At 48.3% G+C, this 141,668-nt stretch overlaps 3 protein-coding genes and 1 non-coding gene across 6 annotated transcripts; 3 read left to right on the top strand and 1 right to left on the bottom strand.

The window, feature by feature from the left end:
- The first annotated feature begins 26,690 nt into the window (after window positions 1-26,690).
- Window positions 26,691-94,229, top strand: UBE2E1 (ubiquitin conjugating enzyme E2 E1). Its single transcript, XM_052661353.1, has 6 exons — window positions 26,691-26,786; window positions 27,689-27,873; window positions 31,400-31,450; window positions 90,454-90,586; window positions 92,352-92,499; window positions 93,437-94,229. Exons 2-6 carry the CDS (start codon window positions 27,722-27,724, stop codon window positions 93,532-93,534), a joined length of 582 nt encoding a protein of 193 aa, XP_052517313.1. The 5' UTR covers window positions 26,691-26,786; window positions 27,689-27,721; the 3' UTR covers window positions 93,535-94,229.
- Window positions 94,230-98,835: 4,606 nt separating this feature from the next.
- On the bottom strand, window positions 98,836-118,696 carry NKIRAS1 (NFKB inhibitor interacting Ras like 1). 3 transcript variants are annotated; one of them, XM_052661436.1, is made up of 4 exons: window positions 118,626-118,696; window positions 110,160-110,270; window positions 104,330-104,571; window positions 98,836-99,384 (listed from the first exon to the last, which is right to left on the bottom strand). In XM_052661436.1, the coding sequence occupies exons 2-4, from the start codon at window positions 110,251-110,253 to the stop codon at window positions 99,142-99,144; spliced, it is 579 nt and encodes a 192-aa protein (XP_052517396.1). In that variant the 5' UTR covers window positions 110,254-110,270; window positions 118,626-118,696; the 3' UTR covers window positions 98,836-99,141. The 3 variants fall into 3 exon arrangements, with proteins under 3 accessions (XP_052517396.1, XP_052517398.1, XP_052517397.1); XM_052661438.1 differs by having other exon boundaries at window positions 118,657-118,678; XM_052661437.1 differs by lacking the exon at window positions 118,626-118,696 and adding an exon at window positions 111,114-111,246.
- TRNAG-CCC (transfer RNA glycine (anticodon CCC)) lies at window positions 113,552-113,624 on the top strand. The gene has a single exon. It is a non-coding gene; the product is annotated as a tRNA-Gly (tRNA).
- A 125-nt stretch (window positions 118,697-118,821) lies between the features above and the next one.
- On the top strand, window positions 118,822-121,306 carry RPL15 (ribosomal protein L15). Its single transcript, XM_052661321.1, has 4 exons — window positions 118,822-118,906; window positions 119,323-119,505; window positions 119,606-119,742; window positions 120,952-121,306. The coding sequence occupies exons 2-4, from the start codon at window positions 119,334-119,336 to the stop codon at window positions 121,255-121,257; spliced, it is 615 nt and encodes a 204-aa protein (XP_052517281.1). The 5' UTR covers window positions 118,822-118,906; window positions 119,323-119,333; the 3' UTR covers window positions 121,258-121,306.
- Window positions 121,307-141,668: the final 20,362 nt, after the last annotated feature.

Genomic DNA, 141,668 nt, shown 5'->3' with positions numbered 1-141,668 from the left:
GAGGGGGACCAGAAATAATCTCATAGAAATGATTGCAGGTGTGAAACTTTTAAGGCACATTGTGTCCTCTTTCTATGTGAAAGACACGTGTGTGTGCAAAACCCATGAAAAATGAAAGCTCATCTCTCCACCCTTCCATCCTTCTCCCGCCAGAACTCATGCAGGTCCTCGGAGGCCCAGTCAGGGAGCAAGGGCATCTTTCCCTGCCCTTGATTCCCAGTATACAAATAGGGACTGTTCCGACTGGCCTCCCCAGCTCCACTGCTGGCCTTGGATGGTCTAAGCCTCCATGCTCCCAGTGCAGGGGTCCCGGGTTCGACCCCTGGTCAGGGACCTGGATCCCACATGCTGCAGGTAGTGAGACACATGCTGCAGCTAAGACCTGGCAAAGCCAAAGAAGCAAACATTTGGAAAAAGAAAAAAAGCAGTCACCATCTTCAAGGCTCTCCCAGCAAAGGAGACACTGTTGGTTAGCCCTGACCACACACTTGGCAGGCCACACGTGGCCCCTTTGTCTGTCAAACGAAGCTGCCTGTCCAGGCCTTTCCAACCTCGTGGTACCTGACGCTGGGAGCCAGGCAGCCAGAGGGCGTGGAGGCCTCAGGTCACACCCAGGCCCGGGCCTGCTGCAGCAGCAGCAGCAGCAAGGCTGTCTCTGTTCCCAAACAGCCTTCCGGTGGCCTTGGGCTGGCAGAAGCTGGGGCTTTGCCCTCCGTACGGAAGATGGGCAGAAAGTCTGGGCAGTCTCTGGGCCTGGCACACAGCCCCAAAGGACACACAGATGTCTTTGTGGTGGGTGCCAGGGCCAAACCATGCCATGGAGAGCCATGTGACGGCTTTTAGGGAAAAAAAAAAAGAGGCATCTTTCCTTTCAAAGGAAAACCCGTGTTTCAGAGCAAGCCAACAACACGAAATCATTATCCTCTGTCCCTCTGGGACTGGGGGTGAGCTTGCAAGGTTCCCAAGGAACGCAGGTGACTTTTTTCTCTAAGGCATGACTCAGTCCAGAAAAGTCCGCTTTGCTCTCCGAGTGACAGAGTTAGAGGCAGTACCTTAAACATATACCGGAGCAGGGTCCCCTCGCATCACAACACAGAAGGCACCCAACTCTGCAAGACTCTTTGAAAGAGGAAGAAATAGGGGTTCCGGGTTTTCAGAACGTTATTACTATCTCAGATTGTGGGAAGATCCATTTTAGGTACACATCTCTATTTTACATTAAAATCTGCTTTCGCATGGGGCATGCCTTGAAGTCTGTTGCGGCAACTCTGACAGCAGCGCCCGGGGGCTCTGGATTTGCAGGAAGGACCCAGGTCCGCGTGGAGCAGTAGGCAGCCCTCCACAGAGAACCCGCCTGCCAGTGCAGGAGACACAAGAGACTCGGGTTCGATCCCTGGGACAGGAAGATCCCCTGAAGTGGGAAACGGCAACCCACTCCAGTTTTCTTGCCTGGAGAATCCCACAGACGGAGGAGCCTGGCAGGCTACAGTCAGTGGGGTCTCGGAGAGTCAGACACGCACGCAATCCCCAGGTGGGCAGGAGGCAGCCCTCCTCTCAGAGGCCAGCAGGTGCCACCGGCCACTGGGCACCTGCACCGACCCCTTCAGGCTAACCTTCAGCAGCAGGCGCTCAGGCCTTGCTCCCCGCAGAGCCCACGCCGCACAGGGTCTGGAAGGCAGGCCCCTTCCCGCCACTCCCAGCGCGCATGCGCTCTCCCACTCTCGGAAGCAGCCCAGTCTCTCCAGCCTAACCCTGTCCTCCCAGCCGCCCCCTGCTTGTGGCCCTTTGGAAAAGCCCACGGGCCCTTTTCACAGCGAGCTCACATCACAGATAGCAGGCAGGTACACGAGGAGGAAGAAGACCCACAGACACGGGAAAGATTTTTTTTTAACCCTCATCAAATTACAGAATGGATCTTGTGAGGATTCAGCGAGGTTTATAGAGCAAAAGTATCCAATCCGAGGAGAGAAGAGAAACGGTAGAATTGCAAGGTTGTGATGCGGGCTGCGCCGAGCTGAAACGTCTCGGCCGCCCCTTAATGGCCCCACAGGAGGGGGTTAACTCAGAGCCGTCTACAGGAGACAATGCAACCCACGGCTATGATAGATTGTCTAGCAGCCGCATTTTAAAAAGTAAAAAGGAGCAGGTAAAATCCACCTTAATGGCATGTTTTTAGCCCACTATTATAACTTCAACTTGGAATCAATGTAACAATTATTGAGACCATTTACCATCTTTTTTTCACTAAGTTCTAAGTCATTTTTCTGCAGTCATACACAACGAGACCAGATATGTTCAGGTTCCACGGGCTTAACGGCCACGGTCATCTTTTTTTCAGAGACTCTGAAACCTGGTATGGTCTGAGCCGGCTGGTCCCGGTTCAGACCAGCCGCGTGTGGATAGCGGCTGTCATGCCAGACAGCCTTGGTCTAACGAGCCTTTTTTTATTTCTCCTCTCCGCGGGCGAGAGCCAGCACCACTCGCGTTGAACAGGGAGGGGACTGAGGCTCAGAGCTGATAGTAGCGGTCACGGGATCAGCAGCAACAGTGGTTTGCTTACTGAACAGGGTTCTGTTTGAGCCCTGATTTTGCCACTTCCGATTTCCGTGACCTCTGGCAGGCTGTTTCAAGTCTCCTAGGCTCAGTTTCCCTACAACTGAAGTAAAAGAGAAAAAATAACTCCTACTCATAGAGTGCAAGGGTTAGAGAGCGTGTTTGCAAAGGACTCTCAGGTGGCTGGCACATACAAAAGGGTTAATAAATGCTGGCGATTCTGATAGCAATGGGCCAGGCAGAACCTCTCCACTGGGCGTAAGTGACTCACGGCTTCCCCGGCTCTATGAGCCTGAATGGGCCCCTCTCCCTTTGTCAACCTGCCCTCGGCACCTCGTGCACCTGTTTGCCCGCCGCAGAACCAGGCTGCCCTGCCCACTGTACCTGCATCCCTGGCAGCTCCCCGTCCCTCCCCTGGGGCCCAGGAATCCCTCCCCACCATCCCATTTTTCTCCCTGTGAGACCTGTTTTCTCCCGAGTGACTGTGAGGCCCATGGAACCTCAATATATCTGGTCTCGTTGTGTAAGACTGCATAAAAACGACCATAAAACAGTTTCTTAGAATAACTTTTATTGTGCTCACAAATCTGCAAACGTGGGCATAAATCCAGCTGCCAAATTTGAGAGGTGTTTGTGTTGCCTGTTCGGTGCCAGGCACTCTGCAGATTCTGTGGATGTGGAAACACGAGGCCTCCCCGGGACATGCCTGCCTCCTCTGCTGCCAACAGCCATTCTACAAAACTCCTCAGGGAGCTCAGGCCTCAGAAATTCTGGGTCCGTTTGCGGGGTGGAATCTTTAATCCAGGTAGCCCCGTCAGCACTTCCCGGGCTCTGGAAGCCCAGGGTGAGGCTGAGAGGACCGCTGTGTAGGGAGGCTTTGGGTGGGACCTCTGTGTCAGAAATGGACCACCAGGAATTCCCACTAAGTATTTTCATTTGAATCCTGAAGCTGAAATTTTTTTTTCCAGTGGTTTAAAAAATTTTTTAATTGAAATACAGTTGATTTACAATGTTGTGCTGGCTTCAGATGTATAGCAAAATGACTCATTTATACATAAATGAAAAAGTGAAGCTGTTAGTCACTCAGTCGTGTCCAACTCTTTGCAATCCCATGGACTGTAGCCCGTAGGCTCTTAAGTTCCTGGAATTCTCCAGGCAAGAATCCTGGAGTGGGTGAAGTGAAGTGAAAGTCGCTCAGTCATGTACGGCTCTGTATAGTCCATGGAATTCTCTAGGCAAGAACACTGGAGTGGGTAGCCTTTTCCTTCTCCAGGGGATCTTCCTGACCCAGGGATCAAACCTGGGTTTCCTGCATTGCAGGCAGATTCTTTACCAACTGAGCCACAGGGAAGCCCTGATACATATACATGTAGCCACATGTGTTCATTTTTACATTATCTTCCATTATAGTTTATTATAAGACATTGAGTAGAGTTCCCTGTGCTATAGAGGAGGTCCTTGTTGTTTACCTGTTTTATATATAGCAGTGTGTGTATGTTAATCCCAAACTCCTAATTTATCCTCCCCCTCTCCCCTTTGATAAACATAAGCTGTTTTTTTATGTCTGTGAGTGTATTTCTTTTTTATAAAGAAGTTCATTTGCATTGTTGGGATTTTTTTAAGTTAAGAAAACTTCACTGTTGTTGAGAGAGAAAACCCTTAGAGTTCTCATCCTACATAAAACAACACACAGTAAGACAACTACAGACTTTGATGAGATCTGTGAAAGAGACAAGAGGGTGTTAGAGAGAGTGAGGAAGGGAAGGCGTCCCAGGAGTGGGGACATCTTTAGGAGACACAGAACCAGAGAATCATCCAGCAAAGTGAGGAGCTATAAGAAGACCCACTTAGGTTGAAGAAAAGCAAGAGCAAACACCTGGAAAAGGAAAAGGGCTTGTATGTCCAAGCAAGAGAAACAAGCAACCGAGCAAAAGGCAGCTGGGAGAGTGGGACGGAGGTGTTGGTCTGAGAGCAGAGTGTCTGTGGTTGGGTTGGGTACCGTGACTGGTGCTGCCAAGACAAAGCTGTGATGGGAGATGGATGCTGGGGACGGGGAACAAATTACTGACAGGTCAGGGAACTAAGAGACCCTGATGTGTGTTGAAATGCCCCAGAATAGAGACGGGAGTCAGACGGAGAGGAAGCTGAGAGAGTATAGAGCCTTGGTGAATCGAGTGCAGCAGGAAGGCAGCAGGTTGACGGCTGTGTGGAGAGACGCGACGGAGCGGAGTGACGCTGTCCCAACAGTCCAAAGCCATTCAGGTCTTAGAGAAAGGAGGCAGGTTGGTTCTGCCAAAGCCCTGGGGAGCAAAGTGAAAGTGAAAGTCGCTCAGTTGTGTCTCTTTGCAACCCCATGGAGTTCTCCAGGCCAGAATACTGGAGTGGGTAGCCTTTCCCTTTTCCAGGGGATCTTCCCAACCCAGGGATGGAACCCAGGTCTCCCGCATTGCAGGCGGATTCTTTACCAGCTGAGCCGCCAGGAAAGCCCAGGGGAGCCAAGTGAACATCTGTCCCTTTCCCTGTGGCCTAAAGGACATTTTTTTTCAACTCTTCAAAAATGGTCTGGAATGACATGACCCAACCTAGAAGCGTGGGGCTCTGGGTGTGGAGCTAGACCAGGCAAGGGGTTGTGGGGATCTTCTGTTTTGACTTACATGCTTGTGTTTTGTTTGTTTGAACAAGGAATGTCTGTGCATGATATGTGCATTTTTAAAACAATGGAAACAGAAGACAGGATTCATGGGGAGAAAGCCAACATAAAGTCTCTACCACCGCCATCCGGTAAAGAATCTGCCTGCAGTGCAGGAGACCCAGGTTCGATCCCTGGGTCAGGAAGCTCCCCTGGAGGAGGGCATGGCAACCCACTCCAGTATTCTTGCCTGGAGAATCCCATGGACAGAGGAGCCTAGCGGGCTACAGTCTATAGGGAAGCAAAGAGTTGGATACAACGGAGGGACTAACACTTTCCTTTCTTTCACTCCCATCGCAACTGTTAACTGAAGACTTTTCACAGGCTACAGTAGCTCTCAGGGTGTGCGGTTTGCAGGCCGTTTCCCCAGACCCCCTGAGATCAGCCCCTGGGCGTCTCTGATGGAGGAGCCGGGCTCAGCTCCAGGTCACTCTTCTAGAGTCAGAAAGGAGCAGTAAGAAACCAGAGCGGGTTCAGAGGGGCCGCTATAACTGACACGGTGAGTTCAAGACAGTCTCAAGTGTTAAAAGGCGCTGTCCTTATCACTCCGTCATCTGAAAGCTTGTCTTGACGGGATTAACGAGAATTATCTTTTGACAACTGCCAGAGAGAGTTTGCGAAATGTCGGAGGCTTCCGAGTAAGTCTCTATTAAGTGCTGTATCTTGGGGCGTTTGTTTCTTCTCAGCCCCTTGTCTGCCCTCCTTTCTAGGGCGACCCCTCAGTTGGTTCCCGGAGAACATTCCAGAAGAGCTGTCGCAGCCTCAGAACCTCTGAGGAGGCCCTGGGTGGAGTCTGTGGCATTCGGCGGCGCGGTCCTCGCCTCGAGGGGATCCGGGCTCTCTGGGAGCTCCGCTGCACCTCACTCCAGGCTACCGGCTTTGCCAGCCCCCTCTCAGCGCCCCCCACCCCCCATAAGGGATCCAGATCTCGCTGCGTGGCGCCCAGGAATACACACACACTGAACAGGACTCCCTAGGTGATTTTTTCCACCTCATAAAGTTTGAGAAATATTGACCTAGGAGCTTGACTGAGGTTGTGAAGGGTCATTTCAGAGACATAACGTCCACTCGTGAAATAAACACGCTCCATTTCTCCTGGGCTTCTGGCTTGACACGTGCCAGTCATGAAATTAAACAGTAGACTTGGTACATACAAAGATGCAAAGGAAGCTGTCAGGCCGGTGCATTGTTGCATTGTTGCGGGGGGGGGGGGGGGGGGGGGCGCTCCGCACAAACAGAAAAGCAGTGGAACTTCCCTCAGCCAGGCCGAGGGGTCCCAAGGAGACGTGAGCCTGCTGTCCACCAACCCAGCCCCTCGCAAAACAAGAGACAAACAGACACAACACGGATTCCATCTAAACCGTTCCGCTTTATTGCCGCCACCTCTTGGTTTATATAGGCAAGCAAGGGGGTTTTGCGAGGGTTGGGCTAATCACGTTAAAGGTCAAATTGTAATATGCCATAGTTGCACCAATCACATTAAAGGTCAAATCTTAATATAGCATAGTTGCACCAATCACGTTAAAGGTCAAGTCGTCATACGCTTCATTGTAACAAGAGTCTATGGTGATCACGCGCTGTCCACGTGCACGGAAATCAAGCGAGCCAATCAAAAGTTTTAACAAACTTAGGCCACGCCCTCATCTCGACCGCCAGGCGCCATCTTAGTTCTAAACCGCGAAGCTAGCCCTTTTTTAAGGTTTCCTATGTAGGGCCCCACACATTGTCAGTGAACTTAGACAATTTTTAAAATGCATTTATTTTTACTTACTTATCTGGCTGCACTGGGTGTTAGCTGCAGCACGTGGGATCTAGTTCCCTGACCGGGGATCGAACCCCGGCCCCCTGCATTGGGAGCTTGGAATCTCAGCCACTGGGCCACCAGGGAAGTTCTAGACAAGGTTTTTTAATAGGCTAAACCGAAACGCGGGCTTTCCAGGTGACGCAAGTGGTAAAGAACCCGCCTGCCAACGCAGGAGAGCCACAGAGCCACAGGTTTAATCCTTGGGGTGGCAAGACCCTCTGGGGAAGGGCCTGGCAACCCACTCCAGTATCCATGCCTGGAGAATCCCATGGACAGAGGACTTGGGTGGGCTACGGTCCGTAGGGTCTCAAAGAGTCGGACACGACTGAAGCGACTTAGCACGCACGAAAACCAAACACAAGCCCATTTGTGAATTTTCAAAAAATTTTTCCTTTAAATCAGGTTGAGGAAAGTCATCTCTCACCCCCTGAATGTTTTGAACCTTTGCGTTTAAACTTCAGGCCTCATACCTGGCCCTACAGTCCCGCAGCTAAATATGGAAAACAATGCCAGAAGCCCGCCCAACCTTGGGATCTCTGGCCTTCCTTAAATAACCCAGGAAACCCAGGCCCACGGGCAGAGTCAGATGGCCACTGTTCCTGAGCCTTGTTTGTGGAGCAAATGGAAAAGACTCATTTCATGTTTTATGACATTTCAGAATCGATTTACAACTGCCTACTCCTTCTGAGTCTGGATTTTCCTTTGAAATAAAAAACACTGTAATAAAAAATAATAGGAACATTGAATTGGAAAAATGGTAATGGTACAAAAATGGTATGAAAATAAAATCATACCATTGTTGTTCTTTAAGATTCATTCAATATTCACTTAAAAAATTAGAATGCAGGCAAGGTTCTAGGCCCTGGACCACAGCAGTAAACTGAGCAAGCATCCTTGTTCTCAGGGAGCTTCTTTTCTAGTTGGGAAAAGACAAAGAAACAAATATATCAAGTGTCGTGTGGTGAGAGATGCAATGCAGAAGAATAACGCAGGTTTGGGGGTAGAGAGGGCTTCCCAGGTGGCACTCGTGGTAAAGAACCCGCCTGCCAGTGCAAGAGACTAAGACAGCAGGTTCGATCCCTGGGTCAGGAAGACCCCCTGGAGGAGGGTACGGCAACCCACTCCAGTATTCACGCCTGGAGAATCGCATGGACAGAAGAGCCTGGTGGGCTACAGTCCACGGGGTCACAAAGAGTCAGGCGCGACTGAAGCGGCTTAGCACATATGCATGCATGGGGGTAGAAAGTGGGGCAGGGTGTGGGGCAAGGTTCCTGCTTTTGGGTGGACCAGGTAAGACATCTGAGCAGAGGAGTGCGGGAGTGAGGCGGGGCAGAGCCTGGGGTGGGGACAGGGCAGCAGGAGTAGAGAGAGCAGGGGCAGAGAAGCAGGAGATGGGTCAGAAGGCTGGCAGAGAGTGCCACGTCACACGGGGCCGCGTCGATGTCGGGTCAGATTCTGCCCAGAGCCGGGAGGCCACTGCAGGGTTTGGGGCGGCGCCGCCACCTGATCACTCGGAATCTGTAGGCGCAAACGGGCAGAGGCTGCGGGTGGGAGCAGAGGGGTTCATGATGGGGGTGCAGCGAAGACTGCTGGCTGCAGGGGTGGCGGGGAGGCGGCGGGGGCTGTGCCCCGTCTTGCTTCTCTTGGTTGTCAACTGAAGAGCCAGCTGAGAGATTTAAGATTCTCCCACAAAGATGACAAGCGGCAAGTCCAAGCTCCTGAGCCCCACCTCAGTTCAGGCGTATCTTCGCTCAGTCCTGCTCGCCACTAGCCCTTCCCAGAGCAAAAGTCTCCAGGTTAGCTATATGCCAACAAAAATTCATTTAAAAATTTTTAAAATAAATAAATACCATTTCCAGGCACACACACAGACACACAGACACACACACACACATACACACATGTCTCCAGGTTGTAGGGGCCACATGGCCCTCACCAGATGATTCCATCCTTGCCAGGGAACAAAATGTCACACCCTAAGACCTTTCAGTGCAAAGATTCTATGATCTCTCTGCTTCAGACATTCCTTGAGCTTCCTAAGGCAAAGTCTCCTTGCTCCTGGAGACAATACCCTTAAAGGGCAGACAATTTATGAATATTCAAAAGAACAGAGAACTCAGTTTAGGAAGCTGGTTTACCTACAGTATTACTGACTATGGCAAATGGGAGGAAAGCCTTTTCCTAAAATCCCACATCAACATATTTGCAAAGGCCGATAAATGTAACGGGAGTCCTCCCAGGGGTGCTCGGTTGTAAAAGCAGGCCCTTGAAGACTGCTGCAAGGAAGTAATCTCGTGGTGGAGCTTAGGGCACAGACAGGCCAAACTGGTGTGTGCACTCAGTCATGTCTGACTCTTAGTGACCACATGGACGGAGGCCCACCAGGCTCCATGGGATTCTCCAGGCGAGAATACTGGAGTGGGTTGACATCTCCTCCTCCAGGGGATCTTTCCTATCTGGGGATGGAACTCGGGTCTCCTGCATTGCAGGCAGATTCCTTACCACTGAACCATCTGGAAAGCCCCCACACAGGGCCAAGGGAGGGCAGAAGAGATGCCTCGTGTATACCCTTAGGCAGCGGCCCACCTTCTCCACTTCCTTCCTTTATTTATTCACCAACTCATGTACTGACCCATCCATTCACCCATCAGATTTATTCCATCCCTACCACGTGCCAGGCATGTGCTGAGCACTGGGACACGGAAACTCAAAAGCAAAAACCAGACAATTCCTACTTGGAAGGAGTTCGCACAGTTGGAGCCCCAGATTTCATTCCTCACCTCACAGGTGGAGGGGTTGCGATGCCCAGAAAAAGGTGGGCTCCCACAGGGTCCTACAGTCTCCCTGACCTGCCTCCAGCCCCCCACCCCCTTTTCATGAGCTTTTCACTCTAAACCATGGATTTATCTCTGAAATACTCAAGCACAGGACAGTCTCAATTTTAATTCTTAAATTGATGGATTTAATTCGTTTTTTTTTAGTACTCAGAATTTTATTAAAAAAATTTTTTTCAGGTGATGATGGTTCAGCCCATCTGACTTGTGAGAAGCACTGGAGTAAATCATTTGCTTTTGTTTTTCCTTGACATTTTCTTACAAAAGTTTTCAGGCATCCAAGAATGTTAAAAGCCTAGAATATTCCATCTTGATTTACCAGTTGTTAGTATTTTGCCATACTTTGTGTACACTTAACCAAAATTAAGAGTAGTCCATAATATGATACAATATCTTGTGCATATGAAAAAGCATATATATTTCTATACAGTGAAAATTAACACAACATTGTAAATCAACTGCACTTCAATAAAATTTACAAAAACAAACAAAGCTAGGTGGAAAGAACTTTCTGACCCAGAGTCTGGGCCCTGGAAGGCAGTTTTTGTATTCATGAGCTTAAAGTAATTTTTAAGTGCTCATCATGTAAATGTGAAGAGAAATAAATTCAGGATATGAATGTATACATATAGAATGATCCCTATTTGGGAAAAATAATATATTTAATCATAAACATATACATGGAGAGAAAATACTGGGAAGAAAGTCAACTAAATGTTTCCTTGGTTATCTCAGGATTGTGGATTTACGGGAAAACTTTGTTTTCTCCATCTTTATTTTCCAAATCTCCTATACTGAGTGTGTATTACTTCTATTGTCATTCAAATGTAGCTTTTTGAAAATCAGGTGTTAATTATCGCTGCTATTTGCATAGTGCCGTTTACTCAAACTTCAAAAATGCTGCACAGAAACCTTTAGAAAGCGGCTGCTAAGTCCCACTGAATTCTCCATGACAATCGTGAGCCCATCTTCATGTTAGGGATAAGCAACTGAGCTTTCTGAGAAACCCAGAGGGTCAGGATAAGAACTGGGCTCAGTGCCAGAGGGGAAGGTGTAGACGGATCACCCTGGGGGGCTTGTAAAAACACAGATTGCAAATATGGCTGAGGCAGGACCACACAGGAGAAGCAGGGCCTGGGGGCAGAGACCCATGTCAGGACCCCCGCTCTAAGACTGTGTCTCGGTTTCCTCACCTGTAGATCAGGAAGATTCGTTTCTGCCTCATGGGGTGGTAATGAAGGTCAAACAGGAAGCTCATGTCTATGGGCTTCCCAGACTGCAGTGATAAAGAACCCGCCTGCCAATGCAGGAGACACAAGAGACGAAGAATTGATCCCTGAGTTGAGAAGATCCCCTGGAGCAGGAAATGGCAACCCACTCCGGTATTCTTGCCTGGAGAATCCCAAGGACAGAGGAGCCTGGCGGGCTGCAGTCCACAGGGTCGCAGAGTCTGACAGGACTGAACGCCCGAGCACACGCGCGCACACAGGGTGCTTGGCACAGGGCGTGGTCTTCGCGCACACTCCACGACTGTGAGATCTTTCTCACGACTCAGGGCTTGCTCCCTGGGTTACAGCATCCGCCAGCCTTACTGGAAGCTCTCAAAGCCTCTCTTATTCAAAGTGCCCGGAGCACAGTCTCCACTCACCCACACGTAGATGTAAATATTGTCTAAGGGGCCTCTGTTTGCAAGAAAGCTTGGGAAAATACTAGGTCTTTCTTTGCTGCAGAAACTTACTTGGCACTTTTGTTTTTAAAGGTAAGGGAATCTTTGGTTGAAATGTTTGCTTGGGGGCTGAGAATTAAAACTTATGTTCCTGAACCCACCAAAATCATTTTCTGTGACAATTTCAGTCTTGAAAAGGAGTGCCAGGAACCTTGGAGGAAGAAGACAGCCTTGTGGGTTTTTTGTTTGTTTCGCAGATGCTTCAAGGGGTTTCCTCTGACACAGATGGAAGCAGACGGTGGTGACAGGGAGCACGGGCGGGGATGGGGTGCAGGGAGGGGTAAGGAACACCCAAGGGAGAGGCATCATTTATACGCAAGCTCCCCGCTCCCTGGGCGGTCCTTTCTCTAAGGCCTGCCTGTCAGAGCTGAGGCTGGGGGTCACACATGCTCGGGGAAACCCAGCAAGGAGGAAAGCATCTTAGAATGGGAGCCATCTGCGTCTTATTTTCCCCCTTTTGCTCTATAGGGATGGAATTGCTCTAGGTGAAATAGATGGCCAGTGCAAGTTCGATGCATGAAGCAGGGCCCCCAAAGCCAGTGCACGGGTCAGCCCAGAGGGATGGGGTGGGGAGGGAGGTGGGAGGGGGTTCAGGACGGGGCGGGGGAGGGGGGACACATGTACACCCATGGCTGATTCGTGTCGATGTACAGCAGAAACCATCACAGTATTGTAAAGTAATTATCCTCCAATTAAACTATGTTAATTAAATACATTTTTTTTTAAAAAAAAGGCTGGATGGGGAGGGGAAGATGGGGCGCTGCCTCCTCGTGGCTCCTGGACCGCCCACCTGGGCAGGTGCTGGGCTGGAGCCCAGCGTGTCTCTCAGCCCTTGCTGTCTCCAGGGTGACCGCATGGCTTAATTACACAGTCAGGTTGTTGGCTCCGTCTAGACAGCGAGGGTGGCAAAGGCTGAGATGGAGATGAGGAAGAGCAAGGGGCCTCTGGAGGTCTCTGAGGCATCCAGGCGCCGTTTTCTGGGCCCGCTCCAGGTGGGAGCAGGCTGCTGGCCTCCTCTGCTCCCGGACGCACACGCAGGCCCTGGCTTCGGGGATGTCCTAGTCTGGCCCCAGTTGGTTTTGCTCTGGTAAATGGCATCAGGGAGCCCTGAATTCTCTCCGAGGCACCGCCCCCAGGCAGACAGGTCGCCCACCTTCACTGAAAGCACAAAGGCCACAGAGAGCGGGGGCTGGTGGGGGGGGTCGTTGCAGGGAACACAGGACAGGCAGCATCGGCGTACCAGCCCACGTGCCCTCACGGGACCACCGGGGCAGTCTGGGGAGGATAACTTTTTTCTATCATACATGGTTTATTTGCTTTTTTTATATTATTATGGAAATATTGGAGATACAGATAAAAAGTAAATAAGTCACAGTTATCAAAGACAATAACATCATTATCTAGGTATTTATGATTCCAGATATTTTTAATATGACAATGTACATTTTTTTAAAGCAGGGTTGTTTTTTTTTTTAATTTTGGGGAAGGATAACTGAATAGCATCATTTTAGGGGACCTCCCTGGCAGTCCAATGGTTAAGACTCAGCTTCCAATGCAAGGGGCGAGAGTTCGATCCCTGGTCAGGGAGCTAAGATCCCACAAGCCATGTGGTACAACCAAGAAAATATTCTAAAAAACAATAATCATAATTTTATAAGAAAACAAGGAGGAGAGATTAAGTGTCTGGCCCCAGTCACACAGAAAGTAAAGTACAGAATAACAAAAAGGGCTTCTCTCGCGTTCCAGTGGTTAAGAATCCAGCTTGCAATGCAAGGGACACTGGTTCGATCCCTGGTAGGGAAGGTCCCACGTGCCGCGGAGCTACTAAGCTTAGGCATCACAACTACTGATCCAGTGCTTTAGAGCCTGGGAGTGTGTGTGCATGCTAAGTTGCTCAGTTGTGTCCGACTCTTTGCGACCCCATGGACTGTAGCCCACCAGGCTCCTCTGTCCATGGGATTCCCCAGGCGGGAATACTGGAATGGGCTGCCATGCCCTCCTCCAGGTGATCTTCCTGACCCAGGGATCGAACCCTCGTCTCTTGTGTCTCCTGCACTGGCAGGCGGGTGCTTTACCACTAGCGCCACCTGGAAGCCCTCAAATATCTTATTGGCGTTTATACAAGTTACAGTAAATATTTCCAGGATTGGGATTATTACAGTTATCAAAGTAAACATACTGTTATTCCTGATATTTGTAGCAGAATGAAAAGGGCAGGAAAAAACCTACTAGTGATTTCTGTGGCAGAAATCTGGTGAAGACTGCACAGAGTTTTCACAGCTATCTTTACTGTGTGTGGACGAAAAACGCGACGGCTCTGACTGAGGGTTCTGGGGGTTGTGATGCCTTTTGCCAAGTATGATTTCACACCCTGGAGAGGACAGATGTTCATCTGAGAGGTTTAACCCAGAGGACCCACTGACAGCCGTGCCTTTTAAAACTGACTCAACCACAGCCTTTAAAAGAGAAATTGCATGGTCATCATGTTTGGGTATAATTGACCAACGAACTCTCTTGACTCAAAAATCCTGGGGAAGAAGAACCTAAACATCTTTTATAGAAACAGCAGAACAGATCCTTCCAAAGACCCACATGGTGTGTCAATATTGTTTTAGGACCACGTGAAGCTATTTGGAAATCAATATTTAAACGTTTTTATGAAGTGAGCCATATGTCAAATGAGAAAGGACAAAAGGAACTGAATTGCAAAGAAGAAAATAAAGAGTGTCTGTTTATGGCATCACTTAATATGTCTATTTTCCTCTAGGCAAAGCTTCTTTATTATTGTTGATGTGATTCTTTTTATTCCATTTTCTGCACCACGAGCAGAGTGCAGGTAAGTAGCAAATGATTCTGATGGTTATTTTATATCCATGCTGTATGCCTTCCTCTATAAATACCTATTCATACTGCGGTTATACAAGTAATAGGATAACATCAGTGAAAGTCTGAAAAAAAGAGAAAAGAACAGAAACAGAAAAACACCTTCTCCATCTGCTAACGCAACACCCAGTGGTATTTCTGGTCACTGCTTCGCTATTATATGGTACGCTCATATGGTGACTTCCCGCCCGGGCCTTGCAGTCAGGCGGGTTGAGTTTACACTCATCTCCCCTTCTCACCAGTAGTTTGACGGTGGCTAAACTGAGTTTGAGCAAGCTCCGGGAGTTGGTGATGGACAGGGAAGCCTGGCGTGCTGCAGTCTACGGGGTTGCAAAGTCAGACACGACTGAGCGACTGAACTGAAATGGCCTAAACTTTTTTGTGCCTCAGTTTCTCAGCTATACAACGGAGATGATAAGAATAGTACCGCTTGGGTTTTGAATCAGGGGATTCAACCAAGTGCAGAACAGAAATACTGGGGGGAAAAAATGCCAAAAAGCAAAACCTGATGGATGGACACCAAGGAAGTGAGGGAGGGGCTGGAGGATGAGCTGGAAGATTGGGGTTGACTTATATACACACACAATTGATATTATGTATGAACTAGATGCCTGATGAGAACCTGCTGCATAGCACAGGGGACTCTACTCGATGCTCTGTGGTGACCTGAAGGAGAAGGAAGTTCAGAAAAGATGGGATAGGTGTCTGCTGCTGCTGCTGCTAAGTTGCTTCAGTCGTGTCCGACTCTGTGCGACCCCAGGGACAGCAGCCCACCAGGCTCCCCCGTCCCTGGGATTCTCCAGGCAAGAACACTGGAGTGGATTGCCATTTCCTTCTCCAATGCATGAAAGTGAAAAGGGAAAGTGAAGTCGCTCAGTCGTGTCTGACTCTCAGCGACCCCATGGACTGCAGCCTTCCAGGCTCCTCCGTCCATGGGATTTTCCAGGCAGGAGTACTGGAATGGGGTGTCATTGCCTTCTCCGGGATATGTATATATGCATTGCCAATTCATTTTGCTGTACACCTGAAACTACCACAACATTGTAAAGCAACTACACTCTAATAAAAGTTAATTTTTAAAAAAGCCTAAATATTAGGTGAAAATTTTTAAAATAAAAAAAAGTTTTTAAAAACTTGAATTTGCTGTATCCTGGAAATTATTTACATGGCATTTACAATTTTATAACATTTATTTATTATTTATATAGCATTTACATTGCATTAGGTATTGCAAGTAATCCAGAGATGATTTCAAGTGTACGAGAGGATGTATAGATTATACGTATATACTACGTCATTTTACATAAAGAGACTTGAGCATCCTTGGATTTTGGCATCAGTGGGGGACCAATCCCCCAGCCATACCGAGTGCCACTGAGTGCCAAATGTATTGGTTTTATCTCTTGCAAGAAAACTGAAGATCAGAGAGGCTAAATGACCTTTACAGCTCTGAATTCAGGTCCAGAGGTGTTTTTTAAGACACATGAGAAATGGTATGTGTTTCAGCTGCTCCAGAGATGCCTTTGAAGGAAGAAATCTTCGCCTCCTAATGTCACACAGCAGGAAGGATCTGGTGTCACCCAGGTCTGGACTGTCTCGCTCCCCATGTTTAACTGGAATGAATCACACCTTTCTAGGGAAACTCAGGTTTACAAGATACAGAAGAGATAAAGGGGTCATGTAAACAGTACCACAAGGAAAACAGTCAAGCAAATCTAAAACACGGAACATTCTGCAAAACACACGGCCGAGTCTTTTCAACAAGCCAATGCTACCGCTGAGGGGAAGGCAGGAGAGGTGGAACAGCTGGGCGTGGCTCTGGGTTAAAAGAGACGAAATAAACCCAGAACGTGTGGTCTTGAATAGGACTTTGATTTGATCCTAAAGGGAAATCAGAGAATTGAATATATACAGAATATTTAGACAAAACTAGGGTCAAGGCTGTATATTGTCACCCTGCTTATTTAACTTATATGCATGAGAAACGCTGGGCTGAAAGAAGCAAAAGCTGGAATCAAGATTGCCGGGAGAAATATCAATAACCTCAGATATGCAGATGACACCACCCTTATGGCAGAAAGTGAAGAGGAACTAAAAAGCCTCTTGATGAAAGTGAAAGAGGAGAGTGAAAAAGTTGGCTTAAAGCTCAACATTCAGAAAATAAAGATCATGGCATCTGGTCCCATCATTTCATGGACTGCAAGGAAATCCAACCAGTCCATTCTAAAGGAGATCAGCCCTGGGATTTCTTTGGAAGGAATGATGCTAAAGCTGAAACTCCAGTACTCTGGCCACCTCATGCGAAGAGTTGACTCATTGGAAAAGACTCTGATGCTGGGAGGGATTGGGGGCAGGAGGAGAAGGGGACGACAGAGGATGAGATGGCTGGAGGGCATCACTGACTTGATGGACGTGAGTTTGAGTGAACTCCGGGAGTTGTTGATGGACAGGAGGTCTGGCGTGCTGCGATTCATGGGGTCGCAAAGAGTCAGACATGACTGAGCAACTGAACTGAATTGAATTCAATAATGAAAGTGAAAAAGGTTCAGTCAAATTCAATTCTTTCTGACCCCATGGACTCTACAGTCCATGGAATCCTCCAGGCCAGAATACTGGCGTGGGTAGCCTTTCCCTTCTCCAGGGGATCTTCCCAACCCAGGGATCGAACCCAGGTCTCCTGCATTGCAGGCAGATTCTTTACCAGCTGAACCACCAGGGAAGCCCAAGAACACTGGAGTGGGTAGCCTATCCCTTCTCCAGCGGATCTTCCCGACCTAGGAATCGAACCGGGATCTCCTGCATTGCAGGTGGATTCTTTACCAGCTGAGCTACTGGGTAAGTGTAATGATGGCATGTGTTTTTTGTTTGTTTTTTGAAGAAGAAGCAGGTTGAAGAATTTAGGGTAAATTGTCTTGACATAGGTTTACTTTAAACTGTTTCAGTAAATTAAAAGACAAATATGACAAATATCAGTTCTTCAATGTAAGTGTTGAGGTGAGTGTAGGGGGATCCTTGTACTATGCTTTCTACTTTTATGAATGTTTCAAATTTTTCATAATAAAAAGGAAACGAATGAAACAGACAGAAAAGGACTTTTCTAGAAAGCAGAAGCTATGTGTTAAAGATGTTGCAGAGAGGGCCTAGCGCCACACAAGACCAGATGTGCACGCTTGGCGATGGCACACACACACAGCTCTGCCTTCCACATCTTCCACATCACGCACATTCCATGCGTGCTGCTCACTCAGTCCTGTCCGACTCTGTGCGACCCCGTGGACTGTAACCCGCCAGGCTCCTCTGTCCATGGGACTCTCCAGGCAAGAAGACTGGAGTGGGTTGCCATTCCCTTCTCCAGGGGATCTTCCCGACCCAGGGAAGGTTTCATAAGGAGAGGACACAGAAGTCCCATTTAAAAAACTAAACTAAAACACCCTGTACTCCTAAGGAAAACCTGTCCAGCCATTCCTATAAAGGGCCAAACCTAAATTATCTGTGTAGCATTTATGTGCAATAAATAAACAATGGGATGGAATCAATAATATGTGTTTATGATGCAAATATATTGGAGTACCAATACTTATTTTTTAAAATAAGAGGATGAGGGACAATTTTGGTAACGATGGATCCATAAATGGGGACAGAACTAAGAAAACCTCTATATAATTTGAGCTCCCTATTCTGGGCTCTGCTCTAAGCCATTCGTTTACAAGTTAGAAAGTCTGAGCAGAGTAAATGTATGCACCTCCAAGTTCATAAAATCTTGATCTTACTCTCAAGCCAAGTTCAAGGAAAATCACAAGTTTTCATTTCATTCTCTAGCAGCTTCCAAAAATAACATCTTAAATACATACCTCTTTAGACCAACCACCATCCCAAGGATTTATTTTAAGCTAAGACACAACTAGAACTAAATAAACTCTAAATATCGGAACATAAATCTCAGGCTTAGAAAGGATCCTTCTCGTTTTCCCACCTCTGTTGCTGAAGGACACAGCAGTGCCGAGGGGTGACCCAGAGTTGTGAGTAATGAGCTTTTCCACTGTTGAAGGGTTTCCGAATACAAATTTCTATACAATTATATGAAAAAAAAATCTGTTTTCAAAAAATGTTATGTTCTCAACTCCATAATGTAGTAAAAATTTAGAACTCTAAGAGGACAAATATTCCCCCCAGTTACCCAGTTCTAAATCTCTGTCTTAGAACAGATGGAACCTAAATAGCTCATAGACAGTGCAAAAAAAAGACCTTTACAAACCCAAACTGCTGCTGCTGATGGTGTAATTGCTTTTGGGAATCCAGTGTGCAAATCTGACAGCAGAGAAGCGTGTACGCAGTGAGACGGTTTCACCACTGTTTTCCACGCTCGACCACACTGTGATCCTCAGACTGTCCAGAGACACTTCCTTGTGTTTCAAGCATCTTTGAAAACCCCAGCTTGCCCATCGCCAGTTTCCTTTCAGACCTCTTGATTTAACACTTTGAAGAAGCCGGACTAACCTGCCATCTACAGAGAAAGAGGATGAATTCCGTATAAGAGACACAAATCCTCTGGAATGACCCTTCACCTGACAGTTCTCCAAACAACTGAAGCGAAAGCGTCACATACTCGGCCGTTCTCACTCACTGAGAGAGAGGAGCGCTTCTGGGCAAACTCGGACGATTTCTGACTTACCTGTTTGTTCAGCCTCTCAGACTTGCGCTACGATGCCCCCCACTCAGCAGGTGGCGACGCAGCTCCCTGGATCTGGCCTTGGGCTCGAGCTGGAATGGGGCAGAGGTCCCCCAAGGCAGTGCCTCCTGGCGACAGGAAGCAACCAAAACAGTGTACAAGTACAGGGTTGGCTGTATGTGCTTTTAATTTGTTCACTCTGGGACAGCCAAAGGAAGTCGAGGTTGCTGGATTAAGTCCTGAAAAATACTAATTAGACCAGAATAATGTGTTAGATTCAACGATGATAGCTCTGGTCATTCCAGGCCCTGGACTAAGCAGTTTATAGATGTTTCTTATTTAACCTTAAAAAAAAAAACTTATATGGATAAGCAACAAGGTCCTACTGTATAGCACAGGGGAGCCATATTCAAGATTCTATGATAAACCATCATGAAAAAGAATGTGTATATCTGAATCACTTTGCTGTAAGCAGAAAGTAACCCATTATAAATCAGCTACGCTATTGCTCACTCACTCCGTCGTGTCCAACTCTTTGCGACCCCATGGACTGCAGCACGCCAGGCTTCCCCGTCCTTCACCATCTCCCGGAGCTTGCTCAAGCTCATGTCCATTGAGTCGGTGATGCCATTCAACCATCTCATCCCCTTCTCCTCCTGCCCACAATCTTTCCCAGCATCAGGGTCTTTCCTAATCATGAACTATACTTCTATAAAAAATGAAAAAACAAAAAAAAAGAAAGAAATCAGGTTTATTAACCCAGTTTTACCTAGGCAGCAGCAAAAGTTGGGCAGGCTGAAGAACTTTCCAGACGTCACTGTCCGTCAGAGGGAGTGTGGGTCTGGGAAGAGGCCTGCTTGTTCCTTAACTGTGTTCCTCCCTGGGATGGAGTCGCGGGGAAGGTCGGGGCCACGGGAAAACCTGGCATGGCTGATTTACAATGCTGCGTTCATTACTGCTGTACAGAACAGTATTCAGGTATTCATACATACACATTCCTTTTTTTAAGAAGTATATTCTTTTCTATGATGGTTTATCATAGGACTTCCCTCGTGGCTCAGATGGTAGAGTCTGCCTGCAATGCAGGAGACCTGGGTTCGATGCCTGGGTCAGGAAGATCCCCTGGAGGAGGCATGGCAACCCACTCCAGTATTCTTGCCTGGAGAATCCCATGGACAGAGGGGCCTGGCAGGCTACAGTCCATGGGGTCACAACGAGTTGGAGATGACTGAGCGACTAACACACGCATAGGACTTTGAAGATTCTCCGTGCTATCCAGCGGATCTTGTCCATCCATCTTACACTTTAAAACTTCCATTTGCTGACCCCAACTTCCCACTCCATCCCTCTTGGCAACCACAAGTCTGTTCCTAAAGAGACTTTTCAAGGAGACTGAAGTCAGGGGTGAGGAAGGGCAAGCCAGGATATTTGCTTTCAGCTTCACAGTCACGTGGGGCCAACATCCATCCCCACTCCACTGTGAGATTAAAGATTGTCTTCCATTCCATGAGTGTAATTCAGGAAGCAAGGGGTGTGCATGGGTACGCACACACGCTGGAGAGGTGAGTCTGTGCCTGGCCTGATGTCTGCGGTGGAGGGTCTGTGAAGTGGATGACCCGGCCCAGTCTATGGAGAGCAGTGCCGGTTGGCTAGGACGGCAGTGCATTCAACCCTTGGAGGTTCCCTCTGGCTGCGAGCGTCACCACGGGCACCCCAAGTTTGAGGCGCAGCCATGTGGACGCCACCAGTCCCCACAGTCCACTTGGATTCCTTCAAGGGAAAGTTCTGTGGCTAACCAGTTGCCTGACCTTAGAAAACTCATCCAGCATTTCTGGGGGGTGGCAAGGCGTCGTTTCAGGCCTCACCTTGGGGCCACGCATGCTTTCCTGGGAAAAGCAACACAGACCCAACATGTCCCTTATTGAGAGCTTGATAGCATCATCCCACGCCTGTGAACCATGGGCCACTGGAAGAGGTAGGGGAAGGGAAAAAGGACATTATCCACGCCAAGGATGATGTCCATCCCCTTCCTTCTAAGACTGTGCCAGTTCAGTCCAGTTGCTAGTCATGTCCGACTCTTTGCAACCCCATGGGCTGCAGCACGCCAGGCCTCCCTGTCCATCACCAACTCCTGGAGCGCGCTCAAACTCATGTCCATCGAGTTGATGATGCCATCCAACCACCTCATCCTCTGTCATCCCCATCTCCTATGGCTGTGTACTGCATGCCTACTAAGTGCCAAGCACTGTTCTAGAATACTTCTAAGGAGACATGCTCTCAGCTATCGCGGGCTTTAAATTCCCAGAGCTTCAGCATTAAACGTGATTAATTAAAATGAGCACAGAGAATTAGGACTCATGAGCAGGTTCCCTAAGCCCAGTCTCCCCCAGTGGCTTCCTCCTGGTTTGCAGACTTCTTCCTCTTCTTCCTGGCTTTCCTATCAAACTAATCTTACGACACCCCTTAGGCTAAAATGCCTCTAGTGTCTTTCTCTTGTACTTTGATCCTGTAATGAAGTCTGGGCTTCTCAGCTCACCGTGGAACCCTCTGCAAATGCCAGGCGACTTCTTTTTACCCTTCCAGCCACCACTCACTTCTTTTGAACAAATTTGTCTACTTGTGGTCTCTCCAGTAACTTCCGGAGTTTTTCTGCCTCCATATATTGTTTTTATTATTTAAAGATATAATGGTTTGATTTTTACAATGTACTGAAAGGCGGCACGGGCTTCTCAGGTGGCTCACTGGTAAAGATTCCGCCTGCTAAGCAGGAGACTGGGGTTTGATCCCTGGGTCGGGAAGATCCCCTAGAGGAGGAAATGGCAACCACTCCAGTGTTCTTGCCTGGAGAAAGAATCCCAGGAGCAGAAGAGCCTGGCGAGCTATACTCCAAGGTATCCCAAAGAGGCAATGCAACTGAAGCACACAGAGAATGCCTCTCAGGCTTTATTTCTACCACAACACCTGGCGCTGTGCTCAGCACACACAGGGCAGTTAATACGTATTTGCTGTTTAATTGATTTGGGGCTGAGACTTGAGTCCTGTCTGCTGCAAAGACAGAACTCATCAAGTAGGCTTGGCAAGTCCACGTTGGTATCTTTGCTGCCAACTGCTTCTGGGCCTTGCAGTTACTGAGGTAACTTTTGGATTCAAAACTGGATCCTTGACTCGTGATTTGCCACACCAGGGAACCGAGGGGAAGTTGATCTTTTTAAAAAAGTTTCACAATAGCTACTTAAGAGCGTGAAATAAATTTCCCGTACTCTTTCATCCCTCCAAATTTCAGGAAACTGAAAATGTGTTCTGTTCAAGAAAAGGTTTCAGAAACTAATGGACCAACCTGCTCAAGCTGCAATCCAGTATGTTCGAATACAGTGTGTCCTTATGTTATCAACGTGTAGGAGGCTGAAGGCTAGTGTGTTTAGAGAACAGGTTCCTCAGAGGAGATGCTAAATTATAAACTGGGAAGAATGCTTCCATACTAAGTGCCAGTCATTTGTCGACATCAAACCCACCTTTTTGCTGTTGCCTGAGAAACCTTTCAACTCTTATCAAATCTTGGTAAAATTTGAAAATCACATGGTTGTTCAATGCCTCCATGTGGTAGAAAAAATAATTTAGCTCTGTCCTAGCTGTGTGATAGCAACCTTCAGGACCGAGTCAGACAATGCTTAGAGTCCTTGAAAGGAATTAGTGTCTTTTTGGGGAAAAAAAAAAAAAACAAGCCTGTGGAAAAAACAACCCAAATTGAAGATAAAAACCCCAGATCGTATTAGGCCTCATGGAACTGATCTTCTTTGCAAACCTTCTTTATCCTTCTATCCTTCTGTATAAGGAATGACTTTTTCAAGCAAAGGAGCAACATAAAATAAAACAAGTTGAATGAAATCTGCAGTGAGTCCATCTTTTCGGAAAAGCTTTATAGAAATTCTTTTTATATTCCCAACATGAGAGCTTTTTCCTTTTGACCAAAAAAAAAAAAGAGTCTTTCTATCCAGTCATAAGGTAGCTTAAAAAAGTCATAGTAACTAATGTTAATTTGTTTGACAATTCTTTGGATGTGACATTGGCCAAAGAGAACAATCAGCTTCGTGAAATATTTGAAGTTCCGTGCAAGCCACAAACCAAAAACAGGAGTGCTCGAAAGTTAGATGGGGTCTCTTTCTTTTGAATCAACTATGTCATTTCACCTCCTAGGGATCAGTCAATACATTGCACTTCAAGTATGTCTACTTAAAGATACTCGATACGCTAAAGATGGCTTGAGGAAGAGAATTGGATCATTTTGAGAATCAGAAAGAGGCATTACTAAACCGGAGCCCAATTTTTCAAAGCCCAGGGACGGCAGAGTGCCGCACCACGTGGGCCTTTTGGCTGAATGCATCTTTTAAATGTAGATTGAGCCTTCTTATCAAAGCAGCCACTATATATATGTGCATTTGCCTGCCCTTGACTTTCACAGTTGGGGGGAGGGGTGAAGGGAGATTTTCCTGGCACACCTTTTGGTTTCTTCAGGATAATATAGCACGAGAATGTAGTACCTACTTAAAATATGCCAATCAATATGAAATAAAGACACAATAAGGATTATTCTGAGTAGGGAGCAGGGAACTTCAAAAGTGATCATTAATTGGTTCAAGTACAATACATGTTATAAATTCAGCGATTCCCTTCACTTGCTTCCATTTTTTTCCACCTTCCCAACTACGCTGATGGCTTATGTTCTTTAAAATATTATCAGAGTTCTTCATATATTAAATATATTTAATATATTGTTCTTTAACATAATTGAGACTCTCTCTTCTTCCCCCTACCAGACATTGCCAGAAGAAACAAGATCATCTCCAGACACGATGGACCACAGCTGTAATTCTGCCACCGACTTTCTGCTTGACCTTGGATAAGACACTGGGTTTCTTGTCCTGAATTTCTTCATCTGCAACATGAAGAGTATGAACTCAAAGATATTATATCTTAGGCTCTATTTGGTAAATAAAATCCTCTGATTCCTCCACTGTTATCTTTCTCCTGAGGAGGTTTCTTATACTATCATCAATTCCGAGTCATAAAGACCCCGTGTCCTAACAAAATTCCTGAGAAGTAGGATCAGGGTGGGATTATGAGCACTTTACTTTGAGCAACAGTTAATAAACCATCTAATTATAGATACATATTTGTTCTTTCTTACAACTTACCAGTCACTATGGCACAGGTATGGACCTTCATAGATGAGGAAAGGGAGGCTTAGAGAGGTCAGTTTGGCTCCTTAGGCCTTGCAGCTAATAAGCAGAAGAGCTAGAAGGTTATAAATGAATTATTATTATTTTTTTATGACAGAGACAACTGTCGATTTAAAATAATCTGACATAAAAAATAGTCTTCCAAGGGCAGCGGATTCTTTTCTTAACATTTTGAGGTTTTTATTCCCCCTTCGGCAGGCAGGTCATTCCTGAACAAGGGTTAGAGATAAGAAAGACACAAAAGAGAGCTAGTGTCCCTCCAGACTGGTGGTTGGGAAGGCACTCCCCTATGGAGGGGCCCTTCCATTTCATGATTTATTTCCCCAGGGCCCAGTCTAATCTAAGCATCAATGAAACACAAAATACCATGTTAGGTTTTTAAAAAAAAAATATTATTATAGTTAGTATCCAAACATATGATTTACGCAAACCAAAATTAAAGAAAAAACTCAGCCACCATGCTAGTCATGTGAGCAATTCAAACCTTTTCTTTTCCTGCATTTTTCACTGGTTGTACTCACACTGTTCAGTTCAGTTCAGTCGCTCAGTCGTGTCTGACTCTGTGACCCCGTGGACTACAGAACACCAGGCTTCCACATCCATTACCAAAACTCTTGGAATTTGCTCAAACACATGTCCATCGAGTTGATGACACTGACAGTGTAGACATGTATTTTAAAGAATCAGGAACCCAAATTTTTGTTAAGAGGAAGTCTCAGTTTTAATAACTGTCTTCAGATTTTTTCATCCCTACTGAGTTCATGTTTGTTTACTGTTTTCCCTTAAATTTATATCTTTTACATTCAAAGTACATGTATACAGCCTGGTTTTAGCAGATTCTTTTGGATTGTTTTCATATAACATACAGCAGAGAATGTTATTATTTTTATATGCTCTACTAGGACTCCTGAAATCAAACACACATCTGGGATCTTTTAAAAATTTCTAAGCATCTGAGTGACTGAGGGATTGCTCTGTCTGGAGATAGGAGGCTGAAATGATGACCTATATGTATTTTCTTTCTCAGCTTTTAGACCCCTTGATTCCATGACAATTCTTGGTAGGTACATATTTCCTGGTCCCTCACAATTACTTTATGAGTCTTAATAAAGTTGGAGTTTCATGTTGAGGGCTCGGAGGGGTTTAAGTGGGTGGTAAGAACGCTTGTTTTCCTGGCTAGTGGATATGCCTCGGGCTTTATAAATTGTGTTGTACTGTGGTAACTGCAGCCACACTGCTGCCATGGAAAAGGATGGCAATTTGAATGAGATAATTTAGTGGCCCATGGAAATCTGACTGGACAGTCGCTTAATGTACTACAGCTCCTACCTGTAACATCATACCTATTTCTTCAATTTCCTTCAATTGAAATGAGGAATAAATGTGAAACATAATCAATTTGATGGCTTAAAAAAAGTAATCTTGTTAAGAATACTAAATGAACAATTCAGAATTAGAGGGACTTTTAGAAAAATTGTATGATTATTTGAATGGCGTTTGTATTGTAGCTGAAGAATGTACAGCGGTCCCCCAAACTTTTAATCCAAATTCTGACAAAAATTCTAAATCCAGTCTAATGCAGTACAGAGTGTATTCCCACTGATTTCTCACATTCGTGAGACTGTCACACGTTGGTTGGTTTTACCTGTCACGAAATTCTTTGTATCACTTTTAGAAAACACCACCTCTGTCTATAAAAATGACTGGAAATACCTAAAATTGTAAAATGGCACGTGCCTGGGCAGAAAAGTCCCGTTCCTCACAGGCGAGCCTGCACCTACTTCTGCTCCTAGCAGGTAAACCGTCAGAGGGAGAAGCCAGGTCAGCCCATAGGAAAGCCTGTCGTGGGATTTCTCATTTCCCCTCAGGCTGATCAGTTTTAGGAGCAGTTCCCGGGGCCATTCTCTCGTCCAAAGTCCTGGCTACCGGATCACCTGTTGTTTTTTTTTTAAACCAGTCGGCCACCCTCGAGTCTCCCTGGCAAAAGCCCCTTGCGGGAGGACTTCCTCAGGTCACCTCCCCACTCCGAGCAGTTCTCGGCACCCCCACCCACTCCCAGCGCGGGCGGGGGCGGGGGCGGGGTCCCCAGGCCACGCGAGACCTCGGCCCCCCGCCCCGCGCCCGAAGTGCTGAGGTGCGCGCTGGGGGGGAGGGCGCGCGTGCGGGGGGCGGGGCGCGGGCGGGGCCTGCGCGGGGCGGGGCCTGCGCGGGGCGGGGCGGGGCGGGGCGCGGGCGAGCGTGTGTGGCGGGGGAAGCCATTGCCTGTTTAATAGTTGCTGCTGCTGCACTTCCGCTTCTCTCCCGGCGAGAGAGAGACACGAGTGGCCAGGCCCAGCCGCAGCCGCAGCAGCAGCCGCCGCGGCGGCACGGAGCAGCCAGACACAAAGAGAGGTACGGGGATCCCCCCCGCCGCCCGCCGGCCCCCGGCCGCGCCGCCGGGCCTCGGGGCCGCCCCTAGCCGCCCGGGCGGCCGCCGGGCGCGGGGCCGGGGCTGGGGGACGGCGGGGGGCCGGGCCCGCCCGCGGGGGGATGGGCGGGGACCCCGGGCCGCGTGGGGCGCGAGGGCCGCCCGCGGCGGGGGCGGGGGGGGGCTGCCGGGGCTCGAACTGTCAGCGCGGCCCCGGGAGCCCCCCGTGGCCGCCGAGGCCCGCGGAGGGGGAGGGGAGGGGCGCGCCGTGTCCCCGAGGCGGGGGCCCGCGGGGCTGGCTCCCCAGGGCGGCCGCGCTCATTGTTACCCCTCCGCCGGGGAGGCCCCGTACCCCCACCCCGGCGGCGCCCGCGCGACTGCTGGGACCCCCGCCCGGCCGCGCCCCCGGGGGCCGGCCCGGGACTGGGGGGGGGGGTCTGGCCTCGGCGCCCCCGCCCGCCGCCCGCTCCCCCCCACCCACCGGCGCCCGCTCCCCGCCCCCGTCCCCCCTTTCGGCTTCCTCCCTCGCCCCTCCCCGGCCTCCCCGGCCTCCCCGCCCCGCCGAACTCCGTTCCCGGCCCCCGCGACCCCCGGGGGCCGCCGCACACCGCTCGAGGCCGGCCGGCCCGGCCCCCGCCCGGAGGGGAGCCTCGAGGGCGGCGGAGGGGCGGCGCGCCGCGCTCCCGGCCGGTCCCCACCGCGGCCCCCACTCGGGGCCAGGAATACAGACAAACAGCCCGCGTCCGGCTCGCGGAGGCCGTGATGGGCCTGGAGATTCGGGAAAGCGCGTGGAGGGCGGGGGGGCGGCCGGGGCCCGAGCCCTCCTGACAGCGCCCGAGTTCCGTGTCTACACCGGCCTTTCTGTTTTGTCTCCCTCCTCCTGCAGGGGCTGTTTGCGGGGTGGGGCGGGGGGTTCGCTATGTCGGATGACGATTCGAGGGCCAGCACCAGCTCCTCCTCGTCTTCGTCCTCCAACCAGCAAACTGAGAAAGAAGCAAACACCCCCAAGAAGAAGGAGAGCAAAGTCAGCATGAGCAAAAACTCCAAACTCCTCTCCACCAGCGCCAAGAGGTACCGAACCCCACCCCCGCCCCCCAAAGCAGGCTTCCTATTGCCCGCACGGCCTCCGGTTGCATTGGGTCCGCTTCCAGTGAGGGTAGCTTACACGCTCCTCAGGGCTTATGTGTTCATAAAAAGGGGAAAAAGGACCTTGAAAGCCCGAATTATTTCTCTCTGTTGCTGCTTCTGGTTTTACTTCTGATCATTGTCTCCATGCAGCTGTTGTGGCTTGCCTTCCCCGTATCTTGCTGCAGTTTGTAAGAATCCGCATGAGTGTTACTAGTGACCTCCAAATCTGATTTCAAATTATTTGTCCTGTTAATCACTAATCTGTGACCCTCCCCAAGACTGTCATCCCACTTAATTATTAATACCTGCCCGGACAGCTCTATCACGACGATTTCTATCTCTGTCTTACTGCCTTCTCACCTGTTGCACATAGGATCTCTCTTTGAATAGTGCTTTCTCCACAAATGGCGTAAGGAATAACTCACATTAACAGAGTGAAAAATTTAATAGATGGAGATGGATGTTTTCAGATGGGATTTAAAGAGATTTTTCTGATTTAGAGAGTTGAGGCAAATTAATGAATCAATAAGTGATGTAAATCAGTTATTCTAGGCTGTTTTGGGGATTCTTTTGTTTTTTTTTGAGAACCTCCACTTAAATTTCCAGGAAGCTCAAATTTTTTTTCGTGCTGTTTTCTTTTATGCTGTAAACAAAACAAAAACACTTTGTCAACACAAGTTGAATTCAAGCAGTAGCTCTTTTTCTTTTTTCTCTCCCTCTTATGTCTCTGATAGAAGTTACTTTTAATCTCCATCATCCTTCAGTAGTATCCTCTGACCCTCACGAGCCTTAGTCTACAGCAGATTCCTTGGAGCCTCCATTCCTTTTCATAAATCCGGTTGTCCAGTGTCCAGTCATTAAACTTTAAAGTGGCAAACCAGGAAGATAGTAAGGAATCGAAATGGTAGCTTAGGTAAAGATGTCTGTCTTAAAAGATCGTTAAAAAAATGGAACAGGAGGCTTTAAGTCTCTCCACTGAGTAGTGAGCCAAAACTTTTAGTTAGAAAGTTTGTCCTGTCATTTTCCCTGAAATTTGGAAAGTTGATAAAATGCTTTGGTGACCTAAGCACAGGAGATGAAGAAAAGACTCTGGCTTACTGTAAACAGTGTATATGTGTAGAGTTAAGTGGCAAGGTGCCTTGGCAAGAGTCTCATTTTCAGCGAGGTTGTTTGATCGCATCTCAGCTTCCCAGGAGTCCTGAGCGGCCCTCCGCTGTCAGCCCTGTGCTGGTGCTCCCCAAGCCTGGCGTCTCCTCTGCCTGCTTTGGATGGAGCCTTCTCTTCATTCCCCCTCCCTTTCTCTGGGCTCTCTGATCCAAGCTGAGGGCAGCTTTTGGCCTGACCTAAGGCAGAATATTTGCGTTAGTTCATTAGCACTTTGATATTTTGCTGGATTACCCTAGTGTCCAGGAATATATTTGGGGATAAAGGCACAGGTGTCAAATATAAAATTGTCTGCTTTATGTAAGCAAATAGAGACAGTCTTTTTTTTTTTCTTCATTAGACACAATTTGTCCATTTATGCTAAGGGAGTTAAAAACTCATTTGGAAATGCCTGGGAAAGAGATGGTAGGTGTAAAATAAATGAAAGGTGGGAAGCTTCCAACAGTAATTTTATCAAATTAACATCAGCTTTAGCTCCCTGGGAATCTTGCTGAAAGAGTGGCTGTTACCATAAAGCAGATCTGTGGTTAATAGTAAAGGTGAAAAAACAGAGGAGGCCTCGTATCCACAAAAGAACAAGGGGAAAAGAGGTCGCTGGGACCCTGTAGCTGCTGGTCTGGGAAATTGATTTGGAAGGTAGGAATAGAATTGGGACGGGCACATATACTAGGAGATCGAAAGAAAGAAGCCTGAGTTGGCCGACAGAAGGTTACTTAACTGCATATTAGAAGGAAGCTGTTGGTTTTTAGTCCACAGCTGAAGGGAAAGCCCCCACTGCTGGTGGACTGGATAAATACTCCGTGGAACGTGTGGATTATTCTTACAAATCTTTTCCCGGTATTCTAGAAGTAGTGTGAATGTTTGCTGTAGAAATGAAGTGGATAAAGCTGTCTGGTATCTTTTTTAGGTATTAAAGAAACAGCTCCCTTTTCAGTGAATATTTTGTCAGAGATTGGATTGACGAGGAAAATTTATACCAGTTGTGCTTAGGGGGAGGTGATTTTTGCCCCTGTACATAGGCCTTAATGTACACAGCCATTGTAGAAGATGCAGGTAAAGAAGCGGGAAGCCCGGGATCCCAACTTTGCCTGACATACAGTAATGAGTCAAACACCAGGGATGCCAAGGGCCCAGAGCTGATAGATGATCGACAGCAAAAGAATTGAGCAGGACACAGATAAGTAGATACCAGAGATAGCAAAGCCCTTTCTACAGTTAGCCAGATTTGCAGGGGACAAGAAATGTCCTCCACTTGGGAAAGTTTACGGAACTTCCCTAATCACCACCCCAATCCGAAGTAAATTTCTCTTGACTTATAAATGAAAAAAACTGCCTTCATAAAACCTTTTGCAATCGCAGCTAGCTAGTCCTGTCATCCTACCCTCAACACGTTTGGGAAGAGCAGAGCATCCATTGGGATTGATTGCTTTTAGACTGTGTGTTTTTTACTGTATTGCCTATGCGGGATTTCTAAATTGTAGCGTAGCCCTTTAGGGCTCGATACGGTAGGGGCGGGAAAGGTGGTCAAGACAGCAGGCTGGCTCTGGAAGGTGGCGGAGGCTTCACGGCCACAAACTTTGGTCTGAACTGATGCTCTGGGCGCCTCGGTAGGCCAAAGACAAAGGCCGGCCCGGAGTAAAGGCCGGGCGGCGTCGGCCCGGGGCGGGGGATGGGCTCCGTGCAGTGGCGGGGCGCTGCGGGGACAGGAGCCCGGGGGCGGGGGGTGGGGGGGCGTCCCGGGTTCAGAACCCGTGCGGGGTGCGGCCGGGGGCCGGGGGCCGGTGCACCTTGCGGGCCGCGGGCGGGCTGTCCGGGCGGGGCGCGGGGGGCCGCGGCCGGGCCGCTGCTGTGTGCGCCGCGGGCGGGGCCCTCCGGGGGCGCCGCGCCGCCTGCGCCGCCCCCGCCCGACGGCCCGGCGGCAGGGCGGTCGGCGCCCGCGGGGCCGCGCGGGGAGCCGCCATGTTGGCTGCGTCCCGGGGACGCGGGCGGCCGGAGGGGGGCGCCGCGCGGGGCGGGGGCGGCGCGGGGCGGCGGGCGGCGCGGGGCGGCGGGCGGCGCGGGGCGGCGGGCGGCGCGGGGCGGCGGGCGGCGCGGGGCGGCGGGCGGCGCGGGGCGGCGGGCGGCGCGGGGCGGCGGGCGGGAAGCCGGCCGCGGGCGAGGCGCTCCAGAAGGGTCGCGGCGGCGGCGCCGAGCGGGCGCCGAGGGGCGCTGCGCGAGGCGGGCCTCGAGCCCGGGCGGGGGGTGTCAGCCCTGCGCGCGGCCGCCCTGACGCGCTCTCTTTCTCTCCCCTCGCCTCCCGATCCAGGATTCAGAAGGAGCTGGCGGACATCACTCTAGACCCTCCGCCCAACTGCAGGTGAGCGCCTCTCCCCCGGTCCCCGCTCCGTGTTGCAGACTTCTGCGTTTGTCCCTTGGCCGGCGGTTGAGGGGCGCTGACCCCGAGCTCCCGCCCGGGGCCGCGGCCGAGTCTGCGCCGCCGCGCGCCGGGTCGCCCGAGGGGACCCCCTCATGGCTCCCGAGGGGCTGTGAGAGCTGGACGCGTAGGGACATTTCAGTTCAGAAAGCTGCCGGCTTTGTTCTTCAAGCTAATGGAGCCGCGTCTTCACAAGTTAGGTTGTCTGCATTTTTGTGGTGGACTTTGGGCTGAGCGATTCAGGATGTAGTTTGTGGCTTTGATAAAGAGGTTTTTACTTTATTTTATAGATTTTAACTCTTCCGTAGAGATGTTTTTCCTCAAAATTGCGTTACTCGAACTATGTGTATATAATGCGTGTTTCAGTTTCAGAACAATTTGATACACGCTTTTGAAGGATTTGGTGATGACTTGATTTAAAATGGCCACTTGGCTTTTGTTGGGTCAAGGTGGAAGACTGGATGATTTTACTAAATCAACGTGAAGTGACGAAGGACTTGGCTGCTGCTGCTAAGTCGCTTCAGTCGTGTCTGACTCTGTGCGACCCCATAGACGGCAGCCCACCAGGCTGCCCCGTCCCTGGGATTCTCCAGGCAAGAACTCGGGAGTGGGTTGCCATTGCCTTCTCCAGTGCGTGAAAGTGAAACGTGAAAGGGAAGTCGCTCAGTGGTGTCCCACCCTCAGTGACCCCAGGGACTGCAGCCCACCAGGCTCCTCTGTCCCTGGGATTTTCCAGGCAAGAGCACTGGAGTGGGGTGCCATCGCCTTCTGCGACGAAGGACTTAGGTACTACAGCAGCGCCATTTGAGAGAGATTAATTATTCAGTTCTGTTACTCCCACAGTCTGAAAATTAACTGTAACAGTTAAGCTAATTCTTATTTCTCAGGATTGATAATTGGAATAGGATGTGGTGTTTTAGAAGTGTACTAAACTTACATAGCATAGGAAGAAGTTGTTACTAGCAGATAACAGTGGTGATAAACACAGAATTTAAAATGCGCCTGTGGAAATATTCAGGTTGAAAAACTAAAGGGAATGTTTTGCTTATGAACACTGAGCTTTCTAAGCTATGGTTAATAGATGAAGTGGGGAAAGCTTTAATACTGCCATTTTCCTAACATGTTCTTACAGTCGGTCAGGTGTGGGGTGTTGCTTGGTAAAATCTTGTTCTGTTTTCTGAGTTTAAAATGCCCTTAAACTATAGTTTGTAGCCAGTTAATCGTTCTGGAGGATTTCTCTCTTGGCTTTTAAGAATCTTTTCAGACTGTCTTTCTGCACAGTTGAGAAATGGGCCAGGCTTAGGCCTGGGATATTTTCCTCTTTCATCTTGGTGGCAGCCTCGTTGGCCTGGAGGCCTGTGGCTCCCTTGGTTGGTTGTATTGAACCCATTGGCATTCCCCAAGGTACGTCTTCTCCCTGTCCTTATCACCCATACATTTGATATCACATCTCTTCCATGCGTGTCTTGTGTGTTCAGACAGCTTTAGCTGATTTAGGTACCAAGCTTTTAAAGCATGGTTTCAAAACTAATAATGTTTATCAAGGCATAAACTGCTTTATTAAATTTACAGTTTAAAATTGTAAACAATTTGAAGGTTTTCATGGGATTAGTCATTTTCTTTAAAAAATCAGTTCTCAGTACACTTTAGTTTCCAACCATTTTAGCTGAGTTCCCGTGCGAGAGATTTGTGTTGCTCAACATGTAGAACTTCTTACCCTTGGAAAGCCCTCCTAAACACCTTTCAAGGTGAAACCTCTGACCATTAATCACTTGGGCGCCAGGGGAAGCCCCAAACTGGATGGATGTTGGGTTGTGGGTGGTGGGGACACGAGCTTTAACATGCTTAAACATTTTGAAAGAATTTCTCTTCAGTTTCAGAAAAAACACAAGACATTTTTATTTTGGGAGGGACATGTATATTATGTTGTCTTTCAAAAGTAAAGACTGCCTTATTTTTCTGAAGGTGTTTTTTCAGTAGGGCTGTTTAAGTACCGTGAACTGTGATTTCTACTTTTGGTTGGTTTACTAGTGTTACTGACAGAATGTTGTACAATACCCCAACAATCAGCTAATGCAAACGAGTTTGGTTTTAGGTTTTGTATTGGTACCTTATAGGATTGAATCATTTACTATTTTAATGTACATTGTTATTTGAGATGGAAAGGGATAATTTAAAGCTACTTTTTGAAGTTCATGTTCAACTCTTTGTGATCCCATGGACTGTAGCTCACCAGGCTCCTCTGTCCGTGAGATTCTCCAGGCAAGAATACTGGAGTGGGTAGCCTTTCCCTTCTCCAGGGTATCTTCCCCACCCAGGGATTCAAACCAGGTCTCCCACATTGCAGGCAGATTCTTTACCTTCAGAGCCACCAGGGAAGCTGCTGCTGCTGCGAAGTCGCTTCAGTCGTGTCCGACTCTGTGACCCCATAGACAGCAGCCCACCAGGCTCCCCTGTCCCTGGGATTCTCCAGGCAAGAACACTGGAGTGGGCTGCCATTTCCTTCTCCAATGCATGAAAGTGGAAAGTGAAAGGGAAGTCGCTCAGTCGTGTCCAACTCTTCGGGACCCCATGGACTGCAGCCCACCAGGCTCCTCTGTCCGTGGGATTTTCCAGGCAAGAGTACTGGAGTGGGGTGCCATCGCCGCCTCCGACCAGGGAAGCTAGCTTCCAATTAAAATGTGTGAATTAAGTGATACAGTGAATGTATGGATGTTTATTTCTTTATAATGTTCTTAATGTTACTCAGCATGAAAACTTGATAGCTTGATTCTTAAAAATTTTTAATTTCGACAATTGTAAACTGCATTTTGAGTGAGTTAAATAATTAGCTTTCAATTAATGTATATTAAGCTTTTGTAGAACTTTCTTTCTTCAGACACTATTGAGTGTGTGGCTTTAAAATTAGCTACATTACTTGATTAAAGTATAGTAGTTGGCACATAGTAACCTCTCAGTCAACCATTGATTATTGCAAATCAGTGAGAGAATTGCTTCTCCTGAAGGTGCACTGGATGTGTTGAGTACTTTTAGCACTTGACAAATATATGTGAACTTATTGAGCTTCCAAACCTGTGTGAAATGCAGTTTCTAACAAAGTTCTGTCTGAGCACATCAAGTTAAACCCTCAGCGTTTTATGTTGAGTAGATGTTTTTTTGAAGAACGGAATGAGGGGTATATTCGATTGGTGGTGTTCGTCTGTGTGCTACCATGCGACCCCGTGGACCGCGGCACCCCAGCTTCTAGTCCTACACTATCTCCCTGAGTTTGTTCACATTCATGCTCGTTGAGTCGGTGATGCCGTCCAGCCATCTAATCCTGTCACCTGCTTCTCCTGCCCTCAATCATTCCCACCACCAGGGTCTTTTCCAATGAGTCAGCTTTTCGCATTTGGTAGCCAAAGTATTGGAGCTTCAGCATCAGTCTTTCCAGTGACTATTCGGGGTTGGTTTCCTTTAGGATTGACTGGTGTGATCTTGCTGTCCAAGGGACTCTCAAGAGTCTTCTCTTGCACCACAGTTCGAAGGCATCAGTTCTTTAGCGCTCAGCCTTCTTTATGGTTTAGCTCTCACATCTGTATGTGACTACTGGGAGAACCATAGATAGCTTTGACTAGATGGACCTCTGTCTCAGGTTTTTGAAATGCTGTCTAGATGTGTTACAGTTTTTCTTCCAAGGAGCAAGCGTTTTCTAGTTTCATGGCCGCAGGAACCGTCTGCAGTGATTTTGGAGCCCGAGAAAATAAAATGTCACTGTGGCCACTTTTTCACCATCTATTTGCCATGAAGTGATGGGATGGGATGCCATGATCTTAGTTTTTTGAATGTTGAGTTTTAAGCCAGCTTTTTTGTTCCCTTCTGTAATACATTCAGTGACCTCAAAAGTATTTTAAACTGTATTTTAAAAATTACTGTGTATTGCCATTTAAATGAAATTCCTTGGTATCTCTGAACGATTTCGTTTGTACATATAAATACGATCATAACTCGTCTCCCAGTTCATGTACTGTGCTTTTGGTGAGGCTTTTGCCCCTGCATTTTGGCTCTCATTTAGAAGAAGGATGCAGTCTTAACTACTGTAATGATTTCTTAAAGCATTGGATTGTAAAATGATGCCTTTTAGGTAGCTGGTGAACTCTGGGCCCCCAGAGTCAGTTTTGTAGCTGTTACATTCAGCCTGAGGCTCAAGCTTTGCTAAACTGACTAGTTATAGCTACATAACTAACCTGTAGCCATAAATGTCTGTAGCCTGTATGTCTGCACATAATAAATGACACATTCTGTGCAAGTCCTTTAAACTTCAGATTTCTCTTATTAGATATATCAGAATTTTGAGTACTCATTTAGTGCCTCAAAACCTAAAAATTAAGATTTGAGGCAGGGTGCTATCTAGGACAAAGTGTCTTAGAGAAGTCATTAAACATTTCAGGCATGGGTGAGAATAATAAAAATAAAATTTCCTTTTATATGAGATGACTTTATTACATTTTGAGCATTATTTTTCTAAACCCAACTAAGTCAGTGCTTTTTATTTTGGGGGGGAGACCTAGAATGAAATCAGATACAGTGGTTTTAAAGTTTTACGGCTACACTTACCCTTTTTTTTAATATGATACAAAGGCTAATGTCAGGAGCGTTAAACATAAAGCAGTGTTCTCAGCCCTCTCTTCCTCGGTCACTGAAAGGGCTGGGCCCCTGGCCGGCCTGCCTCAGGGTATCGTACAGTCCACGTGAGATTGAGGGCTTCCTGATTGCGTTCTGCGCTGACGCTATTGGAGCTGCCCACTGAGCCCCCTTTACTAGCTCATCTTTTTTCCTAACGTTGCGTTTTGTTGCTTGTAGTCTAAGCACAGTTTTAGGCTGTTACTTGATTGTAAGAATGGATGTTTTTGAGAGGCTGAGAGGCAGAAGTTGTGGAGTAAAGAGTGGAAGATACTCCTGGTGGTCTCCTCTGCCCTTGCCCTTACAGAGGTGCTCTGGGTCAGCACTGATGGTGTCTGTGACTTTACATGTTTGTATTCGGTTGGTTTTGTAAAGTCTCCTGGCGTTGGTGGTAATTATAGTGAGATACCAGTTTAGAAATCCCAGACTGCTAAGCTTGGACTGAAAAGAGATGACCCTCTTCTTACAGCAGTAAAGGCCGGTCATTTTGCCCAAGCATGTTTTGTGTGCTTGCTTGGGTTTAAGAAACAGGTTCAACAGAAGTCTTCCTGTACCAAAACCCTGTCTCACCTTACCTGCTGAAAAATAGCCTTCCTTGTATGTGTCTTTCATTTATCTTGTTACCTGTCTAAAAGTGAATTGTTTCCTAAATGAGTAGGAACTCTTGTCGGTGTTGTGCTTCCCGAAAGACCTCATATGTAAATTGTAAAACTATACTGCTGTTGTTCCCCATAAAGCGGAAGAGAATTCCTGTGTGACCCAGCAATTCTGCTCCTAAGTGTTGTCCCAGAAGGATTGAAAGCAGGGACTCTGCATTGAGTCGGTGTTCATAGCTGCTCATAGTAGTCAAAACGTGCACATAACCAAGTGTCCATCAGCAGATAAGTGGATACACAAAATGTGGCCGATCCGTATAATGGAACATTTTTCAGCCCCGAAAAGCTGTCCCCACCCGCCGCTGCACTGCACAGCACGTGGGATCTTAGTCCTCCCTGGGGAGTGAGGGGTGGATCGAACCCTCACCCCCCGCAGCGGGAGTGAGAGTCAGCCGTTGGACTGCCAAGGAAGCCCCGTGGAATGAAGTTCTGATTCGTGCTATAAACCATGGATGAGCTGGAAAATAAGCTAGACAGAAGGACAAACATTATTACATGATTCCAATTACATGATGAAAAAATTAGAGCAGGCAGATTGGAGGGTTCCCAGGGGCAGGAGGAAGGGAGAATAGGTCGTTATTTCTTAACAGGGGCAGTTTCTGTTCGGGGTGATGAAAATTTTGCCAACAGATAGTGGTGATAGTTGCACGGTGTTGTCATTGTAATTAGTGGCACTGAATTTTACACTTTCAAGTGGTTTAAAATGGCAAATTTTGTATTATATATTTAACCACACTAAAAGAGGGAAAAAGAAAAAGACTATACTGTTAAAATGTCGTTGGCTTCTTAAGGGAAAATTGCTTGTGGTTTAGGAGGCAGCACTACAGGTTTTTGGATTTGTGTAAAGGAGTGTTAGGTTCCTGTCATAAACCTTGAGTGCCTGTCACATGTGAAAAGTCATTGCCTTCAGGGACTTCATTGTTTAGGAATCTCGGTAAGAGATGCACATACAGATTTTGGGTTGTACTTGGAAGTGTCAGTAGTACTTGCAAAGCAGTAAGGGCATGTGACATTGTTTTAAAGGTTCAGAGGAGTGCGCTATTTCCTGGCATGAGGGTTTGTGTCTGGGGCCGTGCAGGAGAGCAGAAGTGAGTGGGGAGAGTGAGGGAGCCTGTTGGGGGAGAAGGGGCGCCTGTGCAGGCCCATGGGGTCTCAGAGGAAAGCAGCCAGGGCGCTGCTGGGCGCCAGGGAGCCAGCGTGTGGCCAGGGGCTTCCCGGGGGGCTCCGTGGGGAAGAACCTTCCCGATGAGCGGGAGCCGTGGGTTCCATCCCTGGGTGGGGAAGATCCCCTGGAGGAGGAAATGGCAACCCGCTCCAGTATTCTTGCCTGGGAGAGCCCATGGACAGAGGAGCCTGGTGGGCTTTGGTCCACAGGGTTGCAAAGCGTTGGACACAACTTGACAACTACACAGCAGCAAACGAGGCGGTGGGAAGGGGTGGGAGAAGCAGCGGCGAGACGCGTGCTCCTCAGGGTCGCCCCGAGGCTTCGGTGTGACTTCCTGGTGCTGGAGGGTTGCCAGAAACCCTTCAGACCAGAAATATGGTCCAGTTAGAGCTGAGCATCCAGACAGAGAAGCAAGGGCTGCGTGGAACTTCTGCCGCAGAGTCCAGGTGGGAGGGCAGGTGGGCCTGGGATGGGGACAGGTGGCGGCCTCAGTGGAGAGGGGAGAGCAGCGGAGAGTACTGGAAGCACAGACCTTGGCCCCTGATGGAGGTGTGGGCAGCCTGAGAGGGCCCAGGGGTCCGGGAGGACGGCGGTGCCGTGAGCACAGGCCTGGGAGGCCGGGAGATGGCTCCCGCTCCTGGGGAGAGTGCTTGTGGACCCCGTACACACAGCGCCGAGCGCCCTGCTTCTCCCTGACAGGCGTCAGCCAGGACTTGCATGCTGACGGTACACTTAGGCTTGTCATCATCAGCCGTCGAGCTCTCAGATCTTCCTCACCTATTGAGATTAGGCAAGCTAGACTTACAAACTGCCCAGAGAACAGCAGCCACGATTCCTGTTTTTATTCTGATCCTGCATATTTTTTTCCCCCAACTTTTTAAATCTGGAAACTTTCAAACTACAGAAGAGTTGAAGGAATGTTACAGGGAGCACCAGTGTTCACCCGCGTGTATCAGCTGTTAAACCTGTACCTGTGCTTTGCCTCCGTCTCGTCTCTATTTTGCAGAACCATTTGGAAGTGAGTTGTGGGCGTTGGGACGCCTGTGTGTGGGGTTCTGTGCATTGAGTTTGAGGTGGGCTGGCGGGGTGCTGAGGCTGGGGCTGGCCGTGGGCGTCTCCCGGAGATGCGAAGGTGGGTGATGAGGCCCGCCCGATCGCCCCGGGAGGAGGAGAGTTGAGATTTGCGCTCTGAGGGATGGGGGAGCAGCGAGGCCCCGGTCAACACAGATGCCAAGTAGGGGGAGAGCTCTGAGCCGTAGGGGAGGGCAGGGAAGTTTTTCCTGTGGACTTGAGGCATAAGCGCGCGCTCTGTAGACGGAGAAGAGCATGAGAAGGCAGGAGAGGGAGCGGCAGGGCTTTTTGACACAGTTTGTACGGAAGACAATAGGATCAGACCTGAGATGGGAAAGTGAGCGCTAAGCCACTGCTGTCGCGCCCAACTCTTTGAGTCCCGTGGACTGTCGCCTGCCAGGCCCTCCTGTCCACGGGCTTCTCCAGACACCCACAGTGGAGTGGGTGGCCATGCCCGCCTCCAGAGGCTCCTCTGGGCCCAGGGACTAAACCCCTGTCTCTCCTGTCACCTGCATGGGCAGGCGGGCTCTTTGCCACTAGCACCACCTGGGAGGAGGGAAGTGGAAAAGCGTGTGTTTCGGAAGGCTGCTGGCCCGAACCTGATGGTGGAGGGGCCGTGTCTAGAGCACTGATGCCTTCGTGGCCCTCGGGGAGCACTCCAGCTGCTGGAAAGGCAGCACCTGCCCCGTGTTCTTCCGTTCTTTCCTGGGAGACTTGAAGGTCTTTGAGAGCAGGGATTACGTCTTTGCATCCCTACATTGTCCAAGAGAGAGTAGATAAACGACAATACACATTTGTTAAATTAAAATACAAACACAGAACCCCAACTTGAGTCTGATGGTTTAATGGGATGCCCTCATTACCCTCTTCAGAAAGTACTGGAAAGAGCTGGAGAGACGGCTGTCGCAGTTTACAGCTATCCATTGCTGGCAGTCTTTCCGAGGCGGCATCCATCTGTCTTGGCAATTTTCACCTTCCCGGCATTACAGAGGAACTGGTGAGGGGGGGTCGGGGGCGGGTACGAAAGCCAGTGCTGTGGCTTGTGTGGGAAGATGTATGCAGAAAATGCTAGTACCTTTGTTCATGGGTTTTGACTTCAAAAGATTACTGTTTGCCAAGAAGTGAGCATGGGTTTAGGGGTGCTGAGTAAATTGGGCTTCCCCGAGCGGCTCCCTGTGCCCAGAGCCTTTCCAGAGTGGGGTGCGTGCAGGTGCGGGCAACGCCGGAGGCATCTGACAGAGCCCCCAGCACCGACGAGTGAGGCGGGGCTGCGCAGTGAGCCCGTGCTTGCTCTGCCCCTCCCGTGCAGTCGTGCCCTGAGTGAAGCAGCAGGCCCGGTAACGCTGTCAGGGAGCGCTCCTCCCCCCGGAAACCCCCTTCTGCAGAGGCGAGGCTCTCCACAGGGCTCCTTGCTGGAGAGCTGCTATCCGGGAGCCACCCTGTGCGGACAGCTCCTTGCTGGAAACGTGCCAGTGACGGTGGGTTGTTGCAGAGGCCCTGCCACACTTTGTTGTTGAATCGCGGAGTCATGTCCCACTGCTTGTGACTCTGTGGACTGTAGCCCGCCAGGCTCCTCTGTCCATGGGATTCTCTAGGTAAGCATACTGGAGTGGGTTGCCATTTTCTTCTCCAGGGGATCTTCCTGACCAGGGAATTGAACCCACGTCTCCTGCATTCGGGGTGGACTCTTTACCACTAAGCCGCCAGGGAAGCCCTGTGCCACGCTACGTAGCTTATGATGAACTTGCAGGAGGCCAAGGTGATGTCTCCGTTAGGAGGGCCCTGTTGGCTCTGCATGACTGTAAGTTATCGCTGGGTTCTGTTACCCGGGCAGCATACTGTTCGCTAATGCTGTAATTACAGGGGGTGCAGAGCTCTCCTGGGCCAGGCCTAAGCCGCTTTTTTGGTATTTTGGCGCATCAGTCACCTTCCCTGGTGGCTCAGATGGTAAAGCATCTGCCTGCAACGTGGGAGACCCGGGTTCGATCCCTGGGTCTGGAAGGTTCCCCTGGAGAAGGAAATGGCAACCCACTCCAGTATCCTGCTTGGAAAATCCCATGGATGGAGGGGTCACAAAGAGTCGGACACGACTGAGCGACTTCCCTTTCCTTTTCCTGAGGAGGAGCATGGACTCGAGACACAGAGAGTTGAGGTGTGTGCACTTGGGAGAAGCCAGCTTGTAGAGGCTCTCGGAAGCCTCCAGCTCACCTGGAGAGGAGGGCGCGAGAAGAGGGGTCAGGCTGAAGACTCGGACGCCTTCTAGACAGAGGTGGTGGAGGCTGAAGGAGAAGCCAGAGGAGGAGACAGAGAGAAAGAAGGAAAAGGAAGAGACGGGGGTCAGGAAGCAGCGAGGGGGAAGAGTTCTGGGTGGCGTGGCCGTCAGCTCTGAAGCAGTGCCGCTGTGATGGGAGAAGCGGAGACCGGCAGGCGTCTGCCGGGTTTTATGCCTTCTCGTTGTTGGGGGCCTTCACGAGGCAGAGCCGGTAGCGGGGCTGACTGTCGAGAAGGGAAAGGTGTGTGTTGGTGTTGCTCCTCCCAGCTAGCAGATCTCATTGTGTTTATCCAGGGAAGTGATTCAGTGTTGCCAGATTTCTACACTAGTCTCATTGTTCTTAACATTGTGCATGTTGTTTCTCTTGGGAGGGGGTCTGTCATTTTCAGTGAATTCTCAGAAGGATTGGGGGGGGTCCTGTTCCCTCCCTCCACTAGAAAAGTTCCCGCTTTCCTAGATTCGAGGCCTTTGTGATCGCTGCGGCTGACTCCTGTGGCGTGGATGCCGTATGTAAGCAGTGCAGAGGTTCAGATGCTGTGTTTTGATAAACCCCTCCTGGTGGACTTGGTTTGAAAGCACTGGGCAGTGGGTGAATGGGAAAGTCAGTGGACTGCTGCTGCCATCCTTAAGCTTTCTTACCTGCTTTGATTTGCAGTGGTTTGTGCTCTTCACACCTGTGGATGCCCTAGAATAAATGGGTTTCTGTGTTTACTTTTAACACAGCGGAAGTTATTCATCATAGTCGATTTTTTTTTTCAGCCTTTTAAGGTTGACTGTTACGTTGTCTTCCATGGAATGTACCTGGAACTCTGAAGATCTTACAAGCATCACCTTTCCAATCATCTTCCAGTCCCATTTTATTAATTTGTTTCAGATTATCCCAGGCACTCTTGGGGCTGTGTAACTTGGTAATTGAAACTGACCCTTTTTCTGAGGTTGATTCTCAAGACACATACTTGTAAATTGCACACCATAACCATGGGCAGTAAGACACCTGGAGTTACCGCTGCGCGTGGGTGATAGTTTCATATAAGACAGTGCAAATGTTGGTCTTCCCTGGTTCTCCCCATCAGAGCCCCATGGTTAAACAGCAGTTATGCAGAGAAACAGACGCCAGGTTCCCATTCCGAGTTGGAGCAGGGGTGGGGGATTGCACAGCTGTCCTAAGGCGTCTGGTTGGTGTCTGTTTACTCACCTCACAAAAGTTGTCAGTCAAAGCACTAGCTCCAAAATACACTGTTATTTCATTGACATTGTTCTACTTTGTTCAAAAGTGGGATTTTGGATTACGATTGATATTTTTCACTTTTTAAAACCGGCAGAGGTCATTATAGTAAATGAGTATTTGGAGGAGAAATTATTTATGATCTCTCTTATTCAAATAATTTTGACAAATTTGTAAGGTAAAACTGACGACACAGAGCCTGCCTTCACTTGTACGGTGGGGAGCTTCTGCCTTGTGTCCTGGCGTGGGCTCGCGTGGTGCAGCGAGGCGTCTCATTTAAGACTGGCCCAGGTTGTTTGCCAGTCTGCCGGTCAGTTCCTCAGCAGTGTCTGACTCTACGACCCCGTGCCTCCCTGGTGGCTTGGATGGTAAAGCGTCTGCCTGCAAGGCGGGAGCCCTTGGTTCCATCTCTGGGTCGAACCTGAGAAGGAAATGACAACCCGTTCCAGTATTCTTCTCTGGAGAATCACATGGGCAGAGGAGCCTGGCCTCCAGTAGATGGGGTCGTTTGGGTAAGTTAGTGGCTTAGACCACCTGGAAGAGTGAGAGCAAAGGTCTGGGAGTTGACGACAGAATAAAGAACTTTTCTGGGCTGGGAGACGACATTCAGCTTGTTCAGAGTATTTGTTGGCGTCACAGAAGCATTAGGTACTGGCAGAGGAAGACAGACAGTAACTGTGAAACCACAAGGGTTTTGGTTACATGGCACTTTGCTCCCCCAGTAACTTAAATTTCTCCTGCCACCACTCATAACCCTTCCTCCTTTATGGAGATGTATGTCAGTGTTAGGAAGGTTCCTGGAATTGGCTTCGTAACCCTTCCTCCTTTATGGAGATGTATGTCAGTGTCAGGAAGGTTACTGGGATTGGCTTTGTAAAATTCTGTTTCTTAGCTGAGTCTGCTAGAACACATTGATCCTAAAGAAAAGAAGATGGTTAAAGTGGTAACCATCAAAGATTCTGAAAGAAAACGTTTGTTTTATAACAAGCACCCAGGAGGATTTTATATATATATATGTGTATATATATATATATATATACACACACACACATAAACATGAGAGCGAGCTTTTCCTCTAACCTGCGTAACCAGTTGGGCAAATGTGCCTTACGTGCTGATAGTGATGTGTGAGCAGAGACTGGCAGGAAAGGCAGCAGCGCCTTGTATTGCTGATAGGATGCGGTTCTGCTTTGGCCTCAGTCCTTTCCTGAGTGACCCTTTTAAGGAAAGTCCTCAGAGTGCATACGTTTATTCTTCAGCCTGATTGGCAGGCCCTCAGAAACTGCCGCTGCTTTGTAGCTCAGAATACTGAGGTGTTTTCACATCCAAAATGTATTTATTACATAGTAAACATTGCCAAGGGGTTCACAGGTGGCTCAGTGGTAAAGAATTCACCTGCCATTGCAGGAGATAATGGGCTTGATGCCTGGGTAGGGAAGATTCTCAGGAGAAGGAAGTGACAACCCGTTCCCTGGAGAATCACGTGGACAGAGGAGCCTGGCCTGCAGTCCGTGGGGTCGTAGTGAAAGAAAGCGAAAGTGAAATCGCTCAGTCGTGTCCGACTCTTTGCGACCCGGTGGGCTGTAGCCTATCAGACTCCTCCGTCCAGGGGATTCTCCAGGCAAGAATACTGGAGTGGGTTGCCATTTCCTTCTCCAGGGGATCTTCCTGACCCAGGGATCAAACCAAGGCCTCCCGCCTTGCAGGCAGACGCTTTACCGTCTGAGCCGCCAGGGAAGCACGGGGTGGTAGAGTCAGATACAGTAACTGACCAGCAGCCTGGCAAATAATCTGGGCCAGTCTTAAACCATACAGTAGGGCGTAGTTCTCGTTAGAACCAAAATTTGAAATTGGTTTTTGTTCTTCCCGGCCATGGCTGCTGGACGCTGTGTGGATATAGGAATTTCTGTTGCTGCCGTGTGCTGTAACTGTTTGCATTCAGACATACTGGGAGGAACTACTGTCTTATAGTGCTTGCAAGTTAAAATACGTGGTTATGAAAGAAGCCCTGAGAAGTTACCCAGGTCAGTTGTGACGGGCACTCTGGGGCTTAGAGGATTGGATGTCCCCTTCTCTGTTTCTGTGGCCTGTTCACTGTGGGATGAGTGACGTTTCATTCACAGGTGACAAGTACTACGTTTGTCTTTTTCCAGGGCTCCTCTTGAAACCTTTCTACAGTTAGAGGTCATAGTCCAACTCTCGTAGCTTTCCAGAGGTTAAACTTTGGAACCTGGTAGGAAGCCCCTCCAGTTCTGAAGCTTCTCTGAGGTCGGGCCAGCCCATGCAGTGCGCTGATAACACTTGTCGGCTGACCTGGAGGTGCAGGAAAAGAAATGCTGTCTTGTTGTTTGAAGGGCTAAGTCAAATCTTGAGTCTTAATGGCGTAATGCAGGCTTAGTCTGCCACTTCCTTTTGGGCTGAAATCTTCACAGCTTTGCTCTGGCATTTCTGGCTTCCTTAGTCCTTGCTGTGCACCCTCCCTCCCCCCCGTCCCTTCAAAACAAAAAAGTTAGCCAGTTGGGGAAGTTTTCTGTTTGTTCTGAACACGTTCACTTGAATCAGAAAGGTTTGTGACACTGGACTTGTGAGGAAGAGACGTAAGTGTGAGTCTCCAGACTCTGTGAGTCGCTGTCGGCTGAACTGTGAAAGTGTGGTTCGTTCCCCAGCAGACGTTCACCAGGCCCGATAGGTTAGTGAATTATGTTCCTCGAATGACTTTTTAAAGCATATGACACCCTGAATACACGTGATTTGCATCAGAAGAATTGTCTGCGATAATGACAGATTTTTGTTTGTTCCAGTTTAATCTTACTACTAGTTTTGCAAGTGTCTTGAGGCCTGGCACGGTTATCAGTGCCGAGCTGGGGTGCGCGGGGTGCCCCCGCCTGCCTGGCACGGCTGTCAGTGCCGAGCTGGGGTGCGCGGGGTGCCCCCGCCTGCCTGTTTCCCTGGGGCCCGTGGAGCGCTCTGCAAGTCTCTGCGCCGAGTCCTTTGCGGCATCCTCCAGCTGGCGGCCCTTTGAGTTAAAACGCAGCTGTGTTAGGCTGCTCCACCCCACACTCAGTTGCTCGTCCTAACACTTCCTGGGCACTTCCTGTTGCGCCAGGTACACGAGATAGAGCCGTGGGACAGTGCTCATGGAGCTTACGTGCATGCGGAGGAGGAACAAGTTAAAAATGTATGAAACCGTTCTCATCACAAGAAAAACAAGGCTTTCTGTTTCTTTAATTTTGTGTCCAGTATGAGACGATGGATAGTCGCTTACTGTGATCATCGCTTTGTGGTGTATTCATAAGTCAGAACGTCACACTGCACACCTTAAACTTACGCAGCGCTGTATGCCTGTTACTTTTCAATGAAGCTGGAAGGAAAGTGTGCAAAAAAGCAATTTTAGGTAGCAGTACTAAGAAATTAGAGTAATGGCGTAGTGAGTGACAGGGCCAGTGGGAGCATTGGTTGATGCCAGTTGGGAGAGATGGCCCTGAGTGATGACAAGGAGCCAGCCACGAGAGGACATTTTCAAGCCCAAAGACAACAAATAGAAGCCTAGACATTATGCGTGAGGGTCTAGAGGAGTAGGAGGTGAGGTGGGCAGCCGTCAGATTGTATTGATTTCAGTCGAAGGCCATTGGAAAGTTTTAAATAGAGGAATGGTCTACACCACCATGATTGGCCTGCTGCTGCTGCTAAGTCGCTTCAGTCGTGTCCGACTCTGTGCAACCCCATAGACAGCAGCCCACCAGGCCCCTGTCCCTGGGATTCTCCAGGCAAGAACACTGGAGTGGGTTGCCATTTCCTTCTCCAGTGCATGAAGGTAGAAAGGGAAAGTAAAGTCCCTCAGTCGTGTTGACTCTTCGCTACCCCAGGGACTGCAGCCCACCAGGCTCCTCCGTGCGTGGGATTCTCCAGGCGGGAGGACTGGAGTGGGGTGCCATCGCCTTCTCCAATGATTGGCCTAGTAGTCTCACACAAAATTTCCAGCTCATAAAAAGAGAGCTTATGGAGTTACTCTTTGTAAATACCCCTGTTGGTTTTTGGGGTTTTTTGCCTTGTGAACAGATTCGCGGGCATTTCTTTATGTAGCTTTCTATTGTATCTGGATGGAGTAGCTCTGTTGTGCCTGCTGTGTGGGTAGCTCTGTCATGCCTGCTGTGTCTGGACGTCTTACATCTGGAAATTTCATAACAGTGAGAGATGTGCCGCCCAGAGTCTGTGTCTGAACCCGCGAGGGGCCGTGTCACGGCGCTCCGCTCGCCTGTCTGATGCACCGGGTGGGTGAGAGTGACTGCCCTGTGGCATCTGCATAGCCGACAGAAGCGGCTTCTTGGTTGGGTCTCTCCTGCTTGCCCAGCTTCCGGCTGAAGGGCAGGTGGCGTGGGGCTTCTGGGGGGAAGCCTCAGGACCTCGGCCTCTCTCCCCAGCAGAGCAGGGGCCGCAGACAGAGCTGGGCCGGCAGGCAGTGCAGCCCCGGTGGGCTGGGTGCAGCCTGCTGGTCTCCCAGGCCTGCCTCAGTTCCCGCGGCCCTTCCAGGCTCGCTCTCACAGCCAGAAGCCCCGCGTCTGTGCCATGGGACTGTGGGGCAGTGTCCTTGGTTTGGTAGATAGACTCTTCGGTGGAGTGATAGTTTGCCCTACCTTTTAGTTAGTGAAAGTGGAAATACTTGAACTAAAAGGGACATGCAGGCCAAACACAGGTAATGTTACTAATAAATTGATTAGTGTTCTAATCATTCTCAGGTGTGTGTTTGAAACTTTAGCTACTGAAATTCTGATGTTATAGAAATGACCTGTAAAATATAATTCCAGCCTATTTAATAAATGATTCCAGGAGGTTTGGAGTTGCATTGATAAGAAATTACATAATTTCTTACAGAAGAGTAGGTTTTCTTACTGAAGAAGTGGTCCTCGTGATTTTTTCCGACTGACCTAATAACAGCTAAGTTAGGAGGCCTCTAGGAAATTTTCACTTATTTACTGTTATAGAAAAAATTACACACTTAGAATTTATGCATGTCATCCAAAATTTTTAAAAGGGGCACAATTTTAGTGCAAATGAAACATGGGTATTTTGCTCGAAGGGAAGCTACACCAATAATACAAAATAATCGATACAAAAACGCTTCAAGTTTTTTGACTTTTAAATGAACTGTGGTAATTATACTATAAAATGAATGAATGTGTCCAATATTCTGGGTATTCACTTTATGCAAAATAATGAAGGAACAGTGTGGGAAAGCCTGATTTATGATACTCTGGACAGCTCTTTTTAAAAAATATTTATGTTTTTGACTGTGCCTGGTTTTAGTTGTGGCATGTGGGATCTAGCTATCCTGTTCAGGAATTGGACCCCAGGCCCGCTGCATTGGGGAGTGCAGGACCCCTCAGCCCCTGGACCACCAGGAGAAGTCCCCTGGACAACTCTTTAGAGTTCACATACATATCATATCTTGTTCAGCTTCTTTCTGCCTCGTACTCTGTGCTGTGGAGATTTTTAAAATAGCTTAAAATTTAGTGATGATAGCAGCTAACACGTCAGTACGATTTTTATTCCCATTGTAAAGATGAGGAAAGAGAAACTTAAAATGGTCAGGTAGCTAGTCCAAGATCACTTGGCTCTTAACTGGAGGAGCTGGTGTTTAGGCCTTGGCCCATTAGAGCCTCCTCCCTAACCATCCTCTGAGTTAGACCTCGCTTCACGATACTGCCCATTCAGTTTTTACTCAGCTAAACTGTGTAGATTTAAAAAGACGGGGCTATTCACAAGTTAGCCACTGACTTTGTTTCATCAGGCTGGCCGTTTACCCTTCTGTGTGTTCCCCAGCATAGTTTAATCACGAATGCATTCCTCTTGAAGAGCCTGAAGGACTCCGGCTGCCCTTTGGATTCAGTGCCCCCATTCTTTCTGAGGGCCGAGCTGGCTCTTTGTTGCATCGAGTGGCTGTCTCTGTTTCCGAGCGCGGCTCTGCAGCGCCCGGCTCCGCGGGTGTGGTGCGTGGTGTGGTTTAGTTGCCAAGTCGTGCTGCAGTCCGCCAGGCTCCTCTTTCCATGGGATTCTCCAGGCAGGAATACTGGAGTGGGTTGTCATTTCCTCCTCCAGGGGATCTTCCCGGCCCAGGGATGGAGCCTGGGTCTCCTGCTTTGCAGGCAGATTCTTTACCGACTGAGCTGTATAGAAATCCCTCACAGGCTGACTCCAGGAGGCCTGGCTCCTGTTCGTTACTCCCCCTCTGTAACTTGGCCACGTTCCTCTCACTCCCCGGTGCATTCCCGCTCCAGTTTCCATCCTTACTGTTCTTACAGCCCAGACGGAGGTGATTCATCCCACGCAGCGCTCTCATCCGTGCCCTGTGGCACTTCATTCTCTCCTCTTTACAGCATCGATCACACTCGGTTACCGCCGTTTATGTCTTCTTTAAGACCTGATTGCTTTATTTCTTGGGCTCCTCAGGTGGCGCAGTGGTGAAGAATCCCCCTGCCAATGTGGGAGACACAAGAGATGAGGGTTTGATCCCCGAGTTGGGAAGACCCCCTGGAGGAGGGCTATAGTCCACGAGGTTGCTAAGAGTAGGGTACGGCTGAACACACATGCACTTTTTATTTCGTGAGCCCAACACCAGGAGACGCCTAAAAGGTTTGATTCTGAAACAAAATACTGATTAGCAGTAATTGTATAGATGTTTCTTTAGTCACTGAAGAAATTATAGTCAAGTTGAAGTGATGAAACCGCAGTCAGTTTTAATCTTTCATGGATAGAAATAGGACTATTTCTGCTACTTCGCATAAATGTAATACATATCTCTAAGATTTTAAATGTAGGTTTGGTTTTTAAGAAAATAGACAGTGTATCCAGTGATTGAAAATTCAGATCAGAAGGAGAAAATGGGATCGTGACTTGGGTGCTTAGCAGTGCTGGTCGAAGCATTGGCGGGTGAAGGCATGGAAGTTGCTGCGTTATGTTGAAAGAGGTGGATGTGAATGACTTTTTGCAATAACATGCTAAGCGTAGCAGGCACCGTCAGGAAAAAAATCAGGAACGGCATTTCCTTGGCTGTGCTGCATCTTCGTTGCTTCTGTGCGGGCTTTCTCCACTTGGCCGAGTGGAGGCCCGTCTTCGCTGCTGAGCGGTGGCTTCTCGGGGTATGCACTTCAGCAGCTGCGGCCCGCGGGCTCAGTGTGGGGCCGGCCTCAGTCGCCCCGTGGCACGGGGGGATCCCATCTGTGTCCTCTGCTTTGGCAGGTAGATTCTTAACCACTGTGCCCCAGCGAAGTCCTGAAAGTTACTTGACTAAAATTATAAACTGAGCATTTATTTGTGTCTCTGTATGTATAGCACTGAGTTAGATTGTTTGGAGATAGATGTTCTCAGCATAAAATGGCATAAAGTAGGTCCTGAGCTGGACACTGTATACTAAGGTTCATAGGACAGGACTGTTCAGTGTTTTCTCTTCATCATACCTCCCTTCCATCCAAGCTTTCTGTCCTGTGACGGCAGTGATTCCCCGTCGTGCCTCTGACCAAGCACACCCGGGGGGGTGGGGAGCCCAAGCCCGCCTTCAGAGCTGAGGGTAGAGAGCAGGGAAGAGCCCCAGCAGTCCCACAGCCTGAGCTGGGGCGGATGGGGGCGGCCGGCGGCCTGAGGGGCAGCCCCAGCCTCGCTGCTAGGGGCCAACAGGGAGGATGGGGGTGTGGAGGGTTCATGGGCTGGGGGCCTCCATGGAGGGGGGCTGGGGCTCTGGAAGGCTCTGCCCTGAGAAGGGAAGGAGTCTGAAGAGGGCTGACCTATTTCTCAAGGTTAGAAATGGGGCCTCGCTTGTTGTCCCCACAGGCTGCATTACATCCCTACATGTGCTCTTTTGTATAAATAAGATCCATCTGAAAGAGAAGCAGAAAAAGGCGTAGGAGAAACCCGGAGCTGGGTTCCAGGAAGAGGCGCCCCGGACTTTGCCATCACTCCAGACACACCTGGCCTGCCCTCCCCTGCGCTACCTCTGCGGTGGCCCACCGGGGGTTTGGGCTCTAGAGTAATTTTGAAAACAGTTTTGCCAAGAAAATATCTTTGGAAAAATCGTGTATGTATGCTTTGTTAAACTCGTTCTCTGACCCTTGAGAACCCTTTGTTTCTGCGCCTTCCTTCCTCTCCCCGCTCAGTCTCTCTCCTGATTTCTTTCTGGGGCGTGATTGACAGGCAGCACGTTGCATTCAGGAAGACGGTGCAGGGACTGGGTGTTCGTGTGTGTTCTGAAATGACCGCCACAGCAAGTCCAGCTAACGTGTTACCATACGTGATTCCAGATGATTTTCCTTGTGATGAGAACTTCTGAGATACCCTCTGCTGCTGCTGCTGCTGCTGCTAAGTCACTTCAGGCATGTCTGACTCTGTGGGACCCCACAGATGTGGTCCACCAGGCTCCCCCGTCCCTGGGATTCTCCAGGCAAGAGCACTGGAGTGGGGTGCCATTGCCTTCTCCACTGAGATCCTCTCTGCTGGCAGCTTTCCGCACGCGGTGGTGGTGACTGCAGCCTCCATGCTGTCCGTGGCCCCCCTGTGCCTTCTTACTGAGAACTTGTGCTTTCTGACGCCCTTCACCCAGTCTGTTCTGTCTGTGAGCTTGGTGGTGGGGTGTTGGATTCCACGTGTCAGTGAGATCACGCGCCGTCTGTCTGTCTCTGGCTGACTTGGCTCAGCATCGTACGCTCAGGTCCACTCACATCACTGCAGGCCGCACACTGCAGGCTTTCCACGGCAGAGTAGTACTCCTCTGTGTGTGTGCTGGCGCCTCTTCGTGCCTCGCTCAAGGGGGCACGTGGGCGGCTTCTGTATCCTGGCTGTCGTGAAGAATGCCGCAGTGCACCTGGGGTGCATTTAGACAGTCCCAGAAGTGGAATTCCCAGGTCATAGGATAGTTCTGTGTTTAGTTTTTTGAGGAAGTTCCATCTTCAACTGTTTTCCTTCCCACCAACAGCGCACAAGGTGGAACCCTCTTTTTTTTTAAATTGAAGTATGGTTATTCACAATACTATGTTTCAGGTATACAACATAGTAATTCAGTATTTTTATGAATTATATTGCATTGAAAGTTAACATCCTTGTTGCTTATCTCCTGCATACATGGTGATCTGTATCTTGACCCCACACCCTAACTCTCCCCATGTCCCCCTCCCAGCTGGGAGCCCCTCACTTGCTCTCTGTATCTTGACCCCACACCCTAACTCCCCCCATGTCCCCCTCCCAGCTGGGAGCCCCTCACTTGCTCTTTGTATCTTAATCCCACACCCCTGACTCCCCCATACCCCCCTCCCAGCTGGGAGCCCCTCACTTGCTCTCTGTATCTTAATCCCACACCCCTGACTCCCCCATACCCCCCTCCCCGCTGGGAGCCCCTCACTCGTTCTCTGTGTCTGTCTATTTCTGTTTTGTTACGTGCATTCTTTTTTTTTTTTTAGATTCCACATGAAAGTGATAACTAGAATATTTGCCTTTTTCCTGTCTGACTTATTTCACTAAGCATAATACCCTGTGGTCTATCCATGTTGTTGCAAATGGCAGAATTTCATTTTTTTTTATGGCTCAGTAATAATTACATTCGTATTGTTCATCTTTATCCCCTCTGTTGATGGACACTGATGCTGCTTCCATATCTTGACTCTCGTAAATAATGCTGCAGGGAACGCTGGGGTACATGCATCTTTTTGAGTTACGGCTTTCTCCAGGTCTGCGCCCGGGAGCGGGGTTGTTGGGTCCTGTAGTGGTTCTCAGATTCTCAGGGACTCTCCACCCTGCTCTCCGCAGTGGCTGCCCCGCTTCACGCCCACTCACGGTGCCTGAGCACCGCCTTCCTCCACACCCTCACCAGCACTTGTTACTTGCAGACTTTCTGCTGGTGGCCATTCTGATGGGGGTATGGTGCTGCTGCGTCGTGGGTCTGGTTTGCGCTTCTCTGATGGCTGGTGATGTAGGGCATCTTCTGGTGTCCCGGTGGCCATCCGTGTGTCTTTGGAAACGTTTCTGCGCAGGTCTTCTGCTCACTGTTTCGTAGCGTTTTTGGGTCCTGAGTTGTATTAGCTGCTTATATATTAGCGCCATCGATTTCTTAGACGCTTGCTCTCTGGACCGCGCCTGGGCCACGCTTCAGTCTAGCTCAGTGAGCCCTGCAGGATGCTCTTCAGTTTTATTCTCAGCTCTTTGTGTCAGGCCTTCTGATATCCCCTTGACAGGACCGCGGATGGGTGTAGCGTCTCAATTGTTAGATACTGTAAATAGATTCACGTTTCACAGATGTCAGTAGTCTAACCGCCCAATTCCCGTTACATATGCAAAAATAAAATCACAAATAATGAAGTAAAGTTTATACCAGTCAGGGATACTTTGTTTTTGGCAAGCTGAAATCATCTGTTGAATCTGAAAACATGCTGAAATCTTTAGGTTTAGAAAATGAACAGAACGTAAGGAAGGGCCATGTGACTAAATGTTGGGGTGGGGCTGTTTAGGTTCTGGTTGTGTGGTGTCTGGGCTGTGGGCACCCTCACTGCTCCGCTCCATCCACCAGCGTGGAGCCTGCCCCTTGTGAGGGTGGCCCTGCCCCCATGCCCCCCCAACCCCGCCCCCGCCGAGAGCAGCAGGGGTGTGTGCTGTCCCCCCCTCCCTGAGAGCAGCAGGGGTGTGTGCTGCCCCCCCCTCCCTGAGAGCAGCAGGGCTGTGTGCGCCTCCCCCCAAGAGCAGCAGGGGTGTGTGCTGCCCCCCCTCCCTGAGAGCAGCAGGGGTGTGTGCTGCCCCCCCCTCCCTGAGAGAGGCAGGGGTGTGTGCTGTCCCCCGCCCCCCCAGAGCGGCAGGGGTGTGTGGCACAGGCCTCGGTTGGAGCGCTGGCTGCCCCTAGGGCTGTGCCACTGGAACAGCAGAAGCAGGAGCTCCTGTGAGGCGGTTGCTGTGGGGCAAGCTTTGCTTCAGATGTAGAGAAATCATCCAAAATTTAAAGCGTCTGTATTGGTGGGCACTGTCAGGCCCATTTTACAGGTGATAGAATGAACGCACGGGTTCTAGGTGGTGAGTGAGTGGAGGGCTGAAGAGGAGCCCAGGCCCTCCGGCTCAGGGCCCATGTTCTCCACCATTCTGCTTTGTTACTGCCTAAGACTGTCTGTGTTGCAGGTAACGAGAGTTCAGTTTTAATGCATTCAAATAGAAAGGCGTTGCTATAAGGACACGCAGGTGTGTGACGTCCTCAGTCTGACCTGGGACGTTCTGGGCGACAGCGGAGGCAGGTCCTCGCCCTCCGTCCCATCTGCGCTGCTCTCTGCGCGCGGGCCTCGCCTTTCTCACACCGCAGGTCGCTGCTGCCTGACCCCCTGCCTGCAGCAACGGCACCGCAGGGACTCAGGGAGAAGCTGCCTTTTTTTTTTTTTGGTCCAGTTCCAGAACTTCTGGGTGAGGGCCCAGTTAGTGCTGTTTGATTGACTCCTGGACCAACCAGCTAGTTTGGTCACTGGTCCAAATAACACCAGTGTTGATGGTTAATTTAAGAAAATGGAAGGAACCCGTCCATTTGGTTCCTAATAACTGGCCGTTGAGGTTCCTGGGCACTCTGCGCCCCCTGAGGATGGGACCGTGCCAGCCACCCAGCCGCACAGTGTCTGGAAAATGGTCGGTGCTCAGATGTTTACCAAGTGGGGAAAGGAATAAGTGAATGATCTTCCTGAAAAAGGAGCACGTCTAAAAATAGACTTCAGTTTTCTGATGGCTGTCCAGGGAGTGCAGTAGATGCAAACAGCCTGTTGGAGCGTGCTCAGCGGGGAGAAGGGCCGCTTCTCCTGGGCTGGGAGCGCGTGTTCTAACTGCAGCACTGCTGTCTTTCCCTTCCTCTCTTTTCCCTCAGTTTGTGTCTCAGGACTGCCTAGTGTAAAGTGGAGACATTCATTTTTTATTCTGTACTACTTGAAGAGAAGTTCTGTGCTGCTGTCCCTAAGCTAAAAAAGAGTCATGAGTGTGCCTCCCTTGGATATGAACCATTGATAGTCATATATTAAGACGTAAGAATTTAGTAGGCTATCCCAGGGGGAGAATTTGTTTCCGAGACACCTTTGGAAGCAGCTACATTAATTAATTACATGCGATAAATAAATTACTTTAATTTGACTTCTTATTTTCGAGAACCTTTGTTTTCCCCATTTTTAGATGATTAACAGTGATTCAGGCAGCGCCTGCGGTCTGAAAGCCATCCTGAAGCAGCGGTTCAAGAAGGAAGTGTCAGCCATAGAGAAGGACGCTGCAGAGCCGTGGCAGCGTCAGCGAAGCTGGCGGGAGGGTGAGCTTCTGTGTTCAGCTGCAGACTTAGCTGCCCATGGGAAGAAATTGCAGGCTTGAGTGAAGAAGGCTGCCTCAAGATACCGAAAGTTTTACATCAGACAGTGTCAACTTTTGGTATTGGCAACTTAACAGCTTGACTCTTGTTGTGTGCAGATGGTTTTTGCGATGTCTTGGGGCAAGACCTGCACTGCTTCGTTATTACAAAGCCAACCCGTTGTCTTTGCTATGAGGAGAGCTGGCTTTCTAGTCTCACAAAATGTGATTCACATCTTAACTCTGCCCCTTAGCGCTCTAACCTGGGCAGACCACCTAGCCCCTTACAACTTTCTCATCTGTGAACTGCAGATAATAACCCCTACCAAGTTCTGCGGAGGGCAAGCATTCGTCACCGTTCAGGGCAGTTTTTCTAAAACGTATCAAGTCGCTTCACTCTCTCATGCGGAGCCCTTCCTCTCCCCTTCGGGAGCCTCAGGCCTGTCTCAAGCTGCCCCTCTGAGGCTGCTGCTGACCTCCCTCCCCTAGTCTGCTGGTCCCGTTGAGATGAGAAACTGGACAGTGGGTTTTCCTACACTTTACTTGCGCTGTCTTCACGATGGAGAATCCGCCTCGGGTCGGTCCTGCAGTCCCGATGCGCCCTGGGTGCGCGCTGCATGCAGTGCCCGGAGCCCCGCAGCTCTGCGACTCTGCGGACCCTCTCTGGGGCTCTCCAGGCTCCTCTGTCCAGGGGATCCTCCAGGCCAGAACACTGCAGTGGTGTGCCATGCCCTCCTCCAGGGGGTCTCCTGGACCCGGGGATCGAACCCGCATCTGGGTGCGTCTCCTGTGTTGCAGGCGGAATCTTCACTGCTGAGTCACCGGGGAAGCCCTTTTGAGTTAGTGTGTCTTTACCTGATAGGTAAGCGGAAAAGACAGACCAAGGCTGGAACCTTTTTCTAACTTTGTAATGTTTGAGGAGGACATGTTTCAGAAACTTAATTTTAGGAGGGTAATTATGGTAGACGTCATTAGTTGGCTTTGGGTTTACTAAAGCTATTGACGTTTGCCGTATCTTGGAGCTTTAAAAAGGAGCTACAGGGTTCCCTTTCCCTTCTTTTATGTTGAGGAATTTCTTTTAAAAATTAAATTTATATTGAATTTTGTTTTAGGACTTGTGGTATTTCCTGGAATACATACAAATCAGTATGAGGAATCAGTGTTTGAATCAATAATACTTAAAATTTAGAAGACGCTGAGTTAATTACTTGCTTAAAGCAGGTGAGCATTAAGTGTGTGTTTCATTTTAATATTCATTTATTTGGCTCTGCTGGGGCTTAATTGAGGCAGGCAGGGCCTAGTTCCCTGAGCAGGGCTTGAGCTCGGGTGCTCTGCGCTGGGCGTGCGGAGTCTCGGCTACTGGGCCACCCGGGGAGGCCCGAGGGGTATATGTTTAGTGCCGTGGTTCTCGAACTGTTTTCTCAGTTATATGTAACATTTTTAAAAATATTCAGAAGCCACAGCCCATCTCAGCGACTCACCGCCAGGGGAGCGTTCAGACACTTGCATTAAGACTGCACAGGCCAGTTGCCAGAAGGCATATAGTGTATATGTTGCCTGTAGTATAGTTTGGGTCCTAATTTCTGTTTTCATGGCATAATCGTAATTACTAAACAAAATACAAAGATGGTTGGTCAGTTTGGGAAACGGTTTTTTCTTTACTTTTTGAACTTTTAGAAAGAAAACCTCAGGGTAACGATGTGTATAGCTTTAATCAGTTCATAAATAATTGAACCCTGGTGAATTGAGACTGTGTTAAATTTCAGTGTGTGGTTCTCTGCATAATCAACAGAAACAATCCACAAAGTAAACAGTTTATTTCAGCTTGTAGCAGCTTTGTATCCAAAGGCATTCAGCGGAAGGTGGGCAGAGGGGTTCAGTACCTGTTCGCCCTGCGTGCTGAGCTGTGTCTGATGACTTCCGCCGCTGCTTTCGTGATCTAGTCGAAGCTTAGACAAGATACGTGTATCTCAGGAAAAAGTTTCTGAGAGTTTACTACTGATGTTATAAGACTTCGTTTTCTTTTCCATGGGCCTTTTGGAACAAAATTGCTTAGATGTAGTTGAAATATATTGAAACAGCAAGAACTGAAGCATTTTAAAGTCTTGTGAACAAGTTTTTAGAGCAGTTTTTATAACTTAAATAGATATATTTAAAGTGAACATTCAGCTAATAAAAGTAGCCATTCAAAAAATTTTTGGAAACAGCTGATTGAGTTCTCCATAAAAGTACTTCTTCATTTCATTTATTGCTCATAAATTTTCACTGATAATGCATTCACTCATTGAACATCAGGTGCCATCCCTGTAACACAAGTAAGTGACACAGGCTAGGCTGAGGCCCTGTTGAAGGTCTTAGTTTGGAGGAGCAAGCAATTTTAAACAAGAAATAAAAGGGCTGTAAATTTTACGCTGAAAACTAAGCTGTTAGGATTCTCCTGGTCAGAGGCAACTCTGGTTCTTTCTTCCCAAGAGTGATACAGGCTTTTCTTGGAGATTTTAGAGCTCAGTTTTTCTAGTCCAGTTCCTCACTTTATGAATGAGAACACTTAGATCTGGGGAGGTGACGTGACCTTCCTGCAGTGGCAGAGCTGAGGGCTGGTGTGTTTGCTGCCCATGCCCTAGTCAGTGACAGACCGAACCGTGCACGCTGGGTCCATCAGCACCTTCTGCTGACGGGCTTCACGCTCCCTGTGTGCTGGCGTCTCGGTTTACTCAGAAAGAAGGCAAAGCTCTTACCATTAAACAGTTCATAGTCCAGAGTGAGAGACTGGCAACTTTGAGAGCAGGTTTATGGAGCAGGTATTCGTTTAGCATGTGGATTAAGATGACAAGTTCTGAATTAGATCGGATTAAAATTGTAGTTCCCCACTTAGTAGATCTGTAAATTTGGGAGAAAGATAAATCTCTGCACCTCAGTTTCCTTATTTGTCAAATGGAGATAAAAGTGCTTACGACCTCACAGGTTTTTAGGATTTGAGTACATATTGTACATAAAACAGTTGTAACAGAGCTCTATTCATAGTGCGCCCTTAATATGCAATAGCTACTAATACTAAAAATGCATTATTTCAAAAAATTTTCATTGGAGTATAGATGATTTTCAGTGCTGTGTTAATTTTCGGTATACAGCAAAGTGAGTTAATCACGCACATATATCCACTTAAAAATATTTATTTCTTTATTTGCCTCTGTCATGTGGGATCTTTCGTCTTCGATATTTCTTTACTTGGCTGTGTCACGTGGGACCTTTTGGTGAGGTACAGGAGCTCTGGTGGTAGTGCACGGGGTTTCGGGGTGGGCAGACTTGGGCTTCCTTACCTCGTGGGATGTGGGAGTTTTGTTCCTTGACCAGGAATCTGAACCCGTGTCCCCTGCATTGCAAGGCAGATTCTCAACCGCTGGACCACCAGGGACGTCTCCACTGCTTTTTTTCTTTTTTAATTAAAAAAAAATTTTTGTCCGAGTAGAGCTGATTTTACATTGTTGCGTTTCAGATGTCCAAGAGAGTGAATCAGTTTCCCGTTTACATACGTCCACTCCTCTAGACTCTTCCCAGACACGCCATTACAGAGTATTGAGCAGGGTTCCCTGTACTATAGATAGGCCTTAAATAGATAGCTAGTGAAAGCATTCTCTTCAAAAAGTTATACTCTTCTGGTCTTTCTCCAATTTGTAGAAGAAGAAGTTGAAGCATAAAGTTAGATAACTTGCCCATGATCACACAGCTAGGAATTTGGGGAGCCAGGACTTACAGACTGGGAATCTAACCAAGTGCTCTCTGTGTAGACCTAGGCCAGTGTGTTCCAGACTTACTGCCAATACCAGGGAAGTATTTGGTTGGTTGGTTTTGGTTTTGGCTTTTGTTTTGTTTTTTAATAGGATCGCCTACATCTGATTTGAGTGAGAATGGTTTATTTGATAAATAGCATTTATTTTTTGAGGAACTTTTGATTTGATGATTAAATGTTGATAGTATATGGTATGTACTTTCAATAGAAAACAGACTCTGATAATGTGGAAAATTGAAAATTATAAATCTTGGTCCATCTCCTGTAAATTTCCCTTCCTTTCCACCTACCTGTTAATCGCTGTTGCTTTATACTGCACATTGATGTTTTCAGGTCTCTGCAGGTGAAGTGTTTATACTGTTAGCACATAAGCGGTAGCTGGTGCGTAACTCTCAACACTGAACAAGGGTTTCTTTTCAGCAGCCTTGGCTTCCCCGGCAGCTCAGTCAGGAGAGCCCGCCCGCGTGCGGAAGACCTGGGTCTCATCCCTGGGTTGGGAAGATTCCCTGGAGAAGGAAATGGCTGCCTGCTCCTGTGTTCTTCTGGACAGAGGAGCCTGGTGGGCTGCAGTACATGGGCTCACAAAGAGCTGGGCACGGTGGAGGGACTAGCTTCCACTTTTCAAGCATTCCCTTTAAGCAGGACGGAGTGGCGATTTCTTTTCTAATCTGACAATCTTTGTATTTAAATTGGAATGTTTAGCCCATTTACACTTAGTGTTATTGTTGATGTGATTGGGTTTAAAATCTATTGTCTTACTATTTGTTTTCAATTTATCCCATCTGTTCTTCATTGCCTATTTCCTTTTTTATGCCATCTTTTAGGTTCAGTTTATCTTTCAGTGATAACATATGCTTTGTTGGGTTACTGGCTGTAACTTTTTTTGTTTTTTTTAGTGGTTGTTTTAGAGTGTATAGGATTCCCTTGTGGCTCAGAGGGTAAAGAGGCTGCCCGCAATTCTGGAGACTTGAGTTCGATCACTGGGTGGGGAAGATCCCTTGGAGAAGAAAATGGCAACCCACTCTAGTACTCTTGCCTGGAAAATCCCACTGACGGAGGAGCCTGGTGGGCTGCAGTTCACAGAGTCAGCACGACTGAGCAACTTCACTCTCACGTTCGCTCAGAGCTTCTGAGCCACGTCTCCGGCATATTTCAGTCTGCCTTCAGGTGAAATCATGCCCTTCATGGCACAGAGCCCTTCAGCATTTATTCCTTCTATGGATACGCTGTTGTTATCATAAATTTTATTTCTGCAGGTTATAAACCCCATAATACTTCGGTTCTATTTCCACTTTACCCTTTGAAGAGATTTAAGAAATTAAAAATTTATATTTTCCCAATATATTACTGTTTCTGGTGTTTATTTTTTATAATTGCAGGTACACACCTATTATCATTTCCTTCCAGCTGAGAGATTGCCTTTTAACATTTCTTGCAATCAGGTTTGCTGGTGATGAATTCTTTCAGCTTTTGTATATCTGAAAAAAATCTTTCTTTTGCCTTTGTTCTTGACACGTTTGCTGGGTGTGGAGCTCTGTGGGAAAGTTTTCTCTTTGCACATCACACTGGCTCTTCTGCTTCCGGCTGGCTTTGTCTCCTGAGCGGTCCGCTGGCGTCCTCGTGAGCCACCCCACGCCTCCCCCAGCGCGCGCTCGGTGCTGAGCGGCAGTCGCTCCACTTGGAGGATGGTCGCGACAGCGCATGGTCTCTCAGCTTTGCTGTCAGTCGTTGCTGGGTTTGTTCCTGGTGATTGGTTTCTCTCTTTGCATTTTCAGACTTTTCTGTATCTGGTAGTTTTCACAATGCCAGACATTGTGAATCTACCGTTCTGGGTGCTGGGTGTTTTGGACTCTAAGCGTGGTCTGGGTCTCCTTCTCAAGCCTTTATTCTTGGCCGTCTCTAGCCTTCGCTGCCGCGTGCGGACTTCCCCTAGCCGTGCTCCGGCTTCTCGTTGCAGTGGCTTCCCCTGCTGCAGTGCACGGCTTGGGCGTGTGTGCTCAGCAGCTGAGGCTCACAGCCTCAGTTCCCCACGGCACGCGGAACCTTCTGGACCAGGGATCGAACCTACGTCCCCTGTCTTGGCACGTGGATCCTTAACCACTGGGACACTCAGAAGGCCCTTAAATATATTTTGAGCTTTATGTTGAGGTACAATTAAGTTACCTGGAAATAATCTGATCCTTTCAAACTTTGTTTAAAGTGATAAGAACAGCTGAAGGTTTAACTTTCTGTCGCCTCTGCAGAGGCAGTACCATTCTGAGTGCCCTAGGGATTAGGAGATTTTTCTTCTCTGATAAATGGAAACATAGACTTCTCTTAGCCTTGAGGGAGCCCTGGGCTGTCCCCTTGTTCCCTGTGTGTGCGCTCTCCCTAGTGTTGTAAGGCGGCGCCTCTGGTGCGTGTGCCAGACCTCCGGGTTCTCCTCCCAGGCAGCTCTCTGCCTTCCAGCACTCGTGTGCCCTGGCCACCTGAGTTCTGTCTCTGCACCATAGGGAACACAGGTGTGTGTGTGTGCATGCGTGCGCGCGTTCAGGGTCTGCACCGTAGGGAACACTGGTGTATGTGTGCGTTCTGGGTCTGTACCGTAGGGAACACAGGTGTGTGCGCATGCGCGTGTTCAGGGTCTGCACCATAGGGAACACTGGTGTGTGCGCGCGCTTGTGCGTGTTCTGGGTCTGCACCGTAGGGAACACTGGTGTGTGTGTGTGTGTGTGCGTGTGCGTGCACCCGCGCGTTCTGGGTCTGCACCGTAGGGAACACTAGTGTGTGTGCATGTGTGCACGCACGCGCGTTCTGGGTCTGCACGGTAGGGAACACTGGTGTGTGTGCGTGTGTGCATGCATGCGCGTTCTGGGTCTGTACCGTAGGGAACACAGGTGTGTGTGTGTGCACGCTCGCGTTCTGGGTCTGCACCGTAGGGAACACTGGTGTGTGTGTGTGCACGCCTGCGCGTTCTGGGTCTGCCTCGTAGGGAACACTGGTGTGTGTGTGCATGCATTCGTTCATTCTGGGTCTGCACCATAAGAAACACTGAGTGTCTGTGTGTGTGTGTTTCTTTCTCAGGAAATACTGCCCTGAGCTGCCTGATGTCCAGTGTTTAAAAATCCTTGTTTCATGTATTTTTTCCCTCTGTTGTTTATAGAAGTCATTAGAAAGCAGTACTTTTTATGTTGTTCCAGTTTTTATACATTTATTATAGTAATACTTTAAGAAATGTAGGTGAACTGTTTCGAAAAGATATAGTTACTGGATCCTTGTTGCAATGATGGAGGGATGGGAATTAAGTTCATCTTACGTGGCTTGTGTTTCACATTTCATCTGCTATAAATGAATAAAAGATTATATTTAAACTTTATCTTGATGTTTGGAAACTAGTACTGGTTCTGGTGGATCAGGTGCACATTGCACTTAGAGAATTTTTAGTTATTTTGGACTGTTGGTCTCTTTTACTCCTACTTTTACTGACTTAGGATTAAGTGTGCTTTGAGTGTATACTAATTCTAATATGATTGTAGGTCAGATCACATCAGGAAGATGTGTTGATTATAATAAGACATTGTAAATTGTTAGAGATTACAGTTCTCTTTTCTAGGAATTTCTGTTGGATTTGCAGATGAAGTGTTCTGAATCCGATAGGAGATGTAAATGTCAGATACTCAGCTCTTGCGCTTCGTTCATTTTTAACATTTGCCTCTTCTGAGCCAGTGCCCTTCAGCATGGGCTTCTTGAGCTCCTGCTGTGGTCACCATCAGCCCCGAAGCCCGTGCGACTTCTGCTTTGAAAGCAGTGCTGCGCTGTACTCTTCTGACTCAGACTTGGAATCCTGTGGGCTGGTGAGTGAAAGAGCCGCATGGAGCCAAGAGTCCCAGTTTTATATCACCGTCCTCGATCTGCTTGTTTGGTGGCAGTGTGTTTGTGGGTGGTGGTTTGGGGTTCTGGTAGGAGAGGGCTGAGGGCATTTTGAGGGGGAGCCGCTGTCGGGGCAAAAAGGACGACTTCATGCTGTGGTTACTCTCGAGATTGTTACACTGGACCAGAAGGTTAGTTCACCTTGGAACGGGTAACTAGATAGAAGTGAGGAGGGTGTGACTGTAACAGTCTGGCTGTAACAGGCGGTAGATCTCAGATGTTCTAGGCTCTGTGTAGATCTCAGATGTTCTAGGCTCTGTGTTTCTAGGATCAGGTGAGAAAATGGATCTGTGCTCCTTTTGGGAGCTCATTCTGGATTTCCTTTTGTGGTCACCTTTCATGGCTCATTGGGGGTTTTTGTTGGTTTGGGGTGAATAGCAGTTTTTATGACATGAAGTTGAAAAAATTGTAAGTATATTTTTACTTGTATTTCAAACTTTTCATTTTATGCTGGAGTATAGCTGGTTAGTGTTAGGATAGTTTCAGGTGAACAGTGAAGGGACTCAGCTATTCACATGCGTGTATCCATTCTCTCCCCAACTCCCTCCCATCCAGGCTGCCGCCTAACAGTGAGCAGAGTCCCCTGTGCGTAGAGTGGGTCCTTGCTGGCGATCCATTGTGGATACAGCAGTGTGTGCATGTCTGTCCCAGCCTCCCTGACTGTCCTTCTCCCATGCCCCCCTGATCTGGCAACCGTAAATTTCTCTAAGCCTGTCAGTCTGTTTCTGTTTTGAGAATAAGCTCGTTTGTTCCACGTCTCTTTAAGTTCTGCATGTAAGGGATGCCGTGAAGTATATCTGCTTCTCTGTCTGACTGACCTCACTCAGCGCGATTGCCACTCGGTCCATCAATGTGGCTGCAGATGGCATCGTTTCATGCTGTTGATGGCTGAGTAGTATGTTCCATTGTATATAGTTTACATTTTCAGAATTCTGGTTCTTAAAGTCATGTGTAAGATTTATACTTTCTGAGGGAAGGAAGATCCCGTACCGCAAAGGGCTGAATGGGACAGACGCCTACAGCTTACGCTTCTGGGATGGGTGCTCGAAGCTTTCGTTTCCCATACTTGGTAGTTGCGACCTCTGAGGAGAGCAGGGGCTTGTTTTACTGAACAGCCCTTCTGATACTGTGCTTGCAGTAAAACAACCGTAAAGTGTACCGTGCATTATTGCAACATGGTATATATCCAGTAATGTAAACACGTGACATAATACTTACTGCTCTCATATACCATAGTATATATGCTGTGTGTGAATATCTAGATTTTAAAATGTTTTATTAAAATATAAAGTATGGTATAAAGCTCTTTTTCTGGCTTTGAGGACAACTTTCTTCAGATTTCTGAGACGGAAATTGACTTTCTTTCTGTCACCTCAGGGAAGGCTTTGTTGCGGGCGGGGAGAGGGACCAGAGGGCTTTTCATGACACTGTGACTTAAGTCTGTGGACTTGTGAGGCTAATGCCAGTCTTGTCAGCTGTGATCCCTAACACGCTGTCGAGCACGTGTGTGCATGCTAAGTCGCTCCATCGTGTCTGACTCTTGTGACCCTGTGGACTGTAGCCCGCCAGGCTCCTCTGTCCGTGGGATTCTCCAGGCAAGAATACTGGAGTGGGTTCCCATGCCCTCATCCTCCAGGGGATCTTCCCGACCAGGGATGGGACCTAGGTCTCTGGCATTGCAGGCGCATTCTTTACCACTGAGCCACCAGGAAGGCCTGCCTACCACACAGTGGATGTTGGATGTTTATTGACTGGCACTGAGCGTTTTGCGGTGCTTGCTGGTACTGAAGGAATGTCAGGGCACTGAATCGCACACCTCTGTTGGATGTTTATTGACTGGCACTGAGCGTTTTGCAGTGCTTGCTGGTACTGAAGGAATGTCAGGGCACTGAATCGCACGCCTCTGTTGGATGTTTATTGACTGGCACTGAGCATTTTGCAGTGCTTGCTGGTACTGAAGGAACGTCAGGGCACTGGACCGCACGCCTCTGTGGAGCACCATTCACGTCAAGACACTGCAGGTCTTCTCAGTTCTCTGTTTGCAGAGATTCCTTAAATCTTTCAGTGCCTTCTGCTGTTAAAGTAGAATATAATGGCACATGAACTTAGCTTTTATTGAGTAAACGAGAGCTGTAGTTATTTACTCCCTGCCTCATCTCGCACCTCTCCGTGCCCCCAGAGCATCCGTGTCATTAGCTCCCTGCGTGTCTTCTGTGCTGTGGTCATCTCTAATAACTGTGGCAGTTAGAACAGCAGTGCACCCAGGTGAGTCTCAGAAACCGTGTCCAGCCATCCTGGACTGCCCTCTGGATGCAGTGCTTTCAGCCGAACATTGGAACCGAACAGCAACACGTGTCAGACGTCACTTCCCCAGCTGCCCCTCCACGTTTCCTTCTCTCTTCCGTGGTGTCGTGCGTTTACCCAGGTTAGCAGGGACTGCCGTCCTCACGCTGCCTGCTGGTTGTTCCAGTACCAGTGCAAGATGTCTTTGATGTTGTTGCCCTTTATGATTTCTTTTTTTTTTTTCCTTTATGATTTCTTATGCTCAGACTCCTCTATTAAAGGTCTTTCAGATGTAAACTGGAGCGCACGAAGACATCGCCCGGGCTGCGTGTGAGCGCATGTGCTGTGCTTGGGTGGGCTCTCCGGGTTCTGCTGCAGTAGCCAGTGTGGTGTGTGTGAGCGTTCCCTCCACTCCCAATGCCCCCCGAAGTCAGGAGTTTGTGTAAACTAGGCTCCTTTTCCCCTCTTCCCTTCTCGCTTGTCTTAGCCCGTTTCCCCTCTGTTGACGCCCAGAGCGCCCGCCCTGGCGTCTCACTGTCATCAGTGCGTGCTCTTACCAGGTACTCAGTTTCTTTATAGCTCTTGCTTGCGTAAATGCCCCTCCCTCCGTCTTTCCAAAGTGTTTTCAGCTCTAGTCCTTGACTTGGTTCGCTGCGTGGTGCTCCACCGTAGGGCATGCCCCCTCTGCCTGCACAGGCGCAGCCTCCCTGCGGCTCCGTCATGACCGGCTGAGCCCCGGCAGCGTTCCAGTACGTGTCTGCCTGCCGATGGCCTCTGTAAGAGTTGAGCGAGACTGTGGGGGTCGTGGGGGTCGTGGGGGTCGCTTAAATTTCAGTGGTGCCAGGAGTACTGCAGAACGGCTAAGCCCTCTCCACGCCCCCGGCGCAGGGCGTGGGGGTCTGCACGCCCACACGTCCCTGTGGCAGTGCTGGGGTTCTGGATTTTGCCAGTCTGCAAGCAGAAGGTGGTGTCTGCAGCTTGGCATGTGTTTCTCGGGTTAGGCCGCTTGTTGGCCTCTCGGCACATCCTCGTCAGATTTCCTGTGTGTCCTGTGCCATATGTTGTCTGACCAGCATTTGCCCACTTTTCTACTGAAGTGCTGTTTGATATCTTAGATATTAAAGCTTTGTTCTAGACTTGGCAAATGTCTTCTCTCTGACCACTGTTAACTTTATAATACAGTATATCTCTTATGTCTGTTCTTCCCCATTATAAGTTTTAAGTCTGTCTCAAACGTCGTAAGGCAACCCTGTGAACTTACTGTAAACTTACACATGGGAACTATATCCAGGCAGCTAGGTCAGTCTTAGAAAAAAAAAGATGTTGGGTGGAGGGCAGGAATTGTTGTTTTGCCAGAGGTGAAGGCATGCCCCAGTATTAAACTGTTTTATTGCCCTGGCCGTGCGGTAAGGTAAGGAAATGAAGCGGATTTAGGGTGCTTAGAGAGAGACGGGCGGGAACTTCGCTGGTGGCCCAGTAGTTAAGACTCCACGCTTCAGTGCAGGGAGCACAGGTTTGGTCCCTGGTCAGACACTGAAGCGACTTAGCAGCAGCAGCAGAAACTTAAGGTCCTGCATGCCACATGGTACAGCCAGAAAATCAATCAATAAGAGCCGTGTGTATATAGCTTTTTAATATATGTTACAGCGACAGAGGAAAACAGTGGGAGAAACAGTGGATTGGTCTAATAGATGATGTGGGGGAGACTGACTCACCCTGTGGAGGCAAATAAAAGTGGGCTCCTACCCAGCACCATGTGTGAAGAGCTCTGGATGGATTAAAGGCCTGTGCTGGGAAGATAAACTGTAGAGCCAGGGAAGAACGTGTGACCCACAGGCCAGGAAGCACCTTTTCAGCACATATTCAAAAGCAACAGACCTTAAGGTGAAATGAAATAAGTTTATCACATGGAATTAAAATGTTCAGGGTCGTGGACCGCTCTTTGCCTCAGGCTCCGATGACAGGTGGGGTGCACGGCAGGACCCTTGGGGGAGGGCCGGGTGGCGGAGTGCAGCCTGGTGCGCAGCACGGGGCTCAGTCCTGCCGTCCTGCGCAGCTCTGAGCCTAGAAGCTCTGAGCACCTGAGGAGGAACAGTCCAGATCAGCCTTCCGAATAATACAAGGTCTGCAGCAGAATTACTTGTGGTGGCTGTTTAAAAGGAATATTCCTCTTTTCTCCATGTCTCCCTTCCTGTGTCTCAGTATGTGGAGTGGAAAGGATCTGCCTTTTTTCTGAAAGCCTCAGCGCAATGATGGCAAAACTTAAAGTAACGGTTCAAATAAATGGTAATTATTTTAGGACTTGGAGGCTCTGTTAAAACTATTCAGTTCTTCCCCATGGTATAAAGCAGAAGCGAGAGCCGTGGGTTTGATCCCTAGGTCCGGAAGATGCCATGGAGAAGGAAATGGCAGCCCGCTCCAGTATCCTTGCCTGGAGAATCCCACGGTGGGCCACAGTCCATGTGGTCGCAAAGAGCTGGACACGACTTAAGCGACTCAACAGCAGAGTCGCCGCAAAGGAACTGTAACCGTGTGTGTGCTGTGGGCTGAAGCCAGTTCTGGTGGCTTTTTCAAAAGCCACGAATCCTGTTAAATACCTAGACTTGTGATACTGCTTTTGTGGAAGACTGAGTTAAGTCCCAAGGTTAAATGAGAATAAACTGAGAAGTACATCTTTTAAGTATCTGCTTTTAATGAATGTATGGGTTAATTGTTCATTTGAGCAACCTCTTGATGGTATTTTATGGGAGAGTTAAATGCTTGATAGATGCCTCACATTTATGAAAGCAGTGTTCCCTGAACAGGTTAGAGTTTTTGAGTGTAATTTTTACTACTTTAATTATTTTGTGAGATAATAGCTTGAAATTAGAATGAGGAATACTCTCTTTCAACTTACAGATTCACAGAGCAGTTATCGGGGATATGTAGCTAGTGCATGATTGGAGCGTTCATTCGGTTCAGGTCAGTCGCTCAGTGGTGTCCGACTCTTTGCGACACCATGGACTGTAGCACACCAGGCCTCCCTGTCCATCACCAACTCCCGGAGTTTACTCAAAGCCATGTCCATTGAGTCGGTGATGCCATCCAACCATCTCATCCTCTGTCGTCCCCTTCTCCTCCTGCCTTCAGTCTTTCCCAGCATCAGGGTCTTTTCCAATGAGTCAGTTCTTCCCATCAGGTGGCCAAAGTATTGGAGCTTCAGCATCAGTCCTTGCAATGAATATTCATGGCTGATTTTCTTTAGGAAGGACTGGTGGGATCTCCTTGCAGTCCAAGGGACTGTCAAGAGTCTTCTCCAACACCACAGTTCAAAAGCATCAATTCTTCGGTGCTCAGCTTTCTTTATGGTCCAACTCTCACATCCACGCATGACCACTGGAAAACCATAGCTTTGACTAGACGGACCTTTGTGGACAAAGTAATGTCTCTGCTTTTGAATATGCTGTCTAGGTTGGTCATGGCTTTCCTTCCAAGGAGTAAGCGTCTTTTATTTATTTATTTATTGAATTTTTTGCTTCTTTTAATTTCATGGCTGCAGTCACCATCTGCACGTTGAGTTTCAAGCCAACTTTTTCACTCTCCTCTTTCACTTTCATGAACAGCCTCTTTAGTTCTTGGCTTTCTGCTATAAGGGTGGTGTCATCTGCGTAGCTGAGGTTATTGATATTTCTCCCAGAAATCTTGGTTCCACTTTGTACTTCATCAGCCCAGCGTTTCTCATGATGTACTCTGCATATAAGTTAAATAAGCAGAGTGACAATATACAGCCTTGACGTACTCCTTTCCCAGTTTGGAACCAGTCTGTTGTTCCATGTCCAGTTCTAACTATTGATTCTTGACTTGCATACAGATTTCTCAGGAGGCAGGTAAGGTGGTCTAGTATTCGCGTGTCTTGAAGAATTTTCCAGTTTGTTGTGATCCACAGTCAAAGGCTTTGGCATAGTCAGTAAAGCAGAAGTAGATTTTTTTCTGGAGCTCTCGCTTTTTCGATAATCCATCAGATGTCGGCAATTTGATCTCTGGTTCCTCTGCCTTTTCTAAATCTAGCTTGAACATCTGGAAGTTCACGGTTCACGTACTGTTGAAGCCGGTCTTAGAAAATTTTGAGCACTGCTTTACTAGTGTGTGAGATCAGTGCAATTGTGCAGTAGTTTGGACATTCTTTGGCATTGCCTTTCTTTGGGATTCGAATGAAAACTGACCTTTCCAGTCCTGTAGGCACTGCTGAGTTTTCCAAATTTGCTGGCATATTGAATGTAGCACTTTCACAGGATCATTATGTGCTGGTAAAAATCAAACATGCTTAAAGTAGTCTTTGGGCTTAAAAAGGTCGATCTCTGAGCCATCTCCTTTTCTGTGTTTGGGTAGCTAAAGGGTGTGATATGTAGCCCTCTCTATAGGACTCAGTTCCATGTTCTTACTACTTAGTCTTTTATTTTAAATTTTATTGAATTGGTGCATATCTTAATAATCAATGTGAGGTAGTCAAGGCTATGGTTTTTCTAGTGGTCATATATGGATGTGAGAGTTGGACTATAAAGAAAGCTGAGTGCCAAAGAATTGATGCTTTTGAACTGTGGTGTTGGAGAAGACTCTTGAGAGTCCCTTGGACTGCAAGGAGATCCAACCAGTCCATCCTAAAGGAGATCAGTCCTGGGTGTTCATTGGAAGGACTGATGCTAAAGCTGAAACTCCAATACTTTGGCCACCTCACGCGAAGAGCTGACTCATTGGAAAAGACCCTGATGCTGGGAGGGATTGGGGGCAGGAGGAGAAGGGGACGACAGGATGAGATGGCTGGATGGCATCACTAACGTGATGGACTTGAGTCTGAGTGAACTCCGGGAGTTGGTGATGGACAGGGAGGCCTGGCGTGCTGCAATTTTGGGGTCGCAAAGAGTCAGACACGACTGAGCGACTGAACTGAAGGTAGCTCTTATTTATTTGATTTCAATATAATGCCTTCATGAATTATGTGGGATTTTACTATAATTTTGACCTTTGAAGTGAAAAGATTGAGTTGATTATTGGGAAGCCAAAATGTAGCTTTAGATTTTTACGGCAGCCGTTACTGATACTCAAGTAAGCAAGTAAGCAGCCAGTATTTCTGTGGAAATTTGATCACTTACTGCTTTTTAAATACTTGTGTGGGTTCGGTCGTGCTTAAAGGCCCAGAGCCCCTTGATATAGTTTTCCTTTTCTCCTCAAGGCTCAGTTCAGGCCCGTGTCATCAGCCACACCCTCCAGATGAGGGCTGAACTGGGATTCGCAGGCGGTTCTGATTTTCAGATTCCTTGTGTGTTTGGTTGTATCGTACTGGGAAGTGTACTTGTGAAGCTTTTGAAAGCAGTGTAACCTTTTCTTGAGACAGATTTCAGGGAAGTAAATCACTTAGAACAGTGACGCCTCCTCTCCTCTTGGGGTACAGTGTGACCACCGCCGCCTGCAGGAGGTGTTTCCGGTGCGTCACCGAGGCCCGCTGACTCGCTGTTGTAGGACAGCAGGCTGGGGGTTCTTACTGAGTTTGTACCAGATTCTGAGCTGCCTTCTCCCTTCTCTTTCCATTGATGCCCACTGAAGCCGCTCTGCACCTCATAGATGCAAGCCCTTCCCGAGGCGTACCGCCAATTTATTAGACCATTGCCCGGGAGCTCCTGCTGGCTGGGCCCCAGGGCCCCCACAGATTAGCAGGGACAGGGCTTTGGAAAGGGCGGCGGGGAGTTCAGAGGTCAGAGGAGAACAGAAAGGTCACGTTGTGATGGGCAAGAGGAAGAAAGTGAGACGCGCCCTTAAGTTTTGAGACTGGCAGGCCGTTGTTCACCTTTAAGAGGGTTTAGGAGGCGGGGTTGCACCTCGGGCAGGAGGGTGAGTGTGGGGAGGGCAGGATCAGAAGTCGGCACTAAGGAGAGGAGAGCGCTGCACTGTAGCTCGCGGGGGACTGTCTCAGCCTTTGTCCAAAGAGTTGTTTTTCTTTCTCAGGGGATGTTTGAACAGGATTTTTTTCCTTTGGCTGTGCCTTGCAGCTTGTGGGATCTTCATTCCCCGACCAGGACCGAGGCTGCAGCCTGTGCCCCCTGCGGTGGGAGCGCGGGTCCTCAGCCCTGGCCCCCGCGGAGGCCCAGCCTTGTGCTTTAATTACTGGTTCTTGGCCCTTCTCTTGGCTGGCACTGTCATGGGAGCAGGCCCCCACTCTGACACTTTTGTGAATCTTGTAAGAATTTTGAACAGATACGCCTGTCTAAATAGGTAGTTTCTAAGTGGCTGATATGTGAGCACACTGGGGTTTATCTTGTCAGGCTCCCCTGCCCCGTGCTGAGCAGCCCCTGCTGCCGCCAAACTCTGCTTCCTCCCGGAGAAGTCAGCCGCCCTCCCAGGCCGCGGCCTCTGAGCTCGGGCGTGCCCTCCCTTGAAGAGGAGGGTGGCTCTGGTGGCGCAGGCTCGGGCGCCCTCCGCTCCAGCGGCCCCAGCGGCCGTCCTGGTCGGGTTCCTGTGGGCAGCTTGGTGCTCCGGGGCTGCCACTGCACCTCGCGCTGGCTGAGCCGGCCGAGCGCCCTGACTGCCTCCACTTCCCCAGCCGCTGGGGCGCGTGGGTCGCTGCGCGGCCTTGCCTCCGCGGTGTCTCTGCCTCCGTGGTGTGGACTGTGCCTGTCTGCGGGTCTCTTACACTTGCTGTCTTGGTTCTTCATCAAGGCCCAGTCCAGGCAAACCGTGCTGCCAGATAGACTGATTAAAAGGATCCATTTTGCTCAAAAGTGTTTCCTTCCAGTATTGCTTTGCCTGCTGTAAGGTATAAACCCATTTAAATAAGTGTTTTTCTAAAAAAATGTTAAACCTGATGTGTTTTTTAAAATTAATTTATTTTTAATTGAAGGATAATTGTTTTACAGAATCTTGCTGTTTTGTCAAATGTCAACATGAATCAAAACCTGATATTTTTAACTTCTTGAAATAAACACAGAAAATAACATGTTTATAACTATTGTATAAATAGCGAACAAATCAAGCATATACCTAATGACATTTTCTGAGCTAAAATCAGGGTATATAGTTTTCTGAAGTGTTACTGTCTGAAGCATGCTAGATTATATACATAAACTCAGCGTTTCATTTTTTTGCAGATAAAGTAATGATGCGCCTGCATGTGCTGGGGCAGGCGCTTGGGGTTTGTGCTGGAAGAGCCTGGGCACGCTGGGGGGACAGCTTGGGTCTGTGATTGTGGGTGTTGGTGTATCCGAGGCTCTCTGCTTCACTGCTGGCCCTTCGGGGTTGCTGCCATGAAGTGGCTGTGACTTCCCCAGGGCAGTGCTGCCCTCCCTGTGCCTGCCCTAATCCAGGTGGTTCGGTCCCATCGCCTCTTGACTAGGTGCGCTGCTCTGTTCACTGAAGGTTGAAAGTGTGGCTTCCAGCTTCTGAATGGGTTGATGTTTTCCCTGTTTGAGGTTTTCCACTTTTTAAAACTGTGATTGTGTCTTCACTGTACTCCTGTAGGTAGTACAAAGCCATTAAAGTCTAAACAGCTCGCTAGGCATTTAAGGTTCTCTGTGACCTCGTCTCCTTGTTTGTCTAGTTACATTTTCAGCTATATTCCTGCAGGAGACGCCCATCACACGCACATCGCATCTGTGTTCAGTCACCCCTTCCCCTGGAAAAAGCCTGTTGGCCTTCCAGACACGACTTGGATGGCGCGTCACTACAGCCTTCCCATTTTACTCCGGGACGAGCTTCTGCTCCACGTCTGCTCCAGCTCTCTCTCTCCGTAGCCAGTTTATGCGGTACTAAAGTGGTGCAGTGTGCATTAAACTACAGTGCATACTCTTAGGCCAGTGTCTTACGCCTATTTTCTGGGAGCTCAGTGGGTGATTCCTTGGAAAAATAGCTAACACATGCTGTCTTGTACTTGGAGGAACTTGATTGGTAAAAACAGGCTTGTGTCACATGGTTTTAAAACGTTAACTTTGTTTTCTCTTTCCATCTTTGCTTGGTTTTTTTTTTCATTAAAACTATACACCATGGAGAAGGAAATGGCAAACCACTCCAGTATTCTTGCCTGGAGAATTCTGTGGACTGGGGAGCCTGGTGGGCTACGGTCCATGGGGTTGCGAAGAGTCAGAGGTGAATGAAAGCCCAGCCCATGCTATGTGAATAGAAAGGACCTTGCTAATGCAGATGAGGCTGGCACTTGCTTATATATTTTTAGAATGTTAACTCTTAATAAGTTGAAGTTATTTTGAAAGGACGATAAGAGCATTCTGAGTATCATTGGAGGAACGTGAATAATAGGATTTTGGTGCCTTCATCAGACTTTTTCCAAGACAAAGAGACTTTTATTTTGATAGTGCAAGACTCTGGGACTCTGGGAATAAAATTGGCTGTATGTATACAGTTGTATGGAACTAGGTTCGTGTTATTCTGTGAAACCTGCTACTCTACATAAAGAGTTTGTTTAGTAGTTTGTTTTAATCCCCTTTTATATTTGTATTTGGTAAGGCCCTCTTGATGAAAGTGAAAGTGGAGAGTGAAAAAGTTGGCTTAAAGCTCAACATTCAGAAAACTGAGATCATGGCATCCGGTCCCATCACTTCATGGGAAATAGATGGGAAAACAGTGGAAACAGTGTCAGACTTCATTTTGGGGGGCTCCAAAATCACTGCAGATGGTGATTGCAGCCATGAAATTCAAAGACGCTTACTCCTTGGGAGAAAAGTTATGACCAACCTAGACAGCATATTCAAAAGCAGAGACATTACTTTGCCGACTAAGGTCCATCTAGTCAAGGCTATGGTTTTTCCAGTAGTCACGTATGGATGTGAGAGTTGGACTGTGAAGAAGACTGAGCGCCGGAGAATTGATGCTTTTGAACTGTGGTGTTGGAGAAGACTCTTGAGAGTCCCTTGGACTGCAAGGAGATCCAACCAGTCCATTCTGAAGGCGATCAGCCCTGGGTGTTCCTTGGAAGGAATGATGCTGAAGCTGAAACTCCAGTACTTTGGCCACCTCATGCGAAGAGTTGACTCATTGGAAAAGACTCTGATGCTGGGAGGGATTGGGGGCAGGAGGAAAAGGGGACGACAGAGGATGAGATGGCTGGATGGCATCACAGACTCGATGGACGTGAGTCTGAGTGAACTCCGGGAGTTGGTGATGGACAGGGAGGCCTGGCGTGCTGCGATTCATGGGGTCGCAAAGAGTCGGACACGACTGAGTGACTGAACTGAACTGAAGTGTGACAAAAGCTTTTGCAAGTACAAGGCAGTACCGTGTTCTGTTGGAATCTGAGTTCATTCATTAAAAGATTTATTTTGAAGTTTACCGATTGTTTATTTCCACTAACTTTTGAGCATATTATTATTATTTTTTTGAGCATATTATTTTATATATGATGGGATTCCAGGTTGGGAATGGAGTGCTTTTTCTCTTTCAATTTTTATTTTAAAAAATCAGTTAAACTCCACTTCAGTGTTGTGGTTTAGTAAACTTGTTTTGCTTTATGGAGGAAAGTGTTAAATTTGATACTTTAAAACATTTCTTTATGATTAAATATGATTTCTGAATGTTGTTTTTACTTGTATTTTGCTTTTGATATGGCCAGATATTCAGCTTTGTTTTTTGATAGTTCCTAATGTTTTCAGAAAAATAAAAATAAATTAGTTCCCTTGATTAAAAAAAAAAAACTATACACCAGCATAGTTTAAAGGATCTAATATTTCTCTAAGGTTTGTTTCAAAGGAACGACTGTTCCCAGCAACTTTCCCCACATTTTGCTCTGAAGAGGCAGCTGCGTACGGGCTCAGTCGTGTCCGTCTCTGGGTGAGCCCGTGGACTGCAGCCCTCGGGGCTCCTCTGTCCATGGGATTCACAGGCAAGAACGCTGGGGTGGGTTGCCGTGCCTCCTCCAGGGCCTCCCCCACCAGGGGTCAGAGCCGGGTCTCCTGCCTCGGCAGGCAGACTGCTCACTGCTCGGAGCCCCCAGAGGCAGCTACCCGTGCTTTTTTGAGTTAGTTGTTCTGCTGTTTACCTCCCTGTTTTTAGGTCGCTGTTTCGTTGGTAAATCGAGTCTCTTTGCAACCCTGTGGACTGTAGCCCACCAGGTTCCTCTGTCCACGGGGATTCTCCAGGCAAAGAAGACTAGAGCTGGTTGCCGTTTGCTTCTCCAGGGAGGTCTCCCCAGCAGGGATGGGACCCAGGCCTCCAGCTTGGACAGGTAGACGTGTCCACTGCGTGATGGTCACCACGCTGGGTTTAGGTAGCGTCCGCCGCCGTACAGAGCGGCCTGAGAGCCTTCGGAGGCTGCTCTCCCAGCGGCTCTCAGGCATGCGGGGCTGGTGCCTGCGGTTGCCTTGCTGCCCGTTGAGGTCCACGCTGCCTGACCACCGTGACCCGTGTGTGTCCCCGCCACCCTCCCCCCCCCCCCCCCCCCCCGTGTCTTCTCCCAGCAGCGGCGTCTGAGCCATGTTCCTCTTTGCTGGGTGCGGCCTCTTCTGTGTCTTTGGATGTTGATGGTGAGCTTACTCTGGGCTTCTCTGTAATCTTCGTGTTCTCTAGTTGGCCCGCTTCCCGTCTGTCTTGCTGTTTGTTGGCTGTGTTGGAGGAGCCTGCCCCTCGGTCACAGTTCCTCGGGCAAGCCCTGGGGTCACTGATCAGGGGTCCTCCTGGACCATCCGTGCTCCCCTGGTGCCAGGGAGGAAGGCTGGGGTGTTGGGGGTGCCCAGGGCGTACGGGTGCTGTCGGCTAGGCTAGGACCCGGCTTTAGAGCACCCTCAGTTTTAACCTCTCCAGAATGCAAACCCCCAGCCGGTGGGGTTTCTGTCCGGTGTGTCAGCAGCCCGGAAGAGCATGCGCTTGTTCTGCGGTGGGGGGGCTGCTGGGCTCTGGAGGCTGCGGTCCAGGCCCGGTTCTCTTCTGACTCAGAGGCCGGGGGAGAGCGGGGCTCCTGACCCGCGGGTTGGCTGAGCCTTGGTCTCGGGTGCTGGGCACACGTGGCCTGACCCTGTGGGGTGACTGTCCGGGCACAGATGGCCCTGGGACGGGGCTCCCGTGGGTGCACTCTGAGCCAGCCCTTCCTGCCTCGCCTGGCACTGCCCCAGGCGCAGACTCCGGGTCTTCAGGGAGTGGACGTGGTCTGATGGCCTGCCTCTCTGGGGTCGCTGGGCGTGGTATGAACCCTCTTGTGGTGGCCACATAGGGATCATCCTGGACGGCACATCCTTGACCACTGGTCTGCTCGCCTCCCAGCTCCCCCCTTGGTGTCGTCTGCTCTCCTGTTGGTTCCATCTTTGTAGGTTTGGCTGTTTGGAATACCACTTACTCTTAGGCAGGTGGTGCCTGGAGGAGGAGCAGCCCCTGCCACACGTGCCCACGCCGCCGTCCCCGCCCCCGCCGCCGTCCCCGCCCACGCCGCCGTCCCCGCGCCCGCGCTCCCAGACAGTTGTTTCCGTCCTCTGGTCCAGTGTTCATGTTAGGTTTGGGTTTTCTGTTTTTCCTGAAAAGTGAGAAAATTGAAACTGTCTCCTTCGTTTTTCGCGTCTGTCTCTTTTAGTCTCCTCTCCGGCCGCACATTGGGCTCTCGGCTGCCTTGTGCTCTGAGCCTTGGGCCTGCGGCAGGCGTCTCCTGTGCTCGTCATCAGAACTTCTCTTGCCTTTTGATCTTTTCTCTAAAACTTTATCCTGAATAGGCATGTCCTTCAGTAGTTAGTTTTCTGAAAGTTTATCCCATGTACAGTTGCAAGTCACCAGCCGACATTTTTGTTAGGACCCTTTTCTGTTCGGGGAGAATGTGCCTCAGTGTTGAACGATCAGAGTCCTTCGGAGGCGACTGATGTTAGCCTGAGGTGCGTGTGTGTGTGTGTGTGCGGCTTGTGGCGATTTGGGAGCCAGAGTGGTGGCTGGCCCATGGCCCTGGGGGAGAGCCCTGGGTATCTGTCGCCTGCCCCAGCACTGGCCGCGCGCGTCTCTGGCGGCTGTGAAACGTCACATGTGGACGCCACACCTGGGCCTCCTCAGCAGCTGCTGCAGCTCCTGAGCCTGAGGAAGCTGCTGCCTCTGTGCTCAGCCGGGAGGGCGTGTGCACGGCAGGACGGACCTGGCGATGAGGCTGGGCAGCGAGAGAGGCGCCGGAGGCCCCCCAGCCCCATCTGTTCAGTCTCTCAGCCCTGTGCAGACAGCAGCAGCCGACCCCTGTTCCCCCTGAGAAAGAAGCCGGCGACTCCCCGGTGCAGTACATAGCTCCGCTCACCTCCTGACCTGTGATTTCCTGGTGGCTCCGCGTGGCAATGGAGACGGAGGGGACAGAAGGCCTCAGAGGCCCAGCTTCCCAGAGCGCTGCGCAGGGTGGATATTGTGCCCCAGGCAGGGCTGCCCTGCGTTTCATCACAGGTCAGTTCAGCGCTTGCCAGCCCCCCGGGGCCACCGGAAGCCACAGTGGATCTGACCTCCTGGGACCCAACTCGCTTCTCAGCTGCAGAAATAGGTGTCATGTTCTAACACACCTGCTTTTTAGTTTTGGGGTTGTTTTTTTCTATTTCCACCTGAAGAATTGTGTTTCTTTTTTCTCTTTGCAGTTGAGGAGCATAACATTTAGACTGTTACCTGGTTGAACTGATGCTCATTTCTCAAAACCATCTTCGGTTTTCATTAAACTGGGGATTCTTTCCATTTTTTGAGTTGTCACATTGTTAGCAAAACCCCCTGTCCTTCTCACTAAGTATCCTTTGTGTGGGGTGTATGTATTTTCAGTTAATGCATTTCTGCAAGTGAAGTGAATCAGTTTTTTAAGAAATTTTAATAACGCCTCCTAGCAGATGACAGGAGTTTCTTGTTCTTGCTTAATCCCAGCCTCCATCCCAATGCGGAAGAGAAGCGAGGTAGTCGGGTAGCGCGGGCAGGCTGGTGAGTGTGATTAAGTGACGGTGGAGTCCGGAGGCAGGTGATTGCGTTAGAAGCTCCATGGAGCATAGCAGAAAGAAAGTACACGGTAGGAAACATGCGTTAGTAGGAAAGCCTAGGTAGCATTTTCCAGAGCTGGGACTTTCCCCTTTAGGACTTCATCATTCAGGCACATTGCTTCACGTCTGGAATCTGTTTCCCCATCTTTAAAATGGGGATAACGTGACTTTGCCTGATCCAAAAGATTTGGGTGAAGATCCGAGAATTCAGAGTTTATGAAATGATAAGTTCCGCTGCAAATGTTGGGTATTGTTCTGCTTTTGATTTCTGTTGGTTCTTGGAACGATATTTTAAATGTGCCTATGTTAGGTCAGAACACACTGATACCTAATAAATCCTGGGGAATTGAATTCAAACTTTATTTTGCTTATAATACTTGGATAAGTCTTTATCTAATTTATTGAGGCATAACATTACATAAAATTAAATTTACCCGCTTCCAAGTCTTCCATGTTTTGACTCTTCAGCTGAATTGAGTGTTTGGATAAGTATTTCGGTGATGTGAGCAGACCATCTTAGCTGACCTTTTTAACATGTCTGCTGAGTGGCCTGTCCGGTCCCCGGCCTTGATTTGAAAAGGATTCGCTTCCTGCTCTTGGAGCTTCCTTGGTTGGCACTGAGCCTTCTCTCCACTCCACACAGGGGGCAGGGTGGGGAAGGGAGCGCGAAGGAGCCCCTGGCTGAGGGGGGAGAGTCCCAGGCTTCCCCAGGCTCCGTGTTAAGAGTCAGGAGGCCTCATCACAGGGCCGGAGGTGGCAGTGGCCAGTCACTTCCTGTGAAAGACCGTTTCACGTCGTCACCCAAAGATGCAGCGAGTCAGGAGGTCCCCAAGGAAAGTGTATTTGGGTTTTGGCACAGGAATGAACTTGTCAAAATCTCCTCTCCACCCCTTGGTAACTCTGTTCTAAACCACAGTCTATGAAAACTGGGCTTCTGTAGCCCAGATTGAGTACCCCCATCCCCGAAACCCTTAAAGTACTGGTTTTCTGCTCAGAAACCCTGTTTACCCAGGACCACCACATTACTCACCTTCTCTGATACTTTCTCTCTTATCGGTGGGTTCAATTCCATTTCGTCTACTCTTTCTAAAATAGAAACACAGGTTATTGTGAAAGTTATACACATGATTGTTTTAAATCCCAGTAATTTAGATCTGTTTGAAGGAGAAGGTAAATCCCCTGCCTCATCCTTCAGGTATAACCACTGTTATGGTTTGGCTGTATGGTCTGTCTTATAAAAACGAGATTGCTCTACGTACCCTTACAGAACCTGCTTTTGCAGTTAACACTGCACTGTGGGTTTCTTTAAATCTGACGCAGGATGCGTGCTTCATCTCATTGAAGAGCTGTGGAGTGTGCCTTTACACGGTTGTACCGTGGTCTCTCTAACCTCTCTCCTAGTGATAATTTAGTTCATTACAAATATTTTTCTATCATACATAAGGTCCTTATAAATACCCTAATACTATAGCCATGTGCACGTGTCCATTCATTACCTTGGGTTAATTTCTGAGAAGCAGAATTTCTGTGTCAGGGGGTATCCTGAATATGTTGCATCTGATCGCAGACTGCTAACTCACTGTTCACAACAGTGGAGGAGAGCGCCTGTTCCTCCTGCAGTTAACACCGGAGACTGTGAGTCATTTGAATCTTTGCCAGCCCTTACAGGTTGAATGTGCCTCATGTTGAATTTGCATTTCCTTGAGTCTAAATAAGACTGAGAATCTGTTTATTGGCCTCACGGGTTTCTTTTGAGAAGTGCCTGTGTGCTTTGAGCGTTTTTCCGGAGTCGAGCCCCTAGCCCTGTCCGGTGCGGCCTCTGCGCTGCCCTGGGTAGACTGCTCGCGGCTTCTTCCTCTGAAAGGCCTTCAGCGTTGCTCTTGGCACAGGCACGTCTTTCCCTGTGTACCTTCGTTGGCGTCTCAGCTTTGGTTCCCCAAGAAGGAGACCCTCAAGAATTGGAACGCAAGCTGTTTCTGTAGTGTTAGGAACGGAAGGAGAGGTGGGAGTCAGCCTGGGAAGGAAGGGCTGTCCACGAAGGACGCCTCCTGGCCAGAGCCCACCTGGCGAGAGCCTCGGGCCGCGCCGGGGTCACGGCCCACCCAGCCGTCAGCCGGTGGTGAGGCGGCTGTTGGAGGGTGTGCCCGCAGTTTATCCCTGCCTGACAGGAACACCCTAAACGGTGCAAAACCCCCTCCGCCACGCAGTGTGTCTGGGGCTGGAGTCGTCTGAGGCTCCCTGCCACCACCCGTCGGGGACCGAGGGCCGGGCGGCACGCTGGGGCTTCCCGGGCCCCCTCTGCCTGCTGTGCAGTCTCTGCCCGGCACCTCCCCACCCCGCCCCGCGCCTGCCGTGCGGTCTCTGCCCAGGGTCCCCCCTCCCCTGCCCCGCGCCTGCCGTGCGGTCTTTGCACAGGTTCCCCCGCCCCCCTGTGCCTGCCTTGCAGTCTCTGCACAGGGTCCCCCCCCCCGCCCCGCACAGGGCCTCTACGGTGGTCAGTCGGCATCGGGGGAGGGCAGGACCCCCTCCTCTAAAAAGGCGCTAGCTTGGGGAGGCCCGCAGGCTGCCCCTGGTCCACATTCAGAGTGGTGGGAACCAGACTCCTGGGGGAGGAGTGTTGGGGTCTGTGGATTGTGCGGTGAGCTCGCTGCAGGGAGCGTCCGCCGCACCTCCTGCCTGTGACAGTCACGAGGAACCGCGCTTGGGCACCGCCAGGCGCTTGGAGCCGACCTAGAGGAGGCCTGAGGGCTGCCTGGAGGCGCCGGGCGGCCTCTGTGCAGGGCTTGGCGTGAGGTGACCCCACCCTCAGGTAGAAAATCCTCACCATATTTTCTTCCAGTTCCTGTTCAAACTTCTACGGTTTTGTTTGTTTTAAATAGCTGATGAAATCAAGGATCAAACACCTGTTTTAATGGTTAGCCAGTTGTGTTAATATGATTTTAAAATAATTTCCCCAGCAGTTCTCAAGTTTTTAAAGAAGTTTCAGGACCCCGTTATACCTTTAAAAATTATTATAAGCAAGAGCTTTTGTTCATGTGGTTAACGATTACAGATTTTTACCGCATTCAAGATTAGAGCTGAAACATTAAAAAAAATAGTTCATTTAGAAGTAACCCAAGACATGTTAACATGCAACTCTGATTTTCCAAATCCAGAAAACCTAGATGAGTGGCAGTATTTTACGTATTTGCATATTCCTTCAGTGCCAGACTTAAGGCAACAGCTGTATTATTCTGTCTGCTTCTGCACTGACTGTCCTCAGATCATCCTGTCAGGAAAGCTCTACAGTGCAAATGCAAGAGCTGCAGAGGGGAAGAGGCAGATGGTGGTTCAGGGCTGTGGGTAGCACTGACCTGTGGACTGCCGCAGGGGACTCAGGATACTGCCCGTCTACTCTCTTGCCTGATGGTGTCAGAGCCAGCTCTAGCTGAAGGTGCGTGTATCCTCCAAATCCCCCTGGGTCTGTGCTGAGGGAAGCGGTAGGGGCTGGACCGAGGACGCGCAGCACCTGCATGGGGCGTTTGCTCAGAGCCTGGGTGGGGGGGTGCGGGAAGAATCGGGAGCCTGGCCGGCCAGCCCCAGCCTGGTGCGGGCATGCGGTCTCAGATCCCCTCTGTGTGGATTAACCACAGACGAGCCAAACTGGAGTACTTTCAAGGGCTGTGAAAATTCTTAATTACTAAATAAAAGCTTTATTAAACAATGCGATTAAAATAATTGTAGAATTCACCCCACATAATAAGTGACCCAGAAAGTCCGCTGCCGCGATACAGTTGAGGAAGGTCCTCCTCTGACTCTGGAAGGGCAAGGCTGGGCCTCACGCCCCCTGCCCACAGCTTCCTGCTCGCACGCCTGCAGCGTGGAGGCGGCACAGACGGCCAGTGTGAGTGGTGGGAAACCTCAGTGAGGGCTCTGTAGCCAGAGGTATGTTCTGGAGTCTTCTCTTGGAACCGAGTAGAGCCTGGGAGGTTCTTTTTTGAGGATAGTGGTGTCCTGTAAGTAAGTGGCTTCTCCTTGTGGCCCTGTTGCTGCTGAGGGTCAGCACTGAATGTGCGGAGGGCGCAGCATTAACAGGTGTGCCTCACCCCCACCCCACCTCCCGGGAGTAAACAGGAGGCTCTGCTCCACCGGCTGCCTCTCACTGACCCGCAGGACGGGTTATCGTCTCCGTGGACAAGCTGGCTATGCGCCGCTGCCCCAGGGAGAGCCCGAGTAATCGCTGGTTTCTAGTTACAGTAGCCCCTGAACAGTGCAGGGATCGGGGGTCCCAAGTGCAACTTCGGACTCCTCCCAGAACCTCTAACAGCCTGCTGCTGACAGCACGCCTCGCCAGTAGCAGCCATCGGTCAGCACATTTTGTGTATTGCATGCATGCTCACTCGTGCACTCACTGCATACACACGTGCAAGGGGCTCCGTCGTGTCTGACTCTCGCGACCCTCCGGACTGTAGCCCGCCAGGCTCCTCTGTCCACGGGGTTCTCCAGGCAAGAACACTGGAGTGGGTTGCCATTGCCTGCTCCAGGGGATCTTCCTGATCCAGGGATTGCACCCATGTCCCTTACGTCTTCCAGCGTTGACAGGGGGGTTCTTATCACTAGTGCCACCCAGGAAGCCCATTGTATGTGTACCTACATTTGCTTTATGCCTTCGTGACAGACCTGTTTCTTTTTTTGATATTTCTAGGCTATACAATTAGGCTATGAGTTTTTTCAGATTGTTAGCGATCCTCCCAAAGTTTCCCAGTGTATCTATTGAAAAAACTCTGTGCATAAGTGGACCCCCACAGTTGAAATTTGTGTTGTTCAGGGGTCAGGAGTCCTCACTCGAATAGCAGTTTTACAGATGTTGGTGTGAACACCGCACCTGAAAACTCGGGGCTCCAAGGCTGATACCCTGGCTCTGGCTGCTTCAGTGGGAATAGAGGGGTAACGGCCTGAGAGCCTGACCTGCTCAGACCATTTCTCTCATTTCTCTGGGAAACACAAAACAAATTAGAATTGTTCTAAGTCATGCTTGTCTGGTTCCTGCAGAAAAGAGCTATCGTCTGGTCCACCTTAATTCTGAATAGCTACCTGTTTAACACCGTATAGGAACACGGCCTCTGATACACGGGGTGTGCTGATCTTCTAATTCTCTGTAATCCTTCCAGTGTGTTGTCCCCCCCATCCTCCGCAATCTGATTTTTTTTAGGCCCTTCGTTTCTGGCTAGTTCGTCATTTCACATGCTCGCTGCCTGCCCTCACTCTTGACTCAGTAGTTCAGAGGTTAAAGCCCGATTCTGGGCTCAGTTAACTAAAAGCTCTAAAAACTCAGCCACCCCTCATTGAGAGGAAGGGACCTCTGAGGGCGATGGTTTCTGAGGCCTGCAGCTCTTTCAGTGTCCCTGCTGGAGACTCTTTCAAATTGTCTTAAAATCGTTTTCTTTGTGTCCTTACTCCGTGTGTGTCTGATTTTTTTCCATTTGGAATGTGAATTTCCGGAAGGACTGGATGTTGCTTTTTCCTAAAGCAGTAGCATGTGAGATAAAACTGCAGCTGATGGCCAGTTGGGCAAGATGGAGCTTTTGTGGGGTTTTGTTATTTCACCTAACTTGGAAACATTGTCATATAATCCTGAACAGTGGTACATATTTTGACCAGCTAATTCAGTGTTAATCACTATCAGGCCTGCAGACCTGTACGGTGTGTGGGAAATTACTCTCTAGAAGACTGAAGAGTCTGATGTGAGAGAGTTTGTGCACCCATGTAGCTTGTAGCGGTTTAAGTAATCCACAGACAAGTCTTTTCTGATTGGAAACACATTTCAAAAATGAGCTCTGCTGCTTCCGCGGGCCCCAGATGAGTGCCCTGCTCCGTGAAGAGTGTGTCACGAGTGCCTCTGAGAGGCTGTCTGCTCTCTCCTGCGGAAGACGGAGGTCTCTGTCCTCAGTGTGGGTGCGGCCAGCCGTGGGGGCTTTGCAGGAAGGCCCCTCCCCTGGTGGACGTGGCCTGTGCTGTTTTCCATGTACGTTTGTTTGAGTGAGTTCTCCTTCCTGTGTGGGACAGTGTGCCCCCTGCTTGGACTCACTGTTACAGAGCAACTGCCTGGGCACACAGACTTGAGCTCCTGCATGGACCCCGGCTCTCCTGGGCAGTCCTTTAGGCGGGCCCTTGGTCTGGAAGTTCCTCCCAAGGGACAGTGCTGAAGGGCACCCCAGGCAGCCCCGCCATATGAGCCCGCATCTGGATGGTCACTGTTTTCCGGACGGGCACCAGGACAGCATGGTTTTGGGGTCTGTTATTATAAAATTCCTCTGGGTGTGTTCAGTAGCTGTCACCAAGAAGGTCGCTCTCATTCCCTGGACCGACGTCTTTTGGGCAGTGATCGTGGGGGACGAGGAGTCCCTCTGGACAGTTGAGAAAAGATTCCTGCTATTCTCTCATATTCATCTTGAATTTCTTAGCAAAAGGAGAGTAAATTAAGAATGGACTTTGAGCCGTATGTTTGTAGGGAACATAGATTTGATAGCAGATCTCTTCCTGTAAGCACTTTCTCAGTTCTGTGTTTGGTTATTGATCTTACAGTCTGAATAGAGCTAAGCATCACCAGGGTTGATCTTTTTTTTTTTACTGCAAAGAAGTACAGATGGAGAAGGAGAGACCTAGATAACACGACAGGTCGTTTGAATCGGTTACAGAACATTGGAAAGTGGAGTTGAAATTCGTTGCCGTTTGTGTCCTCCACAGCCGCCTTCTCAGACTCTGATGTGCTCAGGCGTCATTTGGGGACTGTGTTAAGATGCAGATTCTGATGCGGTAGGTCTGGGGCCTCAGAGTCTGCTTTTCTAACAGACGCCCAGGGGATGCTGACGTTGCTTTTGTTCAGGGACCACATTTTGAGTAGTCGGGGTCTATAGAACACGGGGGTGTGTGCAAATCTCCTTTTTTGGGATCTCAGTTTTCCAACCAGGAGTGGAACCCAGGCCATGGCAGTGAAAGCCCCAAATCCTAACCACTAGACCGCCAGGAACTCCTGCAAGCCCACCTGTGATTGATGACCGCCTGGACCGCATTGCGCCCGCTCTCTCTGTACCGGGCACTGAGCAGCAGACGAGCGGTCGGGATCGGCGGCGGCGTCTGACAGCGCGTGGGGCTGCAGGCGGACGCCGCTCTCTCCCCCACTGACGCGCACGCCCCCGTCCCGGCTGCGACGCGCAGAACCCTGCTCAGACGGCGTCGCCCAGACAGAGCGCGGCTCTAAGGCTCCCGTCGGGCGTGGGCCCCGCGGCCTGTGTGACGGCAGCGGCGCCCTGTCTGCGAGCTCGTTGCTGTCACATGCCTTCTGCGGGGCAGAGGCGAGGCGGGGACCAGCCCGTCCAGTCTTAAGTTTCCCCGGCGTGTGGTTGCCTCCAGGCGCCCGTCCTCCTGCAGCACGGGTCACTGTCCTGTGGGGCGACACCAGGGGTCCGTGGGGGCTTTGGGAAGAACGAGCCGCGCCGGCTGACCTGAGCCCCTGCTGGCCTGCTCCGTGGCCCCCACGCCTGGCTGCCCGGCTGCGGCACGCTTGTTGGCTTTCTGTCCCCCAGCCTCCGCTCCCTCGCTGTTTTTAGGGTGTGAGACTAAGTCTTTTAGGATTATGTCTAAAACAGCATCTCAGTTAGGGATTTCTGTGTTTGTAAGCAGGGATCATCTCTCCCAATAAAAATTTTAAAAATTGATTGTAATATTTGCCTTGCTTTCAGGGTGTTGTTTTTAAGAAACTAATATAGCTTTTGAAAACTGAAGGGCAACGTTGGTTTCTTAACTGTTGTCGTGGGAGAATAGTCTAACAAATTGATACTGAGTGTGGGCATGGGTGAGGAGGAGAAAAACATCTTTAAGTGAAAATAAAATTTTGTTTCATTTGGAATGAAGTTAAACATTCACATGTGTGGTTTTCTTGGAAAAGTCAATCCGGAGAGCACGTCAGATTCTATAGTAAGGCTGCTCTGATGACAGGTTTTAAAGATTGGTTTTATTAATTTCCTAGGATTACACCGTAAATGAGTTTTATTAGTTAGGTTCTGTCCTGTTCTCACTAGGACCCTAAGTGTTACCCAGAAGTTACGCCGACTGATAGCTTTCACTGTGTGGCTCCCAGGTCAGCGCTGGTGAGACGTGGGGCCTGTGGCCGCCCTGCCCCACATGCTCCGGGAAGGCTGGGGTCCTGACCGCCCCCACCCCGCTGGATCCGAGTGACCTCAGAAACTACTACAGAAATGAGAAAGCTGCATCACAAGGAGAGTTTCCTCTCGCTTTTCTTGCAGTGTTTGCTGAAGCTGTGTTTGTTTTCTCTCTGCTTCTGTTTGCGTGCCGGGTCCTTGGTGCCGCACGGCGTGCCGGGGTGCGGGGCGCGGGGCGCGGGCTCTGTGCGGTGCAGTGCCTCGGCTGGGCCTCGGGCTTGGTTGCTCCGCAGCTTGTGGGTTCTTCCTGAATCAGGGATTGAACCCGTGTCTCCTGCACCGACAGGTGGATTCTTTACCACCGACCCACCAGGGAAGCCCTAAAGCTGTGTGTATTTTGACCAGAGAGAAAAAAGCAGAATTTAGGTCACAGTTCTTTCCTTTGGCCTTGGTAAGAGTTTATTACACTCTGTGTCCCCTGGCCACGCTGCGTGGCTGCAGGGCCTCAGTGCCGCGATCAGAGAGCGAAACTGGGCCCTTGGCAGTGACGTCGAGGGGTCCTGACCACTGGACCGCCGGGGAATTACCGTGCGCTTTTATTTTGAAAAGTGTTTGTGTTACAGTAAACCTGAATTGAACAGAATCTGGAAGGCAGAGTCTCAGCCACTTTCGGAGATTGCAGTCACTGAGCAGGGACGTGTGGTGGTGGTCGTCCCATCTTCCCTTAATTCCTTAAATTCAACCTCCCATTTCCCAATTCAGAACTTTCCATCCCTTCTAAGGGCTTAGACTGATTCGTGTACTTGAATTGGTGTTTAAAACTGGAGTTACATTTCTTATTGTACAACCGAAAGTATCTTCTGTTACAGGGAGGGGACGGGAGGCTGGTGAAGGTGTGTGCTGACTGAGCAGACAAACCAGTCGGTCGTTTTATGGAGGAAGGGGGTGGGGTGTTGGGACACACTTCCCCAGAACAGTGTCACTTTCTGAGAGCTGGAAGCTTCTGCCCTCAAATTTTGCCATGGGTCTATCTACCACCTTCTAGGCCAGTAGGATCCTAACTTTTTCCAGTGAGAATTAGAAAGAGGGGAAAAGGCAAAAGTATTGCAGGTCCCTTACCATAATCTTTGTTCTGTGATCAGGAAAATGCGTACGACAGAAAGCTGGGTGACTTCACGCAGTAACAGGCAGCATTCCTTGGTCTTTGCAATAGATTCTCGGATGCTTCACGGTAGTTTCCAAGCCCGCTGGTTCAGGACCCACAGGTTACGGATCTATGTTGCTGAGTCTTTTCCACAGCTCTTCTTGATGCTTCATGATTTCAACTACTTTTGATCCTACCTCGCTTAGACTGTTTTTCTTATAACCTACCTTCATTCTTCATTTTCTTAGTATAGAGACGGTGTTAATTAAACAGTTCTCTTCCCGTGTACTTCCAGTTTATGTTACATGCTTGTAACTCTCTCTCTCTCTAATGTTTATTGATTGATTAGGCTGCACCAGTCTGAGTTGCAGCATGTGGGATCTAGTTCCCTGACCAGGGATCGAACCCAGGTCCCCTGCATTGAGGGACTGGAGTCTTAGCCACTGGACCACCAGGGAAGCCCTCAAACTCTCTCTCCAGACGTTTCCCTGAACTTTCAGAAAGTTTACACCGAACTGCAAGCTGCTCACAAACAGGCAGCAGTCTCGATTTGAATTTCTAGCTGTATCACAGGTGACAAGCTGTGAACTGTTGACACTTAGGTTCTGGACGGTTGTCCTCCTCCCAGTAACCTGTACAGGGGGCCCAGATGCAAAGCACCTGCTCTGAGGTCGCCAGAAGAGCTTTTTAAATATGTGGAGTCTTGGTTCCCCTTCTGGATGGGCTAAGCTCAGTAGTACCCCTGGCATGAAGGTCAGGAATCTGTCATTTTTAAAGTTTCACAGATGATTTTGGTGATGAAATTGAGAAACCACCAGTTTTCTTTCCAGTCATAAAATCTGCTTGTAGTGGCATGTTGTTAGACCACTGTGCTTCTATCTTTTTTCTGTATTAAGGGCCCCCAGGACTGGGCCTTTGCCAGCATTTCCCCACCAGGGTGGGACCGACTGACTTGACCGTTATTTTTTTCTCAGTCTCAGCCCCGCTAAGCTGACTGTGAGGAAAACAGCATGGCTCCCTACGCACCTGGAGAAGGAAATTCCCCCTCCAGGGTTCTTGCCTGGGAATCCCTTGCACGGAGGAGCTTGGCGGGCTGCAGTCCATGGGGTCACAGCGAGTGGGATGCGACTGAGTGAACAGCGGTTGGTGCGGTCCTGTTTTGGACGGAAGAAGGGGGTTTAGCGCGAATGCCAGCCTCTCGCCTTCGAGCCTTAGGTATTGTGAACGCGATAGGAGGGGACGGTGCGTCTTCTTAGCTGCCGCCTCTGTGTCGGTGTCCTTCCGTCTGCTTAGACAGGAGTCCCGGCTGCACCAGCCCGATCTGTAGACTTTCTGCAAACCTACAGGCAGGGTGGCACTTAGGACGCCTGAGGACCAGTGCTCATCTCAGGAGAAGCAGCAGCAGAGTCGTATCCCTCCGCGTGGAGGGCTTACCGTGTCTCCGGAGAGAGCGCTGGCCAAGGGCACTCCTTGCATCCCAGCTTGTGATAGCTGTGGTCAGATGTCTTGCAGAGTCGAAAGTTGTCTTTTTTAAAACTCAAAGATGGTGTCTGCCTATGTGTGACTTAATCTTAGAGATGGTGTTAAACAATCTCTCTTTCCATGCATGTCCATCGTAAAACAGGTTTTTAATAGTTCCTGGGACTATCCATCCCAAGGAGGTATGAAGGGGCCATCCTGTGGGAGCCAGTGGTTATACTCAAGTCGCTAGTAACAGAGGAACTGCTGCCATTCAAAGAGCGAACCCTGTGGACTTGCTGCTCTGCAGAGGTGGTCACCAGCACCTCCTTCCCGCTGGTGTTTAGTTCTCAGAATATCGCGTGAGAAGCTGGTAACATGCTCCAGGTCACACAGCTCGGCAGCGCTCGGTCCGGGGTCTGGGCGCTCTCTGCCTCGTGACCATGGGCCCTGGCGCTCCCCACGGCCCCTGCTCTTTGCCCGTGTTTTCTCCTTCCTTCCCGGCCGCACCGTGCTTTCTTCCTCAGCTTCTCTCTTCTCTTCCCCTAACTTAGCTTGTTCCCCTCGCTTCTGTTGCTGCTGTTCCTTCTCCAAACTCCAGACTGAAAGAAAAAGTCTCCAGTGGGTTTGGGTAAAGTATGGGGCAACAAGACGGCGTTCACTTTTCCTTTTCTTCTCATCTCCCTTCCTCTTCATCTCTTTCTCTTAAAAGGAACCGAGCCCCGCCTCGAACCAGTTAGCAGCGGGCAAGATGCAGACCAGCAGTTCTTGTCTTGTTCATTATGGGAACCCCCTGCATTCAGCGTCTGCCTGGTGCACGGGCTCTCAGCACGTGTGCGGGCGAACGAGTCCAGTTCACGCAGAACGCTTGTTTAAGAGAGATTCGCCTGCTCTGCAGACAGTCTTTTGGGTGTTGACTGGATCTGCAGGTCTCGAAGGGAAGGTCTTTTTCTGTGTTTGGCTGACACACTTTACTGTCCTCAGAGCAGTAAATGAAAATGAAATGAAAACACGCGAGTTAACCCCTCCGCAGCGTCTCCCATGTCATCCCCGGGCTGTGGGAAGGTCTTTCTACGTCAGGAACCAAGACTGACTCCCAGACTCCTCGTCTTTTCTCTTTTCTAAATACTAGAATGTTACACTTACTGTTTGGACGGGGGTGTTAAGCTTTCGGAGGTCTTGGTTACGTTTTTATTAACATGCCTTTATACAGAGATGCTGATCCGACAGGGCCGTGGAGAAGGTATCCCAGCGTGACTGCATGTAACCAACAGTGTAACCAGCAGTGATCTGGTGTGTAGAGAGCCGCTTGTGGAATTGGATTCATGCTGAGACGAAACCGAATGGCTTGTAACTGGGTCGTTGTGTCCCCCGCCCACCCATGCATGGTTGACGCTGTTCAGAGAGCTGCAATCTGTGGGACTCCTTTCTGTGTAAGATTATGGAGAAACGAAGAGCCCCCGTCAGAGGGTCAGAAATGATGCTTTCAGCAGAGGTGACACGGCTCTGAAGAGCTCTGTGTGCTGAGAGGTGTTTCTCTCTCAAGTGTGGTTTGCGTTTCCTGCGGTGCACGGAGGAGAGGGTTTCTGGCTCCTTCCTAGCCGGGCCGGTGTCGGGGCTTCGGCACCCCTCCCGGTGTTCCTGGGCGGAGCCTGTTGGAGGCCCACACCTGCGGGTCTGGAGGACGGAGGGCTGTGCTCTGCGGAGCGCCCACGTTACCGGGGAGGCCGGGGCCGGGAGCGCCCACGTTACCGGGGAGGCCGGGGCCGGGAGCGCCCACGTTACCGGGGAGGCCGGGAGCGCCCACGTTACCGGGAGCGGGCGCAGCGGCGTGCCCTCCCGGGCTGCGCCGCCGGAGCCGAGCGCCGGCGCCCTCTCACCGCGGTGTGTTGTCCGCAGCGCTGGCCCCAAAGGCGACAACATCTACGAGTGGAGGTCCACCATCCTCGGGCCCCCGGGCTCCGTGTACGAGGGCGGCGTGTTCTTCCTCGATATCACCTTCACACCGGAGTACCCCTTCAAGCCTCCGAAGGTAAGGTGCTCCCCCGACTGACGCTGAGGTTCAGATATTCCTGTGAAAGATGAATCCGGCTTTTAAAGTGGGGGTTTTAACCACGAAAAGCAGATCCTGGCAGATCTCTTAGGCACATTTGAACATACATAAAACACGTCTTTGGGTTGACTGCCTCTTCTGGCAAAGGCCATTTCTAAGTAAGTGTGTTTCCACGGGGCTTAAAGTCCTGCGCATATGCCCGTAGGTAATCTGTTTCCCACTCAGCAGGAAGAGTTTCTAACCAATGGAAGCAGTGTCGCAGTCTCCACACGCGGGCTAGGACAGGGACTGGTGGCCTGGCCGCAGGGCGCGGGGGACATGCAGATCCCCGAAGTGTTCCGAGTTTAGAGCACGGCAGCTGGAGACGCTCCTGCCGACCGAGCCTCGGGCCCTTCGGACCCCGGCGGGCTCTCCTCCCGGGTGGGGGCTGCCGGTCACTGTCCGCTGGGAGGCTAAGGGCCTCTTCAGAGTCCGAAGCAGCGCCGCCTCCGGGCGGGGAGCGCTGCCGGGTAAAGGTGCGGTTGCAGCCGCAAGGGCTGACGGATGCCCCTGTCACTCTAAGAAAGCGGCACGGTTACAGGTTATGCTCACTGTGGATGATGCGGTGTATTTCACAGTGAAAACTAGAGACGAGAGGAAACAGCCCAGGCTCGAGCGGCTGACGCTGCTTTGCTGCTGCTGTGGCCCTTGTGCGTTTCTGGCTCCACCCCCGGAAACTGTTAAAGTGGATTCTGTGATGTAGGCCGGCAAGACAGCTGCAGGATCTGATGTAAAGGTCAGAAATGAGCAGAAACACACCGCATCTGCGGATCCACTTTTCAGCCTTTTGGGGGTGTGATCAGTGTGCTAAGCAGCTTGTTTTCATGTACCCACTGCTGCTGCTGCTAAGTCGCTTCTGTCGTGTCCGACTCTGTGCGACCCCATAGACGGCAGCCCACCAGGCTCCCCTGTCCCTGGGATTCTCTAGGCAAGAACACTGGAGTGGGCTGCCATTTCCTTCTCCAATGCATGAAAGTGAAAAGTGAAAGTGAAGTCGCTCAGTCTCGACCCCAGGGACTACAGCCCACCAGGCTCCTCCGTCCATGGGATTTTCCAGGCAAGAGTACTGGAGTGGGGTGCCATTGCCTTCTCTCATGTACCCACTACGACGTTTGAATTAGGTGCTGAAGTTTCCTTTGAGGCCATGTAGTTCTACCAGCTAACACAAGAGGTCAGCAAACGACTAGTTATCCAAACTCCAAAACGTTAGGAAAATATTTACATTAAAACTGCTAAAGATGAATTCAAGAAACATACAGGGAACTATATCCAGCTTCCTGGGGTAAAACATAATGGAGAAGAATATTTTTTTAAAAAGACTGTTTATATGTTTGTGTGTGTGTGTGTAAAACTGAGTCACTGCTGAAAAGCAGAAATTAACACAAATTGTAAATCAACTATAGTTCAGTTTAAGAGGAAAAAAAGGAAAAATTGAAGTTACCTTGCTTTTTGTTGATTACTTTTTAAATGAGATTGAAAATACCTGAGATTGTATCCGTGGATACTTTCTAATCTCAGTTTTATTAAATAGTCTCTGAACACTTACTGGCCTTGTCAAGTTAAACTGTTACTCACTTTTTTTTTTATAAACCAATGTCTGTTTCTTTAAAAGGTTTAGTTAGAGCCATTTAATTGAAAAGGTTTTTTAGTAAAAAGTTTGATTGTTTGCTGTTTACATTTCATTTAACACTACCTTATTTTTTAGGTTACATTTCGGACGAGAATCTATCACTGTAATATTAACAGTCAAGGAGTTATTTGCTTGGACATTTTGAAAGATAATTGGAGCCCAGCACTAACCATTTCTAAAGTCCTTCTTTCTATCTGCTCACTTCTCACAGACTGTAATCCTGGTAAGCTTATGGCTGTTTACCTTGGTTTATTCCTCCTCACCTGGGAAATAGTGGTTTTTTCCATTTAAACTAAGATTTTCTAAAGGTCAGATTTTATTTTTGTACACACTTTCAAAGGAGAAAAACTTAATCGTTTTTCAAAGAAATTTCTAGTCAACAGTTGTCTACTAGTTGAAAAACACAGCCGATTCACCGTTAGCTGATGTGCTCTAGGAATGAGGTGTTTTAATCTACAGAATTCACGTCAGATTGCCTTAGGTTTTTACATTTTTAGTCATTCCCTCCTTTATTTATTTCTATTCCGCTTTCCACACAGTTCTCCTAAAACGACACACTTGTATCTGCCTCTGACCTGCCCACTGCCTGCAGGCCCACTCTGCAGCTGCCCCTAACTGAACAGTGGTTCCCTGCTGTATACTTAGTGATGGCCAGACTGTGGTGCTTTCTGAACCTTTATTTCCTGTTACTAAATTTTTTTTCTAGATAAGCCGAATACAAATTGAATTACTAAAGATTCTGTTTAGGTTTCAGAGAAGCATTGCTTAACTGAAAGTGCAGGTTTCCACCTGGCAGCTCTGGCCGTTTCTGGGTATAGTGGAAAGGCCAATGGTTTGATGCTGCAGGAGCCTCGAGGGCCTCACTGTGCTCAGCGTCAAGACTGGGCGCCACTGGGCACAGGGTGGTCCTGTGCACGGAGCTGGGTGTTGACGGTGGTCAGGGCCTCGAGCCTCCCGGACCCTGCCGAACCCTGCCACGGAGGGGCAAACCCTGCGGGGGTGGGGGGGAGGGGCGAGTCTGGAAGCAAAGGCATCCGGAATGGTGGAGGGGCTTGATGACAGCCACCTGTCCACATTCTCCCAGGCTGCCACTGACCTACTGGCTAAGACGGAAACGTCCTTTTCCTTCCCTCAGAGTAACATGCAGTCTTCTCTTCCAGCCGACCCCTTGGTGGGAAGTATCGCCACTCAGTATATGACCAACAGGGCAGAGCACGACAGGATGGCCAGACAGTGGACCAAGAGATATGCCACGTAAACTGGGCTCCACAGTCCTTCACAGCATTTGTCTGTCACAGAGAGAGCTGCTTATGATTTTGAAGGGGTGGGGGAGGGTGGGTGTTGGTAAAGAGTAGGGTATTTCTATAACAGATATTATTCAGTCTTATTTCCTAAGATTTTGTTGTAACTTAAGGTATCTTGCTGCAGTAGACAGAATTGGTAATAGCAACTTCTAAAACCTGTCATTAGTTCTGCAATGTTAGCTGAGGTGCAGCACAGAGAAGACTAGGCATTTGGGTTCAGTTGCTTGTAGACTGTAAATTTAAAACAGCTTAATTTCGTACAGGTTACACATGGACATTTATGTAAAGTCCTTCCAAGACTACACACTTTTTTGTCTTGAAAAATTGGAATTTGTTTTCCCTTCTTGAAAGGGAACATTGATATTTAACAGCTTTTAGAGACTGTCATCTCATATATAAAATGGACACGTGGCTATAAGACACCAATATAGAAAATGAGTAGTTATGTATTTTATTTTATATGCCAATCTACTTTATTGTGGGGAGAGAGAGGTTTGAATCAGGACTTCTGAAAACCTGTAGTAAAATACCTTAAGCTGTTAGCTGTCCGGCGTGGAGCAGGCTTGCTCAGTGGATTGGCTCCATGTTGTGGACTACTCAAGTCTGCACTCGCTACTGTGCTAATAAACAATATTGAAACAACCACCAACACTGCTGCATTCACGACTTTCTTTTGCCTTTTTTGGTAGTTTTTCTTCTTGTTAGATCTTTACTATTAAAACGATTACAGGCAATGCAGACTGAACACCTTGGTTGCATTTACCCAGCACCAGCTGGGCTTGGCATGTCACTCCTAATTCATCCAGCAGCCTTGCAGGATAAATGCTGAGGTGCCTTAGAAAAGGTTGGGTAGTCTAAGTCACTTTCTTCCAAAGATAGAGTTCTGCTCCGTCTTTTAAAAGAATTCTCTAATTTGTAGATGCGGTGGTAGAATTTGATTGGTGCAAAAATAACTGTGGTTTTGCAGTGTTCTTTGCCATTTGATACTGGATACATTCTTAAATGTGGTTATGTTATATACATCATTTTAACGTGCATGTCTCAATTTACTTTTTTTTTTGGTAATGACTTACTACTTGATAACAAAATGATGTTCAGTTCAGTTCAGTCACTCAGTCGTGTCCAACTCTTTGCGACCCCATGAATCGCAGCACGCCAGGCCTCCCTGTCCATCACCAACTCCCGGAGTTCACTCAGACTCACGTCCATCGAGTCCGTGATGCCATCCAGCCATCTCATCCTCGGTCGTCCCCTTCTCCTCCTGCCCCCAAATCCCTCCCAGCGTCAGAGTCTTTTCCAATGAGTCAACTCTTCGCATGAGGTGGCCAAAGTACTGGAGTTTCAGCTTCAGCATCATTCCTTCCAAAGAAATCCCAGGGTTGATCTCCTTCAGAAAGGACTGGTTGGATCTCCTTGCAGTCCAAGGGACTCTCAAGAGTCTTCTCCAGCACCACAGGTCAAAAGCATCGATTCTTCGGCGCTCAGCCTTCTTCACAGTCCAACTCTCACATCCATACATGACCACAGGAAAAACCATAGCCTTGACTAGATGGACCTTAGTCGGCAAAGTAATGTCTCTGCTTTTGAATATGCTATCTAGGTTGGTCATAACTTTTCTTCCAAGGAGTAAGCGTCTTTTAATTTCATGGCTGCAGTCACCATCTGCAGTGATTCTGGAGCCCAGAAAAATAAAGTCTGACTCTGTTTCCACTGTTTCCCCATCTATTTCCCATGAAGTGATGGGACCAGATGCCATGATCTTCGTTTTCTGAATGTTGAGCTTTAAGCCAACTTTTTTGCTATCCTCTTTCACTTTCATCAAGAGGCTCTTTAGCTCCTCTTCACTTTCTGCCATAAGGGTGGTGTCATCTGCATATGTGAGGTTATTGATATTTCTCCCGGCAGTCTTGATTCTAGCTTGTGTTTCTTCCAGTCCAGCGTTTCTCATGATGTACTCTGCATAGAAGTTAAATAAGCAGAGTGACAATATACAGCCTTGATGTACTCCTTTTCCTATTTGGAACCAGTCTGTTGTTCCATATCCAGTTCTAACTGTTGCTTCCTGACCTGCATACAGGTTTCTCAAGAGGCAGGTCAGGTGGTCTGGTATTCCCATCTCTCTCAGAATTTTCCACAGTTTATTGTGATCCACACAGTCAAAGGCTTTGGCATAGTCAATAAAGCAGAAATACATGTTTTTCTGGAACTCTCTTGCTTTTTCCATGATCCAGTGGATGTTGGCAATTTGATCTCTGGTTCCTCTGCCTTATCTAAAACCAGCTTGAACATCAGGAAGTTCACAAAATGATGTTAGACAAAAAATAAAATCATTTTTCTTACTCGATTTCAAAATGGGTTGTAAGCAGCAGAGATAACTTGCAACATCAACGACACACTTGGCCCAGGAACTGCTAACACACAGTGCAGGGGCAGATCAAGAAGTCTTGCAAAGGAGACTAGGGCCTTGAAGACGACGAGCATGGTGGGCGGCCGGCGGGGGCTGACCACGGCCAACTGGGAGGATTGCCAAGGCCGATGCTCTCACAGCTGCACAAGAAATTGCCGGAGGACTCAGTGTCAGCCTTTCTGTGGTGATTCGGCACTTGAAACAAACTGGAAAGGTGAAAAGGCTCTGTAAGTGGGTGCCTTGTGAGCTGACTGCAAACAAAAACTAACCATTCCTCAATCCCGTGCAACAGTGACGTGCAGGAAAAGTGGATTTTATGTAACAGCAGGTGATGACCAGCTCAGTGGTCGGACGGAGAGGCTGCAAAGCACTTCCAGAGCCACGCTTGCACCAAAAACGGTCCTGGTCACTGCTTGGTGGTCTCCTGCCGGCCTGGTCACTACAGCTTTCTGAATCCTGGTGAAACCATTCCATCTGAGAAATGCACTCAGCAAATCGGTGAGATGCACTGAAAGCCGCAATGCCTGCAGCTGGCATTGGTCCTCAGAGAGGGCCCGATTCTCTCCATCCAACTCTCACCACGCATAGAACAAATTGGCCCACACTCTTGCTGCTTCCGCCATATTCACCTGAACTCTCGCCAACCGACTACCACTTCAAGCATCTCGACAACTTTTTGCAGGGAAAACTCTTTCACAACCAGCAGGAGGCAGAAAATGCTTTCCCAGAGTTCACGGAATCCCGAAGCACAGATTTTTAGGCTCTGGGGAATGAAGTTATTTTTTGTTGGCAAAATTGTGTTGATTGTACTGGTTCCTATTTTGATTAATAAAGATGTATTTGAGAATAGTTAACAATGATTTAAAATTCAGGGTCCAAAACCACAGTTACACTGGCACCGACCTCACACAAGGTATTGGATACAATTCCCTGTGCTAGAGAGTAGGTCCTTGTTGGTTTCCTGTTTTATAGGCAGGAGTATCTGTTCACCCTGAACTTTTAATTTCTCCCTCCGCACCTTTCCCCTCTGGTAACCATGGTTTGTTTTCTGAGTCAGTGAGTCTGAGGGTCTGTTTCTGTTTTGCGAGTAAGTTCGTCTGTGACATGCTGGTCTCTGACTTACTCCACTTAGCGTGATAATCGTCGATAGCTCCCTTTTTCCCTGTGTGTGGTCTTTGCTGACATCGGCATTTCTGAAGAGCCTAGATCTGGGTTTTTTTGTAGCTTTTCTCTTGATGTGAGTCTGTCTCACGTTGCCTTGTGACTTGATTCAGGTTGTGTACCTTTGGCAGGAATACCCTGAGGTGATGCTGTCCTCAAGGCAGTCAGTTTGTCCCCTTACTGACAGCATCCACTTTTTTGATGTTCATTTGCTCTGGATCTTTAGTTGTTCCACGTGGGAGCTAGTTCCCCGACCAGGAATCAAACCCAGATCCCCCCTGTATCGGGAGCAGAGTCTTAGCCACTGGGCCACCTGGGACGCCCCTCCCCTCTTTAGTCTAGGGAAAATATAAAGCCATATATATATATATATATATATATAATGATTTAAGTTAGTCACTGCCCTCAAAGAGCTCATTGTTTTGTTGGGGTGACAGGTCCAAATTCCATTTGCATCAACCCAGCATTGCCACGTGAGAAGTGGCTCTCGCGGAGAAGCAGCTACCGCCAGGGTAGGAGGAGCTGTAGGGGCCGGGGGGAGGTTCGCATCCATTCACCGCCTGTTCAGAAAGAACACAGTCCTGCTGCACACTAAGAGAGCCAGGCTGAGTTCAGCAGAGGAGCAAACTGCAGGACCGTTTTTTGTGGGTCTCTGCCACACTGTGGCACGAGGGATCTTAGTTCCCGAACTTGAACCTTGCCCCCTGCATGGGGGAGCATGGAGTCTTAACCACTGGACCACCAGGGGAAGCCCCCACCCCCATAAATTCCTTATAAATACTGTGTGCTGTGCTTAGTTGCTCAGTTTGATTCTTTGTGACCCATGAGCTGTATCCCACCAGGCTCCTCTGTCTGTGGGATTCTCCAGGCAAGAATAATACTGCAGTGGGTAGCCTTTCCAGTCTCCAGGGGATCTTTCCGATCCAGGGATTGAACCCAGGTCTCCCACATTACAGGTGGATTCTTTACCATCTCAGCTTTAAATAATTGTAAAAGTATTTATCTGTGTTTGAAAAAAAAAAACACTACAGGTTCAACACTCAGTAACTACGAGAGAAGGCAGGGAATGATTTAACCATCTGAGTGATAGTTCTTTAACCAAAGAAAGGTGATGAGAAATATTAATTATAAATCGGCCAGTGCTGCCAGCATGGAAGTTTTGTATCTTATATGCCGTAGTTCTTGCCTTGCAGTCACTTAACAGCCAACTGAGTTTAAATTCACCGAAGTTCATCATCTTAAAAAGTATTCAAGATAACTACTGTTTACTAGACCTTTTAAATTACTATTTTGTTGTTGTTGGGCCACTTGTCTCACATTTAAAACCAATAGTTAACTGCTTTCGTGGTTGAAATGACTGACTGGCTTGCTGCTTACTTTCCAAGTAGTTAGGTAACTTTGACTTGTTCACAGTGGAAGCTTTACTAGTGTTTAGCAGCTTCCTAAAGAAGGAAGAACCAGTTTGAACGTATTTACACCACCTACTCAATTCATGCTAAACATAATCTCAACAAAGTTAAATCATACACTTTGTTCTGTTTAGCAAGATCTCCACCAGATGAAGTTTAGCTTAACTCAGTACTCCAGTTGTTTACTGTTTGTGATCCAATCTGGACACATGTGAGGTGTCATTTTAGAACCCTAGACATGAGACGAGTAGAAGTCTGCATAAAGTGACACAGGATGACCGCTTCTGAGAAAGGTTAAAGGTGAGCAGAGCTACTCAGGTCACCTGCATACAGCCGAGCTTTATTCAAGTGCAATGTGATGTAAACAGCACAGGTGCGCGATTCAGGGACAAGTTTCAAACAAGGAGGGTGCAAATGCATGATTTCAAATTAGGCAATACAACTTGGCCCGAGTAACTCGATGATAACTGAAAGTGCATCAGAGGTTTCCTAGGAACCAAGGCAGACGCAAACGGCCTGGCTTGAACATGTTCACAGACACCTGGAGACAGTCCCGACTGAAGGGCGCTGGCGCACCTCAAGTTCTAGTTCTCCGAGCTCGAGTTGCCTTTGTTCTTCCTGCCGGGCAGAGGGAAGCTGGATTTGCTCTGGGGCTGCGAGAGCTTGCTGGCCAGCAAGGTGAAGGGCTCGATGAGGGTCTTGCGGTCGGTGACTGTCACCTCCCACAGGCGCACCTTCTCGCTCCTGGCCCACTGCTGGGCCACCTCGGCGTCCACCTGTCTCTGCTCCGAAAGGTCGATTTTGTTCCCTAGAACAACGATCGCCACCTGGAGGAGGGACGGAGGTAAAGGTCACACACTGCAGCATCAGCTCCTAGACCAAACGGAGACGACGACTATACCATGTAACAAACCGCTTTATCTGAGCTGCTTCTCAGACGTGACCTGCGTGGTAAGACGGCGGGGCAGCACCTCACTGCTTGCTTTGTGCATTTTGTTAAAAACAGGAATGCTCAACCGGCTGCTGTGAGATGCTGTAACCTGTGAAATACCTGGGGTGTCAATGGAAGGGAGACTGGGGAAATGGCTGCCTGGGGTACAGATAACAGTCTAGCCCTTACCTGCTGTCTGGGAAATGGGTGGAATGTCCTTGAAAACACAATAGGGCGCCCGGAGCCAGGAGAGGTCTGCACCCGGGGGAGCTGACTCTCCACTCACGTTCAAATCACAGCAGAGCGCCTGAGGCAGGCACTGAAGTACCTGCTGAGCGCGTGCCCCAACGGGAACACTGCGTTAAAGGCAGGGCGAGCGAGCCTTCTCTCAGTGGAACACTCGCCACGCTGGGCACACTCGGCCGACGCAGGCAGCAGTCACAGGGCAGCCAAAGCCGCGGGGAGGAAACGGCATCCGGGTGTTGAGAGGCCCACCAAGCTGACTCAAGCCGGAGGTGGGGAGGCGGCGGGGGCACAGCGCGGAGCCCCGGGCCGCCCCGCCGTCAGAGGCGCTCTGGCCGGCCTGTGACGCCTGCTTCTCAGCAGGAGCCGCCCTCCCGGCCGCTGCTACCCCGCCCAGCTTCACCTGCGCCTATCCTTGTCGCCCGCTCTTCCCGACTGCAGAGGCGGCGCGCTTTGCCCGCAGACGCCCCCGCGGCCGGCGTCTGCACAGAGGCCTCCCCTGCGGCCAGTGGGACAGGCCCTGCCCTGCGGTGCCGGCGGGCGGCGGCGGGGAGGGGCTCCCCTCGGCCGCGCGCCGCCCCTGCCCCGTCCCCGCCGCTCATCGCTGAGCGGCCCCTGGTCACCCCACGCGCCCCCCGGCGGGATGCCTTCAGCCGGGCGGATGACCCGTCGGCACGCTTCAGAAGCCAGAAGCAACGGGAAGGGAACTTCCGTGTACTTCCACCACCGCACCTAACAGCCCTCCGCATCCCCGAAGCCCACGTGCACCCTCTGGACCAGGTGTCGCTCCACCAACCGTCCCCTCGCTGCTGCACCTCTCCACTGCGCCATCCCGCACACAACTGTCTCACCTGAGAAACCCTCCAACATCCTTCTCCAGCCCCCGTCTCCCTCTGCGCCGTGTGCCAAGTCGTTTCAGTCCTGACTCTCTGCGACCCCACGGACGGTAGCCTGCCAGGCTCCTCTGTCCATGGGGTTCTCCAGGCAAGAATGCTGCAGTGGGATGCCATGTCCTTCTCCAGGGGGTCTTCCCCACCCAGGGATCGAACCCCGGTCTCCTGCACTGGCAGGCGGGTTCTTGACCAGGTTCTTGCGCCCCTGGGAAGCCCTGCCCCGTCTATGGGACAGGACACTTAGCCTCGGACTCCAGGCTCTTGAAGAGCTGTTTGCTGTGCTCAGCTCCCTCACAGCCGGTCCAGCAGACTTTGAAGTGCTCCGCGTTTAAACACTGCTTGACTTTGTTGATCTGCCTTCAGCATCTAACAGAGCCTGGTCACTCCCTCCTTTTCAAAGCGCCGACTTCACTTGCCTTCCGGTCTCTGCCCTCATCCCCGGTCTTGCTCCAGCTTCAGAGGCCACTTCCTGTGCAGACTCCGCCGCCGCGGCCTCAGTGCTAACCACTAAAGGTCAGTGTGCTTGAGAGCGAGCTAAGGGACTAAACGCGGCTTCGCACCTTGTCCCCCACGGTCAGAGTCAGCATAGAGCGGTCAGTTTAAAACTACGTCAAAAGGAAGTTCAACTTCCTTCACATGAAGGAAAAACGAAGCTACGAAAACACCCTTCACCTAGAAGAGTCACGAAATCCAGACATTTAGGCACAGGGTTGTCAAGACTGCACAACGGGCGCTTTCACTGTCTTCCTACAGCGGGCAACTCCACACCGTCTTTACCCTCGACTCAAGCTCCTAACTTGTGCTGGTGGGTCTTCAACTATCTGCTAAAATGTATGTACAAAATAATAAAAGTCTAAGATTATTCACTGTAGCATGGTTCATAATAGCACATGACCCGAGATAACCCGCGTCCATCCACCGGAGGCTAATTACATATGATACATCTATAGTCACACAATGAATAGGAAGCAAGCTTAAAAAAAAAAAAGGAATCCTGAGTCCTCCTAGGGAAAGGACTCCAAGATGTACTACATGAAAAATGCAAGGCGTAGAACAATAAGCCACCTCAGGCATAACAGAGAAGAAAAAATATGTGCATTTCTATTTGCTTATATTTATATGAAGAAACTGCAAGGGTGCCCCTCGACTAGGAAGGTGGGAAAATATTTTAAAAACACACTTGGGTACCAGAAATGGATGGCTGAGGACAGGTGGGAACCAGAGTTCACTGGAGTCCTTTTGATGTACCCTTTTTATTTATGAACCATGCGCAAACATTCATTTTCTTAAAAACAAACATGAAAATAAGTCATCTAACCCAGGCTACACCCTGCCCTCCCTTTGCCGCCACCCTCCCCATCCCCGCCTCCCGGAGCAGCCCCTCCGGAGGCCGGCCTGGCGCCCCTCACGTCCCGGATCTCAGCGAGCAGTCCCCGCAGGGAGGCCTTCCCGGTGGCCGCCCGCCTCCCGCCAGCAGCTCTGTGGGAGCTGGGACTTTCATTGTCTCCTGTGTCCCCAGCCCCTCACCAGAACAGTGCCGCCCACAGCCCGGGAAACTGTCCAAGCTCGTCTACACGGAGCTACCACCTCGCCCAGGCAGAAGGGCAGACTAAGAAGTCTGTAGACGGGCTTCCCTGGCGGCTCGGCGGTACCGTCCGCCTGCCACGCAGGAGACACGCGTCCCACCCCCGACCCAGGCAAATCCCACCCGCCACAGAGCAGCTACGCCCGCGCGCCCCAGAGCCGGCTCCGCAGCAGAAGCGCAGCGAGAAGGCCGCGCGCCGCAACTGCAGAGCGGCTCGGCTCGCTGCGACTACAGCGACCCGGGCAGCAGCAAGGCCCAGCACGGGCAGGAATAAATGATAAAAAAGAACAAAGTAATGCCATCCGTAGCAACATGGATGCACCTAGAGATTGTCATAACTGCAGTCTGAAGAAGACAAATACCACAGGAAATCACTTATATGTGAAATCTAAAATATGACACGGCTGACCTGACACAGAAGGAGACTCGGAGAACAGACCTGCGGCGGTCAGTGGAGACGGCGGGGCGCGGGGGCGGGGTCAGATCGGAGAAACAGGGTCCCGCCGCACAGCAGTTTGTGACACACTACAGTGCCACCTATGTCAGCATTCTTGAAATGACCAGGTTACAGAAATGGAGAACAGGTGAGCCAGTGACTAAGGAGGAGGGCTGGGCAGGGGATGCGTGTGGACACAAGAGGTCCTGCCGCTGCTGCCAAGTTGCTTCAGTCGTCTCCGACTGTGCGACCCCAGAGACGGCAGCCCACCAGGCGCCCCCATCCCTGGGATTCTCCAGGCAAGAACACTGGAGTGGGTTGCCATTGCCTTCTCCAATGCATGAAAGTGAAAAGTGAAAGTGAAGTCGCTCAGGCGTGTCCGACCCTCAGTGTCCCCATGGACTGCAGCCCACCAGGCTCCTCCGTCCATGGGACTTTCCAGGCAAGAGCACTGGAGTGGGGTGCCATCACCTTCTCCACTGCCTGCACACATGGTAAGTCGCGTCAGTCCTATCCGACTCTGCGACCCGGCAGAGGGCAGCCCACCAGGCTCCTCTGTCCCTGGGATTCTCTAGGCAAGAGCACTGGAGTGGGTTGCTATCTCCTTCTCCTGAGGGACCCCTGCAGTGCTGGGAAGGCCCCCAGCTGTGTCAGCGTCAGGGTCTCGGCTGTGTCATCTACGATGCTGCTGCTGGCGTTTAGTCACTAAATCGTTTCTGACTCTCTGACCCCGTTATCTGCAGCCCACCAGGCTCTCCACGGAATTCTGCAGGCGAGAATACTGGAGTGGGTTACCGTTTCCTTCTTCAGGGGATCTTCCCGACTCAGGGATCAAACCCTTGTCTCCTGCCATTTCAGGCAGATTCTTGACCACTGAGCCAGCAGGAAGCCCTGTTCTACAATAGTTTTGCAGGGTGTTACCAGCACTGGGGGAAACTGGTGAGAGATCTCTGCTGTTTCTTAAAATTGCATGTGAATCAATAATCATCTCAAAATTAAAAGTCTGACATGCAAAAATATGTAAAAATTAGGTTAAGACCATCCGGTGGTGTTAACAGGTTCATGACATGGTTCCCTAAGCACCGAAAAGGTGGTCTTGACCGGGAGAAAGCCTGCAACAAGAGAGCTCCAGGCGGGGAGCCAGTGGCTGAGGAGGACTGCCAAGGGGACAGGACATCCCACTGAAGAAGTGTGCAGAAAGCAGGCCCCTGGCACGGCCCTGGGGTACAGGGACAGAGGAACGGACACGGGCCAGATCACCAAGGGCTCCACAGACCATAGGAAGAGCTTATTTTCAAGTGGTACATCAATAGAACCCAGTAATTATTCATTTTTTCCATTTCTTTCCTTTTTTTTTAAAAGGCTGAAGACAATCCTATTTATCCAAGGAGACAATAAAAAGCCCTAGGAAACAGTGGTCCCAAATGATGTGAAATGAACTATGTATGTGAGACATGGAGTCATTAAAGTTCAATTTTACATGGAAACAAGCAAAAGCACAGCCAAGTGCTGGTCCTGGTTGAACCCAGTCAGTCCTGTATTTCCTGGGCTAAGAAAAAGTCATGACGATCACAGGTATTATGAATACAACTGAATGCTTTTAAAACATTTTAATTGCCCAGAAGTCCATGCTACAATTTAAACAGAATTCACCGTTGCTTTTTTTTTTAACAGCCCCACTTACCTCTTTTTTATCTTTGAACTTATCAATTTCCTTCTTCAGAAGCTCCACTCTTTGAAAGGATTCAAGGTTATTCACACTGTACACAAGAACAAAGCCGTCTGCAAATGAGAAATAGTGCTTCGGCAGCTCCACGCCTTCCTGCAGGCCTCGGGTGTCGTACAGGTGCAGCTGCTCCTTGACGCCCCGGTCCGTTTCCACCGACGCCATGTACACGTCCTCCAGCGTCTCGCAGTCCCCCAGTCCTGGGCGAGAGGCCAGTCATTCTCTTTTAAGCCTTTCCTGCACCTGTTACCACACTGCCTCTGCTTTTTGGCTGCCTGGCGCACAGGATCTCAGCTCCCCGGCCAGGGACTGAACTCGCAGCCCCTGCACCAGAAGGCGGAGTCGCAACCGCTGGACCACCAGGGAAGTCCCCGGAAATTACTTTTATATACACCAATATGAAATCGCTGCGTTAGTCATCTGAAATGAAGAATGGTATCTCAACTTTACCTCCGTTTTTAAAAAAAGCTATTAGTTTTTGGACAACTCTACCAATTTTTGAGTATTTTGTTGTTGTATACAAGTTGGCTTTCTAGGTTCCTTATTTACTATACCAAAGAATCATATTTCCACTTACTAACTTATTTAAAATGAAAAGTAGTTAAGATTCTTTTTTCCATATAGGAATATTTAGGAATAAAAGATAAAAAGATATATATATATATATATATATATAATACATATTTCTATATAAGAATAAAAGATAAAAATTTGGCAATGAGGTTTACTATTACTTGTTTTTAAAAAGTAACTTACAAGAGGCAGAGAACTTAACGTCTAAAATGGTAATTAAAGTCTGGTTTTTAAAGTAGTTTCAACAGCTAAGCGGCCCTGTTTCCTTCATCAGAGTCAAGGACAGGACTTGGGTAATCTTGATTTTTCTCTGCACAACTTCCACTATTTCCAGGGTCTGTTTAAAGGACTCAAAACTGAGCATGCCCAGTCTGCGTCCAAGCACCAGGCCTTAGTTCCCAAGTACCTACTGTGCACTTTTGTGTGACGTCTTCCATGTCCTTCACACTAACAAAGACTTCCGCCCACACCTGTCCCTCCTCCCTGCTTTGTCCGGTGATTGCCATCCATCTGTTCAGTGCCAAGCATTCTCTCTCAATGAAGGAACTATGGGTGAAAGTTAGTCACTCAGTCATGTCCAACTCTGTGTGACCCCATGGGCTGTAGCCCACCAGGCTCCTCTGTCCATGGGATTCTCCAGGCAAGAATTCTGGAATGGGCTGCCATTTCCTCCTCCACCGGATCTTCCCAGCCCAGGGATCAAACCCAGGTCACCCGCATTGCAGGCAGACTCTTTACCGACTGGGCCTCCAGGGGAGCCTGGTGCACATGGATGGAAGTATGGGTGAATATGCTCCCAAACCAGCCCCTTGACTGCTACGGTCTCTGCTCAGCCCACCGCCTGCTCCCACTCCCCTGCCTTGTGCCCTTCTCCTGAACCACTACCAACAGCTCATCCTCTCCAGACTCTGCTGAAATGTCAGCTCTGTAGGTTTTCTTTGGATTATCCTCTATTCTCCATCCTGTGCTTCCTGTGTCTTGCACAGGTAAGACCATTTCACCCGTCCATCTTTTCATATCTGTCCCCTCAGAAAGTGGAGGGTAAACTCCTCGAGAGCCAGGACTGTGGCTAATCTCTCTCTAGTTCTGAGGACCAACAAATCGACTTACGGACGTAGAAAGTCCTCAGAGATCATCTGAGTGGAATGAATGAGTGAGTGAGTGAGCTCACGCCTGGCACCCCAGTTTCAACCCCCTGCTCCCGGAAATGATCAGCCTTGAAACGGGCATCTCACTCTGCTCCATCCGTGTGCGTTTTGTCTCTGCAACTCGTCCGTAACTTCCTTGAGAGAAACACCCATTCGGTGTACATGGCAAATATTCAACAACGGTTTGCTGACAAGGAGGTTAAGATGAGAAGATGAACACTCTGAATTTCCATGACTAGTGTGACAAGAAGTCCATGAAGACACAAATTTGGCAGGGCTTTGATTACAAAAAAATTTTAAAACAAAAACTACCAAGACTTTGGTCACGGTGGATGTTTTCTCCACCAAAAGCCAGTCTGGTTCCCTTCCTCCCATTAAGCTTAGACCTTTTGAGATTTTCTCATCCTATAAACCGTGTGAAGTCAGACTCCTCGCCAGCTCTCCGGATCGCCTCTCCCACTCCCACTCCACGCAGCCCCGTCCCAGCGGGAGAGCAAGCTGCATCCCAGAAAGGACAGAGGCTGCTAGGATGGCAGACAGAGGGCAGAGTGGAAACAGGCAAGCCAGTAGCCTGCTCTCAACTTGGGGCCAGCTCTTCACCCTCTAGGCAGAGGAATCTGGGGAATCTGACCACTGAAAAAGTTGAAAATCCTAAATATGCTAACCTCTCAGGTTAACTATTAATGACAAACGCCCCAGCCAGGTCACCTTATAATGAAGCAAAGTCATGAATCCTACCCACGGGCTCAGAGCTTTAAATTAGCTTTTCAGTTCGCCATTGTTAATTACTAAGCAGACAACCAAGGGTTACCAGACCACTGAGAAAGAGACCAAGAAGCAGGAAAGAGCGCCTGGAAAGAAAGAGACTATGCAAAGACGAGAAAACAAACCAAAAACTACCAAATATTACACTTAGAGAGTGCATTCATGAAATAAGAACAGGATACTAAGAAATGAAAACTGAATATAAGGGCTAAAAAATAAAAGTGAGGAAAATACCCATAAAGTAGAACCAAACACTGAGAGACAGAAAACAGGAGAGGAGAAATTTTAAACATCAGCAGGTTCGTCCAGAAGATCCAGCATCCAAAAAAGAGTTCTGGGACTTCCATGGAGGTCCCGTGGCTTAAGACTCAGCGCTTGCAACGCAGGGGGCGAGGGTTCGATCCCTGGTCAGGAACTAAGACCCCACACGCCATGCGGTGTGGCCAAAGCATTTAAAAAACAGCATGTAATCACAGGAAGACGTTAGATTCGGAAAACCACCTCAGCATGTGTGCGCTCAGTCGTGTGCGACTCTGCGACCCCATGGACTGAAGCCCTCGGGGCTCCTCTGTCCATGGGATTCTCCAGACCAGAGCACTGGGGTGCGTTGCCATTTCCTTCTCCAGGGGATCTTCCCGACCCGGGGATCAAAGCCTCGTCTCCAGCATAGAGAATCACAGGGACAGGAGTAAACAGTTTGGATGCCCCAGGGTTACGACTGTGCCCAGGCACAGAGGGCTGTCTGAGGCTGTCATCGCCCAAGGCCCCATTTCACCATGAAACTTTTCACCCAAAGAAAGGACTGGAAGATATGCTCCAGCAGACGAAGGGCGTAAACAAAAGATAACAAAAGGTCTAGAAACAGGAACTGAAACCCAGAGAGAAGAAGCCAAGAGAAGTCCTGCGGTGATAGCTGTGCAACAGGCCCAGAGGACGCTGGGTCCCAGAAGGTCTCAGCAAAAAGTGTGCGTGTGTGTGCGCGTGTGGTGGGGGGTTATCTGATACAGCAGACCTCACAGAAAACAGAAACATCTGGACATGCATAAGAATTAGGGAAAGGTATAAACAAAACTGAAGAAACGATTGACAGGGCAGACGTCAGCCTCCATAAACAGAGAAAGAGGGGAAGGAGACACGGGCATGACACTGCTCAGCTGAGAACACCCACGGTGCCAGCAGCTCCAGGTGGGGTCTGCCAGAGATCCCTCGAGGCCTCCTTCCAGGGAACCCACACGGGCCAAGGGTCAGACACGAGTGAGCAACCAAACACAACAACACGGGCAAAACCTCTTTCGTAACAATACTAAGGCGTTCACCTTGCGCACTATGTTGACATTTGCTGATGATGCAAAAGTAACGGTGGGTAAAGCCAGCGTTGGCTCAGTACAAACTCAGGCAGGGGCGCCGACAGTGTTAGTGGCGCATTCCTCACCACCTCCTACTGCAGTTTAAAGAGAAAAAGTCAATTTCATTTAAGAATATCCCTGATAAAGCAGGAAAAATTACCAAATTTATTAAATCCCAATCTTTGAGTATGTATCTTTATCTTTTCAATGTTCCATGTGATTAATGGGAAGTCTGCATTAACTATTTCACTTAACCAGTGATGTGACTGGAGGGAAAGTTCTTGTGTCCGAGGTGCAAGCTGAACTAGGCTTTTTTTTTTAAAGAAATGACACACAAAAAGCCATGGGTTTTTTGGGTATCTGACAGACATTTTCTCAAAGATGAATAAACAAGAGTCTATCGTTTCAAGGAAAATAACTGACAGTATGTGTGGTTAATGATAAAATTTGTGAGCTTTCAAGCAAAAAGGAAATTCTATCCATTGGCATAAACTTGATAGCCTCCCAACAGCAATGACATTGGTGATGACATTAACAAATGTTATTCGGAAAATCAGTATTTTCCAAATGACCCATTCATGATAAAAAACCATGCTTGGGTAAAAAACCCATTTGATGTGCAAGACAGATCAATGTGATTTTAATGTAATACAAGCTCACTGATGTGGTTTCAGGGTTCACACTGCGTAACCATCAATGACCGAGTTTTAGTGAAATACCAAAGCAAATCCTGAACTATCTGCAAAGCTATCTTTTTCAACCACATACTTGGGTGAGGCCAGATGTTCTTCATGTATTTCAACTAAAACAACACACAACAGCAGGCTGAATGCAGCCACAATTGTTCATGATAATCCAGCCGCCTTCTACTAGGCTGGACATTCGATTTTCAGAAATGTAAATCAACAATCATCTTCTCACTAAATTGTTTTTGAAAATATAATTATTTTTCATAAAAATGTGTTCCCTTAGCATGTAATAAATTTATTGTTCTTACTTTAAGTAGTACATTTAAAATTTTCTCAGTTTTAATTTCTAATGTAATAAAAATGTCGTAAGATATAGTCTACTTAAACAAAAGCTGTGGGGGTTTTGACAGGATAAAGGGATTCTTTTGTCCCCCTTGGGCATAATTTGTTTTTTTGTACAAATTAGAATCTGAGGGTAAAAATTTCACAACTGTTAATGCAGCATTTATGACAGGAGCTATGGTTTGGGGGAAATCAAAAGGTTTTCGGAATTTCTGAAACAGGCATCGTAATAAAAACCGAATGTGGAGTTAACTAAAGTTGTTAAATATTATTTTGGGAAGGTAGAAGAGAATCAGAGCTCATCAAAATGGTTAATAAAAATAAGATAGAAATGTGCTCCAGGGTTCTTGCCACTGACAAACACTTCAAAGACCCATGATTCTACCTAAGAGAAGCCTCCTTTCATTCTGTCTGTGACCTCCTTAAAGCCAGAGAGGCCTCATCATAGCCTGGATCACAGGGGAAGTACAGAACATTTTTAACTCAATGAATGGGTAAATGAATGAGATAGTCCAATTCAAAAAGTAGGTCATACTGCAGCGAACAGCTGTCTCTTCCATTCTTAAAACCCGTTCAGCAGTATTGGAAAGTTGTATATGAAACGAGAATGAGAGATCAATGTATTCTGAAGTCAGTGAGTCTGTGACTGCTATTCATGATGTAAATAATCTACTGGAAACCACAGACAACACTGTCTTGCCTGTTGTAACTCCTGTTCTAACAGAGTAAGTGTGAGCACTCTTGAATGTCGACAATATAGAAACGTTTTCTCCTTGCCCCGACATCCCCCTTCCGTCTCTGTCGACTTCTCCAACCCTCCTAGTCCCTCTAGACAACACCTCACCCATCTCTAGGCCATCGCGGCCAACCAAAGATCCCAACCAGTTTCCAGAGCCTACAGAGAAACTAGAGAAAAAAATCTTACCAATAGTATGGTTCCCATAAAGGAGCTGCTCCAAAATCGCCGTCTTCCCCACAGACAGCAAGCCACAGACCACCACCTTGCAGCCTTTCCCCATCTTCTCTTCAGAGATGGCTGTGAAGAGAAGAGAAGGTCTTTAAAAGAAAAAAGTCCCTTCCTTTTTCTATGTTTAAATGTAATTAGTAATATGTACGCAGGGGGATACTGGGTATTGCAAGTATAAAAAAGAAATAGAGTAAAGTTTGTTCTTCCAAACCCCATTCCCTGGCTCCCACATGCCCCTTAGAGCAAGCAATGCTATGGTTCCGTAAATATCCCTGCAGAGGTGACCTAGAGAAACGCGAGAATGCACGTATAGACACGCTTGTTTCAAAAAGAATAGAGACATCTTATATAAAGACTATTTCAATATTAATTAAAGTCTACAGCAATCCAAACAGAATCCTAGGTAAATCCAGTCCTTGAAAGACTGCCTGCTCATCAATGTCTACCTGGAGAAACAAAACTTTAAGGAGCCATGAAGATAAAAATTTGGATAGAGAATGGACATCATTTTTTAAAAGCAGCATTAACACTATCAATGCCAACGTTAGTGTTTTCTCAGGAGAGTGAGACACTGGATTTGGGGCTGTCTTAGTCACAATTCTTTCTGAGTCACGGTTCTTCATGCTAGAAAAATTGCTCAGGCACTTTAAAATGAAAGAAAAGGAAAACTCATTCCTCTTTGCTTCCTCAAATATCCAAGGAAGAGAGAGATCAGGTAACATTTTATTGAATTTTCCTCAAGGTTTTTTTTTTTAATCTTCCAGAAGGCAAGGTAACAGAAGACAAGGCAGAAACAGAAAAAAGACTCATTAACTATATCAAAATAGCCTGCTGAGAGGATTCAGATTCCCACACTGCCTTTTGTCACCTTCCAACACAAACCTTAAGCATCATGTCCTCCAGTTCTCTTACCTAGAAGTGTGGAGGGGCTTCCCGGGGGGCTCCATGGTAAAGAACCCACTTGCCACCGTAGGAGACGTGGGTTCAATCCCTGGGTTGGGAAGATCCCCTGGAGCAGGAAATGCAACCTACTCCAGTGTCCCTGCCTGGGAAATCCCACGGACAGAGAAACCTAGAGGGATAAAGTCCACGGGGTCACAAGAGTTGGACACGACTGAGTGACTAAAACAGAAGTGTGGAACATGCGGCAACTCTGACTTAAAAGGGATGCCACAACTCCTTCAAGGCAGAAAACAGCAAAAATGTTCAAGTAAGCATCCGCTGAGAGACCCGTGGACAGCTTTCTGTATGCGCATGTCCCACACCACTCGTTTTTAACCACGATCTAAAACACTAAGCGAGAAAGAACTTTCCATCAGCCTTCTCTACTTTCTCAGAGTCTGTGATTCTTTTAAACTGAGGTATAGCTGATTTCCTTGGGGTTTCCCAAGTGGCACTCGTGGTAAGGAATCCACCTGACAATGTAGGAGACACGAGAGATGAGGGTTCAATCCCTGAGTCAGGAAGATCCCTCTGTGGCATTCTTGCCTGGGAAATTCCGCGCAAAGAGGCTGGCAGGCTATAGTCCACAGGGCTGCAGAGTCAGACACAACCGGGCACGCCCAAGGCACATAACTGATTTCCAATATTAGTTTCAAGTGTACAAAGTGATTCAAAATGTTTATGGATTATACTCCATTAACAGTTACTATTAGCTATTGGCTATATTGCCCCCTCCCGCTTCCTTCTCCCCATGGCAACCACTAACTTGCCGTCTGGATCTGTGAGTTCACGTCTTTCCTGTTATACTCACTAGTCTGTTTTTTTTTTTAATTCCACGTGTAAGTGGTACATACAGTATTTGTCCTCGTCTCATACGCTCCAGGTCCACCCGTGTTGTGGTAAACAGCAAAATGCCATTCTTTTTATGGCTGAGTAATATCCCATCGTGTGTGCGCATACCGTGTCTACTTTATCCATCCACCTGTGGGTGACCGCTTTGGTTGCTTCCGTATTTCGGCTGTTGAAAATAACGCTGCAGTGAACGTTGTGGCGTCTGTACCTTTTCAAATGCGCGGTTTTGTTTCCTTAGGCTGTAAACCCAGGAGTGGCAATGCTGGCTCATTTGCTAGTCCTTAGTTCTTTGAGAAGCCGCTAGGCTGTTCTCCACAGAGGCTGCACCAATTTACCTTCCCATCAGCAGTGTAGGAGGGCCCTCTTGTCTCCAGTTCCTCAGCAGCACGTGCTCTTCGGAGACCTCCTGGAGACAGCCATGCAGACAGGTAAGAGGTGCTCTCTCACTGGGGTTCTGATTCGCATTTCTCTGACGATGAATGAGAAAAGCTGAGCATCTTTCCATGTGCCTATTGGCCACCTGTATGTCTTCTTTGAAAAACTGTCTATTCAGATCCGTCACTCATTTTTACATTGGATTGTTTGGGTTTTTTGATAATGAATTGTTGTATTTTGGATATTAACCCTTATCAGTCATATTACTTGCAAATATTTTCTCCCATTCAGTGCGTTGTTTTCATTTTGTCCCTGGTTTTCTTTGCTGAGCAGAATCTTTCAGATTTAAACAGGTGCCATTTGTTTATGTTTGTTCTTGTTTCCTTTGCCTTAGGAAACAGATTCAAACAAACATTGCTAAAATTTATGTCAGAGCATTCTGCCTATTTTTCTACGAGTTTTACAGTTTTCAATCTTGCATCTTTAGTCTGTTTAGAGTTTATTTTTGTATATTGTGTTAGGGAATGTTTTAATTTCACTCTATTACATGCAACTGTCCAGTTTTCCCAGCACCACTTACGGAAGACACTTTTTTCCCCTCCACTGTATATATTCTTTCCTTTGTCATAGATTGTCAAAGTCTACAACTATGTATAACCCAAGTCAGCCACAATGCTAATCACATGAAATATTTTAAAGCTACTATTATTATAGTACAGTAATAACACAGTGCTCATTTCCAGAGCAGTATGTTACATTTTACCAGTAGATAAATAATCATCACTTAAGTGATATAACTTAGGTGGCATGCTTTCTTAGGTGGCATGCTCGCAATCTTTCTGAGAAATCTTCCCAAGAATATTTATCACCTACTTCCAGGAGAACCACTTCTCTTAGGGGACTTTCTTTTCAGTTTCAGAGTACTTGCAACAGAAAAATTCTCAGTCTGTCTTTATAAGGGCAGGGTTTGGTGTAACACTAATCATCTATGGTATGGTAACACCTATGTCAGCAGCTATGGCCTATATTAAAAGGTTTTCTATAGATCCTTCTGAATTTGTGATTAATGTCATTTCTTTTATCATAGGATTCTACCCTCTCTCCATATTGTGGTCTTCTGTAAGTTATACTACTGAATCTTTCCTTCAAAGGGTTTTTAATATTAGTTAAAATTTGGGACTTCCCTGGTGGTCTAGTGGTGAAGACTCTGTGTTCCCAATGCAGGAGCCCTGGGTTCGATCCCAGGTCAGGGAACTAGAACCCACACACCACAACTAAAGATCCCACATACTGCAACTAAGAGCTAGTGCAGCCAAATAAATTTTTTTTAATGGGATTTGCATGCTAAGTGAGAATTATTAAAAATAATAATAGTTAAAATTTAAAGAAAGTTGCCACCTAACTATGAGAGAAGAGAACAAGAAAGTGATGGCAGCACAAACTAATTCTGTTGTCAGAAAAGGTTGCCGTTGGAATCTAAATTCTGATTTTTCTACTGTTTTCTATTGTTACTTCCCTTCCTCCAAAACATCTCAGCCCCATAGAATTTGTAAATACCAATCCTCACTTCTTCTCCCTATACTGTTCAACCAGAAAAGTCCCCCATTACCACAGACTATGCCAACCTTCAAAAAAAGTTCAAGTGCTTTAAAAGGGTAGGTACGTACTGTAGTTGAGGGAAGCTGCTGTTTTAAGAAAAAAAAAAAAAAACCAATGATTACCAACAACAGACTCTGTGAAAGGGAGGCGGGTACGAGTGCTAGGGACTGTAGAAAACTGAAAAAATGCTGAAATCGACAGACTCCTGAGAAATCCAGAAGTCAAATATTCCTGAGACTCTTTGGAAGTAGTCTTAATTATCTGCTTTAAAAGTGGTATACTACAATTGTACTTTAATCCCTTGTGACTGGCAGATAAAGTATGTTAAAAATATGCATTATTTTGTATTTGTGTATAAGAAATTGCAGGAGTTAGTTATTTCAATACCTCAGAGGAAACTTCATCAAGGGCAAACAGCAAAAGGAACTGAAAAAGAGGTAATTCAAACACTAGATAGGGATTTTAAGGTTTTTTAGGAAAGAAAGAAAACAGAACAGACCATGGTAAATATTTTAACCACCAAAAGGAAAACAAAGATGAGAGTGTGATTCCTTAAAACACACCTGAGACCTTCTAGGTTCTTAGTTGTCTTCACGTGGAAAACAATAACACTACATAAACCCGAAGACCAGTGCCCTGCTTTACCATCAGATAAAAAATATGAATTCTGAGGCACAAGCTACTGTGTGTAAAATAAATGTCATAAGGCTACACTGTACAGCACAGGGAATATAGCCAAATATAATTTAAAACTGCAAATCACTGTTGTACACCTGAAACTCTGGTGGGGTCGCTAAGAGTCGGACAGGACTGAGCGACTTCCCTTTCACTTTTCACTTTCGTACATTGGAGAAGGAAATGGCAACCCACCCCAGTGTTCTTGCCTGGAGAATCCCAGGGACGGGGGAGCCTGGTGGGCTGACGTCTATGGGGTCGCAGTCGCACAACTGAAGCGACTTAGCAGCAGCAGCAGCATATAATATTGTACATCAACCATGCCTCTATAAAATTCATTCCTTAAAAGTATGAATCCTTCAAAAAAATTAACATCTAAGGTAAGATTCTGAATGAATAACATTAAACACACACAAAAACACTTCATTTTTTATGCATGATCATGATGGCAGGGACTCTCATGACGTACAAGGAAACTGTTCTCACACTTATTTATATATACTCATATTTACAAACAAAAATTACTAAAAGCTCAGTTCTCTAAGCATTATAATATTTCATAATTCCCAAACATAATAGATATGCACCATTTCCTTCCAAATATAAAAGGAGGTCATCTTCAATGTCCTAAATGGGCCAGGAGTCACAGGAAGAGACGGGGTGGCCAAGCCGCTTACTAAAACCAGGTTTTGAAAGTCTGAGAGGCTCCAGAGTAGACAGCTGACCTCGAAGGCTCCTTCTAATGCTCTGAAGTTATGAGCGCAGAAACTACTTACCCAGAAACCACGTCAACACAAGGTTAACACCAAAAGCGGTAGCTAAGGATGCTTGTACAGTTCCTACCCTAAGAAACTGCTGGACAATAAAATTCAATCTGGGATCTATGCATCCCTGATACTCTGATGGATTAATAAATGACTAAGAAAATATGCTTAACAGACAAAATCCGATAGTCTTAAATACATATTGGTTTGCCTTCCAGGCTAATCAATAATGTGGTTAGAGAATTAAAATGTGATCTAATCCATTCTGTTGAAAATAAAGCCCTGTCAGTATTCTCTTTGAAGAGCCATCAGAGACAGCTGGCAACCTGAAACTGTGAGTATCGCTGTTTTAAGGAAATTATTCTAGTTTTAAAGTAAAAGACAACTTTTTAATGCAACTGGAAAAATATTAACACTGAAACACTGTTGACTTCATAAAGAGATGTTATGGATCTTATCATGTAAGCATAGCAGGAGGAAAATTTCTACTCCTGCGCATTGGTTTATGTAAACATAATGGATTGTGTGCAGTACTTCCACTTACCCATATATGAATACATTTTATTTACATAAATATATATTAAGAGTTTTGCAAACAACATTACACATAGTAAATACAATAAGCACATTCCAGTTTACCATTCTTCTACTCATTCACTAAATATTTACTGAAGGATTACCATAATGACAAGCATTAGGGATAAAGCAGAGGGCAAAACCAGAAATGATCACTGCCCTCAGAAATTTCAAAATCAATTGAAAATACCATCCCAAATCTTGCAAAATTACTACACGAGACATTGCAAATTAAGAAACAAAACTGCAAAACCTAATTAAGAAATTAGCAGTCATTAATCACATGGTCTTTCCAGTGGTCATGTATGGATGTGAGAGTTGGACTGTGAAGAAAGCTGAGCGCTGAAGAATGGATGCTTTGGAACTGTGGTGTTGGAGAAGACTCTTGAGAGTCCCTTGGACTGCAAGGAGATCCAAGCAGTCCATTCTGAAGGAGATCAGCCCTGGGATTTCTTTGGAAGGAATGATGCTGAAGCTGAAACTCCAGTACTTTGCCACTTCATGCGAAGAGTTGACTCATTGGAAAAGACTCTGATGCTGGGAGGGATTGGGGGCAGGAGGAGAAGGGGACGACAGAGGATGAGATGGCTGGATGGCATCACTGACTTGATGAACGTGAGTCTGAGTGAACTCTGGGAGTTGGTGATGGACCGGGAGGCCTAGGGTGCTGCGATTCATGGGGTCGCAAAGAGTCAGACATGACTGAGCGACTGAACTGAATCACATTGCCAGAATCCTCTTTCCAAATGATGATTCCAACTTTGCAATTAATAGTTCTTGACTAATCTTTCTCACACCCCACATCTGATCAATGAGACTTCTACCTTTGGAATGCATCCATGGCTGGACCAGTTAGCACCTCCATCACTAATGAAGTAGCCCAAGGCACCATCTTCTCTCACGAGGTCTCTCAAAGATGCCCATGTCATATTTCCCAAATCCGTGAGTATTCTACTTTACATGGACATCTAGGTTACAAGACGTCTGAGGTTGTGACTAAATTAAGAACCTGAGAGGGGGAGATCACCCCAGATTATCTGAGTGGACCCAACATCACCACAAGTGTCTTTACAAGGAGGGACAAGAGGGTCAGAAAGCGAGACAGAGATTTGAAGATGCTACAATGCTGGTTTTGCCAATGAAGGAGTAAGGAGCCAAGGAATGCAGGTGGCCTTTAGAAGCTGGAAAAGAAAGGAAATGGATTCTCCCCTAGAGCCTCTAAAAGAAAACACAGTCCCAAGAGACAGCCCGATTTTAGTCTAGTGAGATTTCTGACCTACAGAACCGTAAGACAACAAATGTGTACCGTTTTAAGTCTGTAAAGTTGCTGTAATTTGTTTCAGCAACAATAGGAAAATGAATACAACTTCCTAACTGGCCACTTTTTCCTTTCTTCCTTTTAGCCTCAAATGATCTTTTCTTTTTTTGGCTGCGCTTGCTTGTGGGATCTTTTATTAATTCCCCCCAATCAGGGACTGAACCCGGGCCATAGCACTGAAAGCACTGCAGAGCCAGAGAATTCCCCCAAACGACCCTTTTTAAAATGTAGGTCACATGAAGTCACCCTTCTGCTCAAACCCTTCCAGCGGTTTCCAATCTCAGAATGTCTGCAAATCCACAATCCTCATAAGAACCTCCACCTCTTTGATGTCGCTTGCTAGTTTCCCCTGTGGCTCGATTCCAGCCATACGGCTGTTCTATTAACGCAGGTACTCGCGAGCTTGGCACTGTTCCCTCTGACTGAGATCGGGCCCAGGGCTCAAGCCTTTCCTCAAATGTCACCCTGAAGATTCTGGCCGAAATTTCTACCCCCATCCCAATACTCCCTACCGTTTCGCTCCCGTCAACGTCTGTCCTTAGCACTTACCACAGAATACAACATATGTATGTTGACTGCCCTATTCCAAGAAGCTAGAATCTTTGCCACGACCCCAGCCACCTTCCCAGCAGCAGGGCGCACACGACGCACTTCATAAATCAAAGTCCCTGTCAGGGCTTTTACAAGGGTACTACTGCAACTAGGGAAGAAAACAAGCAAGATCGGAAATGGGGCTGGAAACTAACCAAACCCGTTAATTTAGACAACAAAGGGGTCTCCTACACCTTCGCCCCATTTCAACTTAGAATGTGTAAAAGAGTTAAACCACTTCATTTTTCTAAAATGAAGATAAAAAAAAAAAAAGAACGAAAAAAGCCAGTATATAAACTGTCAATGAAGAACGCAACACAAAAGGTCTGCATTTTCTCAGCTTCCCCCCACCCCCGAAAACGCTCGCACCTGCCGACCAGATTGCGGCATATAAATAGGTTAAAAAAAAAACACAAAAACCCAAACCCGTGGTTCTGACGGAGCAAACCCAGGGCCAGACCTGCACGCAGGAAAAGCGCCCCCCGGGCGGGCCCCGTCCCCGCCCCGCGCCCCCGCAACCCCATCTGGAGGAAACCCCTCAGAGCGGGGTCTGCGACCCCAACTGCTCCGGGAGGAGCGAGGCCGCGGCCGCGAAGCCCCCGCGCCTCCAGCGGCCCACCCGGCGGGACCCCCGGCCTGTGCGCGCGTCCGTCCAGGGAGAGGGGGCGCCCGCAGCCCCCCGCAAAGCCGCCCGGGAGCGCCGCGGCCCCGGGAGCCCCGCCCCCAACCTGCCTCTCAGCCGCAGACGCTCGGCTGCCCGCACCTCGCCGCGGACGCTCGCCGCCGGCTCTGAGGCGCGCGTCCCGGGCAGCAGGGGGCGGGACCCTGAGGCAGGTCGCGCCCAATCCTGGCCGAACTCCGCCCACCGGCTCGCTGCCGGAACTACACATCCCATGAGGCCCTGCGCCACCGCCGCTTTCCACCGGAAGGCGGCTCGCTGTCGTGGGGGTGCGGAGCGCCAAAGGGATTGTGGGAGAAAGGTTCAGTCTTTTCCGTCAGGCGGCAGCCATCAGGTAGGCAGCGTCAGGATATTCGCCGCTTCATCCGCCGCCGATCTGCCTTCACGTCGGCCATCCAGGCTTGGGGGCCCTGCGCCCTGGGAGTTTCTCCTGCCCTCTGCGCGGCGCGGGTTCGATTGAGACGCGAGGCAGCGCGGGCGCGGAAAGGCGGCCCCCTGGAGCGGGCTGGGGGGGATGCGGTGATGGCGGCGCGGACCCGAGTTGGGCCCGGGGCGCGGAGGAGAGGGACGCGCGGGGGCTGAGGTGCGGGAAGCCGGGCCTCGGGCTTCCGAAAGCGAGGCCGGCGGGCCGGGAGGACTAGGCGTCTTGACCCGCGCCGCGCCGCGCCGTCACCGCGCCTGCCTTGTGTCGGCGGGCGCTGAGGCGGGCGGCTGCCCACGGCGCGCGTGCTGACATCCGCGTGTCCCCAGGGTGAGCCGACATGGGCGCCTACAAGTACATCCAGGAGCTGTGGAGGAAGAAGCAGTCGGACGTGATGCGCTTCCTGCTGCGGGTGCGCTGCTGGCAGTACCGCCAGCTCTCGGCGCTGCACCGCGCCCCGCGCCCCACCCGGCCCGACAAGGCGCGCAGGCTGGGCTACAAGGCCAAACAAGGTGAGGGGCCCGCGGGGCGGGGGCGCGCCTGAGGTGGCGGCGTGGGAGACCCGTCCCGAGGCCTCCACCCTCACGGCCTCCCTGTCCTCCACTCAAACAGGCTATGTCATATACCGGATCCGTGTGCGCCGCGGGGGCCGCAAACGCCCAGTTCCTAAAGGTGCCACCTACGGCAAGCCTGTGCACCATGGTGTCAACCAGCTCAAGTTCGCTCGAAGCCTGCAGTCGGTTGCGGAGGTAAGAGACTTCTTGAGTGGCGCGCGTGTTGGTCACCTCCTGGAGGTGATGGAGAAGGATCTGGGCCGCTGTTCCGTGGTTCATTTGTACCTAGGTGAGCCCTGTTGTGTTTGAAATGTGGCTTGGTGATTTTTATTCTTGCTAACTTCAGTAAATCTTTTCTAACACCTACTTAGGGAAAAAAGTGCAAGACCTTTATAGATGCAGTATTTTTTTTTTAAAGACAACTCTCCCATCAACATTTAAATTGAACACATGGGGAGATAAAGCCTTTTGTAAGGGGAAGAGAAATACATTGTTAGGTGTCATCCAGTTTGGTTTGTAATGATAGAATTCCCATTTTCTAACACATACACAGGTGGAATTAGGTTCTGACATGATACAGAAAAGGATTTCTTGCCCATCTCCCCCCCACCGTCCTCCCAGCTTAAGTGGTAAAGAATCTGCCTGCAGTGCAGGAGATGCGGGTTTGATCCTTGGGGAAGGGAGGATCCTCTGGAGGATGAAGTGGCAACCCTCTCCAGTATTCTTGCCTGAAAAATCCCATGGACGGAGGAACCTGGTGGTCTACAGTCCATGGGATCAGTAAGCACAAACATGCAGTCTAGCTGAGTTGCTACCAGAATTTAGTTTTCATTTGGGAATCTCTCATAGGTCATATAAATTAATGTGAACCTGTGGAACCTAAAACTTTTAAAGGGCAATTGAACATCTTAAAGAGGAAGTCTCCCAGGTGTTACTGGTTATGAATTGTCTTTCTTGGTTAGTAAATTAAGCTATGCCCTGTTGAAGAGGTTGGCCAACATGGGCCTGTTGCCCTCCATAAGCTAAAAGTATTTTGTTTTAAAAGAAAAGGCATAGAAGACCAGACAAGAGACCTTCGTAGCCTTCAGAATTCTCTTTAAGTTTGCTAACCCTTCTGTTGTACTAGAAAAGTGCAGGGTTCTAGAATACTAAGTTTGGTTAGCTAGATATTCATATTCACACCTTAATTGGCAAGAAGGTAGTAAGAGAAAGGTTTCAAATAAGCATGTTTGTGTTATTTTCTAGTAAGTCTTCCTTCTACTTGGGGTCCCAGCCTGTGGAGAGATGCTGAGTATTTGGGTAGTTTTAAGTCAGAAGCTTTAGTCTCTTGTGTAGTGAATTGCTGTCTAATTTGTTACCGGGATGTGTGGAAGGCTGACCTTGGGCCTTTGTTTCCTGTCCTAGGAGCGCGCTGGCCGCCACTGTGGGGCCCTGAGGGTCCTGAATTCCTACTGGGTTGGTGAAGATTCTACGTACAAATTCTTTGAGGTTATTCTCATTGATCCATTCCATAAAGCTATCAGAAGAAACCCTGACACCCAGTGGATCACCAGACCAGTTCACAAGCACAGGGAGATGCGGGGGCTGACGTCTGCGGGCAGAAAGAGCCGCGGCCTGGGCAAGGGCCACAAGTTCCACCACACTATCGGTGGCTCTCGCCGAGCAGCGTGGAGAAGGCGCAATACTCTCCAGCTCCACCGCTACCGCTAATACACGTGATGTCTGTAAAGTTCTTACCTAATAAACAATTTAGGACGTTCTTGTCTGCTTAAAAGTGTTTTTTAATTTGTTTGTAAAACTAGTTGTCTGCAGATTGCTTCATTGAATGCATTGTCAAATTATGAAAGTTAAAGTGCAATAATGTTTGAGACTTATTGAAGTTACTTACACATATAAAGTGTATATGAAGTGGTGGTGTATCTTGTTTTTAATAAGGGAAATGCCTTTGTTTTTGCTTTATTAGGGAGTTGATGTGTCTGTGTTTAAAATACTGTTTGGTACAATAGGTGTAAAATTCTGTAAAAGAGGAGTGCAGAAACTTAACCCTATAGATTTGTTGATGCATGTGGTGAGACCTGCGGCTTTATTGGGGTGATGCAATGTTCTGCAGTTTTATGGAGTTTGGCAGGGACAGCGTTTTCAGTTGGGTTTTCATTGGCATTGTGAAGGGTGTCCTGATCCTTTCTCGTGATCATATGCAGAAAAATAACAAAAATTTTGACTAGGGCCCACTTTTAGGCTTAATCTAAAACTACATTTGTGTAACTGCTGCTTCGGAAAAGCAAGTAATCCCACCATTTTTAAGAGAATTGAATAGACCTGTTGCAAGAGGGTTCTGACAAATGAATCAAATCCTGGTTTACCTAAATTAAATTGCCTTGGCCTCCCATGGTACCACTGAAGTTCATATAAAGCTCCTGGTTCAGGTTTTGGGATCTGTAGAATACGGAACTTTGTGCAAAATGGTCGTATTTACACTGGTGTCAATTAAAACTGATGGAAATTGAACATTAGATAAGTGTGTGTGGGGGGGGGGGTGTAAATTAGCCCTAAGGTTTGTAAGGTAGCGATGTTAGGATTGGGAGCTTGGTGTTCATCAGATCCCTTTCAAGTGTAAGACGACAGGAAAAACTTGGATCAAAAAGTTAAAATGTTCTCTCTGTAGTATTTGTGACCATCATGAGCTCTAAGCCACATTAGGGGATGGGGAAAACAGGGGTGGTTATATTTAAAAGTGTCATTGCTAAATGTAATCTATTCTTTAGGGTCAAGTCACTCCATTCTTAAAAGGCTATTGAGAAAACTCATCGTTGGTGTCAGTGCAAGTTCAGTTGGCCTCCAACTTGATGTTGTCTACAGTTCCCATCCCTGCTGAAACCAGCCTCACAGTTCCAGACTTGCTGGGCCACCAGCTGTGGTTGCCCTTACCACCTCATTCTGCTTGTTCCATCACATCTTCCTGTAGACTAGGCTTCTGTTTCCCAGGGTGGATTTGAGTGTAGGAAATACAGAAGAGGAATTACCCCAATTCTTGGCTGGCTGTCTTCATAAATAGTTTGATTTTGAAATTTAGTCGCTGGTTTTCTTGAACCAATTTTTTTTCTTCAAGGGTCTTTAAAAAGGCCCACTTAAGTGATTTCCAGAAAACAGGCTTGCAAAACCTTTTAAGACCCAAATTTGTTCCAACTCAAAAAAATCTTAAACCATATTATTTTGTGTGTAGAGGTTGTTCAACTACATAATAACAGAATAAATGTCTATTAAACCAAAACAAATGGACCTTCTGTTATCTTTTGTCATTTAATACTGGTAGGCTTTAACGCAGACCAACCTGCAAGAAGACACAACAAAATTATGGCAGAAACAGACAGTTTTCAGGGGAAATGTACTTAGTTTTTCTCGCACTTTGGTCCTTGCATGAATTAGAAAAACTTGTTTGAAAGTTTTTTTTCCAACTGTTTGGGTTGCCACTTGGGGAGGGGAGGTCAAAGGTCGGGGTTCCCTATATTAAGATCACAGCCTGAATAGCTTCCACAGTCTTCTTGCCCCCACCCTGTGGTCTCACTGCTGACCTCATTCTGTAATAGCTCATCCCACTCTCCTGGCAGTTTCTCAGGCACTTAAGGCCCTTTCTAATGCCTGTGTTACAGGAATGCTTATCAGGCGATACATGTCACGCCAGAAGCTTTCCCTGACAACCCCGTAAGTTGTACCCATTGGAAAGATCACCAGTTGGTTCAGGTATACCCCAACTGATTATTAGGATTTTCTTCAGCAGTAGGGCAGTTGGATTTTTACAACCTCAGAAGATGGAGACTTGTCATTAAAGAAGCAGACAGGAAGCAGCTGTTGAAGGTCGCCCAGTGGCAGTCTGAATTACTAGCCTCTCAAACATTTAAAGTTTGGTTATGTGATACACTGACATGGCTGAAAATTCAAAAAATAAAAGACTACAGTAGAAGTCTCGCTGCCTCTCCAGTTCCCATTCTGGAGGTAGTGTGATCAGGTTTTCCCCATCAGGACGTAACTCATATAAATACAATATATATGTATTTTTTCTTTTTTGCCCGAATGGTAGGCTATTCTATACAAGTTGATTTTTTTTTCATGTAGCTCTTTATCTCTGAAGGTATCACTCAATGGATGTGAGTCTGAGCAAGCTCTGGGAGATGGTGAAGGATAGGGAAGCTTGGCGTGCTGCAGTCCATGGGGTCGCAAAGAGATGGACACGACCCAGTGCGTGAACAGCAACATATCTGAGCTTATTCTACACCAGCTCAGCAAGCGCTTGTTCTTTTTTATGAGTGCACAGTATTTGTCATATTGATGTGCCAAAAGTTGTTTAATGTGGCCCCTCTGATGAATATCTTTTTTTTCCAGTCTCTTATAAAAAGATTTTTGCATATATCTTTGTTTATCTGTAGGATTAATTCCTAGAAGCAGAGTGGCGGAGTTAATATACAGTGTGTATATTACTGTATGATTCCATCTATATCACATTCTGGAAAAGGCAAAATTAGAGAGACAGTAAACAGGATCAGTTCAATCACTCAGTCATGTGCTGAAATATTTCCTGAATATTTCCTTCCAATAAATGTTCAGGACTGATTGACTAGTTGGATCTCCTTGCAGTCCCAGGGACTCTTCAAGAAGAGTCCTCTCCAACACCACAGTTCAAAAGCATCAATTCTTCGACGCTCAGCTTTCTTCACAGTCCAACTCACATCCATACATGACCACTGGAAAAACCATATCCTTGACTAGATGGACCTTAGTCGGCAAAGTAATGTCTCTGCTTTTCAATGTGCTGTCTAGGTTGGTAATAACTTTTCTTCCAAGGAGTAAGCGTCTTTTAATTTCATGGCTGCAGTCACCATCTGCAGTGATTTTGGAGCCCAAAAATAAAGTCTGTCACTGTTTCCATTGTTTCCCCATCTATTTCCCATGAAGTGATGGGACCGGATGCCATGATCTTAGTTTTCTGAATGTTGAGCTTTATGCCAACTTTTTCACTCTTCACTTTCATCAAGAGGCTCTTTGGTTTTTTGCTTTATGTCATAAGGGTGATCATCTGCGTATCTGCAGCTGCCAGTGGTCAGAGGGAGGAAGGAATGAATAGGCAGAGCACTGAGGATATTTTATGGCTGGAAGCCATGCTATATAATATCACTATCCGTTTGTCTAAGTTCACAGAACGTACAGCTCCAAGAGCGAACCCTACTGTAAACTATGGTATTTAGTGATAATATTGCAACGCTGGTTCATCAGCTGTAACAAATGTACCGTGCTGAAAGAGGATACTGATGATGGGGGAGGCTATATGCATATAAGGGCAGAGGGTTTATGAGAAATTTAACTGTGAACTTAAAACTGTTCAAAAAACAGTTTATCATAAACAGCAAGCAAAAAAAAATGGATGTACTGACAGAGATTCTGCTTGTCCAGTCTGATAGAATTGTCATCTACTTTTATTTTTACTCTTCTGAGTGTGGCAGAAGCAAAGCCCCACACCATAGCTTTTTTCCTGGGCGTACGGCTGAGCTATGTTTCACCCAGTGCCCCTACTTTAGGTAGGGGTCTTAATGACATTCTTGCCAATACATGAAAAAAAAGGGCACATCTCCTTCCAAGGTAATCAGGAGCTGGTAAGTCAATGAAGGCCAGTGACTCTGATCTCGTGGCTAGAAAATGGTAGAAAAAGCTGCTCAACCCCATCAGCCTGCAGCTTTGTTGCGTTAAGCTCCTGTCAATTGCGCTCTTTCTTATGACCGCAAAGCCTGTTTGATGCCGAGGAATTCAGGAAGTCGAGCCTGCTTTTTATATTTGTCTTACTTTGTCTTATGGTGACCTTCTATTGTAATCCTTTGGCCATTTTTCTATTAAAATCTATACACCTTTAAGTACCATGCGCATTAAATCAGTTGTAGGGTGGCTGCTACTTTACTGTTGCTACGTTGCATCATTTCTCTGCTCTTAAGTTTCTTGAGGGTGACTTTACATAATGAGCTTCCCTGAGAGCTCAGTTGGTAAAGAATCCGCCTGTGATGCGGGAGATCCAGGTTAAATTCCTGGGTCAGGAAGGTGTGCTGGAGAGGAGTTAGGCTACCCACTCCAGTATTCCTGGTGGCTTAGCTGGTAAAGAATCTGCCTGCAATGCGGGAGGCCTGGGTTCAATCCCTGGGTTGGGAAGATCCCCTGGAGAAGGGAAAGGCGACCCACTCCAGTATTCTGGCCTGGAGATTTCCATGCACTGTATAGTCCATGGGGTCTCAGAGAGTCGGACACGACTGAGCTACTTCCACTTCACTTTACTTCACTTATGTAGAATAAGCTCTCAAAAGTTCAGTTGTTTGTTCTACCCTTTCAATTCTAAGCTCTCATTCCATCTCCAAATTCTGAAATTCCTAAGGGAAATTAGGTATATTGCATCAGTTAGGTAGACTAGATTAGGCTGCAGTAACAACCTCTACGTCTCAGTGGCTTAAAATTATAAAGGTTTATTTCTTGAACAAACTACATGTTCATGGAGGGCTGGTTAGGGTCCTCATCTCAGAAACCAGGCTACTGGAACAGCCACCCAGCACACCACCGGCCGTCCATGGCCAAGGGCAAGGGAGCGCGGCGCAGCACGCCCAGCTCTCAGAGCTTTTCCTCAGGAGCTCTGTCGTCTGAAGCAAGTTCCATGGCTCTACCTGAGTTCAGTGTGGGGAAGTGAGATTTCACTGGGTAAGAGAGAGAACCGACTATGTGAACAGCTGAGCTTTTATAAATGTCCATCATTTGGAGAAAAACACGCATTATTTGGGTTTGTTCTGGAAGTATCACACAGCCTGACATATCAGCAGTGAAGTGACACGCGACATCCATATGCCACCAGCTACGTCTTGACCACCCCACAGAGACTCACCCAACGTGGTAGTTTTTACCCAGGAATCCTTTCTTCACCATCATCCTCCAGTTCAGCCTTGGGAATGTTGGTTGGATGTTTAGCTTGTTCATAGATTTTTAGCTGTTGTTATTCATGCTGCAGTGAAAATACTCAGTATACATATAGTTTTCAACCATTTTCATATAGGAAAAATAAACTTAGAGCCTGCTAGGAAACACTGATCAAGCTTCCTAAGAAACAAAATCTGTTGCAAAGGCGGCGTAGTTAGCCTGTGCCTTTAAAACACATCGTCAAAGCCCTCAGATTTAATGAAGCAGCTAAAACACAGCCCACAGCTCACTCTCAAACCCTGGGAAAGGGCAATTCACTGCCCCGCCCACAGAAATCGGTTAATCATTTAATATAATTGGTATGCTAGGAACATCTGAACTCACGTGCTTGTGATTCTCATTGTCATTTAGAGAGGGGTTCTTCATTTGGCAGTCCTAGTTGGTTTAGAAACAGGAATTGATGGGTAATATAATTATCTAATCACTAAACTTCTTTCTGCAGAGACCGCAAACATACTATTTAGGTTCCAGAGGTTGATTATTAGCTGAGTGAGGAAATTTCACTTATCAGAAAGGAAAATTGAAGAACTGATTATCTACAGCCCATTGGCTTCTAGGTAGGTAGATTCTGTGGGGAGGGCCTGTTAGAATCCATTGCTGTCAACACACCTAGTATAACATTGTGACCAGAACGAAAAATGGATAAATCCTCTGCCTTCCTCCCAGTTTAGTAGTTCTCTGATTTGTTCATTCTGGTTTCGTTTTTGTATGAGATAAGTTGGTACAGTGCTTACAGATTTTGCCCCTCTATGCTCCATTCTATTCTTTTCTTCTCTTCTTTTTTTACACAGTCCACCAGTGGAGAACTGGAGGCCTCCAGAGTCAGATCAACAAAAAGCCTAGGGCGAGACTTCTGCTGCTGCTGCTGCTGCTAAGTCACTTCCGTCGTGTCCGACCCTATGTGACCCCATAGATGGCAGCCCACCAGGCTCCGCCGTCCCTGGGATTCTCCAGGCAAGAACACGAGTGGGTTGCCGTTTCCTTCTCCAATGCATGAAAGTGAAAAGTGAAAGTGAAATCGCTCAGTTGCAACCGCATGGACTGCAGCCCACCAGGCTCCTCCGTCCATGGGATTTTCCAGGCAAGAGTACTGGAGTGGAGTACCATTGCCTTCTCTGAGGGCAAGACTAGGAAGGGCCAAACCCAAAGCTAGAAACCACCATGAAAGCTGTTAGCTGCCAACAGAAAAGCTTTATCCTTTCCTAATGGAACAGTGTAACAGTAGAAATTGATCTGTTTAGTTATGCAACAATATCATTGATTTTTTTTTTCTATTTGTGTGTTTTTGGTGTTTTTTTTCTTTCATTTTTTTGCCCCACTGTGCAGCATGTGGGATTTAGTTCCCTGACCAGGGATCGAATCAGTGCCCCCTGCATTGGAATCACAGAGCCTTAACCACTGGCCCACCGGGGAAGTCCCTCATTGATTATTTTTCTGTGATTTGTAAACTACGTCTGAAGGTCTGGAACTGCTTTGAGTAACAGCATTCTCATTGTTTCAAAATGGTGTCTTTGGTCTTCATGAATGTTACCAGGTGCTAGAAAAGCCGCTGCCTTTTTTAATAAAACTCGCATCTCGAGGTCTGGCAGCTTTGTAACAGATTTTAAGTAGGATCAGGAGGCTGGACTAGCCGAGATTCCTTTGCCTTTTGAGGGCTCTTAGTGGTCACCAGGTGATCCCTGGGTCAGGAAGATCCCCTGGAGAAGGAAATGGCACCCCACTCCAGTATTCTTGCCTGGAGAATCCTGTGGACGGAGGAGCCTAGTGGGCTGCCGTCCATGGGGTCACACAGAGTCGGACATGACTGAAGCAACTTAGCATAGTGGTCACCGTGGCCACCTCCATGACATCCCCCCCTCTACCCAGCCCGACAACGCTCTGTAGTGTCGATGGGACCAGGAGAAATTATTTAAAGAAGACTTTTATTGAATCTAGAGGGTTTAATTGGTTTGGTTGAGTCACTAAGTCATGTCCGACTCTTGAGACCCTGTGGACTGTAGCCCGCCAGGCTCCTCAGTCCATGAGATTCTCCAGGCAAAAATACTGGAGTGGGTTGCAATTTCCTTCTCCAAGAGGGTGTAATTATGAGGGTTTAATTAATTAGAGGAAGGAAAGGCATATATCCAACTAGTTTTACAAGACAAAGAATACTTTCTGGGACCCACTGTTGAGGATTTCCCTGGTAGCTCAGTCGGTAAAGAATCTGCCTGCAATGCAGGAGACTCAGGTTTGATCCCTGGGTGAGGAAGATCCCCTGGAGAAGGAAATGGCCTCCAATATTCTGGCCTGGAGAATCCCAGGGACAGAGGAGTCAGGCGGGCTACAGTCCATGAGGTTGCAAAGAGTCGGACACGACTGAGCGACTAGGCCACCACCTGAGGCCTTCGGCAAGCTTCTTTGCTCCGCCTTGTGCCTGCACCTCTCCTGATAAACATGAGACAGCACTGTGAGTGTTGGGGGCAGCGGTTAAAGATAAGGACGCAGAGTCAGAGCGCTTGAGTTCAGCCCCTGCACTCCCATTTCCTGGACAAATCAGGGTAAGTGGCTTCGCATCTTTCACTATAAATCCTGTCATTTGTCAAGTAGGTAAAAGTCCACCCAGGGTCAGTCAGCATTTCTCAGTGCTACCTGGGGAGAAGGAATACTCCGAGAGTCTGGGTGTCTAGTCAGACGTGGTAGAGGCGAACAAAGGAGTCTATTAAGTCATGATGGCCTGCGTGAAACTTCTCTTAAGAGCCGAGTCCCTTTCCCCTGACTCTGCTTTTCCCCAGGTTACCACTTTCATCAAATGTCGAATCTTCCAAGTGGAGTAGGAAGAGCCCTTCTTCTGCAGGCCTCCTGAGGGTTGTCTCCTGAATTGCAGGCAGATTCTTTACTGACTGAGCTCCGAGGGAAGCCCCCACGAGTGGGTCCCAAGAGCCCTTTTTCTGCAGAGCAAAGATCTGGGTTGTCGATTTATGGACCACTGATATAAAATGCTCTTATCCAAATATTGTTAATTCTCAGTAACCCTCTAATCCTTGATAATTCCTCAGTGAGCTAACATTTCTAATATGTAAAGTGTCTTTAACTCCAGCATATGTCATAATCGACTTGGATATAAAAATAAATCCTGTTGCATCCTCAGTACAACCAGAGGAAATTTTTATACTAACATTTTTTCCTAAAGAAGCTGAACTTTGAGACAGAAGCGGATTCCAGCTCAGGAGTCCCCGTGTGTGGTTTATCACAGACGTGCGTGCTGTCCGGGAAGTGGACAGAAAGAGAGAAGCCAAGTCCCAGGGGTCTCAGTCTCACAGGGAGGGTTTCTGCCCAGTACCAAGGGGAGCACTGGAGAGGGAGTGATGCCTCGGAGTGCATCCTGACACATGGCGGGGAGACTGGGCTTTCACACTTTTCCCTGCACCGGCAGGCCATGAGCTGGGGTTACCCCAGGCAAGGGGACCCAGGAGGCCAAGCGGCCCCTGTAAGTCCAGGGCGGCCTCGCTGAGGGTCACAGGCACCCAGAAGCTGGGGGCAGGGGGGTCATCAGCGAGAACCGGACGCCTCTGGCACAGCGCCCGCAACTCCACACCCAGCAACACAGGGATTCGATCACCCCCCTCGGTAGCTGCTTTTGTTTTTGTTCTTAAAGAAAGCATTGTCATGATCAACAAGTTCTTTGCCAACATTTCAAGTATAATAAAATCAGCAAACAGTTCTGCATGAATTAACTAGCTTTGGGTGTTTTGAAGCTGTTTGTAAAAGTAACCAGTTTTAGGTAAACATTTGAATGTGGTGTTGCCACAAACGTGTTTACATTCCTGCCTCCAGTGGGGGAGTAAAATTATTTAGGTATTTAGTCTCTTGCCTGGAAAATCCATGGACGGAGGAGCCTGGAAGGCTGCAGTCCATGTGGTCGCGAAGTCGGACACGACTGAGCGACTTCACTTTCACTTTTCACTTTCATGCATTGGAGAAGGAAACGGCAACCCACTCCAGTGTTCTTGCCTGGAGAATCCCAGGGACGGCGGAGCCTGGTGGGCTGCCGTCTATGGGGTCACATAGAGTCGGAAGCAACTGAAACGACTTAGCAGCAGCAGCAGCAGCAGCAGCAGTCTCTCCTACATACGATGAATATTTTTTTTAATGGAGTGCAGTTGATTCACAATGTTGTGTTAGTTTCTGGTGTACAGCAAAGCGATTTAGTTATGCGTGTATATGTGTTCTTTTCTGTGTCATTTTCCATTATGGTTTATTATAGGATATTGCATATATACTTCTCTCTGCTCTCCAGGAGGACCTTGCTGTTTATCTATACAGTAAGTTTCTAGTCAACTAAATATTGTAATTTCTAAGCCAAGGGTGTTCACGAAGCTCTCACATATCTCAAAATGAATGAAAACATTCTTAACAGGCTTACCGTAAATCACTTTTAATTTTGAATAAGTGGTAAACATATGTTCGACTTACTGGCCAATCGAGTGTGGAGAATATTCTAAGGAATAGTTCAGTTGCTTTACATTTTTCACATGAATATTTAAGGGAATATTTAAAATGTAAATTAACTTCAAAAACCATGTTCTAGATTATCGATAAAATTATTTCTATTTTTAAATATGCTTACAATGTGTGGGGCTCTCAAACTTCTTAAATATAATGCTAACAAGCAAATGTTTTTCTCAATTACAGAAAATATGCAAAGGATAGAAAGTAAAAACTTTTGTGAATGCCATTCTTCAGAGAGAACCGTGTTGTTTTGGTTTCTTTTCTTCCAGTTTCTTTTTTGTAAATTAAAAAATCTTATAAAATTGCCACCTGTCACGATGACAGTCAATAGTCGGTGGAATAGGTGATCTGGAGAAGCTCTCTGAGGACGATTAAGAGGCAGAGCACACTCACATGCATATAATACTCTCTCTATATATATATCCATGTTCAGTAGCTCAGCCGTGTCTGACTGTTTGTGGTCCCATGGACTGTAGCCCACCAGGCTCCTCTGTCCCTGGAATTCTCCAGGCAAGAATACTGGAGTGGGTTGCCACTTCCTTCTCCAGGATATATATATCCACACACACACACATACATAAGTATGTAAAATAAATATAAGCACATAGACAAAGTAAATATATGTGCATATATATGCTATATACACTCACATATATATGAGCTCAGAAGCAGTGGAGAATCACAGAGCCCAGACCCGGGATGGCCCAGGGAGCTGAGAAAGCAGGGAGCACGTAGAGCTGTTTCTGGAAGGGGCAGCTGAGGGGCAGAGAGGCTGAGCGGCGCTCCAACATGCTTGCTGGGAGACAGGGAAAAGGTGGAGAGCTCCAGGCCCAGGCATTACGGGAGCAGGAGGCCGACAAACCGTCCACACTGGCGCTGGGCGTCCCCCAAATCTGCTGTCCACAGAAGCAGCAAGAGCGGCCTTGCTGAAACTCGCCACACTATGGCACTCTTGGGCTTGACACTCTCCAGGAACCTTAAGTCTCAGAGGAAAATATAAGAAAAAAATTTTTTAAAGGACAAAAGGACTAGAGTACTCCTACACTAGCCGTTTTCAAGCCTATTTTTGTGTCCAAAGGACTCAACACCCTCTTTTATAATAGGAATTGATAGTGTCCTCTTGACTATCATGAAATTTATATGTGACAACTAATCTACAAATCTAATTTCAGAAAAATCGATATGTGCCCAAGCCTAATATGAGGAAAAATGAAAGTATAATAAAACAACATGTATTGCAAGATATAGATTTCTGCATGCAGCTCAATCAGAATGTACTATGAAACACTCAGGTATTCATTCCTTTGTACAGAATTCCTGTGACTAGAAGCTGATACAGGTATCTTAAGCTGCTCAGATACCATAAAAAAAGTGTTGCCTCCAAATTCTTGGTAAGGACTTCCCTGGTGGCCCAGGGGATAGGAACCCACCTGCCAATGCAAAGGACATGGGTTCGACCCCTGGTCTGCACCACAGCCCCTGAGCCTGCACTCGAGCTTGTGCTCCACAGCAAGAGAAGCCCCCTGCAGTGAGACTCCCCTGCACTGCGACTAGAGAGCGGCCCCCACTCGCCCACCCGGAGAGCAGAGCCCACTCCCTGCAAGCAGAGACAGTCCGAGTGCAGCCACGAAGAACCCACGTGCTGAAATGAAGACCCAGCACAGCCACAAACAGATAAATTAACTCATTCAAAAAAACTGGTGAAGTTCCAAACAAAACCCACAGGGAGCTTCACTGGCTTCGCAAGGAAGTCACACTCCTAGAAAACACAGTATGCATTCAAACGGTGCAAAAAAGCAGTTTGCGTTTATACGTGAAATGAAGTTAAGTCCCAGGCTCATATAATAAGACAGATTTTTCAACTCATCTACAAAACAGAAATAGAGTCACAGATGTAGAAAGCAATGTAATGGTGACCGGGGAGAAAGTGCGGGGGGCATAAATTGGGAGGCTGGGACTGACATACACACACTGCTACATACGCAACAGATGACCAGTACAGACCTACTGTGTGGCACGGGGAAGTCTACCCAGGACTCCATAGAAACCAGGGGATACGTGTGTGCATAACCGAATCACTTTGCTGTACACATGAAATTAACACAACATTGTAAATCACCACAATAAAAACTTTTAAAATACAGCAAAGTTGTCTTTCCCCTTTAAAAATGTAGCAAGATATTCAAAAGTTGGTAAACAGAACAGTTCCCCAAGGAGCAGGACTGCCCCACACGTTGGCAGGGCTTCTGCCTTCCCTGGGCCCTCCGCATAAAATACCAGGAGCGTCTCTATCTTCACGGTGACAAAGTGTTTTTGATAAAACACTCCCACCAATTTTCAAAGTGTCCTTGAGATGGGACCTCCCTGGAGGTCTGGTGGTTGAGACTCTGTGTTTCCACTGCAGGGGGCGAGGGCTGGATCCTGCTGGGATCCGAGGGATTCCATGGGAACCGCAAACCTCCTGGTGTGGCCAGAAAAGTTTTTCTAATTAAAAAAAAAAGCCCTGAGATGGAGGGACAACTGTCTTTGAGAGCTACTCTGACAGTGACCCGGGGCACAGTTACCTCCCGGACCTGCTTTCTCACTGCCTTCTCCCTTGCCCCCGCCTCTGGAGCCTGGCCTCCTTGTGCGTGTTTTTAGTCACTAAGTCGTGTCCAACTCTTTTGTGACCCCGTGGACGGTAGCCCACCAGGCTCCTCTGTCCATGGAAGTTCCCAGGCAAGAATACTGGAGTGGGTTGCCATTTCCTTCTTCAGGGGATCTTCCCAGCCCAGGGATTGAACCCGGGTCTCCTGTGTCTTCCGCTCGGACAGGCGGAAATTCTTCACCACTCCACCACCTGGGCTCCTTGCTGTTCCTCAAGTTCGATGACACGCACTCCAGCTTAGGGTCCTTGCAGTGGTCGTGCAGTCTCCCTTCACCTGGAACACCCCTCCTTCAAACGCAGACATGACTCCCTCCCTCACCTTCAAGTCTTTGCTTAAACATCACCTTCTCAGCAAGGCCCTCCTGGACCCTTCACCCTGCACCTTGGCTTTCCCTCTCCTCCCCTCTTTATTCTCCCCCTCGGCAAGCACGCCTGACACCCTCTTTGTTTTGCTTATTTACTGTCTGTCTGGCCACCCTCCACCCCAGGTGCAGCCAGGCATCCTGTCTGTCTTGTCCACTACGAAGCTCAACGAGTGTTACAGAAGGAGACACGCTGCAGAGTTTACGCACGTGCTCCTGCAATAAATACACACAGGCATGGACCTACAGGCCTCCCAGGTGTCTCAGGGGTAAAGAATCTGCCTGCCAGTTCAGGAGCTGTGGGTTCGATCCCTGGGTCAGGAAGATCCCCTGGAGGAAGAAATCGCAACCCACTCCAGTATTCTTGCCCGGAAAATTCCATAGACAGGGCAGCCTGATGGTCTACAGTCCCTGGGGTGACAAAGAGTCGGACACCACTGAGCACAGAACAAGCAAAACGGACCTACACCTAGAACGTGAAACACAGTAGGCAATCCACATGACTACTTACAATAAAGAAAATTTCATTCTAAAAAGTCTGAGTTGTTCAGAAAAAAGACATTATGGTTTTTGTCTACTTCTTTATGAGGAAGCTGGGTGTTGTGTTTGTGGAGGTGGTGACTGATTATGAAGTAAGATTGTAGACTTTACCACCAACTAGACTGTGAAGTTGGCAAGCAGGGGGACAGGTCTTAGCCATCCCCCGTCTCTTCCTTCCTAACGGAGCCCCAAATGTGTTTGGATATCTGTCTTTCTCCAACAGATCCCAAGGATGCTGTGACTCACCCCTAGCGCTAGGAGAACATCCTGTTTCCATCTGTGGTTCCTTAATGCTACTGAGCTTATATTAATGAGTCCATTTGGCATTCGCGTGTCTTTGAATGCTCAAATCTTTTGCCTATTTTTTATAGAGTTGCTTGTCTTTTTATTGTTGAGTTGGAAGAGCTCTTTGTGTATCCTTGATACAAGTCCTTCCCTAGATAATATGTATTATAAATATTTTCTCCTGGTCTGTGGCTTGCCCTTTTTTAAAAATATAGTGTCTTTCAAAGAGTGAAAAAAAAAGAAAAGAGAGGGATGTCCAAGGAGAAGCAAGGAGAGGGACTCGGGGAAGGGAAAGAAGGGTGGGCTTCAGCAAGTGACAGAGGGTCACCAGACTGAGATTCATCTTCTTGCCCTCAGCCAACCAGTGAGTTCAGAAACACCTGGGATAAATACCACAATCTCTCATATGTGGAATCTAAAATACAATACAGGTGGTCTTATCTACAAAACAGAAACAGACTCACAGGCATAGAAAATAAATTTACGGTTACCGACGGGGAAAGGATGTGGAGGGTTAAACTAGGAACTTGGGACTAGCACATGCAAACTACTATATACAAAGCAAAAATAACACAAAATCCTACTGTGCAGCGCAGGGAACTATATTCAATATCTTGTAATAAACCATAATAAAAAAGAATATGAAAAAGTATACATAGGTAAATAGAGAGCCTTCCTGGTGGCTCAGCTGATAAGGAATCCTCCGGCAGTGCAGGAGACCTGGGTTCGATCCCTGGGTCGGGAAGATCCCCTGGAGGAGGGCATGACAACCCACTCCAGTATTCTTGCTTGGAGAATCCATGGACAGAGGAGCCTGGTGGGCTACAGTCCAGGGGGGTCACAGAGTCAGACATGACTGAGCAACTAACACACAGTGGGTTGTTATTATTGGTCGGTGGGGCCTGCCGCTGGATTCTATAGTTTTTCTAAGTGGAGAGGTTAATTTTGAGGGGAGAGATAGGGAAGAACCTCTGTAAGTTATATCACCCCATAGCCAACTGATGGCAGGTGCTTAGCAGTCAGAACGGCTTAAAGCCCTTGATTCTCTTTGCAATGTGAGGGGTTTATGGACCCCCGAACCCCACAGCTAAACAGAAGTGTCAGAAGTCGTCACAGACCTGGCACAGCTTTGAGGGTGTTTCGAGTTGGTCACGGGAGGCAGCTTCCAATAGCAGCTATTGTGAGAATGCTTATTAAATTGGGCTTAATTAAGCGGTATTCAACAACTAAAGAAGTTACACAGTGAAATTCCAGCCATCTCCATACTATACTAAACGATGCCTGGAGGCCTCCGTCTTCTTTTTTTTTAATTGGACTGTAGTTGACTTACTATGTTGTGTAGTTTTGGGTGTACAGCAAAGTGATTCAGTTATACATATATATATATATATATATATATCTCCACTGTTTTTTTTTTTAGATTCTTGTCCCATATAGGTCATTACAGAAGAGTGGGTAGAGGTCCTTGTTGATTATCTATTTTATATATGGTGTATATATGTTATATACTATAATATATACACATACCAGGGTATACATGTTAATCCTGACCTCCTAGTTTATCCCTCTCTCCCTTTCCTCTTTGGTAACCATGGGTTTGTTTTCTACATCTGTGACACTGTTTGGTAAATAAGTTTGTTGGTATCCTTTTTTTTTGATTTCACACATAAGCAATATCATATGATACATGTCTTTCTCTGACTTCACTTATTATGATCATCTCTAGGTCCACCCACATTGCTGCAAATGGCATTATTTTGTTCGTTTTTATGGCTGGGTAGTATTCCATTATACGTATGTAACACATCTTATCCACCTCGCTGTCTGGTGGTCTTTGCCTTAACCTGAGACTTCACAAGCTGGAGTGTACATGCTTAGTCAAACAGTCCACACGAGGCCCATGTAGTATCACCTGATGAAAGAGAACTTCTGTTGTTTTATAAAGAAAGGAGCAGAGAGTCTCTCACTAGGAAGAGCAGGAACCAGTGTGTGTTTCACTCTGACTCTTCCCTTCAAAATGGCTTGCGTTTCTGGGCTGGGCGTCAGGAGGATCGCTGTCCGTGGGGTCATTGCAAACTTACTTGTGGTGGGCGGGCTCACGCCCTCTCCCAACAACATCCCATCCTGGACATCCCTGGCAGTACAGTGGATGAGAATCTTCCTGCCAGTGTGGGGGACATGGGTTCAATTCCTGGTCCAGGAAGGTCCCAACATACCAAGGAGCAACTAAGCCTGTGCACCCCTACGACCAAGCCTGTGCTCTGCAACGAGAGAAACCACCACAACGGGAAATTCATGCACCCCAACTAGAGAGTGGCCCCCACTTGCCACAACTAGAGAAACCCCGCATGCAGCAACCAAGACCCAGCAAAGCCCCCAATACATAAGCAAACCACAGTAACAGAGATTTCTCCTTCTAACACCTGAAACCCGCGCGTACGGTCAGTCACAAAGCAAGGGGGGATTAGGGTGCAGGTAGAATAGGTTTGCTGATTGGCTGACCTGGCAATGGGGCAATGACCTGGGCGGGCCCAGTGTGATCACAAGGGTCTGTTCAATACAAGAGGGAGGGCAACGAGCCTGAGAGGCAGAGAGATGGCAGATGAGACGGACTTGACGGGACATTGTCGGTTCTGAAGATGCACAGAGCATGAGCCAAGGCCCTGGGGCAGGCTCTGGAAGCTGCGGGAGGCCAGGAAGCAGGTTCCCCCCTCAAGGCCCCAGAAAGGCCCGCAGCCCCATTGACACCTTGATTTTAAATTTGGGGAGAGCCGTGCTGGACTTCTGGCCTACAGAACTGTAAGGCAGCAAGTGTGCCTTTTGGTAAGCCACCAAGTCACGGCCACTGGTTACAGCGGCAGTAGGCACTCTGCAGAGCGGTCCTGCTGTCTGCGTGTGTCCCGGGTCTCTCTCCCGCTCCAGACCCCATAGCTCCGCTTCTCCCCACTGTGGCCTCTTCGTGAGTCACTCTAGGCCAGTGTTTCTCAACGGGGGTCATTTTGCCCCCTCCACCCCCGCCAGGGGACATTTGGCAACAGCTAGAGATATTTTGGATGCATGATTGAACTAAAGTTGCTCTGTTGTGTCTCTTTGCGACCCCACGGAATATACAGTCCACGGAATTCTCCAGGCAGAATACTGGAGCGGGTAGCGTTTCCCTTCTCCAGGGGATCTTCCCAACGCAGGGATCGAACCCCGGTCTCCTGCATTGCAGGCGGATTCTTTACCAGCTGAGCCACCAGAGATATTTTTGTCACACTTGGGAGTTGGGAGTTTGCTCTTGGCATCTCTAGAGGGTAGAAGCCTGGGATGCTGCTAAACACCCTATAATGCACAGGACAGCTCTCCACCCGCCCCCACCCCCTCACCCACCAAAGAATTATCCAGCCCCAAATGTCAACAGCATCACTCCTGGAAAACCCGGCTCCACACACACCTCAGTTTATACACAGAATAGATGGGGATGGGGGGAGAAGGGCCTACATTCAGATCCCTTCCTTCATCCTTCCCCCGCCTTTCTTTGAGAGGGTGGGTAGGTGGGGCAAGAATGTCCTCTTGCTTTGTTTACTCCATGCATTCCCAAGTGGGTCAGGTCATACTGCCTCCAAGGGGATGAAAATGGGTTTTTGAGGGGCAAAAAAGATACAAATATTACAATGGTTTGTGGCCCTCTGAAACTCAAGCCCACGTGATAAAACCTTATTCCTTGGTATTTCATTTTTTCCATTACAGACAATTTAAATGATATTTAGTTTTTTCCCCTTAGGTGAGTGACAACGAAAAAAAATGTTGGGAAACACTGCCTTCCACTGAAGCATGTCATCAGTCTTCTCCAGTGATGGTCTTTTCTTCTGATTGTTTTTGTGTTAGGTTCAAGGGAAATGTAGCCACAAGCTTTTAGAGTAGTTGCTGTATTGTGTAGCGAAGAACATGAATAAGCGTTTTTGCAAGCTACCAAATTGTTTAAAATATGTATGCCTATGGATTTTTTAAAAATGAACATAAAGATATACAAACATGCCGTTCAAATTCTAACATCTAATTTGAGATGTTTTCTCCTGTTTTTCACCTCTTCTTCTAGGACAGGTCATTAATTTGAAGAAGGAAAACCCAGTAGAATGCCACAGTACTGAATATAATCACAAATACCAGACATTCTAAAATAGAATATTTTCAGTTTCACACCACAGTATACTCTTGTTTTCTGTTAAGAATACTTCCAAATTTACCTATTTATATAATATTTATTAAATGCTTAAGGTTTCCTTCTTTTTTTTTTTTCAGAAACATCAGTAGTTGAATGGACGGAAGTTAAGAAAGGTTTCTAAAGTTAGCTCAAGATAAGGCAGAGTAAATGACCTGAACTTTCTATTAGCCCAGCAGAGGTGCGGAGGGTTTGTATCCGTGTGTGTGCAACAAGGAGGGACAAATCTGACTCCATATTGGATCCATTTATTTACTTTAACCTTTCTATCGCTTTTGCTACAAAAGGGATGTGCCTATAAACTTAAATTATACACAGAGGCCCATCTCTGGGAATCCTGCCTCCCGGATCATGAGCATTATACCTTTGTTTAACTCACAGGAAACTTCCTAACAAGGCCCATCTGTGATTGACTGCAGGGCAGAGAAATTTACCACGTTCCCTCTAGAGGCTGATGAAACCAGGAAGTGTTTGACTTGACTCCCTTCCCTTTCTGTATAGAAGGACCCCGAATTCTAACTCTCTGTCAGCTGGCTTTCCGAATAAAGTCCCTATCCCTGGGGGACCTCCCTAGTGGTCCAGTGGCTAAGACTCCAAGCTCCCGATGCAGGGGGCCAGGGTTCGGTCCCTGGTCAGGGAACTAGACCCACATGCTGCAACTAAGAGTTCTCATGCCGCAACCAGAGACCCTGCATGTGGCAATGACGATCAAAGATTCCGAGTGCCACAACTAAGACGGCACAGTCAAATGAATAATCAAAGATAAAGACATATGTAAGTCGCTCCTCCCTGCCCCAGTAATTTGTCTCCCGATTAGGCCTGTCGTGCAGCGAGCAATGTATCGTCTGTGCTTTTTTCCTGCCGCATTCACCTTTTTTCACGAAGAGAAACGAAACATCTTTGTACCTTTCCTCACCTCCAGACAAGCCACTCCAACAGACCGAAAGCAAACCGCAAGCGTGCCTGTATCCTCAGCGTTTTGTCCTGGGTCTGCAGTGAGAAGGAAGCCTGCCCCTTGGGCAGCTGTGCCCCGTGCTGTCCTTCACAAGCGCGGAGCGACACTTGTGATACCGGTTCTCTGAACGATTGAAGGATTACTCGAGTTGTTCGAATGATGTCATTCTGCCGCAGTTCCTCTGGCTATTTGTCTTTCATACTGCAAATGCGCTAAAAATTTAGGTCCCAGCTTGAACTTTTATTTATGCTGAGGTCAGCCGTGTGGATGGCCTCGTTTTACAGAGCCTGCAGGGGCAACTCTTCCGGGCAGGCAGCCAGCACTCTCTGTCGCAGGAACAATTTCAGCTCAATTTACAAAGCAAAAGAGAGGGATCCAGTTAATCTATAAAGACCAACTCTGCAAGAATTAGTGCAAAATGGTGATCAGTCACAGTTTGCCCATCTTCCTGCGAGAATAAAACAGTCTTCAGAGATTGTATCCCTCTTCTTTCAATGAAAGCACCCACTGTTGTTCTCTTATTTAAAAAAAAAACAACTCAGACTATCAGAAGACTTATTATCTAATGTTGATAGATTTGATAGATAAAAATTGATGAAAGATTGCTTAAGGGATGCATGTAATAAGTGATTTCTAAATCCTGGGGAAACTTGAGGGTAAGCAGTGCTGACTGCCCCCAAGGACCCCATCCAGTCTCATCCGTTCACTTTTTCTTTTGACCCTTGCAAGGGGATCTGAGATCCCCAGGCCCTCTAGGTTGTTCTTGCAGGTTATGCAAGCACAGATGAACCGGGTAAAGTCAGCATTCTAAAAGTGGGATTCTGCTTCTCTGTTGCTACTGAAGACTTTCCATCCCCCAGAATGTAGGCTCAAATGAGCCGTGAGCGTTGCTTTTCCCTTCCTCATCCGACTGCAGTGACGAAGCGTCTGTGTTTGGTGTCTGTATTTGTTCTCTGTTGCTTCTGTAACAAGGAACCACAACGCAGTGTCGTAACACAACACAAATTTATGATCTTCCAGTTTCAGAGGTCAGAAGTCCAGAGAGGGTCTTGAGAGGCGAAAATCCAGGTATTGGCAAGGCTGTGTTTCTTTCCAGAGCATCTAGGGGAAGACTTTTTTTGTCGTTTCCAGCTTCCAGAGATTGCCCCCATTCCTCGTTGGTGGTTCACTTCCATCTTCAAAGCCAGCAACGGCCATCCAGGTCTTTCTCAGCCTGCCCCATAATTCCTCATTTAAAGAACTGTGGTGATTACACTGGCCCACCTGCATGACCCAGGCTAACCTCTTAGGTTTAAGGTCAGCTGATATGCAACTTGAATACCATCTGCAAGCTTAATCCCTGCTCTCATGAGCTATAAGATGCTCTGAGTTTCCGGGGAATTATGGCACAGTTGTGCCTTTGGGTGCGTTGTTCTGCTTGCTGCCGCGACTGTCAGGCAGTAATGAAACCATTTAAGCTTCAACCATATCGCTGTCGCAATGCTCAGTAAAGCTCTCCCTTCTTTCTCGTTTCATCTGCACAGACCTCACCTTGCCAGACCTCGTGTCCCTTTCTCTCATCTCTGTTCACGCACTAGGTCCCCTTCTGAACTGCCTGCCCCCACCATCTGAATTTCTCCTCACCCTTCAATCACAAGACAC

This window comes from Budorcas taxicolor, chromosome 24 (genome assembly GCF_023091745.1).
Source record: "Budorcas taxicolor isolate Tak-1 chromosome 24, Takin1.1, whole genome shotgun sequence".
NCBI lineage: Eukaryota > Metazoa > Chordata > Mammalia > Artiodactyla > Bovidae > Budorcas > Budorcas taxicolor.
The sequence above is the reverse complement of the archived record's forward strand: the minus strand, read 5'-3'. Positions and strand labels throughout refer to the sequence as shown.

Excerpts from the sequence above, each read along its gene's own strand:
- UBE2E1 (XM_052661353.1), top strand. The coding sequence starts at position 27,722 with ATGTCGGATGACGATTCGAGGGCCAGCACCAGCTCCTCCTCGTCTTCG. Across the intron at positions 27,874-31,399 it reads CTCTCCACCAGCGCCAAGAG|GATTCAGAAGGAGCTGGCGG; the intron begins GTACCGAACCCC and ends CTCCCGATCCAG. Across the intron at positions 31,451-90,453 it reads GACCCTCCGCCCAACTGCAG|CGCTGGCCCCAAAGGCGACA; the intron begins GTGAGCGCCTCT and ends TGTTGTCCGCAG.
- NKIRAS1 (XM_052661436.1), bottom strand. The coding sequence starts at position 110,253 with ATGGGGAAAGGCTGCAAGGTGGTGGTCTGTGGCTTGCTGTCTGTGGGG. Across the intron at positions 104,572-110,159 it reads TTATGGGAACCATACTATTG|GACTGGGGGACTGCGAGACG; the intron begins GTAAGATTTTTT and ends CCTCTCGCCCAG. Across the intron at positions 99,385-104,329 it reads AGTTCAAAGATAAAAAAGAG|GTGGCGATCGTTGTTCTAGG; the intron begins GTAAGTGGGGCT and ends TCCCTCCTCCAG.
- RPL15 (XM_052661321.1), top strand. The coding sequence starts at position 119,334 with ATGGGCGCCTACAAGTACATCCAGGAGCTGTGGAGGAAGAAGCAGTCG. Across the intron at positions 119,506-119,605 it reads GGGCTACAAGGCCAAACAAG|GCTATGTCATATACCGGATC; the intron begins GTGAGGGGCCCG and ends CCACTCAAACAG. Across the intron at positions 119,743-120,951 it reads GCCTGCAGTCGGTTGCGGAG|GAGCGCGCTGGCCGCCACTG; the intron begins GTAAGAGACTTC and ends TTCCTGTCCTAG.